General features: G+C 27.3%; 7 protein-coding genes across 24 annotated transcripts in view; 4 read left to right on the forward strand and 3 right to left on the reverse strand.

Annotated features, from left to right (window-relative positions):
- Positions 1-34,920, forward strand: part of LOC126901790 (uncharacterized) — a 56,904-nt gene extending 21,984 nt beyond the window's left edge. Inside the window, exons 3-30 of one of the 10 annotated variants that reach the window (XR_007703119.1) lie at positions 4,008-4,158; positions 14,646-14,713; positions 14,780-15,273; positions 15,384-15,787; positions 15,858-15,958; positions 16,073-16,306; positions 16,724-16,910; positions 17,086-17,273; positions 17,345-17,460; positions 17,616-17,772; positions 18,308-18,472; positions 18,539-18,815; positions 18,888-19,102; positions 19,228-19,446; positions 21,856-22,032; positions 22,302-22,544; positions 23,315-23,476; positions 23,551-23,775; positions 23,866-24,063; positions 25,546-25,794; positions 26,842-27,084; positions 27,222-27,398; positions 27,958-28,253; positions 28,313-28,531; positions 28,593-29,749; positions 29,990-30,142; positions 33,921-34,670; positions 34,736-34,917. Coding sequence is in view for 9 of the 10 variants with exons in the window: in XM_050678540.1 (XP_050534497.1) it covers positions 4,008-4,158; positions 14,646-14,713; positions 14,780-15,273; positions 15,384-15,787; positions 15,858-15,958; positions 16,073-16,306; positions 16,724-16,910; positions 17,086-17,273; positions 17,345-17,460; positions 17,616-17,772; positions 18,308-18,472; positions 18,539-18,815; positions 18,888-19,102; positions 19,228-19,446; positions 21,856-22,032; positions 22,302-22,544; positions 23,315-23,476; positions 23,551-23,775; positions 23,866-24,063; positions 25,546-25,794; positions 26,842-27,084; positions 27,222-27,398; positions 27,958-28,253; positions 28,313-28,531; positions 28,593-29,749; positions 29,990-30,142; positions 33,921-34,116 (6,671 nt within the window). In the remaining variant the exon portion in view is untranslated. Of the gene's footprint in view, positions 1-4,007; positions 4,159-14,645; positions 14,714-14,779; positions 15,274-15,383; positions 15,788-15,857; positions 15,959-16,072; positions 16,307-16,723; positions 16,911-17,085; positions 17,274-17,344; positions 17,461-17,615; positions 17,773-18,307; positions 18,473-18,538; positions 18,816-18,887; positions 19,103-19,227; positions 19,447-21,855; positions 22,033-22,301; positions 22,545-23,314; positions 23,477-23,550; positions 23,776-23,865; positions 24,064-25,545; positions 25,795-26,841; positions 27,085-27,221; positions 27,399-27,957; positions 28,254-28,312; positions 28,532-28,592; positions 29,750-29,978; positions 30,143-33,920 lie in introns of those variants that run through there. The other 9 variants (XM_050678543.1, XM_050678544.1, XM_050678548.1 and 6 more) reach the window with 9 other exon arrangements.
- A 1,304-nt stretch (positions 34,921-36,224) lies between these two features.
- LOC126901794 (ubiquinone biosynthesis protein COQ9, mitochondrial) lies at positions 36,225-42,366 on the reverse strand. 2 transcript variants are annotated; one of them, XM_050678557.1, is made up of 6 exons: positions 41,598-41,968; positions 37,371-37,592; positions 36,972-37,116; positions 36,717-36,906; positions 36,458-36,658; positions 36,225-36,395 (listed from the first exon to the last, which is right to left on the reverse strand). In XM_050678557.1, the coding sequence occupies exons 1-6, from the start codon at positions 41,635-41,637 to the stop codon at positions 36,360-36,362; spliced, it is 834 nt and encodes a 277-aa protein (XP_050534514.1). In that variant the 5' UTR covers positions 41,638-41,968; the 3' UTR covers positions 36,225-36,359. The 2 variants fall into 2 exon arrangements, with proteins under 2 accessions (XP_050534514.1, XP_050534512.1); XM_050678555.1 differs by lacking the exons at positions 36,225-36,395; positions 36,458-36,658; positions 36,717-36,906; positions 36,972-37,116; positions 37,371-37,592 and adding an exon at positions 39,277-40,913 and having other exon boundaries at positions 41,598-42,366.
- A 4,994-nt stretch (positions 42,367-47,360) lies between these two features.
- On the forward strand, positions 47,361-53,198 carry LOC126901791 (U3 small nucleolar RNA-associated protein 4 homolog). Of its 3 annotated transcripts, XM_050678551.1 has the most exons (18): positions 47,361-47,537; positions 47,838-48,042; positions 48,130-48,389; positions 48,892-49,037; positions 49,101-49,269; positions 49,331-49,399; positions 49,468-49,552; positions 49,755-49,941; positions 50,010-50,128; positions 50,190-50,342; positions 50,401-50,471; positions 50,539-50,766; positions 50,851-51,046; positions 51,108-51,208; positions 51,299-51,394; positions 51,494-51,679; positions 51,753-51,839; positions 53,003-53,198. In XM_050678551.1, the coding sequence occupies exons 4-18, from the start codon at positions 48,934-48,936 to the stop codon at positions 53,120-53,122; spliced, it is 1,971 nt and encodes a 656-aa protein (XP_050534508.1). In that variant the 5' UTR covers positions 47,361-47,537; positions 47,838-48,042; positions 48,130-48,389; positions 48,892-48,933; the 3' UTR covers positions 53,123-53,198. The 3 variants fall into 3 exon arrangements, with proteins under 3 accessions (XP_050534508.1, XP_050534509.1, XP_050534507.1); XM_050678552.1 differs by lacking the exons at positions 47,361-47,537; positions 47,838-48,042 and having other exon boundaries at positions 48,127-48,389; XM_050678550.1 differs by lacking the exons at positions 47,361-47,537; positions 47,838-48,042; positions 48,130-48,389 and having other exon boundaries at positions 48,795-49,037.
- Positions 53,199-53,245: 47 nt separating this feature from the next.
- Positions 53,246-54,252, reverse strand: LOC126901798 (uncharacterized protein C20orf85-like). The gene is made up of 4 exons (XM_050678563.1): positions 54,120-54,252; positions 53,960-54,044; positions 53,443-53,584; positions 53,246-53,391 (listed from the first exon to the last, which is right to left on the reverse strand). Exons 1-4 carry the CDS (start codon positions 54,236-54,238, stop codon positions 53,246-53,248), a joined length of 492 nt encoding a protein of 163 aa, XP_050534520.1. The 5' UTR covers positions 54,239-54,252.
- On the reverse strand, positions 54,120-84,277 carry LOC126901793 (uncharacterized). Of its 3 annotated transcripts, XR_007703120.1 has the most exons (6): positions 82,859-84,277; positions 67,731-68,999; positions 65,267-66,744; positions 55,115-55,365; positions 54,921-54,995; positions 54,120-54,259 (listed from the first exon to the last, which is right to left on the reverse strand). XR_007703120.1 is itself a non-coding variant. In XM_050678554.1 (3 exons), the coding sequence occupies exons 1-3, from the start codon at positions 71,027-71,029 to the stop codon at positions 68,746-68,748; spliced, it is 789 nt and encodes a 262-aa protein (XP_050534511.1). In that variant the 5' UTR covers positions 71,030-71,055; the 3' UTR covers positions 68,438-68,745. The 3 variants fall into 3 exon arrangements, 2 of the variants coding, with proteins under 2 accessions (XP_050534511.1, XP_050534510.1); XM_050678554.1 differs by lacking the exons at positions 54,120-54,259; positions 54,921-54,995; positions 55,115-55,365; positions 65,267-66,744; positions 82,859-84,277 and adding exons at positions 69,591-69,785; positions 70,690-71,055 and having other exon boundaries at positions 68,438-68,999; XM_050678553.1 differs by lacking the exons at positions 54,120-54,259; positions 54,921-54,995; positions 55,115-55,365; positions 65,267-66,744; positions 67,731-68,999 and adding an exon at positions 82,125-82,681.
- On the forward strand, positions 58,949-61,869 carry LOC126901796 (uncharacterized). 2 transcript variants are annotated; one of them, XR_007703121.1, is made up of 2 exons: positions 58,949-60,364; positions 61,090-61,866. XR_007703121.1 is itself a non-coding variant. In XM_050678561.1 (2 exons), the coding sequence occupies exons 1-2, from the start codon at positions 59,974-59,976 to the stop codon at positions 61,338-61,340; spliced, it is 642 nt and encodes a 213-aa protein (XP_050534518.1). In that variant the 5' UTR covers positions 58,949-59,973; the 3' UTR covers positions 61,341-61,869. The 2 variants fall into 2 exon arrangements, 1 of the variants encoding a protein (XP_050534518.1); XM_050678561.1 differs by having other exon boundaries at positions 61,090-61,869.
- Positions 84,278-122,520: 38,243 nt separating the features above from the next.
- LOC126901795 (uncharacterized) overlaps positions 122,521-131,142 on the forward strand; it is a 46,968-nt gene continuing 38,346 nt past the window's right edge. The window contains exons 1-2 of one of the 3 annotated variants that reach the window (XM_050678558.1): positions 122,521-122,700; positions 122,764-122,960. The gene's annotated coding sequence lies outside the window, so the exon portion shown is untranslated. Of the gene's footprint in view, positions 122,701-122,763; positions 122,961-124,198; positions 124,332-131,142 lie in introns of those variants that run through there. The other 2 variants (XM_050678560.1, XM_050678559.1) reach the window with 2 other exon arrangements.

Raw genomic sequence — 131,142 nt, forward strand, 5'->3', positions numbered from 1 at the left:
AAAAAAAAAAAATAAATAAATAAAAATAAACACATCTTAGTAAAACCAATACCTTCTCAGCTTCGCTTCGAAGCTAAAATGAATAACCCACGAAAAGTTTTTCTCTAATCCTATGATTTCTAGTGCCTAATTTGTTGAAAAATGTCTAATGTTTAAGGTCAATTAAAAATAATTGTAATTTGACAAAACTTACAACAAAGTTTGAAAAACTTTTTCATACTCTTTATATGTAGATTATCTAATGATAAGCTATAAATACGATTTTAAAGAATACTTTCATCGTTTTGTTGTGTAATACATTTGATTAAAGTCATTTAACTCTTATATTGTAAATATTCAGCTTTACTATTAATAATAGCTGTATATAAAAAAAAAAATCTGTAAGTACCCAGTTTTACAGTATTTATGTAGACGTCAATGTGAAATATTATACACCAGTTTAACTGTAGATAAGCTTAATAATATTCAAATGTTAGCTATTGTTGAAATAAAAGTAAGAAGATTTGATTTATTCAATATATTAGCCAAAACTAATTTTTGTCTTAGTATTTTTTCAATTTATTTGATGTAAAGTAAAATTAATTAGAATGATTATAAATATACTTCATGATTGATATATTTAAAATAACATCTAACTAAAAAGAACAAAAATTAAATTCACATTGTTATTTTTCGTTTAATTAGGTGGTTCACAATAACTAAATTACTCTGTATACTTTTTCCTTAAATACTTAATTTTTATGATTTATCAGTAGGTAATAATTTCCTTATAGGGATACACTATCATAATGGAGTAGGTTAAAATAACTCTTAATAATAGAGTATACAAAAATGTATGCATAATTGTAAACAGAATTTGAACAAAAATGTAATATTTCGTTATTACTATATTGTGTATTTTTGTTACATAAACATACACCATCTTGATGCGATATAAAATCTAAATAAGGCCATTTAAAATCACATGGTAAAATGTGATTGAACCCACAAAAATTGTACAATGTCTAACCTCTTGTAGAAATAGACTCTTCAAAAGTAATCTAAATAAAATTCAATATGCAAATATTCAGAAAAAAAATAAAATTAATAAATATAAAGGTTATTTTGATAAAACTATTATGTTTTATTATAATATAGGTAAGTATGTTATTATACATTTTTAGCTTTGATGCGAAGCTGGGAAGGTATTAGTTTTATTATTAAATGTTTTTTGTTATGTATATCGCCACATTTTCTCAGCTCTCACTAGATAAATTTCTTTCAACGATACGTCAAAATATCAAATTTTGCTTTTTCAAATTTTGGAAATGTTCAGGAGAAATTACAAATATTAAACATGTGTAAAATTAAAGTTTATATGTTACATACTACAAGTTAGAGAAAATGAATTTGTTCCGACGGCTTGTCTTCTATATGTAATTGGTTCATGAAGTTAAACAAAAAATATTTTGGTGTAAAAATCAATTTTTTCAAGTTGTTATTTTTACCTAAAATTTGTCATAACTTTTTTGTATAAATTATTTTAATAAAAATCCTAGTGATATTTTCTAAAAAACTATTGGTGTTTGAATAGATACTAAAATTGAAATATTCAGAAATATATTCCTATAGTTATATTCTATTATATACTGATATTCAAAAATATTAAGTTATGATAGAGTACGCTGATGTGTTGCTGAATTTCATTTAAACTTAAATTTGTTACGTTATTGTTTTATATGTAAATAATTTTTGTAACTGTTTAGTAACAATCTAAAAAATTATAGGTGATTGAAAAAATCTAATTGTTGATTTAAAATCATTGCGAAAATGGATTAGAACAAGTATATTTTTATCTCTGATGAAAATTCTTAGTAGTTTGAATCAGGATCTTCAATTTTTATAGTTTGCAATAGATATAACAAAATATACTTTATAATTTTTTATAATTTCTCTGTAAAATTTACAATATTAAATTATTGAATATCAATTTCATGTTTAATTACTATAATTAAAATTATTAATACAAAGTATTTGTTCATATATTATACTTATAAATCAAAAAATTACTAAACAGGATATAATTAAAGAAATAGGAGTTGATGTTGCTTTTCGAATAATTCAATAATTTCTTAAAATTAAACACTATCAACAGATTTGCATCAAAGCGTTTCAATGATAGTGATTTTAATCACTGTGGTATTATCTATATTTGTTCCAACTATGCAATGTCCTCATTATATTGCAACCCGCTATATTAACATTTTTATCGAGTAGTTAATTTTTTTGTAAAAACATATCAAAGAGATTACTTTTTATTTTTTGTTGTTGTTGACATATTTTATTCCTTATTCTCATAGTCTACAAAACTCCACAATTATAAGTTTACTAGTATATAATTAATTATTCATGTGTTTTTTTTATTCGGTATACAATAAAATATTTTATAAATTATATAACCTAGATTTATGAAAAAATATACGTTGACATTTTATATTGATCTTCTGTATACTCACGAAAAGGTTAAATAAAACTTTTTGTATGTATAACTTCGACTTTTTTTCAATCAATTTAAACTTAAATTTAAATATATTTTATATAAAAACGAATGCAATATTGTAATAATACACGATATTAAAAATTGATTAGATAAATGAAAATGTTTACATCTATAAAGTTAAAAAATAAAAAGTCGTAATTGATAAATAAATAATATTGTGTTCTTATAAAATTATTCGCAAAATAAAAAAGAAGAGATTTCAAAAATTTGTTATAGGTTTAATTTAAAACACAAAAATTGAAACTTACACTTCACAATTTTAAAAACAACATTACTTTGTGTTATCGATCTTTACAAGAAATAAGAATGATTGACAATAGAAGTATATGCGCTATTCACTATTAAATTATCCTATTCCAGACTCACTCCCGAGGGACACAAGTAAAAATGTTCCCTATCTTGGCTATATACATTCAGATTAAGTTTAAGGTGTATATGTTTAGTAAAAAATTCTAAAAATAGTCAATTTTGATTAAGATACTTTCCTAAGTTTTGTAACTTCTTATTAAATTTTGTATTTACCTTTCAACATAACTTATTTAAAAGTAAAATTAGATAGGATTAAAGATTTAATGTTTTAATATTATATCAACAATGACTTAAAAAAATTTCTAATATAAACTATAAAAATAAATTTGAATTTGGAGCCGTTAATCAAGTTCTATACTCAACTTAATTCTTAATGTTTTTTTTTACATGGGCTGAGCCTGGTTAGGGTTAAACCAGGCCATCCCAGCCTATGCAGAAACCTTTTTTTCACATTACTGAAACATCTTTGATTGATGTGATAGTAATTTTTTGAATCTATGTTGAAATTAACTTTATGCTTCATGTTATACATTTTTGAAGTAGAAAATTGTAAATGTGAAAATCATATACGATTAATTTAAAAAAATGAAATATTTGATTTTAACTAATGATAAATTAAATTGAGCTGATTCGTTTTTCAAATTACTATATAAACTATAAGTTGTTAAAAAAGAATTGTCACTAAGTTAAAGGACATTGTAAAACGTTTTCCGTGTTTAAACCTCGAATTATGATACATAATATAAATTTAATTTTGTTAATGTTAAGAAATGTGTAAATAATTTATTAGAAACATGAATTCTTTTACCAGTGGTAGTGGGCAGGATTAACTGTATAAGGCGTGTTTATACTTTGACTCGACATTTTACCGAGTCGTGAATATTCCCTTCCACACCCCCAAATCTTTCTGGTAGTCACTGATGACAAATGGTAATGTTTTCCGGATGATGTTGACGCCAAAACACCGAGCGTCATTATGTGTGAAACAAAGTTAATTTTTTCCTCCATAAAATATTTTTGGCGCCGTCTGTTTTGTCTGAAAAACGAATCAACGATTTATTGCCTAACGAATACAATTTCTATCGTATTTCTGGAGTATTTTTACTTAAATAAAAACTTTTAATAATTCATATGCATTTTAATTTCATATTTTTTACAGTAAGAATTAACTATACGACGACTCTATATAACTATACACTGAGCGTAAACGGAAAATTGGTGGCACGAGGTCAACCGTCTAATGATGACCCCATAACATTTAACTGGACAGCTACGGCAGCAGATCAGTCGCACAAATACCTAGAGTTTCGGTAAGTATATACTGTAATGATTATTGAATGATATTCTTCACTTAATATAAATGACATATATTATTATATGAATGAGTATAAAGAATTAATAATGAAAATAATAATAGATATGAGTAATCATATAAACCAAGTTCTCAAGTAGCACAACTTAATTTTTTTTCTTTCAATAAACACCGTTAAATGTCTAAAAAATAAAATTTATAATATTATATACAAACTATAAAAAAATATTTTATATAAATATAAGAAGGCGTTTTTCAAGAAGTGTTGAAAGTATTTATACGAAAAACCATGACTGTTTTATTTTTAAATTATTATTAAACATAGACCACTCTTTAAATCCTTGTCATTTTCTGAAAAGCAATTATAAATTAATATAGAATCAGCAGGTGATTTTATATAACTTCAGTACATTTTTGAATAACTTATAGTATATTTATATATAAATGCTCATTTTCCAATAATTTATATCATATAAAATTGAGATTTTTAATTTTTGTTGGTTAAAAAGCAATCATAATAAAAATTCGCATTAAAACATATTCTTCAAAAAATACTTCTTCACTGCTACTTATTCGGATGTAATTTTATTATACTTCAAACTATGAAGAATTGTTTTACTGGAGCATAGGTGGATCGATTTTTCACATTTATTATTACTATTTTTTAAATATACATAAGATACAAAATTCTATGTAATAAAAGTTTCAAATGCTTGTTAAATGGAAAAACAGCACATGGGTATTTAAAATAAACAGGGTTACTATTGTTCTCATTGTTTGTAACAATTTATCTGTTTCCTTACTTACTGAATATCCTGTATAAAAAAGTGTCTCATACTTAACTTATAATGCTTTTAACTTTTTGACACAATTAACATATTGTTGAACTTTCTTTTTAAAATATTTATTATTTTCATAGACTACGTTTAAAGCTTATTTTTACTATTTATCCTAATAAGATTAAAAGACTAATCATTTAGTTGAGAAATTGACGGGTCTATAATATATTTTGAACCATTATTTTAGGAGTTATGAAAAATTTTTTATTTTGACTGGAGAAAGTGTGATAAATTTAATAGTGCGGTACCTCATCCAGTTATTACTTTAAATTGATAATAGTATCAAAAATACTTAATCGAGAATTATTATGGACTCGTCATTTTCTTAATTAGATTATTTTATATTATTTGAGTTAGTTAAATATACATGTTTTCTTCAAAAAAATTAATTTCATATATTTATAACGTGTAAGGTATGAATTTTTTTTACAACAAATAAATGGGTATAAATAACAAAAGTAAAAAATGAAAATTCTTAACAAAATCATTATTGTAAAAAAAACGAAACCTGGCAAATTGGCAGATTGACCGTACACTTTTACACTTCTATACACATATAAATTATATCATATTCAATTTTTTGACAAACATAAAAAGCTCATAAACAAAAAAATCGATAAATAATTTTTTTACTACTTAAATCATATTGCATACGCTTTAATTCAATATCTTTTAATATAAGTCAACATTTTTAGAATGTTGTCATAGAATAAAAAAAATTTGACATAATCTATACACAGTGTTTGGTTTATCACAATCCAATCGATTATTTGCAAAATAAATACAATATTGTTCAAAGTTATTTTTGACCAGTTATTTTTTTAATTAGATTATTTTCTATTTCATAAAATAGTTAAATGTGTATGTTGTTAATTAAAAAAAATTAAGTTGACATTCCTTTATGTTATAAGGGAATTTTTTTTTCAATGTTGTATTTATTTTGAGGTAATCGATTGGATTGTGATAAACTAATCACACTGTATCTAGGCTATTGCTACATTCAAAATTAATTTTAATAATGTATTCGGATTTTCAACAATATATATTAAAAAACGGTAGCACAGTGGTATCGAAACATTGTGTAGATGTGGCATAGTTGGTACAAGTATAGATGATATCTGACAGTGATTATAATAACAATCATAAGAAACACTTCAATGCAAATCAGTAGATAGTGTTTAATTTTAAGAAATTGGTGGATTATTCCAAAAGCAAAATTAATTCCTGTTTCCTTCATTATTTCTAATTAGTAATTCTATAATTTATAAGTATAATATATTATTAAATATTTATTAAAGCAATTAAATACAGTATAAAATTGATATTTAATAATTTAGTATTGTAAATTTTATGGAGAAATTATAAAAAATTATAAAGTAGTTGTTACTTTTATGGCAAACGTGTAGACATTTTTTTTTATTTTAATTTATAGTACATAACATAAACTTTAAATTGACATATGTATAAAGGGCGCAGTATTTTCGGAACATTTTCAAAAAGTTAAAAAGTTGAATTTTGTAAAAAAAAAGTTTCTATTTTGAATCTCCTCGTGGGCACGTTAAGAGTCAGATTTTTAAAAATATTATATCAAATAAAAGGGAATTACTTAAGGTCTCAATATAAAAAAATTTTATGTTTATTTGTTCATTTTTCAAAAAGTTATAGCAGTTATAAGAAAAAAAAAAAAGTGAAAAAAAAAATGTCAAAATTTACAGATTTTAAAAATTGTTATTTTTTGGCGGACTTGAGTCATTTACAGGGAACGAGGGAAATTTTTTCAATTTTTAAGGGCAATGTCTTCAATTAGATACGATTTGTGAACTTTTGACGTATCATTGAAGAAATCGGTCCAGTGAGAGCAGAGATAAAATTGTAACAGACAAATAAAAAAAAAAAACACATCACGGTAAAATTAATACCTTCTTAGCTTCGCATCGAAGCTAAAAAATGTTAGTAACCTTATAAGTGACAAGAGATGTGCCAAAAAAATGTTTATTATAAATTATCCACTTATAAATTGAAAAATTAATAGTATTATATTAAGAAAAATAATTTTTTCAAAATAATTTTTTTTTAAAAGATATCTAGTAGTTAACGATAAATCAATCATTCTGTATATTTATTTTTATGAAGTTATTGAAATTTAATTTTAATTACTGAAAAATACAGTTCTATTTTAATATTTAATAACGCATTTTTCCTTAATACACTCGGTTTTTTATAAACTGGAATTGTTAATAAACTAATTATGAATAACTTCATAGGTAACTAAATAAATCATTTTTTTTTTGTTAAATTTCAAAGTTAAATATCCGATAAGTTTCAGATATTCACTAGATAATATCTAGTGAAAACATTAAGTTTTAAACTAGTTATTAAAGAAGTTCATATTATACATGTTTAATGATGAAAAACAATTAAACTATTGATTTTAGATACTTAATTGTCATAAAATGACTGGATTTTTACATTAAAAATGTGCCTACATAAAGTTTATTAAATAATTTTATTAAAATTATACAATGTTTATCATCCTAAATTTATTTATACACCGTTTAAAGATTAACATGATAGAATATTATTTTTTATCACATTATCAATCACACACGGACAAAATTAATCATTAATAAAGTGATAAATCTAATAAAAACAGTTGGAATAACTACAAAAATGGTCGGGATAACCGAAAATACAATATAGCTGTCTTATATGAATTGCAGTTATTACTATCTTAACTGATATATTATTATTCTAGCCATAATTTTCCCGTGTAATATTGTTAATAAAAAGTAAGTTTTTATTTTATATTAAATTGTCATATTTGTTTTCTACAATGTGAACTTTTATTAATCTTTTTTACTAGATACAATCCTTCTAATGACTACTGGATAAAAATTAAATAAACTTTTTATATAAATTTGTGCATTTTTTAATATAATTTATTATTTATAGTTATATTTTTATATCAAGAGACTATATTTTGATTTTTAATTTTCTGAATATTATTTATAATTATAACTATTATTTAAATTGTTTTTTAATTTTTCAAATAAATTATACTGTCGTTTCTAGTAGCCTGTTTCTATAACAAACAATAATCATTTTTTTAGCCCCGAGATAAAAAAAAAATGAACCTTTAAATTTACTTTAGTCTAATTTGTTAGAAGTTTGGGTTCTGTAGTATCTAAAAATGTAAAAATGCCTCCTGAGCATTCATTTAAAGTAAATATTATGGCATAATTTGTTAATTATTAAGTTTAAAAATTATGTTAATATAGAGTCACTCTTTAGAATAAATGTTATTTAACCATGTGTTGAACTTCATGCCAGTAGTAAACCATAAGGAAGTCTAGGGGGCATAGTCCTCTCAAATTTTGTCTTGTTCAATAATCACTTAGTTTTACATAGAAGTATTTTTTAGGAGTGGGAATGAAGTTATACCTACAAACATTTTGTTAAAGTTACGCCTATGTATAATCCAATAATTAGATAATCTATATAACTGTAATTTATATAAGTTTTTTTTAATGCCAGATTTAACCTAACAATTTTGTAGTCGTCTACTCATGAACTCATAAACTCATGTATACTACGCTTCTTGAATTTAATGTACCTATTTTATCGTCCATAAAAACAATGAATATTTTTTATGAATTATTAACATTAAGTAATTATAATTATCACTTCTTTATTAATATCTTTATTGCGAATAAAAAATACTACTGTTATTTCAGTAGAAACTTCTGAGTGTTTGAAATACAGAATTCCTTATAAAACGATAATAGCTTATAAAAAATAATAAATATGAACAATGTTAAACAATAAACTATTTTTATCTACGAGTATTTTCATTCAAGTTATTTTATTCTTTTCAAGTTCAATAAATTAAAATACTAGTAACTCATGAAATATTAAATCAATCAAATAATAATTAGATTTCAGTAAAATAAAGTAATAATAAATACATAATAATAAAATTTAAATAAACTATTCTGAAAATGAAAATTTTATCTATTTGATATAAATTAATTCAATGAAAATTAATATATATAATTTACCCTAAAAATTAAGTTTATTTTATAAAAAACATTATTTAAAACTATATTAGACTTGAAAAATTATGTTTTATGTTTTTTATACTCAATGTAAAAAAATTTCATATATCTTTTTAAACATTTTATTTTTTCTTAGTATTTTACATGCTAAAAAATATTTTTGGCGTGCTAAATTCTAATAACTGTTGAATTGTTATTCATATCACAATTGTAAAAGCCCCTTTTCAAAAACTATGCGTGCTGTTAAATATATGCCAAATATTTAAATATTATAATAACCATAATTATATACATTTTTATGTATACAATACTACCCAACCACAACCACCTAATAATTATTCAAAGTTCTAAAATTCAAAACTCAATTGAGCACAAATGTCGATAATTATAATTATACGAATATTTTGTCAATCTCTAGAGGACAAAAGCTTCCATGTAACGGTCATTTAAAAGATGAATTTGTTTGATGATACAAAATAACATTATACAAATGTGAAACACTATGCATTAAATCTAATAATAATTCTAACATTGACATTTTTTATAACCAAGATTAAGAAAGATGTTATTTATTTCAATATTATATTTAGTCTTGTTTAGTTTGTTTCTCTTGGTCGAAATCCCTAAAGAATAAACCTATTTCATGTAAAATATACTTTATTTAATATGAACCTTATTTTATATTTAGGTCATACTTTATTTACGGTACTTTCCGGTAATATTTTTTGAATTTTTTTATGAATACACTTGCACATTTGTTAGTTTTAATTCAAAAATACCTCCATAAACCCCAATTATAATTTTAACCTATTAGCTTGTGCTAATTAACCGGAGAATAGATTGTAGTAAATTGTATCACATTATGACTAAATGTTATGCTAATTTTAATTAAGTCTGGGCTTATAGTTTTTTTTTTAATTTTAAATTTATAGGTTAAAAACTTAAGCAAATGTTGTGTTGCTACTTTAGAAATATTTAATTACGTACATATACACTTAATAGACTAAATTTTGTGCTTAGGCCCAAATATTTCAATTAAAATTGAAAAAATACCAACTAAAAATACGTTAAAAATACAAAAGTAATTAATTTTGTAAAAGATATATTGTAAATGTCATGAATATACAAAAGTAACATGTAAATTTGTATACTTCCAAAAGTTTCTTAAGAACAAAATCAATTGCACAAATGAAAAGTCTTATAATTATTACTGAATTCACCATAAATGATTCAAAGAACTTCTATTGATTTCAAATTATGAAAACATAAATTAATTTGCATTAATTAAATTTATGTCTAATCGGTTGATTTCTTTGAAATATTATACATTTGAAGAATAAATAACTTGTAATGTGCATATCAAAATTATGATTTATATAGTAGCTCTTAATCAATGTTCATTTTATTTTATCTAGAAAAAATTTTTTCCAACTATCATGAAAGTGCGTTAAACTTGTTTCTTTATACCTAGCTTAAATTATTATCTTTGTAATTAATTTGTTCTATTACATTATACTATTACTTAGATAACAAAGAAGTCATTTTGAGACTTATAAATACATATCACAAAGTAGTGATACGTAAAACATTTTAAGTTCAATCACATCAAATTAAGTTTACTATATTATATTCTAGTTTTCTTAAAAGATTCTTTATAAACGTTTGTTAATTTTTATTAAAAAGATTAATTTTCTATTATAGTTCTTTATTTTTGTATATTACGAAATTTTTTTTATATGTGAATGAATAATAGAATTTCAGATCAATTACATATATAATTACAAATATAATTTTCGGACGAGTTATTTTCGAGTTTATTTAGTCAAAATTTACTAAAAACTTAAATTAAAAGATAGGAAAATATTAATTTATAAAAATTGAATAATAATGATGTTTTGATTGAGTAATCAAATTTTCATTTAAAATTAATATTTTTCTAATTTTGAGTTAACTTAAAATGTTTATACATAAAGAACTTTATAGGTTCGTGATACTTCAATTTATGGATACAATATTAATAAACATTTTATGCATACAATAGGTATAGTACTTAATCATGACCTAAAACAAGTTATAAATCATTATATCACGCGAATAAGTTGAGGTCAACATAATAATATTTTGATATAAATGTACAACGGAGAGATTTTTTCAATTTAAGTATAATTGTTTATTTTGAAAGTAAATTATTAAGAGCACTGTGAATTTTTAGTTGTCAACAAATGTTTACTAAAACCTAACAAATAATAACTAAATTATTATGATATTAAGATTTTTATATAATTGACTAATTCCTAATGTAACTAATAGTATTGTTATTTTTATAAAAAATAATTTTGAATTTATAAAATAATATATATTATGTAGATCTCAAAAACACTTCGCCTTCATCTACGAGTGAAAAACGGTTAAGTAAAAAAATTTAATCACAAATCATTACGTATCTCATAAGTGTTTAACTTATGAAATAAAAAAATATGATGCTTCAAGAAATCTTAATAAGAACGAAACTATAAGTTGAGTGAAAAATCTGACAATGTGAAAATTGTTTTCTGACGAAAAACGTACTATTTTAATATCTCTTTTTTTGTAAATGTTCTTAACGTTAACGCTTAATGATTTTCGTTATATTGATCCGAATTGATTATAATTAGAAAAAGGCACTTCTCAATAACATTTTTAATGTTTTGACATAAACTAGAAATCAATTGATTCAGTAGTTTTTTAGCTATGCGTGACCAAAGAAAATGAGCCGATTTTATGGAAACGTTCTTATTTGAGATAACTTATACTGTCGTAACTGTGCTATTTTTTTACTTGATGCATGTAATGATAGTTGCAATGGATATAATATAATAATGTTATATCATAGTGTAATTATTTATAGAAATGCTTTATTCATGATAATGATGTGTTAGTAAACTAAACTTAATAGATCGATTGTTATACTAGTTTTGAAAATATAATTATCTAACAAACTTAGCTACTCGATCATAATCCTATAAAATGTGACTTTTTAAAGTACAATAAATAATAGTTTTGATATCATGATAAATTGTGTCAACATACAATATAAGTATATTAAGTTTTACTTCTCTAAGAAATAAAAAAAAATGTTATCTTTAATCGTATGATTTTTGCTTAAGATGAAAATTACTCATAGAAAAAAAGTCACTGGAACGTTTTTTTTTTTTAATCATAAATTACATTAAACAAGTTTAGTTTAGAATATTTTAGAATGTTGTAGGTTTCGCTACTATGCATAGAATTACAAATTGGTCATTTTTAGCGTCTACTATTATCTTATAGCATATTGTATGAGCTTTAATTTGATGTAGGTTTAAAGATGACAAGTTTTTTGAAACAATATTTAAAAAGGAAAAAGTTTTATATAATTTTTAAGCTCCTACATTACCTTGGTTAATAAATGTATTTAAAAAAAAAAGTGTCATCGGTAAAGTAAATTTTCAAAGTAAAGGTAATAATTATTTTGGAATGAACCGCTCATTTTTAAAGAAGTTATTTCAATATAAAAAAAGAAACTAAAAATATCAATATTCACAGTTTAACAACAAGTATAATTTCTTGAGATATTTCTCAATGTTGAGATTAATGGATATTTTTAAAAATATGGCACTGATAGCTTCAACTAAGTATATATATTATGTGATTATGTAACGTATTCTTAAGCTATATTAAACTTATACATAACGCAAATCTTATGCGAATTATTAAAAGCAAACTGTTGAAATTAATACTTTATTGTATATTCTCATACTAACTGTCATATAATTTTATGCATATGAAATACTACGATTGAAATTTAAAGTAGAAAATCTATAAACAAAAAAAAATTTCTTTACGTTTTACTTTTAATAATGATAATAATAATGAAAAATCATTTTAAACAAGAGAAAAATGTTAATTAAAAAGGAATCTATGACTTGTTTTAAGTTAACACCAAGACTGATTGCTGTAATCTTTATACTTATTTAATTACTAAATTTTGATTAAAATCTAGAAATCTTACTATGTTTAGATTTTTTCGTATTAATATTTTTATCAAAAAAGAAATTTGAATTTAATAATATAAGTTATATTTTACATTCTTAAAGAACCCTGATGAGTATTGTCTACTATTTTTAAGTATGAAATATTTAAGCATTGAATAAAAACTATCTAAAAATATAATGATGTTTAATTACTAAAACTTTATATCATTATTACTTAAAATTATTTTAATAATTAAAAAAGTAAGAATTTTTTTGACATAATACAGGCTTTTAATATTTATATTAGTATAATTTATTATTCATAATTTTTAAAAGGTTTTGTAGATATGTGCTCGAGTGAAATACATTAAAAGTTTTATTTATATTTGTTATTATGCCTATAGGGAATATACAGGGAACTTTATATATGAATTATAAAGAGGATACAATTGTATATTTTGTTAAAAAACGAAAAAAATTGTTTTTGAATTGCTTACGTGTAGTTTATTTCATGTTTTCACTTTATTTATGTGCACCCACAATTTATTTGAGAAATAAACTTCATTTTGGATTAAATACCTTCTTTAGTAATAATATTAGTTAGTGTGTCAAAAATAAGATACTATTTTTAGCATATACTTCAAAACTTTTGTAGTGTTATAATGTTGAATATCAATTTTATTTATGTGATTATAGTTAAGTCTACATAGTTTTGAAAAAACATATAAGAGTGATTTTTTATTGGTACAGTAAGACGATAAAACTTAATAAAGTATATTCATTTTGACATGTTTAATTTCTACTTATCAAAAATTATGTCACATGACATTTCCAGGTACGAAGTATTAAATTTAAACTATTCAATGTATATCAAATATCAAATTTTAATTATAAGCTAAATATATTTAGAAGATGGTATTATTACCTTTTAATCAATAGTAATATATATATATATATTTATTATTTATTATTTATTAAAGACAAACGCCTAAAAGAGCAAAATACAGTACTAATAACTATAATACAAAACGTATAACTAAAAAAAAAGAAATACACTAAATTAACAAATTTAAGCTTAAATTCTCAAGTTAATAATAACACAACACATAATACATTAACTATAAATACAAATATTGTTGAGTAACATAAGTAATTAATCAATTCTTTAATTTAGCATTTATAAGAGTTTGTAGCTTGGTTGGTTTATCATGAAAAAAATCAAAATTACCCAATGAATATTAATGAATAATATTAATGAAAAAAAAGAAAAATTTATCAATTTTTTTTAAATCAATAAATGATAAACTATATACCTAGTATATTATTTTAATTTATATTTTTTTTATTGATTTTGACCTTTTAACATAATTTATAAGAGTTATAAAGAACTTTATTAATATTTAATTGAAATTATAGCCAAAAAACCCAATTAATAAGTGAAAAACTATAAAAGAAACTTTGCATACTACTACTTGTAATGTGCTATGGTTCAATAAAATATTACAGTAAAAAATTTCATAATAATGGAATTTCAAGTGTAAAAAAAATTTGAATGTAATTCCTGGCATTTTAAAATATTCAATAGTTTTTACATTTTAGGTTAGTATATAGTACAGTTGTAACATCTGAGATTAATATATCAAACAAAAGATTCCTACTTTTAAAAGGTAACTGATTTTTATTTAAAAATTTCTACAAAAAAATTTAAAATGTTTATTTTATGTTTTTTCTAGACTGTGAACTACATTTGTTACCTGAAAAAGGCACTTTGTCTTCCAAAGATCTGCCATCTTCTCCGACTACACATGGTAAGTGTGTGCTCAAGTTTCCACAAAAATATCAAGCTCGACTTATAGTTGACCTTGTCAAGTTAAACATGCCATGTAAACATAGTCATCTACAGTTATCCGGTCACAAAGTTGTATGTGGAAAATTAGAAGATCTACATGAATCTGATCGACATTATGTTTTTAACGTGGATGAACTTTCATCGGTAACCATTACTGGTTGGAGGTTTACCTTTACGTTAATATATAAGTATGCTGCTAGTTGTTTTGATAACGAAGTATCGCAACAAAATGGTACAATAGTATTTGTCGCTGGTTTCGAATGCCGTTATAAAATCATTCAACCTTACGGTTATCGAATTCGATTGCTCATTAACTCTATACCTTATGGTCATGTCGATAGCTCAGTAGATGACGTAGATGAAGCGAAATCATTATCAGTAAGTTTATTTTGAACTGAAATATTAGTTTTAGAAATTTGGTCAAAAAATGTTTGCATCTTTGAAACTATATTACATCATAATGATATTTAATTAAAATTTTATCGTAGATTAATACGACTCCTCTTCAACAATATACTACATCTACATGCTCTGGAATTTTGTTTTGGTTGACTGATGGTCCAATTCGATGGTCCCATTGTGCTTCAACTGATAGTCCTAAAAAACATATGTCTATGTTATCTAATGCCAATATAGTTTTAATGGAGTCGTCATCAGTGTCATTACGGGTACCAACACTTAAAGTAACCTATAAAGCAGAACCTATAAACGAAATCGTAAAACAGTGTCCATATGGATCTGTTTCACTTAAATCTAGTCAATGCTTGACTATTATTAATGAAATGCAAAATTGGAATGATGCTGAAGATTTTTGTATAGAAAATGGCGGTCATTTGGTCAGTATCGATAGTCATCAGACTCAATTACTTATTGATACCATTCTAATAAACAGGTAATAGCCTTTAGTTTTTAACCAATAATTTACAGTTAATTTATGAAAATATATTAATATCTTTCTACAGTCCTGGCTATAATGATAATGCTGCATATTGGATAGGAGCAACAGATATTAACAATGAAGGATTTTTCCAATGGACAGATTCATCTCCATTTACCTTTTCCAGTGAGTTTAATAAAATTTATTTAATATCAGCACATTTGAACAAATCTAAAGGACACTTAGTATTTTTGAAAACAATATTTACGTAATTAAATTAAATTTATTTTATCTATTAAGATTGGTACCAAGGTCATGTCCACCCATCTCAAGTTGGGTCAAACTCTAAACAGCCTAATGATGATGGACTTAGTCAGCAAGATTGTATAGAACTACGACAAGTTTATGGTTCTCAAAACAGACTTTTTAAATATTTCATACGTAATTCATCGTATACGTGGAACGATAGAGACTGCACAGTGAGGAATCGATTTTTATGTCAAATACAACAACATACTCTTACTAATATTTATGGTAATTTAATGCATTTCCTTTTTTTAGCGAAATATTTAATATTACATTTATAATATAACAAAATAACGAACTGTAATAATAATAGTAACAGTGGTTTACGATACTTTGGATAATAATTTGTATTGTACAATACAGTTATTTGGTTTAACCAATAATGGTTGGTTATCAACAATCTAGAAATAAAAATGTGCGGAATTAACAACCTTTTGATTATTTAATTTTATTTATAACATAAACTATTTAAAATTTTATTAATGCAGTTTATACTGCACTAAACATTATGTGATACAAATATTAATTTAAGTGTTTCTATTTGAAAATTTCATAATAAACTTTTTATGATAATGACTATAATAGTATTTACTATTATATCAGTTAGGCCATTGATTCATTTAATAGCGATGTACAATTTATTAGATTCAGACGATAACAGCTGTAATTCGACAATAAAATTGACGAATGAAATGAGGTTTGTGACCATTTCGAGTCCAGGATTTCCACAACCATATCCGGATAACTTAGACTGTACCATTAAATTGGAAGTACCTCGAGACTATCAAATTGAAGTGGAATTCGATGAGCTTGTACTAGAAAACGAGTCAACGTGAGTGGTGTCTATATTTACTACTTTCTATTTCAAAACAATTATGTTAGTTTTTAATGTATAAATGTATTTTGTTATAATTAATTATTTAATATAACAATTTTGATTGATTATTTACAATCAATTATAAATGTTCTATATGTATAAACTTGTATGTTCTTTGTTAAATTGACAGTTGCAGTTACGATTACGTTGAATTAATTGCGGGTGATGAAGATCAGGGGCCAAAATATTGTGGTGACAAAAGTGACGTGCTAAAATTGACAAGATATGTGACTGAAAGGTCTAAGCTTAAAATACATTTTGTATCGGATTACTCACACTCATTCAGTGGATTTAGAGCTCGTGTGTCAGCTGAACACGGTGAGATATTATTTTTATTAGCGTCTTGTTAATAGTTACCTAAAGATTATATTTAAAATACTGTATTTCAGTAAATAATGGATGTGACGATGCACGGCAGCAAATGTATAACGGATCTTGTTATTTATTTGCCAGCTACCCAGAAGTATCATGGCACACAGCTAAAAGTATTTGCAACGGGATAAAAGTGAGCATAAAAAATATTTATAATCTTTTTAATTAACTTGTTCAACAAAGAATGTTGGACTTAAGAATATGTTCCAACGTATATACGTATGATTGGCATTTTCATTTATTATAGGCGAATAATAAGTATAATTTTGATATCAATTTATTTTTCAGGCTGAACTAACAAGTGTGCATAGTGCCGAAGAAGAGCAATTCATCGAATCTTTTATACGAGAATCATCAGATAGTCGATCAGCTATATATTGGTTAGGCGGTACGTGGGATGAAAAATACTGGTATTGGATTGACAATTCGACAGAAACATTTTCGGGTATATATGTAATTAAATTGACAATACTAATAATGAATACACTGACATATAGCTTCACACCTATATGTCAGTAAAATCTCTAAGAAATATATAATTTTGTATGTTTAAAACTGTTAAAATGTTTTTCATGTCTATTAAAAAGTTAACAAAATATATGGTTTAATAATAAATATGGGTTGACCATTGAAATAAATATTTATATTCGCAAACTTAATGTATTTAAATTTTATTTATTGATCGATTTTTTTTTACCTTCAATATTATACGACATCAAATTAAAAAAACACTCTTAAACAATTATCTAAAATAAATATTGCTATAATTGTATATTATAAACTATATTAACTAATTTTTTGTTCGATTTAATAATTTCTTTGTATAACTCTACGATAAATGATCTAAAACAATATTAAAAGGATTTCACATTATACGGCGCTCTTGATATATAATATTAATACATTAATGCTTTTTTAAACTATGCTTGCTATTAATTATTTACAATAATCATTATTCTTTATTATTGGGTTTTTTATAGCTTGGCTAGCAATAAACAATGCAAATACTCAAACATCTTATAAAGATTTATGTTTAGCCATTAGTTGGCTCACTTCACCACCTGTCAACCTTCCTAGGGGCCTATACTGGACTGCAAATATTTGTAACACTGTTGGAGGTTATATTTGCAAAAAAAAACAATTAAGTAAGTGTACTATTTATTTAATATCATAGCTTTTATAATATTTGTGTATAATATACGCTCTTTAAGAATCATCGGATTATTACAATTTAAACAAGACAGTATCTGGCATTAGCGGAGTTTTGACTTCCTTAAATTATCCGGCGAATTACTATCACAATTTGGATTATTGGACTCACGTAGTCGGACCAGATCGTGCAAGAATTGTGTTTCAGTTCGATTCGATAAACATTGAACCACAAGTAGATTGCCTTTATGATTACGTGTCTGTGATGGAAAAGACAAGTCAAAAAGAAAATGATAGAGCTATGACAGTGTGTGGTTACCGCGGCAACAACTTAGAAGAGTAAGTAAAATAAGACATTAAACAGACATAAAGATGAACTGTATTTTTTTACAAATGAAACTTATTATGTAGCTACATTTTTGTAACGGAATCAAACGAAGCTTATGTACACTTTCAGTCAGATTACTCTGTGTCTAGTTTTGGGTTTCATCTTAAATGGAATGTCATTGATATGTCTGGATGTCCGTCACAGACCCTCACTGCATTTCAAGGTCAAGTTGTCAGTCCAAACTACCCAAATTTCATTTTACCTAATCTCAACTGCATAACCATGATACTGGCACCAGGTGGGTTTAATTTAAATACAAATAAAATTTCTTAAAATTATATTTTAAAATCATTGGTTTAAATGAATCTCTACATTCATTTCATTTATATAAAACACATAAAGCAACAAAGTTTAAATTTTTAGTTGGCCGACGTATATGGATCGAATTTGTTGACTATAATTTAGACAACTCACAATCAGTTAAGATATATTTGTCAAGAACTGCAGATTACGTTACACCTTTCAAACATGCAAATTCCATTAACGACGGTGCATTCCTTTCAGATGGCGAAAGTGTCAAGATCGAATACAAGACAAATTCCACGCCAAGAGGAAGAGGATTCAAAATTGCCTATAAAATAAGTAAGATTAAATTTAAAAAAAAACCCAGCACAGGGTGGTCGTTGCACAGAGGTGACGTGGCATAGTTGGGTTATGTATAATGATACCTGACATTAAAATCACTATCATAAAAAACGCTTCGATGCAAATCTTTAGATAGTGTTTAATTTAAAAAAATTGGTGGATTATTCCAAAAGCTACATGATCTCCTATTTCCTTTTTTATATCTTGATTGCAAGTTTTATGATTTATAAGTGTAATATATGAATATATATATATATATATTTATAATCTCTCTATGGTTTCAATCCGTAGATTGGTTTGCAGCCATCTTCCAGTCTTCCCTCTTATCCGCCTTCCTTTTCATTTACACATATGAGTCAAATCCTTGGTCCTTTATTATCTGTTGAATGAATTCCAATCTTGGTCTACCCCTACGATTCTTTCCTTCTATTATCAATTTCAACAATCCTTCGTGTCTTATTATATGACCTATCCATTCGTTGCGTCTTCTGACTATGTTATTCCATAGTAACATTTCATCTGATATTCTTTCCAGTACTCTACATTGATTACTCTGTCCATCCAACTTATTCTTAGCATCCTTCCATAGCACCACATTTCAAACGCCTCAAGTCTTTTTTGTTTCTTCCATTGCTATTGTCCAGGTTTCACATTCGTACAGAGCAATGCTCCATACATACGTCTTTAATAGGTTTTTTCTTATTTTTAGACTCATGCTTCTTGATGTAAATATAGTTTTCTTTTTGTTAAAGGCTATTTTAGCTTGACAGATACGTTTTATAATCTCACTTCTATTTCTTCCATCCTTGCTGATTGCGCTTCCCAGGTATGTAAATTCATCTACTTGTTCTATTGCTTGGTTTCGTATTTTTATCTGTATTCTTGTATTATTTTCCCTTTCACATACCATTACTTTTGTTTTCTTGACATTTATTCTCATTTATTTTTGAATGATTATCCTTAACGCCAATATTGCTTCTCTCGTTCCCATATTCCCATATTTATAATATATAAAGGGAAATGGTCCGATAAAAAAAAAGTATGTCGCATAAAAGAAGAATATAAATAGTACTTATTTTAAAAAAATTATAATTATCCATAGATTTTACATAAAGTTAAAAATATAAAAAAGAATTTTTTTATAAAAATCGTATTTTAATTATTAACTTTGGTGTTAGTTTTCACCATGAAAAAAAATGAAGTCTGAAATATTTTTATTTCATAATAAAGTATATTACATAAGCTTTAACATAAAATTAAGTTGAAAAAGTTCTACTTTCTATATGCATTTTTAAGTTTTGAACTCTCCCTGTATAAAGGATAATAGTCCGATTTAAAAAAAAAGTATATCGAATGAAGAAGTATATAAATATTATTTTTATAAAAAATATATATTGATTCATACATTTTCAAAAAGTTGTAGCATTTTAAAGTTAAAAAAGTAAAAATATAAAATTGAGAATTTTAACACAAAAACAGCATACGGTAACCATTTTCACTGTGAAGACAAAATAAAGTCCAAACGTTTTTTTTTTTTCAATAATAAAGTATATTATATAAGTTTTAATTTAAGGTATATATAAAAGTGTCAGTATTTCCGGAACACTTTCAAAAGTTAATTTTTTGTGAAAAAATTATCATTTTGAATCCCTCCTGTGGGTAGGTAAAGGGTCAGATTTATAAAAAAAATATATCAAACAATAGGTAAAATTATCATGCAATTTATAAAAAAAAATTATATTAAATTTTCATTTTTGAAATATTTATAGCAGTTTTAAGTAAAAAAAATTGAAATAATTTCAAAAATTTGTAATTTTTTTGGAGATCTACCCCATTTACGGGAAACGATGGAAATTTTTTCAAATTTTGAGGGCAATTTATTCGACTAGATACGATTTGTGATTTTTTGACGTATTATTGAAAGAAATCGGTTCGGTGAGAGCTAATAGAAAGTGGTTATGAACACAAAAAAAAAATTAAAAATTAAAAAAAAACACATCATAGTAAAATTAATACCTTCTCAGCTTCGCATCGAAGCTTAATAATTGAATCTTAAAATGCCAATTATGAAACTCCTATACAATTCTTCGTTAGATTTTAAACGAAATTTATGCTAACATCAAGACTTTTTTATGATTTTTTCAATAAATAATAATATTTGCTTAAATATGTAACAAACATTTTTTTAAACAACCACATTTTCTATTTAAACACTATAAAAATGTGTCATTGACAATGTAAATCATATTTTCAACCAATTTTTAAAAAATTATATTTACTTTTAAACACTATCACTATTATTTAAAGAAATCCTATACATTTTAATCATTAAAACTATAAGTTTAATATTATAATGCGTAAATACTTTTAACTTTATGATATTTAATTTTTTATTTTCATATTTAGTAACCGATTTCAATGAAGAACGATCAATATTATTACCGAACAACTCTATTGGTTTTATGTATAGACTAAACTATCCATTACCGATGCATATTCCTAGTATTCGTTATAGACAAAGACTCAAGGCATCTATAGGAAACTTCATACAACTTCAGTTCAATCATGTGGTTCCGGCGCAAAGTAAGTTTTTAATTAGTTATAATACATACAAAAATATTCTATTTAAATTAAAAATTAAACAGTTTGAGTTATAAATAAAACAGAGAGTAGTGTAAATCTAAACTATATCAACAAGTTACATAGAATTATGTTATCTTTACATACATAATTCATTATAAATAAATTTTAATGAAAAATTTTTACTATTTCATCATAATATTATTTAGTAGTAGTATCTTATAGATTAATTTGTAAAATTATTTTGTTCGTAAATAACATGTTTTATATAGTGGATACCACATTAGGACGTACAATTTGTCCGGGCCACGATTCTGGTACTATAATAGAAATCCATGACCACTACGCTTCCCAAAACGGAACATGGTGGCTATTATGTGAAAATGTTGATCATCTCAAATCAGTGCCTATTTCAATATCATCTTATCTCAACACAATTTCCATTGTTACCATATACAATAAAAAACAGGCCAGCATTTTAACATCAATCAATATATCAATAAGTGTCAAAAATGGTAATCTTTTATTTTTATTGTATAAAATGTTTATTAACTGTTACAATATGTACAGTTTCAAATGATATAACACATTTTTGGTGCATTTTTTAAAAGACGCGCCAGCGTAATTTGTTTTAACAAACATAGTTTCTAAATATCAATATTGTGAACTGTTGTGAAAATATCGTTACGGATTTTATATTATTAATTTATTGAAGTTTATTCCTACCATTTATACAAGGTGACAAGGTCATTTAAGAATAAAATACTTATCTACTCAAACTATTGCAATTTTTCTATTTTTATATAAGAAAAAACTGTTTGATTCAAAAAATTATACTACATATAAATAAAATTTTACTAATCAGCATATGATCAATAGAAAATTGGTCAAAAATCACTAATTTTAACAAGCAATAAAAAATCAAATAAAAAAATTTAAAAAACAAAATTGATTGAAAACAATTTTTTTTTATCATATTAATCAAAAAATTAGAGTCCCTATTTAAGACAATTAAATCTTAGGTTTTATCCTAAAAAGATGAAATAAAATTATTTAACTTCATCTTATTGTACATTTTTTGAATCAAACATTTTTTTCCTTTACAAAAATTAAAAATATTTAATAGTTTCCGTGAAACTGAGTATCTTTTCTTGGAGTGATTTTAATTAATCACTTAGTACATGCGATTGAAACAATATTGATAAATAATCATTGTTGAATATTAGGTTTAAGATAAATTTACATCAAATACTTTATATATTGTTTACTGGTAATTTTTATACAGACCCTGAGTGGAAAAACAAACTAATAACACTGTCTAAACGACCGGAAACGGATCGCACGCAAATAGAAACTTGTACACCAAACCCTTGCGTTAATGGTGGCACGTGCGTGCTCAGTGATGCTTCACAAATGTACTTTTGTAAATGCCAAGGAAATCATACAGGTACCGTACTACTCCTCCATTTCTCGCTTAGTATATAATTTTATGTCATGGTAAAAACTTGTGAATGATTTCAGGTCTATTCTGTTCGTTGAACCACTGTGATTTGGGACATTGCGTTTTTGGCGAGTGCCAGTTGACTGGTAATAATGGGTACCATTGTAAATGCCAGTATGGATATACGGGAAAATTCTGCAATGAAAAGATCAAACCATGTGATCTAAATCCATGTAAGGACCATGGAGAATGCATAGCGTTAGGAGACTTGGAATACCAATGTCGATGTTACACATATTGGACGGGTAAGAATACAATGACAACGTGCAGTGACTTAAAAGACTGAACAGTACTCTTAAGTATAATATATTGACTTTTTGATTTATTCACCATAGGGAATCAGTGCGAAAAGAAAATGTTTTACATCACGTACAAACCGCTGACAGAGCGCATGCTACACGAACCATTCTGGCTTGGTCTGCTAACTGTATTCATGGTTTTGGGAATACTGGGCTTAATATGGTGTGCCAAGCGTCACGTACCCGAAAAAATAGAAAAAATTTTGTCTGAAGAAGCTGAACGCAGCAGACACTGTAAGCTGACTAGTTTATAATAACACCATAATAATAAATTATAAATGGAATAAATCAATTCGTCTATAATAAAATTTTTGTGATAGTTCCTCTTTATTATGGAGAAATTTTATATAATTTAATATTTAAACATCGAGAGAAGTCTAAACAGGGAAGTTTAGGGAAATTGTCATTATTGATAATTTATAACAAATAATAATTTGAAGTATAAAAGTTAAATATTCTATATTTATTTTATCGCCTAATGTAAATATTGATATATGTAGTGGAAATCTATTTTTAAATATTATAGTTATATTAAAAACTTATTTCCAATATCTCCTTTAAGCCTAAACATTTTATAAAAACTAGTATTATCAAACTGTTAACAATAAATTTTATTTTAAGATAAAATTAAAATTTATATAGAATAGAAATTTATTATAAAAAATAGTGTAAATAATTCTATAATTCTATAGAAGTCTCTAATTATTTTAGACGAATTTAAAAACAGTTAGACTATATGAAAAGCTTACCATGAATCAAATTCCAGTCATTTATTTAGATGGCAATTATCAACAATAAATTTCACAAATTTTGTTATGAAACTTAAATTAATTAAATTAAGTTATTTAATAATTTTATATGGTGTCAATAATGTTATTTTATAATTTATATAATACATGCATTTTTGACAGATTTGACAAAATATCAATGAGTATATTCTTACATATTATTATTTGAATAGTGGAAAAATGTTTGTGTAACATGATTTATGTTCTGTAAATTCTTTAAAAAACATAATAAAAAAAAAGATAAAATATTAACAATAGAACTTTTTACATATAGCTAAAATTTATGGTCAATACTTTAGCTACATTTGCCTTTTGAAATAAAATATTGTAAGTTGACTTTATTACAATATCGTTCTATATTGTTAATAATAAGTGTATTCCAAAAGCATATAAAGCAGAAAAAAATCGTGGAAAATAATATAAAATATTTCAGTTGATAGTTTTTACTACTCATCATGTTTTAAAAAGAAATATACAGAATTTTACTAGATGTATATATTTTTTAAGTTTTGTTCATAAGTTAAAATAAAACGAATATCTAAATATAAGTTCATTTTTAATATATAGCACCTGCTAATAAAAAAAAACTCTATAACTCTTGTCATAATTCGAAGAATTTTCTCTTATAGTAAAACACAATTATACATTTTCATGCATGTAATTAAACTAACCAAACAACCGAAAACTTAAATTATCAAAGAAAATTCATTCAAAATCAATGACAAGTAAAAATAATTTATTTTATCGGAACAATACTATTTTGACAGTTAAAATATTTTGACATCACGCATTAATGTTTTATTATAATTGTTATTCTTTCCGATAAAGATCAGACGCTTACAAAATTACTTCTAAGGAATTTTAAATATTATTAATTTCTATCCCTCTTCCGCAAAATAGTTATAAATATATCGATATTATTGTGCAGTTACAGTGAATGCATCGGGTCGGATGTCAAGCATGCGAAGCGAATTGTTAGTACCAACTGTGATGACCAATGGAGCAACACCTTCTGATGAAGGAAACTCACCAACTGCACAACAGCCTCAAGCTAAAACGTTCCTCAGACGATTGGGTATACGAAAACCTTCATTAATGAGTCTCACCAGTCCATTACAATCCGGTAGAACGGCTCGTACGTTCAGCCTGGACGACTTGCTCAGGCCACAAGTTCCGAGTAAGGTGTCGACTATGTCCCTTTCTTCAATCTATTCCCACTTCTGTATATTTTCACATTATATTTTGCACTAACACTATTTTATATACTTCTGTGTTTTTCAGTATAATACTTCACCTATGTTATAGTAATATTTTTTATTATTATCATTACATAAGTTATCAAATTCATTGATAAAATTTTAATATTTTTACTTTATTATAGAAATTACTAGATTATACAAAAGTAATAAGTATTTGATGCTATACTAGATCTAAATAATATTAGTACACATGTAATATCTACATGCATCTATGTAGTTGACACATCTACTTTAGATTGAACATACTCTTTTTCATATTTCATTAATGAATGATTTCAATACAATTATTTATTGATGTTTCACTTAGTACATAATTTTTATCTTATTTATTATACAAAAAAAGAATACAGTATTCGAATTTTTGACAACTTTTTTAAAACTCTGAGATTTGTACCTATTGGTTTGGGTAATCCGAAAAATTCATCTTCTACAACTCCTACGTTATTGCTAAAGTTTATAAATAAGTGATCATAATAACACATCGATATAATAACAAAATAGTCTGTTAATGCTATGCTAACTAGTTACTAGAGTAAACTTCCAGCTAAAATACACAAATATTTAAATATATTTTAATGCGGTAGATGTACTATTTATTAGTAGCGCCAATGTCAAATTTTACGACTATTGCATGATAAAATAAATTCATAAATACTATTACCTCCAAATTTTGTTTTTTTTTTTGCTCATTACTTATTATTAAAGTATTTTTTACGTGAAATGAAAAACACTTATCAGAGAAACATGTTCCTCAATATACCAACCCCTAAATATATGTATCGTGAGCGCAATATATGTGTATAGGGATCGTCGCCATTGCTTCATATTGTACTTTTTTTTTAATTTTAAAACTTATTCATATATAAAGAACTATCTGAACATTTTTAGAACTATTCGAATACTGTATAATAAAAGTAAACGTATACATAATTCACGTAATTTTTCTATTAAAAAAAAACGTATAGGGTTCAGTCAACACCGAACGAAGCAAAAAAGTGCAGTTTCGTCGAGACTTCGAACTTCCATTGCGGACAAATCAGAAATACTTCAACAGTTAATATCTCCTGGTTTAGTACGACAAGCTAGTTTTAATGATGAAATAAACCTTGTAGATAAATTATCTACAAATAATATAGACCCTAACGATATATTTTTGCCATCATCACATAGATCACAAGAAACAAGTTTCTCAAATGATTGTTCATTAGGTACGTATAATAAAGTTTGGCTTTTTTAGAATTTTTATTTTATTTTACAATTGTTAAAATGTACATACACACGTGTATAATATATGTATATATATATATATATAAACGCGATGTTTGTAATTTGGGATGAACTTCAGATGAGGCAATGCAAAAAATTGAGAAGAAAGTGACATTTGCTCGATTGATGAACAAATTTCAATCAGAAATGAGCTCTACCAGTTGTTCTGAAGCCGATGCTCAAGCCAAGCGGATGTTACGCCGACCAAATCTCAACCAAGGCAGTGACTCTATGTCCAGTCTGGAATTCGCTTTGGGTACACATTTTAACGACGATTTTGGTTCTAATTTAAAAATAACGTTCATAATTTTTATAACCCCAACAAACCCTTCGCGTTTATATTACCGAATAGTTGCACCATCATATTGTTACAGACTAACATTAAACATTATTTAGCACGAACTACTCTTGCTCGAATAAAACGTAATTGATAATTAAATGTTAATTATTAGTCAAATTATTAATCTGCACAAATAAAACTATTAGGCGTTTGGCACGTACTTAGATCTTAGGAATATTAGAATAAATGCTGTAAATGATTATAAAATAGCCACTAGATCAATTAAAATACATTCGTACTAGTGTATCTTAAATTATTCGTACTTAACATGGTTAAATATAATTTTTGAAATATAATTAGCTACAAATTTTAATAGTCTTAAATTGTTTAACAAAATACAAAATAGTGGCTACACATTTAATTATAGGCTACATTTTAGCTAGCTATTGAAAAAAATTACACGTTTTTAAAAAAAAAAATAAATTTAAGATACGTTCTTTGATTTTTAACTAATAATATATATTTTTCTTTGTAGAAAATTGTCGAAAATCAAATCAATTACTTTTAAATGAATATCAACAACAATCAGGTAATCAAAAGGCAATGAGTGCTGACTCAATATTAGCCATGTTTCGAAATTTAAACCATACTATTGCTGTTACTGAAATGGGTAATTATTTATCAGCATCCACCACACCTAGTTGTTCCAGTCTCCAGGATGAGATAGTTGGATGTAGTGAAGATGAATCTTCAATATCTAACACAGTACATTCACCAAGCGGAGGGGGTAAAGAATCGCCAACTCGGTACCGTTATTCTAACATAATTCAAGTAAATTAAATCCTATAATTATCGAAATTTATAAATTTAACGCTAAAAATGTTTTTTAGATACCAGTGATCGATGTATTGAGTTCTCAAAGAAACTGCTCAAATAACTCGTTAAATAGTTTACAACATCCTCCATCCATTCTTTTAGAAGTGCCAAATTATCGAATGGATTGCCTATCACCCATCCACGAGATGCCAACGCCGATACCATCACCTTCTCCTACTCCTATTACATCCAGAAAATCATCCTTCGGATATTTTAAAGATCACGATAATCAAGTATATCGAACTTGAATTTAATATTTATATCATAATTGTGTTAATAATTAATTTTCTTTAGTTTCCATTCAATAATAATAAATTAGAGTCAACTATGAAACAACAGTTACAACCGATACCTACATTAGTTGTACAACAGCCTACTCCTATAAATTCACCAAGCATGGAATTTCCGGGGTCTCCTCCACCTCACAAGGAGAAAAATTTAGGTCGAAAAATGTTAAAAGACTTGGATAAACCAATTTCATTAGATTTACCTGCACCCCCGCCTGTCATAACAGTAACGTGTATGAGTGATTCGGATACTGAATCAGTAACAACAACCAAGAATGGTATAGACTCATCACAACACAGTGGGATTGGTGTTGGTGGGAATGGCAATGGAATGTGTTATTTAAGTCCATTTTCTATGTGCTCACGTGCTGATCGGATAGCATCAGAATCAAATCTGAGTTCATCGGGTTATAGTTCCGGACCATCTCGGTGTAATTCTAATACTAGACTGTGTCCATTAGAATCAGAAGAGCAACAGCCAACCAGACGATCATCACCCCTAATCCACGCTCCTCCAGGTATAAGGGAAGTTGATTCAGAAGAGACTACTTTCTCGGAAAACGATGACGAAGGATTTCATACAGAGCCACCAAATTCTAAGAAGTTACTACATCGTGATTCTCGAACAAGTAAAAAAACTTGTAATATTATAGATGACAGTATAACTAATCAATTGACAACAAATGATCCACATATAGAATCCTGCTCTTCAACAGTTATTTCCGATCCGTCTTCCTCATCTTCTTACCGATTTTCATTGCCATCCATAACCATTCAACAGTACCCGTCATCTCTTCATCTATCAACAGATATCCTCGAGAAAAGCCCAGTGAGTTCTCGGAGCGAGAGTCCTTTAAGTGATAAAACTGTATTTAGATTCTCATCAATGTTTTATGGTCGTAATACTGATTCCGATAGCATTTACGACTTTACTAGTTCGGATTGTACAACAAAAAAGCGTTTGGGTGGTGGAAAAAAACGAGAAAAAAAAAGAAGGATACCGGTAACAACGTGCTGCACCCCTGAAGCTAGTCTTTTAGATGTACCTGGTAGAATCGAAAAAAAAATGTACAGAACCAAACCCAACACCAGACGACGATCAAGATCTCAGCAGACAGTCATACCTAGTTCTTCTTCATCCACTGACAGCCTCAATGATACTAAGTATGTTAACTATAGCGTATTTTTAACTTTAGAAGCATTGCCTTCCAAATAAAAAGAAAATCATTACTTACATTAATTTAACTCTATAAATAGCAAAATACAAAAGAACCTTTTTCTCTGAAATAAATAACTCGTTTATCTGTGCTTATTTAAATTATTTAAATACTATAGTAAGGGAACAAGTTATAGTAATAAGTACATTTATAATTTATTTACATTTAAAAAATAGCATTTTTATAGCAGAATGAATTATTATACCAGACAGAAACAATCTTACGAGTTAATAAAGAAAAATGAATCACAAGATAGTTGGACTGTAATTACAAAAACAAATCAAGATTCAGTGACGAAAAGAAAATCAAAACCCAACGAATCACAAAATAAAAAGTTTCAGTAATTATCTATTAAGTTTATTAATATTAATTATTTATTTATTTATTATTTAACCTTTTAATTTTTTTTTTAAACTACCAAGTGTCTTCATTATTTAAACAATAAAACTATCTTATATATAAACATATTTTACAATAATTGTATATGAAACACAGTGTTAAAACAATTAATAAAAAATTCACATGTAATGTATTACGCCTCCAGTAAAGTAGTGCCTTAACCACTTTATGGTTTATAACATTTTAAACGTTTGATGTCTTCAGAGTTGTCCAAAAATTAAATGGCTATTAGGTTAATGTGGTTCGGTTATCTCATTTCATGTTTTCATGTTTGACACAAATAGACATTTGTGTCGAATTTTATCAAATACCTTTGCAAAATCTGAGAATACTACATAACAATACTTTAATTCCTTTGAAGACCTGGTTAATCACGTTGGTACCTCGATTAACTTAGTCGTTTGTAGAGTGTTTAGTACGGAATCCAAGTTGTGATCAAGTAAAGGCTATTTCTCTTAAACGGTAGTTTTATAATTTTAAGAACTTTTTTGAAAAGTATAGACAGTAAAGATAGTATTGATATTAGTTATTTAAATGTTACCTATTCATATGGTTTACCTGGTTTTGACAACATAATGACTTGAGCTTTTTTCAAAGTTCTGGGACATATTCAGTTCGCAAAATAACATTGACATTGAAGATATATGTAAAATGAACAATAATCTTCTTAGGTAATAATTTTATGATTCTCGGGCTGATTTCATCGTAACCCAATGCTTTTTTTACATTGATATTGTTATCAATTTTTATGCTCCTTCTAATAACGGAAAGTATCTTACTTTCTCACGATTTTTATATAATTATAAACCGTGAAACCCGTCAAGTTCTGAGCTATATCGTTAGGTTAAAATACATTTCCAAGTAGCGAACGTATATTTCAGCTTTTTCGTGTTCAAGTGTTGTCTTTACGAATAGGTGGTACATGTATTAAATTGTTTAATGGATTTCCAAAAAGTTCACTCTTTTATCTTTTTGTAGAGTATCGGACTGATATGGTTCCATTTTTTTTGTTAGTAAGATGTCTCGTCCTATGCCAGATTCTCCAAAGTGTTCAATATAGCCGTACCAATTTTCTTATTACAATAATTGTTATTTACTTAATTATTAAGTAAACGATTTCTCGTGTTCTTTTTACTGCAGTTTTCGGTGAGTTGATATATTATTGGTGATATTACAAACTACCGAGTTGATATCATTAGATATTTTAAGTTTATTAGAGAACGAGAATATTTTTACAAGTGACATTTTGTTTTCTTAGTATATTGTTTTTTCTTATTTGTTTTATTTTGATGCGTTATTGCATTAACATTAAGTGTCCTCATACCCAAATTGATATAAATAATATTTATGGTTAATTTTTTTTATGCAGTTAATATTTATGTATTCTTTAAATACGTTTCACTCATTTCATACAGTCCACTCTCTACTTCTTTCTCCTGCATCATTAGAGATAACATGAACTAACGTTAACTTACCCGTGGATTATCACCGAGTGTCGAGTTCAAACAAGGACACCTGTTGTTAGTAAATTATTTTTTGAGGATTTGTCTAGCTCATAGTAATTGATAGTCTCCTTCATAAATATAGCTGTAATTCCATTTGCTATGTTAGTTAGATGGTGATATAAGTAACATATTCTTTTATTTTCATTAAGTTCACGATAAGAAGTGAATCTATATCATCTGATGTAGAGAATTTTCGAATTATAATTTTTTTGCTATACTAACGAAAATTAGAATGCGAACACTATGTTCGCAATATAAAGTTCATTACTTTTTTTTGTTACTATTTTTTTTCTTAAATTAGTTATTTTCTAATTTAACCGCAAATACTTTTTTGGATGAGTTCTTTCTTTTGCTTTCTTATAGTCTGAACAGCCTTTATCATTTGCATTGTAAACATTACCACATTTAGCAAGTTTCGATTTTCACTTTTTTGGTTTTCAGTAATATTTTAGCTTCAATGTGAAACTGAGAAGATATTAGTTTTACTATGATGTGTTTTTTTTTTTTGTCTGTTACTACTTTTTCTCAGCTCTCACTGAACCTATCTCTTTCAACGATACGTCAAAAGATAACAAATCGTATCTAGTCGAAGACACTACCCTCAAAAATTTAAAAATTTCCCTCGTTCCCCGTAAATGGAGGAAACCTAAAAAAAAATTACAAATTTAAAAATCGCTAATTTTCGAAATTTTTTTTACTTAAAACTGCCATTATTTTTGTAAAACTGAACAAATCAATATAATTTTTTTTTATTTATAGATGCATAATATCTTTACCTATCGTTTGATATATTTTTTTTATAAATTTGACCCTTTACCAGCCCACAGTGGTGGGTTCAAAATGACAACTTTTTTACAAAAAATTAACATTTTCAACTTAACTTTTGAAAGTGTTCCGAAAACTCTGAAACTTTTATATATATATTATATTAAAGGTAATGTAATATATTTTTTTTTATGGAAACAAAAAATTCAGGCTTTATTTTGTCTTCTCGGTGAAAATATTTAACAAATGCTATTTTTGTATGAAAATTCTTGATTTTATATTTTACATTTTTTACTTTATAATGCTATAACTTATTGAAATGTGTATGGATCAATACAATTTTTTTATGAGAAATAATATTTATATTCCTCTTTCAATCGACATACTTTTTTTTTAAATAATAGCATTTCCCTTTATATATATATATATTCATATATTACACTTATAAATCATAAAATTTGTTATCAGGATATAAATAAGAAAATAGGAGTTCATGTAGCTTTTGGAATAATCCACCAATTTTTTAAAATTAAACACTACCTAAAGATTTGCATCGAAGCGTTTATTATGATAGTGATTTTAATCACTGTCAGATATCATTATACTTAACCCAACTATGTCACGTCACCACTGTGTTGCGATGCCCCTGTGCTTAGTTTTTTTTTTTATGTTCTTCAGAACATTTTACGTAAATAGATTTTTTAAATATTTCCAAATACTGGCAGTTGTTTCACTATAGCAAATCTATGTTTTGTTCAGACGATCTATTTTTAATCTAAAAAAATACAGCTTTAAAATATGATATCTATGCATATTAAATCAGAAATGAAATTGTTGTTTTTACACCACTGGCAGTTGATGGAGGATTTATACACATTTAGCGCTAGTTTGATAGATTTTTATTATTTCGTTTACTTGTTTTTTTATTGTACTAAATGAAACATATGAGTTACAACCCGGTTTATTAAAGGAAAAATTGTTATTTTTATTAATTGTTTTATATACATATCTGTGTATATATATATTACTATTTACTTGCTGATTAACTTATTGAGTTTCAACTGTTCATTGCTCGCTTAATGCTCTACTATCATTTTTCTTAGTGATTCATTTTGACTTTATAATTGAGCTGAAATACTTTGATCGATAACAATTTGATCTGTATGAGTAATTATATTTTAATACATATCCATTTTTTGAAGAAAAGCGACGCACGTGCTGTCGCATGCAACTTGATCAGATAACTATGTTGAACCTCTTTTTCGTAGAAAGCTAAAACATTTTTTGATGCACGATATTTATTAAATAATACGCTCAAATTAGGCTCTCTACGGCGGAACATAAGTTTTAATCGTTTAACATTGCAATATTTCCTAAAGAATGTTTTCTTAATAACCTAATTTTTTATTTTATTAAGTATTAATATATTAATAATCAAATTCAAAATAGGTTTCAAAATAAAACTGTTAGTGATTGTGGTTGTTATGGCGAATCAGACTTTGAAAATGAGAAAAGTATACATGACTTTACGTCCTTGCCATCATTAGTCTTGCTTAATGTCAACTCTGTTATATGCACAAAAAATTCTCAGAAAATAAATGAAGTCAAAAATCAAGAAATTAAAAAAGTAACAGCTTCTGACTGACACTCAACTTATAAAGGCGAAAATTGTCTCAGGACTGTGAATTATTAATTTTTATCTATAAAAAAAATAAAAATTAACTAAATACCAAAGGCGCAAATATTGTTTTAAACTTGGGGGTGCTTATGTTCCAAAGGAAAAAAACATTTTTTCCTTGCTCAGCCTAAAATAATATCTTCAACCTTTTTTTTATCCATTCATAAATATATAATTATGTATATCATTGTGTACATACATTTTTTACTACTACTGTTAAATTTTAACTATAATTTTTGAAACCAAAACATATTACTATGTTTAAAATGAAATATACTACACAGACAACATTATATACTCATAATATAAAATTATTAAACTATGGATAAAATTACTGCAGTAATTAATTATTTTATTTTCATTACATAATTTTAAAAGAATGGCGAAATCTGTTTGGGGGTCCTAATTAGCCAAAACAAGCAATTATTTACGCCTATATGTAACCTAAATTGATCAAAATTTCATATTATAGACTTATATCAAAAATCATTAAAAGTAAAAAAGATATTTCAAATAAAAAGGTATTTTCGAAAATTTAATACATTTAATTATGTTTAAATTGTATTTTTCAAAAATATCTATGGAGGTATTTAAGGGGTCGTATTTTAAAAATAAAATGGACACAAATGTTTTTTTTAATGAAAGATGAACATTTTTTTGTAAATATTACTAATGAAAAAAGTATTATAAACTGTAAATTCCAATCATAGCTTTTTGACTTTAAAATAAAATTGAAATTTGAATAAATTTTGTTATTTTATTTCAGTATATAATCTAAATTAATTTAGACATTCTATTCCTATTAATCTTGTAATATGTAATGTTTAAAACTGGAAAAAAACTTCATTTTTGTAAAAATTAAAAGGCTTTAGTTGAAAAATAATATTTTTTTAACAGTATTATTTATAAAAAAAAATTTAAAAAAATACATTTTTCGTTTGATTTTTCATAGTTAATCCTTATACAACCCTCAGACATTTTTAAAAAATTCAAATTTAACATAACTAATGGTATTAATAATTATAAAAACGTTTTTGTTTAAAATACTATTTTATATTTTCATTAATACTTAAGAAAATATTCTATAAAATAAAATTTTGATCACTACATGTTTATGTAAATGATCATTTTAAATGATTATAATAATTTGGTTGTTCTAATTTGCATTTAAATTATATTGAACAAAATGTATGAATTAAGGACACGAACATTAAAAATGTGTTCTTTCATTTAAACTAATTTGATTATTTAGTGAACTTTTAGACAATCAAAAGAATTTCTACTAAAAAAGCAAACGGTTGTGTTAATGAGATCATTCAATAACGTGTGTATCTTAGCAATAATTTTAACAAATAATCAGATTATTACTCTAAATTAAAATTATATAATATGGTAAGATGTAATATTTTCCTATCGCTTCAACTTAATCTGTGATACTATTGTTAAAGAATTGTATAAATATATTTATATTTAAATTAATTTTTAATACATTAATTCTTTTGATTTAGTGAAAATATCTGTAAATAGTGTTAGTAATAGTTATTTTTAGTATTTTATTTAAATATTATGATATATTATATAATTAAATGTTGTTTACTAAAAATATAAATGAAATTAAGCAATTTTTAGGTTAGAATATTCTTGCTCATTCACTAGACTATAATTACTTAGATTTTCACGCTTTAATTTTTATTAATAAATAATTTTAAAAATGAACTTCAGTTAATACTTAATATTTGAAATTTGCTCTGTATTTTTAATTTAAGAGTTTAATTACTTGTATAAGATAGGGTCTTAAAAATTTCACAATTATTCAGTAATTATTTGACTACTATATAATTATTTAAAAAATTGTTTAGTTAATTTTGTTAATGATTGTTTAATTTATATATTAATTTTGATATAATGTTAAATATTATAAACTTGTCATCTAAACATTCTATTTTGTCTATTATGAATATTTAATAAAATAATTTCTATTTTTAATAACTATAGTTTATTAGCTATGAAATGGTAATAAAACCATTTTGAAAAAGGAAATAAAACATTTTTGAAAAAAAAATAAACATATCAAATATTTAAAAACAAACATATATTATTTAAATATTTGATTGGATGAATAATTTGAACAACCATGAATTTCAATATAATGATGTATTTCAAATATTCTTAATATGATTGACTAGTATAGCATCAACTTTATGATATTGTTATCTGTTCCATGTAAATCCCAAAATATTTTTAGCCTGAAAAATGTTTAATAAATAAATTATACTGCTGTTTTTTGTATAATAATATGTCTACTTACTGTTAAAACAGATGCGTTAACAACATCTTTAGCTAACTGTGCATTACTTTGTAACATAGTGTCATACTTAACACATTCCTCAACTATTTTTTTCAAAAAATTCCAAGTATCTCTATAACCTGGTGAACTGTCTTGTAATAAATGCAACTCACTGGTTTTGTAAATAGTTCCCAATCCTATTCGACGTGTATACCACGTGGTCTGTTAACAAAAAAACAATTTTGTGGATGTTAAAATTTTATTGTACAACACAACTTACGTCTATCGAACGTTCACCAGCATAAAAACAAATATCATCTACTAGAGTCATCAAATTATAGAGTGTGCGTGGAGCATTTGATGGTTTAGACAATAAAGCCATAGCTTGAGGCCATTGTTTCAAATAAGGATGTATCATTAACAACCTAGTCTGTATGGTACTTGTAAGGAAATTGACTAGTTCTTTTTTACTGAAATGCAAGTATACTCTTATTAAAATTTTAACTATAAATAAATTATTACTGAAAAAAATTACTCTTGTCCGGAGCATTTGAGTTCACCATTCTGTAATAGTTGAGCCAATTTTTTGTTACTCATAGTGTAAAAGTATAATGCTAAGTCAGCACCAGGGTCTGTAAATAAACCATGAATAGTATCGGGATAACCAAGTTCTCCAGCACCTATTAAAATAAATTCTTATTAAAAAAATTATTATCGTCAAGTGGACCAAGTTAGGACAGTTAAATATCTATTATCATTTTAGTCGTATCAATATACAGAACAAGTAAAATTTTTTTATGTATTGTTAAGAAATACAAATTATTTATTCACAAAAATTAAGTGAAGAAATCTGTAAAATATTTAGCTGCCTCAAGTTTAACTAACACCTCAATTTGGCCCATTTGATAGTATAATAAAAATTGTAAATGAGTACCAGCACAAACAGTTTCTTTAGTCCATCCATGAGTAGGAACAAAAGGTAGTGATGATAACATAATTTTATGTTTGATATTATTTTCATATTCATCATCATTTGAAATATCTTGATGAATATCTTTATCTATAGGTTTTTCATTATTATTATAAGATCTTGAACCAACTACATCTTTCAAATATAAACAAACTGAAAACAAACTATTCACTTTTGTATGTAAATCTGTAAAAGAAATGACTATTAAATAAAAGTGTGTTTAAAACTTAAATATTATACTAAATAAAACATGATTTATAGTACATTTTACTTTACAAGATGATACTTTTAAAGCTAGTCATTCAATTTCTCTTAAAATAATAATTATTATAAGAGAAATATTTTTAATATATTTAGTTTCATGTATTTCTCAATTTATCTGTTATTAATAACATTTTTAATTCATCCCCATTACCTTATAAGAGTGTCAACTTAATTTTTTTTAATTACAACATATATATTTAAATAACTTATAAAATAAAAAACCCAGCACAGGGTGACGTGGCACAGTTGGATCAAGTATAATGATATCTGACAGTGATTAAAATCACTATAAAAAAAAAGCTTCGATGCAAATCTTTAGATAGTGATTAATTTAAAAAAATTGGTGGATTATTCCAAAAGCTACATGATCTGCTATTTCCTTATTTATATACTGATTAAGATAAAGTATGTCGAATGAAAAAGGGATATATATATATTATTTCTCATAAAAAAATTGTATTGATCCATAAACTTTTCAATAAGTTATAGCATTATAAAGTTAAAAATGTAAAAAATAAAATCGATAATTTTTACACAAAAATAGCATTTGGTAGCCATTTTCACCATGAAGACAAAATAAAGTCCGAATTTTTTTTTTCCATAATAAAGTACACTATATTAGCTTTAATTTAAGATATATATAAAAGTGTCAGACTTTCCGGAACACTTTCAAAAGTTAAGTGTAAAAGTAAATTTTTTGTGAAAAAGTTGTCATTTTGAATCCCCTCGGTAGTCAGGTAAAGGGTCAAATTTATAAAAAAAATATACCAAATAAGTAAAAACATCAAGCATCTATAAAAAAAAAAATTATACTGATTTGTTCATTTTTAAAAAAATTATGCCAGTTTTAAGTAAAAAAATTTCAAAAATTTACGATTTTTAAATTTGTAATTTTTTTGGAGGTTTCCTCCAATTTACGGGGAACGAGGAAAATTTGTTCAATTTTTGAGGGTTATGTCGTTGACTAGATACGATATGTGATTTTTTGACATATTGTTTGAAGAGATTGGTTCAGTAAGAACTGAGAAAAAGTATTAACAGACACAAAAAAAAACACATAATGGTAAAACCAATATCTTCTCAGCTTTGCATCGAACCTAAAAATTATTTATAATACTATTTATAACCAACCAGTTATTTTCTTAGTTAGATAGTTTTTTTTTTTTATATACTTAAAAAAGTTAAGTTGACACTCTTATAATATGTGGGGAATAATTGTTATTAATAACTAATAAATTGAAAAATACATGAATCTAAATATGCCAAAACTGTTTTTCTTGGCATAATTATTATTTTAAGAGAATCGAGTGGCTAGCATTAAAAGAACCACCTTGTATAAAGAAAAAATAAGTTATTTAAAATTTCTTTTTACAATAGTTCAACTATACAGAATTATAACTGTAAGTAGCTTGTAAATACTACCTAAAAAATAAATTTTATAGAATCAGAAATATTAAAATATTAATTTTTTTACATAAGACATATTTTAAAATCATTAAATAAAATTCAAAATGTCATTATAACAAAAAAAATAAATAAATTTTGTAAAAGGAAAATTAACTAAAAAAAACAATTAATAATTGAACACAATTTATTCTTTATATAATTTCATTAAAATAATTACATATAATAACCTATTTTAAAAATTATAAGTAATAGTTTTATGTAAGAATTGATTGAATGAATAATGCAAGTATGTTTAATTATCCTCTATTTTGAATAATGCTTTTGAATAAATCCAAATTAGACTGAATCAATTTTAGAGTAGTATTATATTGAGAGAGCATATCTTGTTTTTCACTCAAAGTTAGTTTTGGAAGATCTATATTTTGAATTTGAACTAAAGAATTATTATCATTGATGATTTTTGAGCTATTTAATTTCATACTTTCTAATTTGTATTGTTCTGTAGTATAATTTATAGCACTCTGGACGAGTGAGGCAAAATTTTTTGCAAAATTAGTAAATAATTCATCAAATTTAAATCCATCACCATTATATCCATATAATACATAAACAAGTGTTATGGCAGCTAAAACATGTTCTTTATTTTCAACAACATTACATTCATTACCATCAGTTATTTCGCAACATTGTTGTACTATTTTCAAAAGGAGAATTCCACTAAAATAGACAAGATTTTTTTGATTTTTTATTCTTGAAAAAATGATTTGTTTAATTTTAATTATTAATTCTGCTTTAAGACCAGAATCAGTTAATTTTGAAAAAGTCTTTCTAAATACATTATACTGAGCTTCTTCATTTAATTTATCAAAAAAAATCATCAATATTTCAAAAGAATCTCTTCTCGTACTTAATGATTCATTGTATAAAGAATTATGTGCAGCCTCCATAAAAAACTTTTCATGCCATTTATTTAGCATGTATAAGGGGATTTCATTATCTTTATACTTCATTAAAATTAATTTAGTAAATGATTTTCCAAAATCGTCATCATCAAAAACAGATAGAGCTAAATAAGATATTTTTTGAAGAATATAAAAACGATTATAAATTTTTGGATTCCATAATTTACCAGTTTTAAAATAAAGATAGAAAAATGAAGCGATAAATTTGATTTCCTGATCTTCATCTTCAGATTGTTCAAATTCATATTCTAGCAAATAAAATGGATCAAAGATAATATCACTAATAATATTTAGATATTCAAGAGGATTAATATCTATCTGTAACACTAAATAAGATAATTTAGTAAAATAAAATAATGTTGACAATTCTTTTTGTATTTGTTCATCTAATTTTGTTAAGATTTGTATAGTGGGTAGAAAATTAGTTTGTAAACAATTTACATCCAATTCATTTAAATGATTAAAAGTCCCAATAAGTAAATACTCTATATAAATATGTTCTGGATTTTCCATAGTATTTATAATAGCTACAGCAGCTGAAACCGAAGACAGTAATCTACAATTATTTGATTCAACTAATTCCAGAAAATCAAAAATATTATCTTGAAATTTTATATTTTTTGCTAAGTTAAGCAACTGTAATTCACAAAAATCAAAATAATTTCGTTTTTTTAAGAAATTAAATTTAGTGAGCTCCATTCCTAGAAGGTTAATTATGTTTCCAGCTTCATTAGTAATAAAACTTGTTTGACATTCTAAAAGTTCTGATATTTTTCCAATGTCATTATTTTTCAAGCTGGTTTTCAAAGCTTCAAGTTCTGAACTGTTTTCCATTGTTGAATTATGATAAATAAGATTCACTATAACAACACGTCTAAAATAATAAATTTAATTGTTGATAATTATTGAAACTGATTAAAATTTAGATAATAAATAGTTAGTTATTAAAATTAAGAATTAAATAAGAAAAAAATAAAATAGAAAATTTAAAAAATGAATACATAGATAATTGCAATTTAAAATTGACTAAGAAAAATGATAAATATAAACATACAATTATACAAATAATTAATAACAACAGTTAAATGTTCATAACCATTGAAGACGTTAGAATATATATATACATAGAGTAATATTGAAGAAATTGTTACAGTTCAACCACGATCAATAGTTACATTTTTTTCAACTACATAAATATATATATAAATAAATAAAAATGTATGAATAACAGATGTATTTTACTTTTATATCCTTCATTAAATTTATAATTTTCATAAAGCCAGATTAAGAAACACAAGTCATAAACTATCATTTGAGTTCTCAATAAAACATGTTAATCCAAAATAAATATATAATTTACTAAACTATATAAATTACATACAGTAACTAGTTCAATATTATTAAATTAAATTAAATTCTATCGATAATTTAGTATAACTATGATACGTTTCAATAGTACAATGTAGTTTTTAGTCAGGTTGTTAATATAGAAATATTTGGTAGGTTAATGTGAGGTTCTCACAATCTTTATAGTAAATAATAGTAAAATTTTACTTACTAGCTTTTGGTAAAGTTCTGCAAAACATAGTGAGTAACATTAACAATTATTTGTAAAGTACCTTCTTCCAATTGTTTAAATATATTTATATTGAATAATAATATGAGTTTGTTAGTTTTTTACAGTAACCGTCAGATACATAATTTCACAATTGTATGAAATGTTGAATAAAAAACTGTAAAGAAGTTGAAACATAATATTCGAATAAATATTATAAGGATATCTATATTATAGATATCTATGTTCTGTTAATTATCTGAGGTCTTCGATGACACTAAGCGTTTTTTTATGGTTCGTCTAATACCATAACCATATTTTATTCTAATTCATTGATATTTAAATATAATGTGTGTAAAGTCATAAATTAAATACACACAGATAAGCCACGGCAATCAAATAATTGGCGACATTTTTTTTGTTAATTTATACCTGTAGAGATAGCGCTATATGTCCTCTCGAGAAAAATTAAATATTTAATAATAACTGTCCAGTTTGTTCATATTCAAGTAATAGCCGCGATTATCGATGTACGGCCAACATCTCTAGCCCAAATTATGATAAGTACCAGTTATTATTAAAAGGCAATTGCTTGTATGATTTAAATTAAAATTTTTGTTATAAATAAGAATTCAATAAAACATAATGTGTTTTTTATTTCATTAATATTGATTTATTTTTTACTATTTGTTTTTTTAATTTTCTCTTAGTGTTGAGGATCTTAAAGTCTCGCCGACCATGTACTATTGATAATGCGTTATTTTCGTTTCGACGTTCGCTATAACAGGTGTTCTTCGTCTTTTTTAGTTTTGTTATTGAAAAAGACATTTTCACCGATATAAATATATATATACGATTATTAAAGTGTATTTTTCATGTAGACATCTTTATAAATGTATATTGACCTATTTGTATTACTGTTACTATTTCTGTGATACTAAATTATATATTGCGTGTGTGGTGCTCACCCGTATATTGGATACGTTATAATTACACAAAATATAAATGAAAACACAATTGAAATTAATGGATCAATACTTAGCAGAGCTGTGAACTATATTTTAACTTATACATGAGTATTTCAAGTGCACTCAAGTCTGAGGTTTTTTTTTTTTTTTTTTGGTAGGAGTAGAATGCCAGGAAATAAGGAAACCTGATGGTGGATGAGGACGTTCAAAAAATCATAGAAAGTAAGAAATAGCAATTCATAGTATGGCAAAAGAGCAAAAGGAGAGAAGATTAGATGGAGTATAAACGCTTGTGCAGTAAGTAAGGCAAAGTTTAAGAGGTATCATGAGTTGTATGATAGGCTAGAAACAAAGGAAAGCGAGAAAGAAATCTGTAAACTTGTATAAGTAAGACAGAAAAGGTCTAAAGATTATCATTATATAAGGTATATAAAAATTGTTGATAATAAGGTACTTTCGAGTGATGATGTGAAAAAAGGTGGAAAAAGTATTTTGAAAAATTATTGAATGAGGAGTACCCAAAAGAGACATTAGAGTATTTCTCGTGGAATGAAGGACTGGTAGATTTAATTAGTGAGAAAGAGGTATGGGAGTCTGTGGCATCAATGAAAAAGAATTAAGCAGTAGGACCAGATGTAGTGCCAGTAGAAGTATGGAAAATATTAGGCGGTGTTGGCATAAGGTGGTTGAAGGAACTTTTAAATAAAATCTTATTAGAAGGAAAAATTCTAAATGAATGAAGGAATTGTATTGAGGTACATTAATATAATAGAAAATATGTATGATGGCACTTATACCAGGATAAAACGCGTAGGAGTAGTAACTGAAGGTTTTTGAGTAAGAGTAGAAGTGCACCAAGGTTCTGCTTTAAGTCCTTACTTATTCTCTATAGCGATGGATGAAATTACTAGAGAAATACAAGGAGAGGTGCCTTGGTGCATGTTGTTTGCCGACAATATAGTGTTAATTGGAGAAAATAGTGAGGAAATTAATCAAAGGCTAGAGTTGTGGAGATCAGCTCTTGAAGAAAAGGGTTTAAAAATATGTAAAAGTAAAACAGAGTATATAGAGTACGAGTTTGACAAAAGAGAACATGAGATAGGTGAAATGAAGAAATTAGTGACAATAGAAGAGGACGTGATTGGAGAGGTGGAAAGTATTTAGGGTCAGTTGTGCAAAAGAGCGGTGGTATTGACAAGGATGTAAGACACAAGATTAAGTGCGGGTGGTTGAAGTGGAGAGAAGCGTCTGGCATCTTATGCGATAAAAGAATTCCAATGAGGCTGAAAGGTAAATTCTACAAGACTGTAGTGAGGCCAGCTATGATATATGATTCAGAGTGTTGGGCGATTGATAAGATAGTAGAGCAGAGATGAGAATGCTTAGATGGTTGAGTGGAGTGTCTAGAGAAGATAGGATAAAGAACAAGCATATAAGAGGAAGTATAGGTGTAGCGTCAATCATGGATAAGATGAGAGATAATAGACTTGCATGGTTTGGTCATGTTATGAGGAGAGAAGAATCGGAAGTTGTAAAAAAATATATTGATATGAATGTTGTAGGATGAAGAGGTAGAGGAAGACCAAAAATGAGATGGAGGGATGCTATTGAATACAATATGAGGATAGCTGATGTGGGAGATTGTGTAAAGTGGAAGTTTAGGATAAGGGTGGCCGACCCCAAGTAGTTGGGATTAAGCTGAGTAAGAAGAAAACTCAAGTCTGAGGGTTATTCATAATAAGTTAATAAAATGACACAAAAATTTTTTTATAAAGGCTAGTTTAATACCAGGACTCCTGTAATTATGTCTCTGGTTAAATTACATTTACTTTTAAAATAATGGTGCATACAATTCACAGCCTAGATAATTAATAATTATACAATATTAACCTATATTCAATAGTATAAGTTGTTTTAATAAGTCATTAGCATAATTATCTTTCAATAAATTTCTATGTAAGCTCAATAAGTTATTTGTAAACAAAGTCCGCTTTTTAATAAAGTTTCGCCAATCATGTAAATAGTTTTTTGTTTCTGGATATTTCATACAAAAATATTCAAAAAACCTAAAACAAAAATTAAAATAATAAGTAAACACAACATATTGCTTTTTTAGAGTTTTAACCGATATCATAATTGAAAATAAAAAGTAAAAAAAGTTGTTGACGAGTTCATAGAAATATTACCTAATTTTAATTTTAATATTAAAACATGCATTGATTACTATACTACAAAAAAAATGCATATAGACTAATATTAATTACTAATATTTATCAATTTTTTTGTTTCTTACCATATTATATCCTTTAAGGCTAGGCTACATAAAATAGGCCATGATTTAAAATTTTCAGGCAAATGACGACCAGTAATGCTATTTAAACCTCGAATGTCAGCTTTTCATAAGCTCAAAGGCTGGCGATAATCTGTGTAGGAAATCTACTTTAAGTAACGTCTTGTCATTAAACATTTTTACTAAATTTACATATTTTTGTTGGATTCCAAAATGTATCATTGCTTTCCATAGTTCTTGTCTATTCACACTATTATAAACTTGTTTGTAGTCAACAAATATCATATATAGGTCCTTATCGAACTCAGTATTTCTCCATCGTTTGTCTTGAGGTAAGTATGTGGTCGACGGTGGATTTCATTGATATTTTCCTATAATGCCTTCTGCGTACGGCGTTATTCTTTCCAAAAAAAGCGTCGACATTATTTTATAACAGGTATCCAATAAGGAAATTCCTCTATAATTTTTTGGGTCTAGTGTGTCTTCCTTTTTAAATATTGGGTATAGTATTGCAGTGTTCCACTCTCCTGGTATTACTTCGATTTTCCCAAATTACCTTAATCATTTTCCAAATTTCATTTTTAATCACATCATCATTAAACCATTCCTTTCTTTTTTTTTTTATTCCTAAACAATTATTAGTACTATTGACTACTGCTGTTCTGATTCTGTCCCATATCCGTTCAACATCTTCATCTGCATTTTTGTTGGTCTTTTGTAGTTCTTGCTGTGTTTTACAGATGTATTCCTCCAATACCTCCTTTTCTGAAAGTTTTTCTATACAGTATTTTACGGTTTCCATATTTTTTACCTTTTCCATCTTTCAGATAATCCAACTTTAAGTTTTGTAATTACAAGGTAATGGTCATGTAAACTATTCGGTCCAATCGTGGGCCTGTACATATCCTCCTTTCTTATTTTTGTATTAAAGTCGCCTAATAATATTTTGATACAGCTGTTCGTTGTTGTGTCAAGTATGTGCTCTAGTTCATTGTAGAACTCATTCTTAAGATTTTCTTTTTTCTCTTCAGTTGGTGCATATGCGTTTACAATAATTGTATAAAAAATGCGACCTGTGAGTCGAATATAGCATGTCCTGTCATTTACTGCTGTCAATTCTTTTACTTGTGGTAATGTGTCGTCACTCACTACAAATCCTAAACCATTTTCATGTTTTCCATCCTTTCTTCCACTATAGAATATTGTTTTATCTTCTTTTTTCATACTTCTGTCTAATTTCTTGTAGATCTAATATGTTTGTATTATATTTTTTTATAGCATCCAGTAAGTACTGTAACGCTCCCGGTTTGTTTAAGGTCCTAACATTCCATGTACCCATTTTTATTCCATTTTCCAGTTCCGGTCGAAATAAAAGGACTATCGTTAGTTGAATGCAGCAAATTCATAATATACTAAAAGTAATACATATTATTTTACAATTACCTGGGAAGTTCATTCTATTGGTTTATATGTTCCATACATAGAATTTGATTCAGTTAGTGATGAATATAAAAAGTCTATTAGAATTAGTTCGCACATTTACACTAACATCACTGTCATTACTATTTAAAACACTTCTTAGATTGATAATTCCATCCAAATTTTTATATTCTATCATATGACAGCTATAATTATTTAAAAAATTAGCTATTTGTATTTATAATAAAAGTGTAACAGCCAAAACAACTAAAAGCAATAATTGAATACTATAATTTAAAAAATGTATGTTGTAGATATAAAGAACCTTAATAAAGTTAGTATTGATTTTCATGACTGAAGTGAAACTGCTGTATTACCATATTTTAAAATTTATAATACTTAAACTTATATTACACCCCAAATTAACAAAGCAAACAAAATAGGAAATCAATGATTTCTTCAATTTTAAGTTTAAATTAATTTACAAATTCTAGGTTAGAGAATATGTAATATTATGTTTACAGTGATGTTTTGTCTGGTGAATATTTATTATCAGTGATTACTGGTTATTCGCCCTTCTAAAAATAACCTTTCTTTATATTTTTAATTAAATATCAACAAGCGTTTTAAATTAACAATGATTGTAATTGAACTAAATATTTCTAATGCTTAACTAATACTCATTAAATGTTCAACATAACTTATAACAATGACAAAGTTAACATGGTTAAATTATTTTAACACGATTACTAAAAGTTATTTTATAACAGTCTGATAACATCAAAACATTTTAATGTTGATTTAACACTCGTCCAGTTAGTATCTCAATTAATAATAGCGTTCAAATCAAAACAGTTCTAATATTATAGATTGGCATATAGTATTTATATTACAATAACATATCTAATATTCACATTTACATTTAATTTTTTTTGGCCTCATATTTACTTGTGTTCATATCAGATAGTCTGTAGAAACACTATCTACAGCCCGCTAAGTGTGATTATATATGCGAGTTTAGCACAAAATTTACAACTGTTCATTGAGTGTTATCAGTGGCAGTTTTACAGTTAGTTTTTCAGTATATAATAGAGTGAATAGGAACAATTTTTAAATTAAAAACCTGCAGTGCCCTTAAAATAAACCATAGAATACCCCAAAATATAATTTTTATCGAGTACATTAAATTGTTGATGGAATAAATATTTTTACATACTCCAAAAACTTTAATTTTATTTAAGTACCTTTTTTCTATTCACCATGAAGGTGTGGTAAATATAAACATATATAATATTTCAATGTTTTGTATTTAAAATCACTGGTGTATGAATAGAAACAAAAACCTAAATTTAATGAATATTATTTTTTATTACATTACAAAAAAATTTAAATATCAAATTTAGTTCAATAAAAATATTTATTTCAAGTTAATACAAGATGCTTCAACCTTTTAAAAAATCAGATTAAGATAAATAAATAAACAAATAACTTGTTTTGTTTTATTTTGAATTAAAAAGTATATTTGCATATTTGGTTATAACATAATTAATAGAATTTTTTTCGCAGAATGTAAAATTTAGTAGTATTGTGCTGCAGTAAATTAGTCAATATTTTCTTTAAAGGGACACTTAGATTGGGTTTATAGAAAAATGGGTATATGAGTCCTTAAATAAAAATCATAAAATAAAAATTTATACATGTTTAATATGATCAAATGCGAATGTGCCATTTTACACATGTGATGGACCCATTAACAATATAAATTTAACAGGTACTCTTTTAACTAATAGCATTTCATATTAATATTTACAGTTAATGTCTGTTAATTCCTATAAGAAACTTATCTATAAATTTGTAGATTGTTTTCAATTGCTAGATCCAGAAACTTCTCTCATACTAGTTATTTGGACATTCAAGGAATATTTGTGATTTATACTACTCGATAAGTAATTTTATAAGCCTTTATTTGGTACACAGTTATTGCCAAGATTCGTCTCGGAACTTTGTTAAAAATACAAAAAAGAATATACACATTTTAGATCTACTTATGCATTAGATTGGTCAACCGATTATTTATTGTTTACGGCTACTGAAATCATCCACCAATTTCGCTACCAGGTATTATTTGAAGTTCTATATATGTTTAACGAATTTTATTTTGTTATTATGTTGCGCTTTTTATAATTAGTAAAAGTAACATCTTATATGATAATATTTGGAATAATAGTGTTAGTAGGCAATATATGGTGTTAACTATATGGTAACCGCTGCATGTATCTGATTAGAAATTGCTAACTTCATTATCGTTAAATATTTAGTTTCATTTATTCCGTGGTTTTCGATATTTAAATATATATGTTGCGTTAATTGGAAAAACGAAAATTTTAATGCCTACGCACATCTAAATTTTTGTGTTAAAAAAGCATAGAAATAAATTAATACCACAAAATATAACTGCAATATAATGTACGTTTATCATTAATTATCATGTAATACTACCTTACTTGTAATCACATTCTTTTTGAGGTTATGTTTTTTAAATAATTATATATACTCGTTGTTTTGTAAACATTTAAGTATCCTAATATTAAAGAATTTACTTATAAATTGATTCATGAAGTTAGTACCTGAAAATGTTATAACTGTAATTAAAAACCAGAAGATGGGTTCATTTGACGTACACAAAGTGAATTTTTTTTCACCGGAACTTCTGTCTGTAAAGTGCATGTCCATTGAAAGTGACACTAACAAATTGGCTATTGGAAGGTGATTTTTTTTTTTTATACTGGCTTAGTTTTCAGAATTAAAGTAGTTGATATTTTTTTTTAGATCAAACGCATCAATTGAAGTATGGGATGTATCTTATAAACCTCATATTGATAGAATACTTATGTGTGATAGCAGCATAGATGGGCTAGAATGGCATAAGGGAAGATTGTTCAGTTGTAGCGCTAATGGTACAGTTACTGAGCATGATCTTCAAAGTCTTTCTCCTATGGTATAAACATGTAATATTTTATAAGTTTAAATTTAAAATTATTATATATATTTTTATTTAGTATTACAAGACTGTGACTTCTGGGTCATGTTGGTGTATAGCAATTCATAAAAATAGTGAACGTCTAGCTGTAAATATTCTAAAAAACCTTAGTTGGTATTCAATATTTATTAATATTCTAATAGTTATCTATTTTAGGCAGGGACGCAAGATGGATATATAAACATATTTGAAATAACCCCTGATGGATTAACTTATGATAGACTAATGGACAAACAAGAAGGTATATAATAATTTTATTTTTATGTTGCTTAAAATTTTTATTATGTTAGAATTTTTGGCTATTAATCCAATAAATGTTACTGGCTTATTTATTATTGAAAGATTAATATTTTTAACCCCAAATAATAAAAATAATTTTAATAATATTCATTTAAAATTTTGGTATAGTGAACAATACATTTTTTAGTTTTACTTACTTTTAGGTCGTATTAGTTGTATTTCATGGGATATTACTGGTGAATGGCTTGTTACTGGATCAGTAAATGCATTACGAATCTATAGTCGTCGAAATGGTCATGCAGTCCATAAATTACCAACGGGACAATCAGAAACTGTTGTCTCCTCATTAGTTGTTGCTAATGATTTTACAATAATAAGTGCAGATTCACGGTGAAAACATATATTATGATTAATTTATTTTACCATCAGATTTAAATAATAAATATTTAAAATTTTAGTGGGAAGTTATGTTTCTGGGATGGATATAAAGGAATAAATATTGCAAATCATCAAGCTTTAAAAACAAATGCTTTAACATTGTGCTTAGACGAATCACAAGCAAAAGTTTATTGTAGTGGTTAGTAGAAACAAAACATTTTGTATAAAAAATAAAATATTAACATTAATTTGGTTTTTAGGTGTTGATCCCACTATTGTATGTTATGAAAAAATTACTATGAAGTCAGATAGTAATATAGATTGTGGCAAATGGGTTAGAAGTGTGAATCTTTCCGCACACAGAGTTGAAGTGAAATCGTTGATTCATTTTAAAGGCAAACTATATTCTGGGGGTATTTTTTTTTAATATTAATAATATTTTCCTATTATAAATATTTTTTATCTGTGTAGGTATTGATGGATACTTAGCTGTTAGTAGTTACCCACCAAAATTGTTAGTGAAATATCCTCCATTAATGCCTGTAAGTATTAAAAAAATAAAGCATAAAAAGGTCTTTAAAAAAAGAAATAACAAAATTTTCTTTATAGTCTTCTGTATCGTTAGCAACTGATGCTCGTTATGTAATGCTGAAGTATCTAAGTCACTTAGATATATGGCACTTAGGTGATAAACATAAATATGAAAATAAATTATCAAAATTAGTAACTATTAAGTATTCAAAAAATGATTTCATAAGATGTGCAACTATTTCACCAGATGGTACTTGGATTGTATATTCAACAGAAGAAAAATTAAAAATATTCAGTTTAATAATGGTATATATTTATATATGTGTGTGTGTGTGTGTGTGTGTTTATATTTCATTGAAAATTTAATTACATTTCTTGTTTTATTTTAAGGATATTGTAACTAGTGAACCAATGATTAAAAAAACAGATATTCAACCAGTTGAGTGTGATGTTTCTACACAACTAGCTTTTTCGTCAGATAGCAAATACTTATGGTTTGCTACTAAACATGAAAATACTTTAGTATGTTTAGAAATGTCTCATAAATTTGACTTATTAACTAAATATTGCATTGATACTAGTCCATGTTAGTATTAAAACTTATTTTTCCATATTTAATTTCATACTAATATTACTTATTATTATAGATATTAAAGATCTAGTTCATTTACTTGAAGTCTCTAAATCAAATAAATATATTGTAATTGGAGATAGACTAAATAATATTATAGTATTTAGCGAAGGATTAGTAAGTAAACTTATCTATTGATTCTAGAAGTTAATAATAAGTTTTTTTATTCAATATAAACTGAACATTTATTTTATGATTGTATTTTAGCATTATTGTACACTTCCTAAGTATCATTGTCCTCCAACCAGTCTAAAAATACATCCTACCACTGAAAATCTTGTAATAGCCTATGCAGATCGTAATGTAAGTTTTATGATATAATTTATATATAAATACTTTTTTAACATTTTATACAAATATCATTTGATGTTATAATTAGTAAATTATTACCTTATTTCCTAGGTTTTTGAATACAATATAAACAAAAAGGAATATACTCAATTTTCAGAAAATTTATTATTAACTCCTCCAAGTGACTTATTAAACAGGCCATTTCCCATTAATTTTATAGCATTTGATGAGTCTAGAAGTGATGCTGTTATACTTTCTGATGACAATACTATTTGTGTTGTCACAAATGATAATAAGGTAATAAGTTATTATTATTGCATAACTATTTATTTAGAACTAATAATAGCTATTTCAAACTATGCAATGACAGTCAACTCCAGATAAGTCAACAAGTAAAATAAAGAAAAGAGAATCAGAAAATAAAAAAATCTCTGTAAAAATACTACAGAATTATGAGGTAATAATTTATTTTATTTTTTAATAGTATCAATAATAATTTATTTTTTCTATACAATGCTCTAGAATGAATAGATTTTATCCCCTAAATAACTATGTCATAAAATTTGTTTAATTTAAACTTATAACACATTTAATATTTTAAAATAAATTATTTTATTAAAACAATATTAATATTTGAAAGTAAATAATAAATTGAAACATAAAAAAGGCTGCAACTGATATGAAAATTTCAAATTTTATGAACAGTTAACAAAGTTATATTATGAGTTCTTTATAATAGTGATAACATTTAAGTAAGTTATGCTATTTTAATTTAATTTAAAATAAATAACAACCCACTCGGGTAAGAACTCCAATTGTTATAAATACATAAATATGTTATTCAAATACAAGAAATATTTATTCATTAATTTAATTTTTTATAGTAGTTATAAAATGTTTAGCATTTTATAACTGCTCCTTGTAATTTTTAATATTTTTATGATAACTATAATATATATTATATATTATATATATATAATATATATATTATTATGATAGCTAGTTCATAAGTTTATGAACTAGCTTAAATTGTAAATAATAATATTACCATAAAGTGTTTTATTTTATAAAGTTATATGCATTTTTACAGTATGTGTTATATTTTAAAATTGAATAGTAAATTATCAAATATCATAAGAGCTAAAAAATTGGGTTTATGTTTAGATTGAAAATTCTTTCCTGCATCTTAAATAAAATTTCGCTATGTATTTTATACTTTGAATTTGTTTATTTTTAATTACATAACTTCTGTTTAAGTATTAAATGAGTATGAATTTGTGTGCATAATCTTTGCTCATTTACTATGATTAGTTAAAATAAATAATTATTTTAATATCAATTTTAGATTTTTAGAACTGAAAGATAAAAAAAATTTTTAGCGTTACATTAATTTAATCATTATTATTTATGATTTTCTAATATACCTAATGTATTTTTATTTTTATTTTGAAACTTTCAAATATTTTTCTTTAATTTTACTATTGCAATAAATTTTAAATTAATTTAGCATTTTTTTATAAAAAAATAATTAAAGTAGTAAATAATGTATATAAGTTTGATATATTACTATTAATATTATCATAAAAATAATCATCAATAATTATGTATTTATTTTCATAGCATTTGGTGTTTTTTGACTTTTTAAACAATGAAGAACTTGTAGCAATTGAAGTTAATCCATGTACTCTTGTAGAAAAGTTACCATTTGTTTACAAAAAAAAAATATTTGGAATGTCATGAAAAGAAATAGTTTTTGACAAATCACAAAAAAACTATTGTGTTTTTTTTTATTAAATATATTGTGTATCCTGTATAAGTTTTTATATGTTATATAATAATATATCACTAAGATATAAACTTATATCATCCTAAAATAATAAAATGATAATATCTTGGGTCTGGTTCATTGTCTGGAATGAACATTCGAGGATCAGGTTTACTATTTGTAAACATTCGTCCAAATATCTCTAAGTTACAATCATAATGTGATGATCTCCAACCAATAAAACCTATTAAACTCAAATTTTAATTTAATATTTTAATTTTTACTAATAACTCACCAGATGATGTCTGAGGTATGGTAATGGGTGATGGAACTACACTTATCAATGGTTGAATTGTATTCTGTTTGCGCTGTTTTTCTCTGCGGTAATCAATAAAATCTTTCGGCAAACCCAACTTGATAGATTCCTCACTCCACATCTATAAAGTCATCTATACAATTTTTCATTCAAAAAATTATGATCCTATTACTGCACTAACATATACTCAAAAAAGATAACTATAACTCTTACGTTATCCCCAAACACAAAACGTATATTTTTGGATTGAAGTACTAAGTAATGGATAATTTATAGTTTAAATAGTTATTATTTTAGTTAATTCGAGTAGAGAATGTTGTATTGTGCCAGTAGAAATTACTTGTATGTCAATTGAAAAATTAAGTAGTATTACATTACATTTTTTATACCTACATAATTTTCATTTATATATATATACTTATTTTTTTTTATATGAAAACTGTCTATTACTGTAAAAGTTAAAAAAAGGGGTGAGGACATTAATAGTTTATCGTACTTTTTCTATATTTTTCTTCGAATAAAATCCCCATCTTTCTGGCCACTGAGCTTGAAGCTCGTTTTCACGATTTATGTAAATTTTTCTAAAAATACATAATTTGATTCTTAAACTATTTTATATTAAATGATAATTTTAAAGATATTGTGGTTAAACTTACAATCTTCCGTCACTTTGTACCTGATCAACTATTTTTTTCTTTGTCCTCTCTTTGTGAATGTTATTGTTTTTCTTATTATTTGTATTTAGTCGTTTAGTCGATAACTCTTTTGATGACATGTTGAAAAGATTATTTCATTTCTAATAAAAAAATCAGAGTTTTTGGCAACAATAATACAATTTAATAGATGTCTGATGTGTACTACTATGAGTTCTGGACGAAATCGATTAAATATTTTGCTATTTTTCAGCGTTATTTATTGAACTAACACAGTATTGTTAAGTAACTATATATAACAGTGTGGTATCATTATAAGGTTAGACCTAATCATGTTATATAGTTTATTTATTTACTATTTTACTTATTAATTATTTGATACGTAATCTATATTAATAGTATAAAAATGATCTTATTATGCACAGTAAAGTTTAAATTTTGTCCTAATTAAATCTTAGTAAAGTTAAAATTTTTTAAAAACAACAGTAAGTAATTTTCTTTTTCGTCATAAAATGTAACTTTAATGCATCTTCAAGTTTGACTAAATTGTAGAGAGCAAATTATACTTTTATCAAAAGATCATTTTTATTATTAATTCAATGAACCACTAAGTAGGTGACCAGATGCTTTTTAGTATTATCAAGTATCGTTTGTAAATGTTTTTACGGCACACTACATAATTATAAGGTTTAAAGTTTTATGTACACGCTGCTAGTCAGTTTAACCTTCATAAATATTAAATTGGATTTAATAAAAAATTAAAATAATATACTAAAAAATTATAATCTGTCTTATAAGAATTACCACACATTTAAAAACTTCTATTATTTTTTCTTGTAATTTTGTAACGGCAACAATGTTATTCTTCAAATGTATGCACTAAACAGTTAAATTTATACGACCCTTATAATATTACATCATTCATATTATGAGAACTTTTCTAAAGAAAATGTATACTCTCAGTTAATAAAAAATTGAATTTGTCTTCAAATAAATACCTTTGCAATTTAACGTTATCCACCCGAGTGGATTGCTTTTACTAGTAATCATTGCAATCCACTTGCATTGACGTCATGCTAGTCGTTAATGATACTTTATGTTCTTGAATAAGGTATTAAATTGCTAATATAAAAAATGTTATCTAATAAAAAATTATGAGTTTCATTTAATTTTGCAACATTGCAGTCGATGTTTATAATATGTAAATATTATAATATGCACAGACCTCTTGTATACGCAATATATTTATCTGTAAAAAAAGACCACCAGATATTTTTATTTTAATCTATACTAAGAAGATATTTGTTTTATAAGTTTAATTTTAAATAACAATTTGGAATCACAAAGGTTATTTAACATTTGCTTGAAAAATTGTTTAGAGCCAAACAATTATTTGATAGTAATTCATAGTTTTAAAATATTTATTTTTTATACTATTAATTAGTATTTAATATTAATTATACAATTAAAATATCTAAGGTTTTAGTATAAAAAAAAATTATGTTGATTTGTTTACTTTTTAAAAAGTTATGGAAGTTTTAAGAAAAAAAAGTGAAAAAATTGACTAAATTTACCGATTTTTAAATTTGTAATTTTTTTGGATATTTCCCCTATTTGCGGGGAACGAGGGAAAATTTTTCAATTTTTAAGGGTAATGTCTTCAACTAGATATGATTTGTGATCTTTTGACGTATTGTTGAAAGAAATCAGTCCAGTGAGAGCTGAGAAAAAGTAGTGACAGACACAAAAAAAAAATAAACACATCATGGTAAAATTAATACCTTCTCAGCTTCGCATCGAAGCTAAAAAATATAGTAAATAAGGATATACATAATTAATATAAGTATAAGTTTAACATAAACAATATTTTTTAACCGACAGATCGTTCATCTGTTACGGTATATTAGTATATAAAGTGTATATTAACGTAAGTAATTAAACTAGTACGAACTGTACTCACAAAAAAGTCTATGATATATTTTTGTTCACCGCTTTATGAAATGAAAAATGACAAGTATATTAATTAAAATTATACACATGAGAATAATACCATAAGATATTTATAGCACCCATATGGTTTATCATGATATGTTTTGTTTAAAAGCGCACGAAATATGATAAAAAATATCATAAAATACTAAGTACTGCTGAACATCATACTCATTGATTAATGAAATATCTAGATGAAAAAAACCTTATTTTGATGATTTTAGATAACTATTTATAAAGTCAACAAGCTAAAAAAAAATAATTTGTTATTATTTAAATAGAAAATCTATATAATTATTTGGACTTTCCCAACACTGGATTAATCATAATTTCGTTAAAACAATAACTTTCAGTCTATCAATATTAGATTTTTCATTTTGTAATTGAATAATTACTTAGAAGAACTAGAACAGTAATTTATATACTTTTTAATGTTAATAAATGTAATGTATATAATTTAATGAAATAAAAAGTTTAAACTTTTTCTAGTAAATGCTATAAATAAATACTAAATAAACGCTAGAAGAATATATACTTTTCTTTGATATAAATTTACTAATCAAAAAACCACTGTCAACTATATAACCCCTGTGTGCTTATCCCTTCCTCTCTAGCACAAGCAATAACTTTTAGAGAGAAGGTTAAGTATAAATAAACATAAATGGATTTGGGCAATCTTCTGTTTTATGTTCTTTACTAAATTATACATAGATAATTTTTTTATAATAATAGTTTAAGCATTTTCAAAAGACTAACAGTTTTTACACTATAGCACACCTTTATTTTTCTTCAGAGGTTCTATTTTTATTTTATGATATTATATATAAATCAATTTACAAGTAAAACGAACTTTGTTAGTATAACTAAGTTTATTTCTTGCTTATATATACTGAAGAACTGACACTATACAATATGTTAATATATACAGAAATACTGACACTTTTATATATACCTTAAATTAAAACTTATGTTACTTACTATAAATTAAAAAAAAAAAAAATTTCTATACGTTTGCCATAAAGTAACAACTACTTTATAATTTTAGCTTCGATACGAAGCTGAGAAGGTATTAGTTTTACTATGATGTGTTTTTTTTTTTTATTTATTTTTTCTTTTTTGTGCCTGTGACCGCTCAATCTCAGCTCTCGCTGGACCTATCTCTTTCAACGATACTTCAAAAGATAACAAATCGTATCTAGTCGAAGACACTACCCTCAAAAATTTAAAAATTTCCCTCGTTCCCCGTAAACGGAGGAAACCTCCAAAAAAATTACAAATTTATAAATCGCTAATTTTCGAAATTTTCGAAATTTTTTTTACTTAAAACTGCCATAACTTTTTTAAAAATGAACTAATCTATATATTTTTTTTTATAGATACCTTAGATATTTACCTATCATTTGATATTTTTTTGTGAACATTTGACCCTTTATCAGCCCACAGAAAGGGTTACAAAATAGCAACTTTTTCACAAAAAATTAACTTTTGAAAATGTTCCGGAAAGACTAACACTTTTATATATACCTTAAATTAAAGCTTATGAAGTATACTTTAATTTAAAAAAAAAATTTGACCTCTAGACTTGACTTTATGAGGAAAACGGACATCAAAGTTAAAGAAAAACGTACGATGTCCGTGAAAAAATTCTCGATTTTATATTTTATATTTTTAGATTTATATTGCTATAACTTTTGGAAAAATGTTTGGATCAATATTATTATTATTTTATAAATAACTATTATACCCCTTACATCAGACACACTTTTTTTTTAAATCGGATCATATCCCTTTATACAAGGGGGTCACAACTTAACACATGCGTATTGAAACTAGGACATTTACAATTTAATTTTTGAAAGTGTTCCAAAAATACTGATATTCTTACGGAAGCGAGGTACGGTTGCCGGTCGGTAAAACTTGTGTAAAGAAATTTCTTATTCATATTACAATTATTTTAGGTTTTAGCTTCGATGCAAAGCTGAGAAGGTATTTTTTTGTGACTATTATTTGTTTTCTCTGATCGTTTTTCTCTGATTACGTTTTTCAACGATACTTCAAATGATTACAATTCGTATCGAAGCTAAAATATGTGTTATTAAGACTAAAATTTATAAATTACCGGGTTTTTTTTTATGTGATCACTAAAATCACCAAAAAATAGCTTATCCCGCTTTTTAGCTTAGTAACAATCAAGAGGACCGTATTTTGGTCATTAAATTTATGTGCCCCATGTAAAAACAGGTTCCGACGCCACTGAATGCTAAAAAGTTAAAATTAAACTATGTTAATTTATGGAGGTGTTTTGTATTGGACCAAGGCATAAATGAGTCAATCAGTTAAAGCTAAGTTAAGTTTTCAAAGTGATGAAAAACAAAACAAGATTGTCTTGTTTGTACTTTGAATATTACAAATAATTCCATTACAGAACTCCATATAACAACAATTTTACAAAATTAACTAAATTTTTTTAAGGTTGTCTATGAATTATAAAATTTATAGGTCCTTAAAAATTTAAAGTCAATATTATTGTTTTATTTCAAATTGTAATATTAAATTTAATTATTATAAAAATTAATGATAAATAAAATATTGACATTTATACAAAGCTAAATTGAAAAAAATTACCGTTTAACTAAAATTATAAAAAAATGTCTGAATTTCTGAATAGTTATTATATAAAAAATATATGGAAACATCAAAATAACTTTGCCAGTCACAAATATTTAATCAAATTATTTCAACACAAATAAAAAAAATACTAAAAATCTAATAATAAAATCTTTACCATATAAAATGAACTGATTTTTAAAAAGTATTTTATATTAAATTTAATATTATTTTATTTATAAAACTTCCTTATAATTGAAAAAAAATGTTTTTAATTGCTATTTTATCAATTTTATTATTTAATTTCAAAACTGTGAAATCTGTCGATAATGAACGGCATTGTAATTTTTCTAGATATATGTTGAACTATTTTAAACTTAATGAGCATTATTTGTTACAAATGTTTACAAATTTTGAAATGTATACCGAAGAAGATTTAAAAAAATATGGGCGAGCTTTTCAAACTCATGGCGATGTCGTATTGTTGATGATTGAAGATCTACACAAAATTAATAAAAATTATGTTGCATTTGACTTAATGATGGTCAATTTATACTTAAACAATAATTCTGGTTCGATAAATGTAATGTATAAATATCAGGCAAGTAATAATATTGATAAAAATAAAGTGTTTCTTGGTATACAAGGTTTAAGATTACAAAATTATTCTATGATGAAAACATTGACACATTTTATAGATAGTTTTTGTGTTAAAATACCAATACCGTATTTTGTTGAGTATCCTAATGAGTACATAACTCAACAATTAAATATTGACATATTAGTCAATATTACTGAATATTTTAAAAAAAAAATAATTAAAGAAATAGATCCTTACATAATTGAAAAAAGCAATATGACAATATTTCATCCAAAAAATCAGTTATTTTATAATATTATGATTAACCAATCAGATAAGAATTTAGCAAAAGGTACTGAATTAAGACAACACCAACAATTTGTTGATGGTAAACCAAAATACATTTTAGACCTTCTTCGATTTGCTCCTCTTAATATACAGTGTGCCGACAAATCTGACTTGACTATAACTGATGTATTTCGTTTTGTGAAATATCATTATTTATACGTTGATGTAAGAACATTCCAAAAAATTTCATATATAGCTACTTTTTATCCTGTTGGAATGCTTGTAGCTAACTACCTATATTTTATATGTAAAATGATTGAAACTGGTCTAAACCCCAAAAATTACATAAAGAATGACAAATTATACACAGAAGTTTTGGGTGAAAAAATTTAAATGATTTTACTACAGTTTATTGATTTAAATATTTTTATTGGATACGAAAATGGTTTTCTTGTATCTATAAAAAATAGTTTCCATATGTGTTTATCTTTGATTCGTAGCATGCGACTTAAAGTAGTAGATTTACCACATAAAATGTTGAACAAATTAGAACTATTCATGAATAATAATTTATTAAAGTTTAATATAGAATTAGAAACAAACTTTACGAAAGAAAATGTAATGCATATACATGACATAATATTTGAAAAAGGAAATCAAGTTGAACTTTATCTCCAAGAACTCCATAAATATGGAAATTCATTACATTCGATTTTTGTTACGCAATGTTTAGAAAATATTAAAGTTAAAGTCAATAAAAAGTTTTTACCACAAAATTTAATTGGTAAGCATTTATTTAATTTTTTTCTATAAAGAATGATTAATTGTAAGTTACATATGAGGTAAATTGTGAAAATATGACAAATCAAACAACTTTTATTAAATTTAACATATTGTGTTATTTTAATTTTTAAACTACTATTAGAAACTTATTCTACTGTTTTTATATATAAAATAACATATTTTTGATATACGGAAAAATATGTACTATTTTAAATGTTTATGTAAAATATTTAAAAAAAATTTCTTAAAAGCTATTTTGTAGATAATTTAAAAAAATAATTAATTTATTATCACTTTAATGAACACTCGTAATTTTATCCAATACTATTAATAGCGTCGGACTGAGTTCAGTCAACAAATGTTTGCAAAAGCATAATAATTGATATTTATATATGATTTCTCTCTTTGATAAAAAACCAAATGAAAATTGTCTAGATATTTAACTACAATAAAACAATAAGAAATTTTGATATTAAATTTTTTTTATAAAATTTATTCTACTAAAAAAATTAAAGTATTAAACCAATAACTTTTCAACAACACATCAAAGTTATAAAAATTTATAAATTTAAACTATTATCCTAACTATTTAATGGCGTTTTAAATAAGGTATTTTTTTATGTTGGTTATTTTACTCCTAATAAAAACTATTAAGATTAGTATTCCTATTTTCCCTATGATTTAACCTAAGTTTTACTATTTTTGGTAAATTGTTTTTATTTACAGATCATTTATGTTCAGATAATCCAATAGATTATTCTAACAGTACTAAAGATAAATGCGTTATTAACGATGACAATAGTGAATTAAGTGTTCATGATCTTGGAAATAATGATGGTTTGGATGAATTTAAAACTACAAATATAGAAAAGTTCAGAAACCCTGTCTGCAAAGGCAAAAAAAATGAAAGTTTGAATGAATTAATTGACATGAAGGATTTGCCGAAACACATGGTGGATTATTTCATTTGTCCTTAATAAAAAATTATATATTTAAATAATAAAACACTAATATAATACGTTATTACGTTACTTTATATATTTTAATAAAATAATTTGTATAAATTCGGTGATAAATTCTAAGGAACTATGTACGTAATACTAATTAGAGTAAAATGGGAAATTTTCAGTAACTCCTATTTCCTTCATTATCTCTAATTAGTAGTTCTATGATTTATAAGTGTAATATTTGATTAAATATCTATTAAAGAAATTAAATACAGTATGAAATTAATATTTAATAATTTAGTTTTGTAAATTTTACGGATAATTTATAAAATAAAAAAATAAAAAAAACCGTAGCACAGAGGGGTCGCAGCACAGTATAGACGTGGCATAGTTGATACAAGTATAGATGATATCTAACAGTGATTAAAATCACTATCATAAGAAACGCTTCAATCCAAATCTGTAGATAGTGTTTAATTTTAAGAAATTGGTAGATTATAATAAAAGCAACAATAAATCTTGTTTTCATAATTTCATCCCAATTAGTTATTTGATTTATAATTGTAATATATATATATATATATAAATAATAATAATAATATTTATGTTTAAATATTTTTTTCTTAAAACTTCCATAATTTTTTCAAAAATTAATAAATCAACATAATTTTTTTTATATTGAAACCTTAGATATTTTCAACTTTGAAATAATTTAACTTTTTGAAAAATAAATAGATCAACACAAAATTTAGTTTCTAAATACTTTATATATAACCTCTATCATCCGACATACTTTTTTTTAAATAGGTTTATTTACCCTTATAATGGGGGCATTCAAAACTTGAAAAATACATATAAAAAGTAGAACTTTTTCAAATTACCTGTTTAAAATACTACGTCTTTAAAATATATGTTAAATTAAAGCTTATGTTACGTTCTATAAGTTAAAATTTTTTTTAAAAAATCGGTAGCAAAGTGGGGTTGCGGCACAATATGGACAAGGCATAGTTGGTTCAAGTATAGATGATATCTGACAGTGATTAAAATCACTATTATAAGAAACGCTTCGATCCAAATCTGTAGATTGTGTTTAATTTTAAGAAATTGGTAGATTATTTTAAAAGCAACAATAACTCTTATTCCCTTAATTTTATTCCAATTAGTTATTTGATTTATAATTGTAATATATATATAAATAATAATAATAATATTTAAGTTTAGTATGAAATTGATATTCAATAATAAAATATTGTAATTTTTACGGAGATATAAAAATAATAAAGTAGTTCGTATTTCTTTACTTTTAACGCATATTAAAATTAGAAGGGCTTGATGCAATACTTTTCAATAAAAAATGTTTGTTGCTTATAACAAAGTTATAAGTTTTATACACTGGACTACAAGGAACTTTCATCAGAAACAAAAATATACTTTTCTAAATCAACTTTACGCAAAGTGTTTCAAATGTACAATTAGACTTTTTCTATCACTTCTAAGTTTTAACATTATTACTTATTATTAAAAAATAAGTATTTATATGTATAAAAAAAAATGAAGAACAAAAAAAAATTGTTTTAAATTAATATTGATTTTGATTATTAATATGTTAAAAATAACGAAAATGACATATTCCAAATTTGTTGGTAACATCATGTTGCTATATAAATCATTTCTAAACTTGGGACAATTATAGATGATATCTGACAGTGATTATAAATTTAAATAAGATTAACTGTCTATGTTATATCAATTTGATTCTTATAATATTTATGAAAATCGGTGTACTCCCCTTTTCAGGTATTTTAAAAGAAAATACAAAACCTAGAATTTTAACACAAAAATAGCATATTTTTAAATACGGTAGTCATTTTCATCATGAAGACAAATTTAAAGAACCTGAAGGTTTTCTGTAACGTGAAATAACATCGGTTTCCAGCTTTTACTCTCAGGTTTATTTCCTCATGGTAATTATTGCGACTATTTATATACAGTCCTAGATATTTAAAGCTTTCTACTTTTTCGAAACGATAATTTTCAATGTTCAAATTTCTGTTTTGGTGTAATTGATTACCTTCACCAACTGCCATTATTTAAATATTTAGTTTTCCCTTCATTTATCATAAGCGCTCTACTCAATCATAATCTACTCAATTAAGCGTATTATAAAATTTGATTATAATTGTAAAAATCCATCGTTAAATTCAGGCGAAACTAAAAATAATTTTTTTTTTAGATTTGTATTTTATATAGCAAAATATTACAAAAAAATTTGGAATATTATAGACAGGTAGTAGCACACACAAATAGAGCTAAAAAATTAATAAATTACAAAGTAAAATTATTTACTTTTGTAGTTGAATACTTTTATCATATCAAATCGACAATAAATACTTTAAAAATATTAGAAATGAATGATTTTAATTGTTTGTATGGAAAAAGCTGGCTAAGCTACTTTTTATATAAATAAGTAATTTTTTTTCAATTTTTAAGGGTAATATCTTCAACTAAATACCAATTGTAATCATTTGATGTATCGTTAAAAAAAGTAGGTCAAGTGAGGGTTGGCAAAATAAATCGTAGCCACAAAAAAAACCACATAGTAAAATGACATTATCATGAATAAGAAATTTCTTCTCACAAGGGGAGACTATAGTGATGGGATCCTTGATATTTATTGTAGTTATTGAATCTAAATGAGATAAAAATCAAATAATTTGAAATTTTTTTTTAACTCGAAAAAAAATGCAAAATGTTAATAGCCACAGGTGGATTCAAACCTCGTACCTTAAGCATGAAAAACACAAGTGTTACCGATTCGGCAACTGTTCGTTGCTTTCGTCGCATGATAAAATAAGCAATTTAAGCTAATTCAAATTTAAATATTAATTTTTCGACATTAAAAAAGTAAAAATATTTAAATAAGTTTAATTTCTTATGTCTTATACATTTTTTTTCTATGTCTATTAAATTATATAATATTCATAAAAGTCAGTGTATTCCCCTTGTAGGATATTTTAAAATAAAATAAAATACAAAACACAGAATTTTAACACAAAAATAGCATATTCTTGATTACGGTAGCCATTTTCACCAACAAGAATATGTATATTTCGAATTTTTTTTCTTTCATAGTAAAGTATATAATATAAGCTTTAATTTAAGATTAAATAAAACTGTGAATATTTCAGGAATATTTTCAAAAGTTAAGTTGAAAAAGTTAGTGTTTGTAAAAAAGTTGCTATTTTAAATCCTCCCCTGCGAGTTGAATAGTGTTAGATTTTCAAAAAAAATGATATCAAATGAATGGAAATTACCCAAGGTTTCAATATAAAAAAATATTATTTTGTTGTTATTAATATTTCAATAAGTTATGGTAGTTTTAAATACAAAAAGCATCACGATAGAAGCTGATTTGTTTTGCAAGTTTTACATTTTTTGCTAAAAAAAATGATATCAAATGAAAAGGAAATATCTAAGGTTTTAATATAAAAAAAATGATGTTAATTCGTTGATTTTTGAAAAAAATATGGAAGTTTTAAAAAATAAAAGTGAAAAAAATGACAAAATTTACCGATTTAAAAAATTGTAATTTTTTTGGAGATTTCCCCATTTGCGGGGAACGAGGAAAAATTTTTCAATTTTTAAGGGTAATGTCTTCAACTAGATACGATTTGTGATCTTTTGACGTATTGTTAAAAGAAATCGGTCTAATGAGAGCTGAGAAATAGTGGCAACAGACACAAAAAAAAAATAAACACATCATGGTAAAATTAATACCTTCTCAGCTTCGCATCGAAGCTAAAAAATATAGTAAATAAGGATATACATAATTAATATAAGTATAAGTTTAACATAAACAATATTTTTTAACCGACAGATCGTTCATCTGTTACGGTATATTAGTATATAAAGTGTATATTAACGTAAGTAATTAAACTAGTACGAACTGTACTCACAAAAAAGTCTATGATATATTTTTGTTCACCGCTTTATGAAATGAAAAATGACAAGTATATTAATTAAAATTATACACATGAGAATAATACCATAAGATATTTATAGCACCCATATGGTTTATCATGATATGTTTTGTTTAAAAGCGCACGAAATATGATAAAAAATTACCAACACGGATGTTTTTCATTTGTCAGATTGAGATTGAGGTGAAATCCAAGCGAGTGTTGTGCTTGAACCAGTTCAATAAAGTTGCCGATCAATTTTGCATTTCAACTTCGGCACTAGTCGGCTTCCAGTACCTGTTAATATTAGCGCTGCACACAATTCAAGTCGAAGCAGTGATGTAGTTTTTATTGACGCGGCCTTGGACTTCGCTTGTAATAAACTCGCCGTGTGACAATCGTTTTCATCAAATCTACTGTAACGACAATCTAATGTGAATACATGCACCATACGCTTTAATAGATAAATCGGCAAAGCCGTTTAGCTGTAATTCACACAACACATGTCTCGGAATACTGAACTCGTATTAATTGTGTACTGTACTTACGCCATTTACCAGCAACTTCTACCGTAACGGGTTCGTCCCATCCAAGTCGAATACGCCATAAACGTTACACGATCATTTTTGCAACCAATAACGTCGATCCGAGCAAACCAAGGGTTCGAAAATTGTCCTTATATTCGATAAGATTGTACGCTTATTGTTTTCACTTACTGTACATTTAAATGAATCCGATGGCGGGTCCCAACACAAGTGCAAATATTGTTGTCGTGTCGTGAGCGATAACGAGCGGGACGTCGCTGTCTGTGTCGTATACAGTAGTAAATAAATTACTTATTAAACTGTTGTCGTTCGACGACCATTTACTATGTAAATCTAGACACATTTCACGAATGCAATAATATTGTCTCTTAATGTTAATGCCTCTGTCCGTTTCATTGCACCGCCAAAAAGTCAATAACCAATGATTGATACGCGTCAAGGGATATCGAATGAATTCACATTCTGCCAACTTTTCTAGGCAAGTTGTTGACGAATAACTTGCACTTATTGTACTGTACGTCACAGTTCGCAGGCGGTAGATTCTCAGTGGCACCTTTGGATTATCACGTTCAAGAATCCTCACGATGGCACTCGCCGATTTTTATCTGTCAGTACATATTTTTTTTCGATATCCGCTGTCAGTACACTTACGATACCGAATCAGAATATAAAGTAGATCGTCCTGGATGACGGGCTCCTTTAATAATACGTCATTAAGACTAAGACCCGAGCATGATGCGTCAAAAACGAGGAGTCGAAGATTTGTTTATTAATTATTCATGACATCATGATGAGGTAAATAACAACAGCGTAACTCCTTTTTATTTCGCTCCTGATCAGTCACAAGTTCTATGTGCCCTATCTGTTCGTATTCGTTCATGAATTTTGAATATTCTGCCCGCATATCGGAATTTGACTGTAGACGCCGTTCTATCGATAAAAATCGTTTTTTTAACACGCTTAAATTAGTTTCACCTGTATGTATGTAACTCTCCAAACGCCACGCGTTATCGCATATTCCGTTGTCTAGACTAGACTGTCATAACGCATTCACCCCACCCCGCGCCTCGCTCGTCACACGCCGGCAATACTATTCCTGTATAAATTTATTTTTGGTTATCGTACCCGTACACACGTGCGTGTCATCAATATTATATATATATAAACAAATTTTTATTTTGACTGACCAATATCATCCACGTGCATACAGCTTACGTATATATTCCTACCGCCGTTTAAACCTCAGGTATAACGTTAGTCCGACCCGCCCGCCCACAAAACACGGCTATACCTCGTGCATGATACGTTTACGTACTTAAGTCGCTCTACATGTATACAGGGTGTTCAGTAAGTCAGGAAACGGGTTTCTATTGTTCTCATTGTTACAAACAATGAGAACAATAGAAACCCGTTTCCTGACTTACTGAACACCCTGTATATATACTCTAATTACTATTAAAAATATATATTAACACACTTTATTCTTATTTAGAGATATAGAACTCATTCATTCCGATTACAAAGGATGATTTCCGTATCGTCATTTTTCGTCACTACCTCCATGTTCCGGGAGTGGGTAATTTACGCGCCCGCTGTTTTCCTTGGATGTGGGAGCCGTTTTTCAGACTCCCTCCCCGGAATCGAACCCTGATTTCCCGTTACCCGTTATCACCATGATATTGATAGTAACTACTATCATAACATGGAACTAAAAAGTAAAAAATAAATATAGTTTAAAAAAACTAAAAAAACACGCTTTTAAAGTACATCAAACTAAAAAGTTAAAAATAATTATGAAAAAAAATACTAGTATTATTGTGATGAAAGCGTTTAAAATAATTTTTAGTTCGATGTGCTTTAAAAGCGTGTTTTTTTAGTTTTTTTAAACTATATTTATTATCTATTGTATGAGTTACCTAATTGAATAACATTACTTTGAATGGCAACTGAACTTTGAACAGCCCGATCAAAATATTTTTCGTACACATTTTCTTCTGAAGTCCATGAATTTTTGCTGTGTACTCTTTTAAATATCAAAACTTACTATATATATATATGTTCTAGTGACGGTTAAGCATCGTCAATGACCGTAAGGAATACTGCCGTTTGTAGACTCATACTATTGAGTCGCTTATTCTTATGAACTAGCAATAACCCATCTGAACTTTGTTTCTTGGAATACAGAACCGTCTGATCGTGAACTTATTTTCCCGGTATGCATCAAATTGTAGAAGTGATCTGAACCGTTATCAAGTCGATTTAAATGGCACGGTGCATCGCGGATTTGCTAAGACTATTGACTTAGGACTCACATAGCTACCATTTATTCGAGTGACCGGTAGGTTACTCGTAATGCGTTCAACAACCGATTATGATAAAAGACTAGGTCATCGATACATCGAGTAATTTTCTGGACAAAAATAAGTCTCTATTAATTTTGTATAATTCAAAATGAGGATGTAATCCTATAATTATAACTCAAACACTTTTCCTATAATTAAATAATATCTATGCTATCAAATTTTTTTTTTCAAGTACTTTTAAAGTTCATATAAACAAAAAATTAAATTACACAAATATGATTTTTAAATTAAAAATTCAGAATTTTATAGTTTTCATAAAATTAAGATCACGAAATAGGGTTTTATTTTCCTGTTGAACAATGTTCATGAAAATGAAAATTTTCCATTTTTCTCTAGTTAATATTATATACAAATGTCCTAAGAATATATAACCATGTTTCATTTTACTAATTATGTCCATTGTTTCTAAGATGATTCCATAAAATTATTAAAAATTGTTATCTAAAAGTATAATGAAAAGTACATATTAAAATTAAATGAACTATTATGTGATGAAATTATAAATTTGATATAAATGTTTAAAATAACGCAAGGTATTATAATAGCTCTATTACAAAAATATAATTTTTTATGCAGAACTAATGAAATAATCCACCATGTGTTTTGGCGAATCCTTCATGTCAATTGATGGATTTAAACTTTTCTCTTTTTTGCTATTAAAAATTGCGTTTTTGATATTTTCAATATTTGTAATTTTAAATTCGTCCAAACCATCATTATTCCCGATGTCGTAAATATTTAATTCACTACTTTCATCGTTAATAACGCATTCATCGTTAGTACTCTTACAATAATCTATCGGATTATCTGTGCATAAATGATCTGTAAATAAAAATAAATCTTAAGTTAGTATTTATAAAAGTTTTATATCAAAATTTCTTCCTATTGAATCATAGTTAAATAACATTTTAGATTAGCGTTTTATCAAAGAAAGATATAGTCTATAAACATTTAATTCAATATCAACAATCATCATACATTTTTTTTTAATGAATAACTTATTCAGAACATTAGTTTAGTTGAGTACCATTAAATATACAACCAACAATTTCTACAAATTTAAAATACTCTAGATATTTTATTACAGTTTATATTTTTTATAAGTAAAACTTTACTTATCAAGTGTTCCTTAAAATGTATCCTCAAAATAGCTTTCTAAAATTTTTTAAAAATACCTACTTATAAACTATTAAAATTGTACATTTTTTCCCGTGTATTACAAATACGTTATTTTTTATATAAAAACTGTAGAATAACTTTCTAGCAATAATTTAAAAATAATTTTTAATTATTAAAGTAATGCAATATGTTAAATATAATAATAATTATATTTTCGAAATTTACCTATAAAGAATATTTAATTTCTTATAAAATCATGCCTTAGAGTAAAAATAAATGAAAATAAATGCTTACCAATTAAATTTTGTGGTAAAAATCTTCTGTGGACTTTGCTCGTAATATTTCCTAAACATTGCGTAACAAAAATCGAATGTAATGAATTTCTATATTTATGGAGTTTTTGGAGATATAATTCAACTTGATTTCCTTTTTCAAATATTATGTCATGTATGTGCATTACATTTTCTTCCGTAACGTTTGGTACTAATTCTATATTAAACTTTAAAAAGTTATTATTCATGAATAATTCTAATTTGTTCAACAATATATTTGGTAAATCTGGTATTTTAAGTGACATGCCACGAACCCAAGATAATATTACATATAAATTATTAATAATAGATACAAGATAATCATAAGCGNGATAATATTATATATAAATTATTAATAATAGATACAAGATAATCATAAGCGGTTCCCATAAAAATATTGAAATCAATAAAATGTTGTAAAATCATTTTTATTTTTTTACCCAACTCATATATACATAATTTATTATTCTTTATATAATTTTTAGGGTTTAGACCAATTTGTATCATTTTACTAACAAATTGTATATAGTAGGCAATAAGTATTCCAACAGGATAAAAAGTGGCAGCGAATAAAATTTTTTGGTATACTTTTACATCAACGTATAAATAATGATATTTCACAAAACGAAATACATCAGTTATAGTCAAGTCAGATTTGTCGGCACACTGTATATTAAGAGGAGCAAATCGAAGAAGGTCTAAAATGTATTTTGGTTTACCATTAACAAATTCTTGATGTTGTCTTAATTCAGTACCTTTTGCTAAATTTTTATCAGACTTGTTTAACATAATATTATAAAATAACTGATTTTTTGGATGAAATATTGTCATATTACTTTTTTTAATTATGTCAGGATCTATTTCTTTAATTATTTTTTTTCTTAAATATTCAGTAATATCGACTAATTTGTCAATCTTTAATTGTTGAGTTATGTATTCATTAGGATACTGGACAAAATACGGTATTGGTATTTTAACACAAAAACTATCTATAAAATGTGTCAATGTTTTCATCATAGAATAATTTTGTAATTTTAATCCTTGTATACCAAGAAACACTTTATTTTTATCAATATTATTACCTGCCTGATATTTATACATTACATTTATCGAACCAGAATTATTATTTAAATATAAATTTACTGTCATCAAATCATATGCAACAATATTTTTATTAATTTTGTGTAGATCTTCAATCATCAACAATACGACATCGCCATGAGTTTGAAAAGCTCGTCCATATTTTTTTAAATCTTCTTTGGTATACATATCAAAATTTTTATACATTTGTAACAAATAGTGCTCATTTAGTTTAAAATAGTTCAACATGTATCTAGAAAAATTACAATGCCGTTCATTGTGGACAGATTTCATCGTATTGAAATTAAATAATAAAATTGATAAAATAGCAATTAAAAACATTTTTTTTAATTATAAAAAATTTTATAAATAAAATAATATTATAATTTAATACAAAATACTTTTAAAAAATCAGTTCATTTTATATGGTAAATATTTTATTATTAGATTTTTAGTATTTTTTTTGTTTGTATTGAAATTATTTGATTAATTATTTGTTACTGGTTGAATATTTTAATGTTTACTATCTATTTTTTATCATAGTTGCTTTTTAAAATTTAAATTAATATTTTATACTTTTTGTTAAATGGTAATTTTTTTCAATTTAGCTTTGTACAAACGTAAATATTTTATTTATCATTAATTTTTATTATAATTTAATTTAATATTACAATTTGAAATAAAACAATAATATTGACATTAAATTTTGAGAGACCTATAAATTTTATAAGTCATAAATAACTATTATGGAGTTCTGTAATGGAGTTATCTGTAATATTCATTATACAAACAACACAATCAAGTCTTAATTTTCATCACTTTGAAGACATAATTTAGCTTTAACTTATTGACTCATTTATGTATTGATACAATTACAATATAACTCCATTAATGAATATAGACAAAATAATGTAATTTAATAATAACTTCTTAGTATTCCTCATTACTGTTAAAATTTTAAATTCTAATATCAACATTTATAAAGTGCATTTCAAATATAATTTAATTACATTGTATTTTAATTTTTATAAATTATAATTTACTCCATATGGTGTGATTTTCGTTTTATATAATGTATATTGTAAAAGTAAGATTTATCCTATAATTATATGAATATTTATAATACTATATAAATATAATATACAGAGTGGAACGGATCTAACTGATAATTCATATAACATGATCTACATACATATTTTATACTTTTTTTTTTATCAATTTTTACAATATAGAACTATATTTAAAATATGTTTTATGTTATTTTTCGCAATTACAAAAAATATTTTAAAAATTAAATTTTTTTAAGATTTTAAGATAGCCATTTTATAGATAATTTTTAAAGAAAAATTGTGATACCAAAAACTCTTTTTTTAATTCAGTAGTTACGTTTATACAGCATTTTGAAATTTGTTAGATTAAAATTTTTTATACAATTTTCCTATGGTATCAAATGTCAGTCAATATTATGTAAAGTACAAAAGTAAACACTTATTACAATATTTACTGGTAATAGTACGCAATTTCTTTTCCGTGGATAATAATAACGTTTAACGCGCTTTATACAGAAATGATTATCTCTAATCTTTATTACTAAAGTTAGACATCATCGTATGTAAACTACGAGTGTTCCATGGTTGGTCAAGTTAAAAGTGATAAAAATTATTAATTTGCTTGATTCTATCATTGTAATCATATTATTATAGAATACTCCTTGTTAGGAGATTTGATAATAAATGCACTTATTCACGTTTCAATTTATAATATATGAACTTATTTAAATAATAATTCAACATGTTTTAGACAATGTTTCTATAATTTTTTTTAATAATCTGAATTATACTACTAAATGTTTTTTTATGTCAATTACAAATGCTTATTCAAGTGTTAATAATTTTCATGGAAAAGAAATCGCGTACTGTTACCAGTAAATAATGTAATAAGTATTTACTTCTGTACTTCACATAATATGGACTAACATTTGATACCGTAGGAAAATTGTAAAAAAAATTAAAATTTAACAAATTTCAAAATGCTGTACAAACGTAACTACTGGATTAAAGTAAGAGTTTTTGGTATCACAATTTTTCTTTAAAACTTATCTATAAAGTGGTTATCTTAAAATCTTAAAAATAAATTTAATAAAAAAATTAATTTTTAAAATATTTCTTGTAATTGCAAAAAATAACATAAAGCATATTTTCAATATAGTTCTATATTGTAAAAATTGATTAAAAAAAAAAGTATAAAATGTTATGTACGTCATAAGTTAAATGAGTTGTCAGTTAGATCCGTTCCACCCTGTATACACATATATATTATATATAATACTTAAACATAACGTTTTTGTTATATTTTACGTTTTAATTTTTACGTTTTTTTTAATGACAGCTGTTGTACTATAAAAACTTCTTTAAAATAAGAATAATAAGTGTATAAAGTAAAAAACATGTAATCGTATTAAATTAATACAATGTCAAAATATAAACCCAATATCTATTATTTAAAAATATTTCGTTGTACTAATTATTCATATAAGGTTCTATTATGAATAATTAATATAAAAATGCTAAATAAATTATTCTACAATTTTTCTCAGAGTTATACACTTTTATCAATTATAATTCAATAGTTGGTTAAGGAAAATTATCTCATTTTTCACTACAGTCGGGTGGTAATGATGTATTATTGTCATACTAATTTGTTTGTAGAGTATTCTTCAGGGTAGAGAATTTAATTTTACTCGTTTTCTTAATTATACATTATACATTTTTTTCCTTATATTTTTGAAATTATGTTAACCCACAACATTTATCCAGATTCTGATTGCCTTTTTTATTTGTCTACATAGTCATAGTCTACATCACTGTAATCAAGTAACTTTAGTTTGACCTTACAATCAAAAATTAAACCGTAGTTAAACGTTCTTATTATATAATCTAAAATATGTTTTACCGCATACCAATGTATTATCAGGGACTTTTTCGAATAGCGACCTATAAGATCTACAGCAAATGTTATATTTGGTCTTGTTATCTAAATTTAATATAATAATTTTCTTACTCATTTTTTTATAGAACTTCCCTTGTTTATGTGTATCCTGATAAATTTAGATCCAGTTAGTGAAACTTGAACATAGCCTTTTATTTCTAGTCTGGCTATAAATCTATCAACTTTTCTATTTTTCATAAGTTTGGTTCGATATACCCAGCCATTGTTGTGTGCCTTGTTGTTTTTCTGCTTCTTTTACCTCACCTTTATCCCAACTACTTGGGGTCGTGCACCCTTATGCTAAACTGCCACTCGACACGATCTACCACATCATCTACGCACACATTAGCCATCCTCATGTCGCATTCAATAACATTTCTCCATTTTTTTTTTGGTCTTCCACTATCTCTTCTTCCTCAAAATTTATTTTCCTAAATGTTCTTACAGCTTTAGATTCCACTTTCCTTATAACATGACCAAATCATCTAAGTTTATTTACTTTCATCTTATACACGAATGACGCTACACCTATAATCCATCTTATATGTTCGTTACTTATTCTATCTTCACTAGTAACTCCACTCATCCATCTAAGCGCTCTCATCTCTGCTACACTTAATCTCTGATTTATTCTTTTGTCAACTACCCAATACTCTGAATCATATATCATAGCTAGTCTTACTACAGTATTATAGAACTAACCTTTCAAACTCATTGAAATTCTCTTATCATATATTAAGCCAGATGCTTCTCTCCAATTCACCCACCCGCACATAATCCTGTATGTTAACTCTCCTATCATGTCCTCGCCTATTGTCACTGATCTCCTCATTTCACCTACCTATTGTTCTCTTATATCAAACTTGTACTCTATATACTCTGTCTTACTCCTGTTTATTCTTAATCCCTTTTCCTCAGGAACTGAATAATTTATTTCCTAATTTTTCCTATTAACACTATATTGTCAGCGAACAACATGTATCATAGCACCTCCCCTTATATGTCTCTAGTAATTTCATCTATCACTATAGAAAATTATAAAATCAGAATTTTATTAACTATAAAAGCAGAAAGTTGGTGCACTCTTACTCTTACCTTAAAACCCTGGTACTTGTGCCATAATACATATTTTCTATTATATTAATGTAACTCTTCGGGACTCCTTTTCTCATTAATGACCACTTTTTCAAAAAGACTACCCAACGGCCCGCATACCTCATAGTTATGCGGGTCGCCTTGGATGAGGTGGCTTCTACCCCGTGGAAAGCCGTAGGAAGAGGGAGGTAGGCTGAGGCTACTCATCATTAAATAGCCTAGACACTTTAAAACCTTTCTCGGTACTCTATTAAACGCTTTCTCCAAATTTATAAATATCATACACAGATTATTCTTCTTTTCCCTACACTTTTTTATTTGTTGACTGACACAATAATAATGGTTCCATTGTTGACATTCCAAGCATAATCCAAACTGGTTTTTAGATAAGGATGTCTCATTTCTCATTCTCCTATCTATTACTTTATCCCATATCTTCATACTATGACTATAATTTCCACATTCCTGTATAACTCCTTTAACTTTAAATATCGGTACCACAACACTATTCCTACATTCTTTTGACATTTTCCCTTCTAATAGGATTTTATTAAAAAGATCCTTCAACCACCTTATGCCAACACTACCATTTTCCATACTTTTACTGGCACTTCATTTGGTTCTACTGATATATATTTTTTCATGGATGCCACAGTCTCCCATACCTTTTTCTCATTAATTAAATCTTCCAACCTCTGGTTCCAGAAGATATCCTTTAATGTCTCTCTTTGATACTCGTCATTCAATAATTTTTCAAAATACTCTTTCCACCTTTTTTTCACAACATCATTGCTCGTTGGGACACTATTATCATTACTTTGTATTCACCTTCAATTGAATCTCAAACGACCCATAGCTTCTGAATCAATTTCTCCTACTAATCATATGATCACTCGCACCGGAATCCTACATAATATATATCTGAATTACTAATTTTGTTTACTTCTCTATAAAAAGGAGATAAAAATATTTCCACGGCACCTCTTTTAGTCGAAAGAAACAACTAATGAGCTAGCGTCGACAGCCTGTGTAAAATTTTGTCAAAATGTATGAGAAGTCTTGAACAGAACTTAGATGGTTTGTCTTATCTCGGATGTATGCGGGTACAAAAGTTGAGAGGAAATAAAGTAGTTAGAGACAGAGAAGTCCTATAAAATAAAGTGTTTGATACCAACCGGATAACTTGTGTGGTAGCTGTTTTACCATTCATGTTTGCAAACCTACCCAGGTCATATACACATGACTGTGATTTTTGAGATAAAGGCGAGTTAAAAGAAAAAGAAGACTAATTTTGTTTACTACTGAATTATATCTTAGTAAGACATTTACATAATTCATTTTTATTATTTTCGTTTTGTTCTTTCTTCAAAATCGCGAAATTATGCTTCTAATGGATTTTTTTATGATTATTATGTTGTCTTCAAAATATTTCTCCACTTGTCGACCTGACAATCTGATTTTTGCCGTAAAACAAAAGGAAATAGTGCGGGCGATCGGATTGTTGAATACTAAAATAATTTACTGTGCATAAATCTTTAGAACATTCGCATCTAACCTAGGTCGTCATTAAGATGATTGAAAGACATAGGCTGCATAATATAAAAGTGTTTACTTAACGATAACAATATTGTTTTAGATTTCACGTTGCCATAAACCAAAATTGACTGACTAGCACCGCATGCGATAGGCCACGGTACAAAGTCCAGCAAGTGCCGCAAGTTCGTTGACGATCTGCCACAAATGTGGTCGTAAGATACATTGATGAGTTAATATTTATAAATACACCAACTAGCAATACAGAAAATATTTCTGTCGATAGTCATATTCGACAATAAAGAATCGGGATCTGTGATAGCTATGTGATAGTATCGATAATATCACAACCTTACAAGGTGTTTTCAGTTAAAGCGGCAGTCAAAGTGTATTCCCAGATATTTTAATGAATTATCTTGGGGGATTATCTATTGAAATGTTGTTGATGGTTATTTATATTTGATCAGAAACTATCCTTTAATCTTTATGTGTCGCAAATATTGTAGTATAATATGCAAACATAAAGGTCTCTGAATTACTGTTAATCTGAATATGGGCTGTGTAGTGTTGGTATAAGACATAGACCAAAATACAAAACACTTGTCGAACTTCAGTTCATATATTTTTTTTATTGGTTAAAGCTTATTCGTGCAAAACGCGGAAATGTCTTCTAGTGAGTAAGACTCCATAAATATACACTATGAGTTTGGTAGTTGTTTTTGTAATTTTATGAGTAAACCTAATGTTATGTGCCAGATACACGGTAATAACCTTTTTTTTCTTCCATTGCTTTATTTATTTTATATGACGAATTTGATTTATAGTCAGTTGTGTTAGATGATTGATAACTTTTTTGACAATTCTATAAGAATACAAAAGTAGATTTCATCATAATCCGGTGCTTTTTAGAGTTAATTTTTGTATCGATTTCATGTGGAACATTCAGTGGTGAAAAAGCCTGTATTTTGTAATTTGTTTAGTTTAGCGATTGGTATTGTGCATAATCGACTTTGAATCAATTTTGTTAGGTTTATAAACATGTTCTATTTTGTTATATATGTAAGACCTGATAAAGTTACAATTAGAATGAAGTTGTCATTTTTAGCCGATTGTATTTGTTGTTTTTTAGACATATTGTTATTTTCATTGAAACTAACCACTGTTTTTATATTTTAATTTTGCATAATTCAAAATGGGGATGTAATCCTATAATTATAACACAAACATTTTTCCTATATTTAAATAATATCTATGATATCAAATGTTATTTTTTCAAGTACTTTTAAAGTTCATATAAACAAAAAATGTAATTACACAAATATGATTTTTATTTATTTATTATACAATGTCCAATGGAAATGAAAATTTTCCATTTTTCTCTAATTAGTATTATGTACGTATTTCTCAAGAATATATTGCCGTTTTTTTTTACTAATTATGTCCATTGTTTCTAAGATGATTCCTGGGGGAGCTACTTGTTACCTTATACGCAAAAGGTCAATTTGATGTTTTATGTTTGTAAGAAACGCACCAGGTCGAAACTAATATCCGTTCAAGAATCCGGGAATGAACTTAATTATTGAAGGACTTAACGCACTCTATGGAAGTGCAATATTTTCTAAGCCGGACCTAGTCATAGACAGCGCTTCATTTAGCCACACAAATAACATTGATATCCTTAACATTGAAACTAAAAAATGAACAATTACATCGATATACAAGACACCGAACGCTGATTTTACCTTTGAAAAATCATCTAATTTTGAAACTAGCCTCACAAATAGTAGTTGGAAATTTCAATAAGCACAGTCCTACCTGAGGATACTCAGAAACTGATTAAATCGTTGAAAAGGTTCAATAATAGACTGAAACTGAGCTACTCGATTTAACTCACGACCCCAAGCTTCCAAATTCAGTTAATAGTGGGCGTTGGGAAAAGAGGATACAAAACGAACATAATCTATGTACGTAGTAACGTAAGCCAGCAATGTCTTAAGGATGTATGTATTCCTATACCAAAAACACAACACAGAGCATTAAAACTACAAATAAACGAATTTATTAGATCTGAAAGGATACCATTCAAGAGTAGATTTAATTATAAGAAAGCTAATTGGGAAAAATTCAGAGAGGCTATTGATAAATAAATTCAGAACCTAGAACCAACACCAGAAAACTTCGAAATATTTGCAAATGAAGTAAGGAAAATATCTAAACAACACATACCACGTGGCTGCAAAGAAAACATTCCAGACCTAGGTAAAAAAACTGGAAAGCTGATAGAAATATATCAAGACTTGTTTAAAAACGATCTATTTAGTGACGACACTATTGCAGCAGGAGAAATTCTTATTAAACAGCTTGGAGATGACAAAAACAGAAAGTGGCACGATCTTATTAAAAATACTGATATGATTAAAAAAAGCAAGAAAGCCTGGCACCTAATGAAAAAGCTCAGTGGAGATCCAACGGTACATAGAACTTGTATAAATATCAATGCTAATCAGATAGCCTCAAAATTACTTAAAAATGGAAAATCAAGAAAGAAAAAATCATAAAAGACAAAAACAATGAATATCATATCTTCCACCTTGACTTTCAAATAAATGAACTCATCGCCAGTCTGAAAGAAATGAAGAATGAGAAAGCGGCTAGGTACGACGAAATTGCAGTAGAACAAATTAAATACTTTGGGTAAGGAGCGAGACAATGGTTATATCTACTATTAAATATATGTCTTCATAGGAAATGTGTACTCAAAAGCTGGAGAAAGTATAAGTAATAGCCCTTCCCAAACCAGGAAAAGACCTAAGTGATCTAAAAAGTTATCGACCCATATCACTGTTATGCCACACCTACAAACTATAAGAGAGAATGGTTATGAACCGTATAAAAACTCATTAAGATATACAGTTGATACCGGAGCAAGCTGGCTTTAGACCAGGCAAGGATGTATGGGCCAGGTACTCAACATAGTCAAGATAAAGAGGACGGCTTCGAAAACAATAAGATAACGGGAGCAGTATTTGTCGACCTTACAGCTGCGTATGATACGGTTAACCATAATAAACTGCTATAAAAAGTCTATTACTACACCAGGGATTGGAAATTCGTTCAAACAGTTGCTTCATTACTACAAAATCGTCCATTTACGGCAAATCTGAACGATAAATGGAGTAAATAAAGAACCCTAAAAATGGCTTACCACAAGGTAGCGTGTTAGCACTAATGTTATTTAACTTATACACAAATGACCAGCCAACTCCGAGAGACGTTAAACATTTTTTATATGCAGACGATCTAGCAATCACGGCCCTAGATAGAACTTTCGATAATGTAGAAAAAAATTAACAAATGCACTTAAGGTCATGAACAATTATTATGACAGTAATCAGCTAAAACCAAACTGCAAAAAAATACTGGTATGTTGCTTCCACCTACGAAACCATGACGCCAAAAAAAGCCTTAATATAGAATGGTTAGGAAATATATTGCAAAACACTGATTACCCCGTGTACCTAGGCGTCACCCTAGATAGGATCTTGACATTTAAGCTACATTGTATCAAAACTAAAATGAAAGTGCAAGCAAGGAACAACCTACTTAAAAAACTCGCTGGAATCTAATGGAGAGTTCGACCTCACACTATGCGTACAACCGGTATAGCCCTATGTTTCTCACCTGAAGCATATGCGTGTCCAATGTGGAGCCAAACCAGACACGCCAAACATGTATCCGTAGCTTAGAACTATAACGGGATGCCTTACACCAACGCCTACATAAAAGTTATACCTTCTATCAGGCATAGGTCCACCTAAAATTAAAAGACAAGTAACCACCGATATAGAGAAAACCAAAGAGATAAATGATAAAATACATCCTATGTTCGGACATGAAATCACGAGCACAAGACCTTAATCTCGAAAAAGTTTCATACAAACAACAAAAGAACTGCACGAACCCTCACAAAAAGTTAGACTGCAAAGATGGCAAGATGAGCTACAACCGAAAGAACTGATTCAGACCACACAACAACTTCTGTTGGGTGGACATCTTCCAGCACTATCTAGCACTATGTACCAAAGGAAATCTGATTTTGACAAATACAAATGCTCTAGAGGTAGCTACTTACTGGTCGCAGTATAAGTATAGAATACTCCAAAAATGTGATATTATTAGACGTACCAAATTGATTTATTTATTATTATTATTTTTATTTGTAATATTATATTATTACATATAATACGATGTTATCATCTGTACATGTATGTTATATATTATGATTATACATAATCACCAAAACAGGGTTCTCTTATTTAAAATACAAAATAACCCTTTAATAATGCAAAAATCTCCCTCTTGTAGGAATTATTAAGTAACGCCTACACGCAGGACCCTCTTTTAATTAACCAATTAAATACAAAGTCTCAGCTTCCAGGATCACGGTAGAGATCGCTGGGCTACCCCCTTCAAACTATAAAAAACCATTTTCCCCCGTCTAAACCAGTTCTTTCGGCGATATTTAAATATACAAATACTACGACACTCTACTCAAGATTTCACTCTCCGGGACTTAGTCAATTTTTAAATTAATTTGGACTTAGAATATTTTTCTTTAAAACTAAAAGACACTTAGAAATTTTAAGATGAATTTTGTTTTGGTGAATCTTTTAATTTAATTTAATTTGTTCATTAAATAATAATGTTTTATTTTTATTATTGTGGAAATAAATGTCAAATAATATTTTAAACATTAAACCTTTTTTTAAAATTATTTTATTTTAATAATAAATCCAACCCAACTTTAAATTTTATTTAATAATAAAAATACATTGTGATCTTTTCTTATTGGGTAGCTAGTCTTTGAGCTTAATGTCTTTGTTCTAACGAACATCGCGCCGGCGGACAGAGCTATAGGTCACAATTTTTTCAGTCAATGCTGAGAATTAAATTAATTTATTAATAAATATATTGGACTAAGTGTATTGCAACTCTATACTTATTGGGTAGCTAGTCTTTGAGCTTAATGTCTTTGCTTTAACGAGCATCGCGCCGGCGGACAGCGCAAAGAAACTTACAAATATATTTTTAGTGTTTAATTTTTGTCTTTGTGATTATTGTGCCGCATCCTTTCAAGGCGCTTTCTAGTGCCGGGACACATTGGGCCACCACAATTTCGTCTTGATAAATTTTTTACACAGATATAAATATTTCTGAATTTTTTTTTGGCCAGGCCAGAGGAAAATTTAAGAAATATTGGTGTCAATATCTCAATAAAATATACTCTAAAAACTACTTATTCAACAGACGTAAAAAATAAAATAAAAATTATATTTATAATAAAATATAGAGTGCTTAGAATCTTTTACAAGTAAGATCAGTCGTTGAATTTGTGTAATTAAATCTTATTATTTAAAATTTTGAATAGTTTTTGTAAGTAATTATATAGACTATATGATGTATAGTGTAAATCGTATATGTAGTACGTTTAAAACCAAAATCAACATTGGATTATTTGAATATTATTGCATTACACAAGACGTAAGGTAAGTACAATTTAATCTATGCTTTCGAATCCCCAACAATCTATTGCGTAATAAATCATTAATAAAAATGAAATGGAAAAATTAATAATTAATAAGAGAAACAATTAATGTGTAAATCATATAATAAATATTATAGACCAGACATTTAATTTTAATTTTTATTATAATTTAATAATAAAAACCACATAATTAATATAACTAAGAACCATCTATTTATTTATATTTACCCATACCATCGATAACACTTAAATTATTTTTAATTCTTTCTTTTTATTTTTGGTTTATTACATATTTGATATATATTTATTTATTTTGTTATCTAAGTATTTACCTGCATTTGATTTTATTTTACTTTGAATTATTAATGTAATTGTTATTAAAATTATTTATAATCGGACACGACAAGAAGAAGATGATTTTTTAACATTTTTAAAAATTGTAACTAAAAGTAAAATGAAAAAAAAAATGTATACATATTAAAATAAAATAAAATATTATGTGATGAAATTATAAATTTGATATAAATGTTTAAAAAAAAGCAAGGTATTATAGTAGCCCTATTACAAAAATATAATTTTTTATTCAGAACTAATGAAATAATCCACCATGTGTTTTGGCGAATCCTTCATGTCAATTAATGGATTCAGACTTTTCTCTTTTTTGCTATTAAAAAAAGCGTTATTGAAATTTTCAATATTTGTAATTTTAAATTCATCCAAACCATCATTATTTCCGACGTCGTAAACATTTAATTCATTATTTTCATCCTTAATATCGCATTTAGTGTTAGTACTCTTACAATAATCTATCGGATTATCTATGCATAAATGATCTGTAAATAATAACAATTTATTAAAAATAGTAAAACTTAAGTTGAATCTTAAGAAAAATACAAATTTCAAATTTCGATAAGTTATTTTTAGAAAAATTGTTGGATTTCTCATATTTTCGTGATTTACCTTATAGGTAATTGATCGTACTTTATAGAGAAGAATTAAATTATGCTTACCAATTAAATTTGGTTGCAAGAAAAATTTGTCGTCACTAACCACAATTCTCTCTAAAAATTGTATTACATTAATCATTTCAAATGAATTTGTATATTTTCTGAGTTCTTGGAGATATGTATCAACTTGCTTTACTTTTTTAACTATTTTGTTATGTATGTGCATTACATTTTCTTCCATAACGTTTGGTACTAATTCTATATTAAACTTTAATAAATTATTATTCATGAATAATTCTAATTTGTTCAACAATATATTTGGTAAATCTGGTATTTTAAGTGACATGCCACGAACCCAAGATAATATTACATATAAATTATTAATAATAGATAAGAGATAATAATTTGCACTACCAAAAAAAATCTTTAAGTTAATAAACTGTTGTAAAATCATTTTTATTTTTTCACCCAAATCATATATACATAATTTATTATTCTTTATATAATTCTTAGGGCTTAGACCAATTTGTATCATTTTACAAACAAATTGTAGATAGTAGGCAATAAGCATTCCAACTGGATGAAAAGTGGCAGCGAGAAAAAGTTTTTGGAATGTTCTTACATCATCATATAAATAATGATACTTCACAAAACGAAATACATCAATTACAGTCAAGTCTGTTTTGTCTGCACACTGTAATGTAAGAGGAGCAAATCGAAGAAGGTCTAAAATGTATTTTGGTTTACCATTAACAAATTCTTGATGTTGTCTTAATTCAGTACCTATTGCTAAAATTTTATCAGACTGGTTTAACATAATATTATAGAATAATTGATTTTTTGGATGAAATATTGTCATATTGCTTTTTTCAATTATGTCAGGATCTATTTCTTTAATTATTTTTTCTCTTAAATATTTTGTATTATCGACTAATACGTCAATATTTAATTGTTGAGTTATGTATTCATTAGGATATTCGATAAAATCTGATATTGGTATTTTATCACAAAAAGTATCTATGAAACGTTTTAATATTGACATCATAGAATAATTTAGTAATTTTAATCCTTGTATACCAAGAAATACTTTGTTATAATCAATATTATTACCTGCCTGATATTTATACATTACATTTATCGAACCAGAATTATTATTTAAATATAAATTTACTGTCATCAAATCATATGCAACATACTTTTCATTAATTTTGTGTAGATCTTCAATCATGAATAATACGACATCGCCATGTGTTTGAAATGCTCGTCCATATTTCTTTAAATCTTCTTCAGTATACATATCAAAATTTTTATACATTTGTAGCAAATAATGCTCATTTAGTTTAAAATAGTTCAACATGTATCTAGAAAAATTACAATGACGTACATTGCTGATAGAATTCACCGATTTGAAATTAAATAATAAAATTAATAAAAAAGTTATAAAAATCATTTTCTTTAATTATAAGGAAGTTTTATAAGTAAAATAATATTATAATTTAATATAAAATACTTTTTAAAAGTCAGTTCATTTTATGTAGTAAAGTTTCTATTATTAGATTTTTAGTATTTCTTTTATTTGTGTTGAAATAATTTGATTAAATATTTGTGACTAGCAAAGTTATTTTGATGTTTCCAAATATTTTTCATATAATAACTATTCAGAAATTCAGAAATTTCTTTTATTCATATTGAAATAATTATATCAAATAATTGTGACTGGCAAAATTATTTTAATGTACACTATCTATTTCTTATTATAATAGCTATTCAAATTTGAATTATTATTTTATAACTTTAGTTATATAGTATTATATTTTACATTTTTTTTTTTTAATTTAGCTTTGAATATATATAAATATTTTATATGTTATTAATTTTTACATTGATTTAATTTTATAATGCAATTTGCAATTAAAAAAAAGCTGATTTTATATATGTTAATTCCATACATTTTTTAAATTTTTAGTGTCCTTTTAAGGTTTTAAAAAAATGTAATATAAATATTATAATTTATTCTTTTAAGAAATTAATTTTTTCATTAATATTTATATATATATATATATATAATAATAAAATGGTTGTTTGCTCCTTCTCTACTCTTTAAAATATTATCAACTAAGGTTTTTAAATGGAATGTTTAATTAACTTATAAAATAACAAAATTAAGTAATTTTGACAAATTCTAATAAAGAAATTCATTGGTCGATAACAACATTTGTATCAGTATAATAAAACATATTATTACTTGTGTATTATAGTAGAAGCAGCAAAACGGGTCTTTTTATTTTTATCTTTGTACGTATATAAACCACACTACTCCTCTCTTTATAATATAAAAGTCCTAAATTCTTTTAAAATACTGATTTAAAAATTGTTATCGACATGTTATTTAATACGCTAAATGAATAATTCTATATTTTTTCTTAAAATTAAATTCTTTTATCAATTATTATTTCAGGTTTATGCTAAAATTATCTTACTTTTCGCTCTACAGTAGGGTAATAATATATAATTATCATAATAATCTTTTTGCAGAATATTCTCCATGATAGATAATTTTATTTTATCTCGTTATCTGCTGAATTATGCATTAACATTTTTGATAAGATCATAAATGTGAGAGATATATACGTTTAAATAGTTATTAACTTATTTTAAACTGCGATTTTCCTAATTTGACATGCACAAAATTTAAATAAAATTCAGGTAAAAACAAAAGAATATATTAATTCATTATTAACTTTTAGCTTCGATGCGAAATTTTTTCAATTTTTTTTATTTAAAACTTCCATAAGTTTTTCAAAAATGAACAAATCAATGTATTATTTTTATAGATGCTTGATGTCTGTACCTATCATTTGGTATATATTTTTTTATAAATTTAACCCTTTACCAGTCCACAGGAGGTGATTCAAAATGTCAACTTTTTCACAAAAAATTAACTTTTTCAACTTAACTTTTGACAGTGTTCCGGAAATACTGACACTTTTATGTATATCTTAAATTAAAGCTAATGTAATATACTTTATTATGAAAAAAAAAAATTTCTGACTTTCTTTGGTCTTCACGGTGAAAATGGCTACCGTATGCTATTTTTGTGTTAAAATTCTCGATTTTATATTTTATATTTTTAACTTTAAAATGTTATAACTTTTTGAAAAATGTATGGATCAATACAATTTCTTTATAAGAAATAATATTTATATACTTCTTTCATTCGACATTCGACTTCAATAAATATCAAGGATTCCATTACTGTAGTCTCCTCTCGTGAGAATAAATTCATTATAAATATTATTTTACTATGTGGTTTTTTTTTGTAGCTATCATTTATTTTCTCAACTCTCACTTGACCTACTTTTTTGACAAATTTTTTTTTTTAATTAAATACTATCTACAGATTTGCATCGAAGCGTTTTTTATGATAGTGATTTTAATCACTGTTAGATATCATCTATACTGAACCCCAACTATGCCACGACCCCACTGTGCTGGGTTTTTTTTTCATATATGTAGCAAATAAATGTTAATAAAATAATTGCAAGAAACTTATTAATACTTCAGTCTTTTAATAGAAATTCTTTTATTTTTTATTCTCTTTTATAAACATTAAATATAAATTAGATAAATCAAAAACATAAAATCTTTTTTATAATTTTTGATTACAATCACTAATTAAACATTCTATAAATTAATAACAAAACCATGACTTCTTCTTTATTGAATAAAGGAATAGATAATATAATTAAAGACTTATCAATTATTTTTAATGTAATAGTATATAATATAATGAAATGTACAACGGCTATAGGTCGCGTAACACGATAGACAATAAACGACTAAAAATATACTGATAACTGTATTATGTAAACTGTCACATACATAAAAGGAATATAACTTCAACCTTTATACTATGCTAACAAATATGAACGTATATTCTAAATCATGTTTTATCTTTAATGTACTTAAGTCAAATTTCTGTACCTAGTATATTGTTTTATAAAATCAATACTTCCCCTTATAAAAAATACACCCATACATAATTAATTTTAATTTTTTTTTATATATCTCATATTTAATTATACATAATTCCTAATATTTTACTCAGTTCTTAAAATCTTATTGTGACGTTGGCTAAGTCAAAATATCACCTACCTGCTCCTTGATGGTCATGTACTCTAATGAAATTATCCCTTCTTCTATTATCTTCTCATAAGTATAATTGTAAGGAACATCTTTATGTTTAGTCCGTCTATGGAATTCTATATTAAATTAATTAATTAATTAAATATAATATATTGAATGCACTTTAATTGTTCGCACTTAAAACAGGTGTATCCCTGTGTTCTAATACCACTAGACCAGCCTATATTAAGCCTCAGTAGTTAAAGTACTACCTAAATTTATCTTTGTGAACACCATGCTACTATTCTGTTTTAAATATATTAAAATATGTTTCACCACATTCCAAGGTATTATCGGAGACTTTTCCAAAATGTGACTAACAAGATTTATAGCAAATGTTATATCAGACCTTGTGATCCGACTTAGATATGACAAAAGTCCTACTGTTATTTGTATAGATCTGCTTTTGCTTATAATGATTCTGACAAATTTGGATACAATGAATGTTATGGGTCTACAGGAATACATAGAATGTTGACTTCTCTCATATTGAATCTTTCCAAAACATGCTGGCAAAATGACCACTGAAGTGTAAAAATTGATTCATCTGAGCTATGATGAATTTTAATTCCTACAAAATTGACTCATGTAAATTTCTTTTTTAAAATCACCTTATAAAAAGGGTGTTTAAATATCAAATTGTTTAAGTTTCAATTTTCTGACTGCTATTGCTGTAAAAATAGTATAGAATCATATTTTACAACTGGACTAGAAGTTTCTTGAAAGTCATTTCCACACACTTGTGCATAGCCTTTTATTAATTGTCTGTCTATAAATCTATCAAATTCTCTATTTTCTTATGTTTGGTTTAATATGTCCAGTCGTTGTTAAGTGCCTTTTTATTTGTTGGTAAATCCATTATTTCTACTTTTTATTCACCTCTAATGATGATATATCTTCATTTAATTTTTCTTTCTAATTTTCTGAATTTTCTCATATTATAGCTTTTTTATACGTAACTGGATCATCACATTTTGAATAAAATGTATCTGTTCTTTGACTTATTAAATTTTTCTGTATTATGTCTATTTTTAAGCCTTATTTTTGGTTGTTCTTCAGCCTCATCTGTTAATTCATTTAGTTCATCTATATGTTGTTCTCTTTCAACCTTATTTTTACTATCAATTTTATTTTTATCACTTTCGTCTACTGTTTTTTGAATTTATTTCATCCTTTTCTTTTCCATCGTTAATTTCTATAACTTCTTTGAATATAATACCTCTGCTTAATGAATACTTCCTATACATCAAAGCTTATGCGTATTCTTTAGTTTCTTCTGAATACCCATTTTTTTTTTTTTTAACTTTTTGATCCAATTTTCTACGTTTATTTTGTTATTATTCTTTCAGCGTATGTATAAGTAAAATATCTAAAAAATTATTTTCAACTCATTTTTCGGCAATTTTTGTGAAACATATTATTTACCTTTATTGATAGTCATACTATGTTTACATATCTTATACATAGTGTCAATTGAATTTCAAATGACTCTACTGATCATGCGATTACTTGCACCGGAATTGACATACCATTTATCTAAATTACTAATTTTGTTAATACTACATTAACGCTTATTAATGCATTTTCAGAATTCAATACATTTTTCTAGCCACTTTCTTATAATATTATTTTTCTTTTTTTTATTACATTTTGAATTACTACATAACATTTGGTGGCTTATATATATATTAAATAGGGTTACGTCCGCTATGAATATACCTATAATGAATATTAAGTCAGCAACTGTAGAATATAAATGGTTTGAGCTGTATGTGTCATTTCTGAAATAAGTTGCAGAATCATAATGTCTATAATATAAGGCTGAGACAATCGTAAAGCCAGTTATTCTCACTCTTCGTGTCATTTTTTAATCCTCTGGCACATGTCTTTCCTGGAGTATAACTACATTTATTTTTTGTTCTTGTGCTAATCGTTCTAAATAATTATTACACATGTAGTAATAAGATTTGGATCTGGGGGCTAAGTCTTAAATTAAGTATTCCTTTAAAAGGGTTGCTGTGAGGTTACGAGTAACAGTTCAGCAACCAGTGGTGATAGATTTTTAGGCGTCATAGACTTTGCCTAGGGTACATTACGGGAAGCGATTTACTAACGTACACAACCGAAAATTGAACACATATCTATAACAAAGGTGACATGTTGACTTCAATATTATTGTATGTTCTTTCTGTGGTAAATGTCAATCGCGCGATTAATATACAACCGGGCTAATGTATATACAGTGCACACAATCCATAAAGGACAGTGTCACTCGCAGCACGCCTATCGAAACATTGTTAGAACATATAAAACAAATGTTTACTTCGTGTATCGGATTATTGTTTGTATAGCGCCTTTAAAACCTTTTTTAAATGGTGCAATAAAAACACGCTATTATAAAAGCACTATTTTTGATTTTACTACACTTCACACAAATGGTTAATAGCAATTATCAGATAAACAATAGTGACTGTTCGCACCAAGTGTGAGAGCTGCACTGGTTGGGTGTAGTCAGCTGGTATTGCTTGTGCGCTATCACCTGTTAAGACGCCTTATCAGCTTATTACCGTGTTCGGTCGTTTTTTATTCAAAATGTAGTTTATGTACCTGTTGTAATATTATACAGAGTTAGGTTAAATTGGCTTGTTAGTTAAGTGTTATTTTTTTTGTATTATTGAAAGAGAAAAACGTTGTTCAAGTTTTATGTCAAAATACATATTCCATATTATTTTCTAAAGGTATACAGTTGTTTTCATTTTCATTTTATTTTATTTTATATTGGCTGGTATATTATTACAATAAAACTGCGGGTATTGTATTACTACTATAAATTCATTTTATTCATATGGAGCATAACTAAATGTAAGTAGTATGGATTATCATATTTATTAATGATTTAATTCAGCAATAATAAAAAATTGGTTGTTATTTGAATTATTTCGTTATATTTATTGAGTTAAACAATCCTATTCTGGAAAAACAAAAAATATTTTTCATTTAACAAATTTTAAATCGATTAAGAAATTTTTGTTGATTAAAAGTTGCCCCTATTTTAAGCCGTACGGCGAAGTTCTGCTCCCCATATTTATTTGGGATTTTTTAGAACAGCCTAGGCGGCAACAGTGACAGTGATAGTAACAGCAGATAAGATAATGAGCATGAGCTTCAACAACTTGAAAAAAAGAAACTTGTTAGTAATAACTGATAATAATACTTAGTTGGACTTAAAGCGTCCAACTAATCATTTGGACGCTTTAAATAGAGAATCCATAACAACCGGCGGTTGTGTTTTTATATTGGAATAACGTATTGAAACAGTGGAACGACCGTGCATTTGAATTTTGAAAAGAGTATAAATTAACCAAAATACCAGACAAACGAAATAAGACTACAATAATTGTTAATAATAACTAAATATTAGTTGTTTAATGATTTTCATGTTAGTATTATTAATATAACAAATCTTAAATATGAATGTTATTTGATAAAAAATAAATTATTATTTTTATGAAATATAAAACTAAAAAAACCCAGCACAGGGGGGTCGCGGCACAGTGGTGACGTGGCATAGTTGGATCAAGTATAATAATATCTGACAGTGATTAAAATCACTATAAAAAAAAAACGCTTCGATGCAAATCTTTAGATAGTGTTTAATTTTAAAAAATTGGTGGATTATTCCAAAAGCTTCATAAACTGCTAGTTCCTTATTAATATCCTGATTAAGATAAAGTATGTCGAATGAAAAAGGGATTATTAAAAAATAGTATTTCCCATAAAAAAATTATATTGATCAATACACTTTTCAATAAGTTATAGCATTATAAAGTTAAAAATGTAAAAAATAAAATTGAGAATTTTCACACAATAATAGCATTTGGTAGCCATTTTCACCGTGAAGACAAAATAAAGTCCGAAATTTTTTTTTACCATTATAAAGTATATTACATTAGCTTTAATTTAAGATATATATAAAAGTGTCAGACCTTCCGGAACACTTTCAAAAGTTACGTTGAAAAAGTTCTACTTTCTATATGCATTTTTATGTTTTGAATCCCCCCTGTATTAAGGGAAAATATCCGATTTAAAAAAAAAGTATGTCAAATAAAAGATCTATATAAATACTACTTCTCATAAAAAAATTGTAATGATCCATACATTTTTCAAAAAGTTATAGCATAATAAAGTTAAAAATGGAAAATACAAAATCGAAAATTTTCACACAAAAATAGCATTCGGTAGCCATTTTCACCATGAAGATAAGATAAAGTCCGAAATTTTTTTTTTTCATGATAAAGCATATTACATTAGCTTTAATTTAAGATATAAATAAAAGTGTCAGACCTTCCGGAACATTTTCAAAATTTAAGTTAAAAAAATTAATTTTTTGTGAAAAAGTTGTCATTTTAAATCCCCCCTTGTGGGCAGGTTAAGGGTTAAATTTATGAAAAAAATATACCAAATGAAAGGTAATGATATTGTGCATCTATATAAAAAAGAATTATATTGATATGTTCATTTTTGAAAATGTTATGGCACTTTTAAGTAAAAATAATTGAAAAAATTTCGAAAATTAGCGATTTTTAAATTCGTAATTTTTTTGGAGGTTTCCCCCATTTACGGGGAACGAGGGAATTTTTTTCAATTTTTAAGGGTAATGTCTTCGACTAGATACGATTTGTGATCTTTTGNTAGAGTAATGTCTTCGACTAGATACAATTTGTGATCTTTTGACGTATCATTGAAAGAAATCGGTTCGGTGAGAGCTGAGAAAAAGTGGTAACAGACACAAAAAAAAAAAAAAAAAATAAACACATCTTAGTAAAACCAATACCTTCTCAGCTTCGCATCGAAGCTAAAAGTACTTATTTTCAAAGTAGAAAATGTATTTTATAAAGTGTAAAATAAAATGTATTTTATAATCAGTCAAATCATCTAATCTGCCATCAGGCTATTGTGTTAGTAAATACATTTTCACTCTACCCTGTTAAGTACTTGAATATGCCTTTAGTCGAATGCCTTTCGATTTAAATGTGAGAACATTGATCATCATTTTCACCTACTGTAAGTAGATCATCAACATATAAATCCCGTTGAATAATATTCGAGAGTTCAGGTTCAACACATGTTGACCAAGTTCTACTAAACATCTAGTTGATAGGTATGGAGCTCTTTTTGTGCCATATGTACGGTCCTTAGGATATATTCTTGGAGGTGATCACGCGGTTTCGATTGGTATATGATCCGTTGCAATTGATAGTCTTCATAATGAACTATTTATCGATACATTTTTCTATATCAACAGTCAATGCAATTTTGTGAAGATAAAAATAAAATAATATTGAAGTCCCTTCTTTATAGGCCATTAAGACTTACTGACCTAATTAGCGCTAATAATGATCCCGAAGTTGTGGTGGCTAAACTATTAAAAACAACGCGCAATTTTGTGGTAGAATTCTCTTCTTTAAACTTTGAGTGATGTGGAAGATAATTAAGAGTTTTGTCAAAGAAATTTGACTCTTTCCTAACAAAAATTTTACAAATAATTTTAAAAATATATTACACAATGTAATCTATATGGGAAGTCATAACTTTGAGGTAAAATCCTTCAAAATGACATTTTTAAGTTGTGCCTATTGTTATTTTAACAATTTGTACATAATATAATATTTATTTAAATATAAAATTACTTTGATACGTTGCTCCTTAGATGGATATGCCTTAGTGTTCTTTAGTACCTTAGGTACTAAAGTTTCTTGTTTAATTTATGTATCCTTAGAGGAACTATCAAGGGTCGCACTATAATAATATATATAACACTTTCGATTAAACAACGATACAGTTTATTGTATAAACTTACTAGTAATAGAATAATACAACCAGCTGGACACCTAGAGATATTGTTAATCCAACAGGGAGCTGACTGTGACACACACTTGTAAGATTACGTCAAGTTATATTAAGTTAAGTTGTATATATAATTATATGGAAATGATAATATATATCCGAAGTTCTTGCGAGGATCATAAATAGTCAGCTGCCGTCTAGCCCGTATGTATTAAGCTGACCGCGAATATCTAAAGTGTTTATGCATGCAGTTTTTTTACCCATCAGTATTGTTATGTGTTAGTGTGTCAAAACTGTAATGTCAGGTTGACGGTTTATATTAACTATAAGAATAGAGATATGTATACTATATGTGATCCTATCAGCTTAAATTATAATTCCAATAATTTTAAATTTATACCTAGTACACTCAGTAAAATTATACAACTTCAAAGATAATAGACTCCCTTCGAGATGTTTTTGTATCCATCTTTCTATATAAAAGCTTCTCTTGCCTAAATTATAAGAGTTCCCTAATCTAACGCGCACAATTTATCAAAACCTACACGGCGTTGTTTTAAAGCTTTTGTTCATTTTCCGGTATTCAATGTATGAAACTAGTAAATATTTTAACTATTACTTCCTTAAAAATGTCCTAATATAACGTTTTTTTTTAAATTATGTTTAATTAAAATGTCCCATTATTTAATCAATAAACGTGAAAGTACGTTTTAAATTTTGATAAATTTTCTTAACTAAAGTATTAAATAACATTTTTCATAAAATTTATAATACCATTTGAAATGCGATACTATATCCTATAAATATAAAAATGTTGTTTATATTTTGATAAACTACTCTACGCTTTTCCCTTCTCAATTATTTTTAACGTACAGAGCATATTTAATAAGATTAGAGTAGACTGTTGATTTTAATGCTGTTTATAGACAAAACTACTGTCGTGTGCTAAGCGATGGAATGATAAATAGTAATATTTGAATTATTATATGTAAACCTCGTTTGTAGTATTTATGGAACATTTATATTTTTATATTTCAATCGATTTTTTTACATTTAAGACAGACTATTATCGAATATTGTCTTTCTTATTCATTACACAATTGAAGAACTCTAATAGAGTAACAAGTTAAGATTTGTACGAGGCAGCTAGACCGTAGGACGGCTTGTTGTGCACCGCACTAGAATGCCGTCTTACTTTAATCCTATTTAAAATAGGCTTAAAAATGGAAATATGGAATTTTGCGCATGAAAAATATATTCTTTTTATTAACTGATGACAGAATTGTCACCAAAAATACTGTTAACTATACAATTACAAGAAGTATATGTTTTTTTTATTCTTACACGTTTAAAAGAATTGTAATAAATTTCTATTGTTTTTAGTGTTGTTATTATAATTAGACCTTACTATATTACTATAGTGTATATATTTTTTTCTTTAGCTTTAAAGACCGTTAAGGCCCATTGCTGCAACACATATTTCCTTCCATCTCTCTCTATCCATTGCTACCTGTAGTCTTCAACTTCTAGCGTTATTAGATCCTTCAAGACTTTATCAAATCATCGTTATTTAAATCTGCCTAAGGGCCACTTTCCTCGTGGCTTCCAACTTAGGGCCTCCTTTGCAATCATGTTAGATCTTAGTATGTGACACAGCTAGCTTAGTCTTTTTGCTCTAATTACCCCAAATATATTTGGTTCTCCAAAGACATTATGTACTTCTTCGTTTGACCTAATTTTATATCTTTGTGTTATGTTATTTATTTTAGGTCCACATATCTTCCTTAGAAACTTTCTTTCTACTATAGCCAATTATCTCTCATCTTCTAACGTTGTTGCCCATGTCTCACATTCATACGTTATGATAGATCTTGCTATTACTTTGTATAGTCACATTTTCGATTTCTTTGATAGTAGCTTTGAGAGCAGGTATTTAGATAGTGCATGTATACATCTGTTTCCTACTAGAACAAGTTTCTTAGTCTCTTCGTGATTGTTGTTTTGGCTGTTTAGTTCTGTACCAAGATATTTTAAACTATGTACTTTTTATAATTTATACTCTACGATCTGTATATTTTTATAGTATATAACTTATAGTTATTATTAACATTAAATCACAATGAATTTCGTCAAATCGATATGCTGCGACAGTGGAACGACGAATGGAACTTGCACTTAAATGAAGTAAATCCTTATTTAATCTAATGATTAAATTAATGGCTAAAACGTGTATATAGAAATTTATAAATAGAAACCACGTGTAAATCCATATGATTTATGGATTCATATGTTTTAAATGTCTTAAGTCTTTGGAATTGACCAATTATTGAATTAACACTAGGTTTCATAGTTTTCCAACCTTGTTGTATGCCTACGTGCGGACCAAATGACTTAATCTTCTAAAACTGTGACTTGATCTGGCAGTATTTTATGACGGTGAATACATCCTTTCTATTGAATTGGTATGCTGCGACAATGGTAAGAAGAACGATTTTTTAACAGAGTTGTACAAGTTCTATGTTAGACTTACAATTACAAGCTCACTGTTGAGTTAAAATAAGTTTTATGATCGCTACGTATAATAGACGTTTGTTCTTTAATAATAGTTCAGAGTGATTTCCTATTTATCAACAAAGATTGCACAGCTTTTTTTTCATTTGCATTCTTTTCTGCCATACAAGGTGTTTTCAGTTTGTTTTCAGAGTTACATCCGTAGTTTATATATGCTATTTTTGTGTTCAAATTTATTTTTTAAATACCCTGGTATTTAAGGTATGTCATATCTTAAATATTTAATTTTAAGGTATGTCATTGTAATGGTACCACCGATTTTTATAAATTAACATGAATCTAATTTTATTGAATATAAATGTTAACTTATTTTGAATAAATTTTATCCCTTAAGTTTAGAAAAACAACTTTGAGTTTTTAAATTAACTTAAATTGCTCTTAGCTACTTTTTTGGTATACGTGATGTAAAGCTTTTGCGTCGGTAACAATAGAGTCTTTCACGCGTGGGGTACGAGGTTCGAACTGTACTCATAGAAATGATATTTTTTGCATTTTTTAGGTTCGATGCGAAGCTGAGAAGGTATTAATTTTACTATGAAGTTTTTTTTTTGTGTGTCTGTTACCACTTATTTTCAGGTTTCAATGAACCGATTTCTTTTAACCTTCTTTTAAACTTCTTTTCCCGTAAATGGATGAAATCTTCAAAACAATTACAAATTTAAAAATCACTCTTTTTAATCACTTTTTTAAGTTTTTTGAAACTTTTTGAAAAATGTATGGATCAATACAATTTTTTTTAATAGATACATGTGGTATTTACCTATCATTTTGTGTTTTTTTTTTATAAATTTGATCCTTTACTTGCTACAGAGGGGTTACAAATGACAACTTTTTCACAAAAAATTAACTTTTTCAACTTAACCTTTGACAGTGTTCCGGAAATACTGATACTTTTATTTATATATTAAATTAAAGCTAATATAATATACTTTATTATGGAAAAATAAATTTCCTAACAAAACTATATAAAACACAATCTTAATTTATTTAAAAAATCGAAATTTTGTAATAAGTAATATTGTGAGTAATTTCGCAATATTTTTTTCTATATTTTACAAAATTAAAGCACCAAATTATAAAAACTCCAAAAATGGGAAATTTGTTTTATTTTTTCAATCGCGAATAACATGTTCATTTTTCAATATTACATATATACATAATATATCATTTTCTGTGCAATATTTTAGAGTATAACGTCTATTGAATATATTGTTGATAAATTTATTTTTTATTGGTGTATTTTAGGTAAAACTCTGAATTCTTTCTGATATTTTGAAAAAAAATTATAAAAATTAAGTAATAAATTTGGAAATAGCAAACGAGAAAAAATCAGATCATAAATTGTCAAAACAAAAGTAATAGGTAATTTAATATTGTTTAATTTTATGTAAAAAATTGAAAATTGATTAAATGCAATTAAAGATATTTAGAAAATAATGAAAACACTTTTGCGGCACTCGAAAATCGCTAATTTCGCAATAACTCAAAAACTGTTCAAAAAAGTAAACACGTCATGGATAAATTAATACCTTCTCAGCATCGCATCGAAGCTAAAATAAATTTGATATCCTTATAATTAGCGGTTGAAATTTTATTCTTATGTATATTTTTAGAGGTACACGAACAAATACGGGGTTCGAAATCTTAATGAATATTGATGTGTTAAATGAAATTTTTTTATAATTCAGAAAATTACATCATAAAAGAATATTTTTTATTGAGTATATATTGATTGATTTGATAGAATTTCGATGTTTTTAAAAATACCATTATAAAAATTATTTTAAAAGTTAAATATTTATTTTATTTTATTGAAATACATACCTAGATAAAACGAGTTTACTTTGGAAAATTTAAGTAAAAATAAATCTAGTATGATAATAAATTTTTTTATTGCTTATAAAATTGTATTTTGAAATTATTAGGATTTTAATAAAATAACATTTTTTGCATATTACACTGATTTTTAAAAAAGTATAAATCGAATATTTGTATTTTTATGAGAAAATATTAGCATCATATTTTGACTATTTTAAAAATATGTTATAAGAACTCTTTTTTATAGGTATAAAGGATGAATTAAAAAATAACTAATAATTATTAATCAAGAAATATTTGAAACTAAAAAATAATACTTTTAACATATAATTATTATTTTAAGTAAAATAGAGTGACTAACATTAAAAGTATCATTCTGAATGTTGTCACCGCTATGTTTACGATTAGTCTAGACGGTTTTCCACGAACCATTTGTGTTACTTTATTTATATTTACTATATTTTTGAAAAATTTTGATCTTAAATTAAATAATTGTAAACAATGCAATTTTTTATTTACTTATTATTTACGAATTAAAAAATGTAAAATAAATAGTTAAATCGATATACTTTGGTGGGACTTTTAAATTTCGTGATGTTGGAGTTGTAACAAAAAATATTTTTTTTTTTTTTAAATAGTTCTAACATTTTTTGTTTTCAAAATTTTCAAAATAGTCGTCAGAGTTAGATGATGTAAAAGTAGTAAAAAATAAATTATTATCTCTAAAATTACACTTAAATAGTTATTCGACTTATATATTTATTATAATGATAACCTTAAAAAATACTAGTAAACTATTCATATTTCCTGATTAACAACATTAATTAGTGGAAGGCACCTTTTAATTTATTTCATTGATAAAATTCAAGCATTAAATTTTAAGTATCGATAATTCCAGTTTTAATTATTTCATTAAAAGGATTGAATTAATTAGCGATTTTGATAACTAATCTAATATTTGTTTTATTATTATGTAATTTGTCTAGACAAACCGTCTGACCTCATTATAATAAGGTTGTGTCACGAGCGTAAAGCGTTTAAAGCAAATTTTACTTTATTATTCGTGTTAAAGCTTAACGTGTTTCGATAAAATATATTTTAATCATGTTTTGTACGTTTGACGAGGTTATCAAAACAATGACAACCGAACTAGAACCATATTGTAATTCGTATATATTTCAATATAGGGCTGGCTGCTTATTACCTTTATAATTGAACCTAATATTCTAATTCCAACAGTTATAATTATATCTGTATTCAAATTTAATCGGTTGTTCAACTGAGACCTATAATTCAACCGCCCCCGTTTCATATAATTATTAAACAGAATGAAATACTATTGAAATAACAAAAATTGATGGTGTGCTATCATATATATATCACTCGCATGTAAACTCCAATCTATTCATGATTTGAGTCGATAGACTTATAAATAAATAAATCATTTATATAATCATGAGTGTATTTAGCCATAACTACTTGGCTGGTAGCGTACCTATACCAATTATTTCACAATTAATTATGCATTAATAATAATAACCGTCTGAGTACTTGAGATACACAACTAGTGTTACAATTGATTTAAAAAGTTTCATGTGTGTCAAAATATTTTATAATTTAGCTCTTGTATCCATCAATGGTTTTGCACAGTAATTGAGTACTTGTAATCTCTGAATATAAGTTAACGTTTTAGACATTTTTCATTTATAAAAGTTAAATTGATTAATAAAAAAAAAATTAGACAAATGTCAATGACTAATGGAGATAATTGATTAATTTAACATGAATTTTCTGTAAACAAAAATAATATTTTTGATGTTTGGAACATTATTAATTGCAATATTTAATTATTTTTTCTGCGTAAATTACTCAAACATGTCATGTTTGAGTTATGAAAAGCATAAACTGTATGCTTTTAATTTAAAATACAGTTTTTATCTGTATTATTATTTTTATAATTCTATAATCTATTTATACTTATTTAGTTCATAATTACTCTTGTGATTAAATTTTTAACCTACGATAACCTTATAATAAGTAATTATTATATTTATATATCATTAATTAGTGCTACATTTTAATACTAATTAAATCGTAATACCATAAATTGAAAACTAATCAAATAACTTTTATGGATTGTCTTTATACCTACTCACAATATATCCTTTAAATACAAAAAAGTTTTTAATTTAACTGTCTTGTTACTTTAATAGTTTAACATATTTTGTATCTTTTATGATTGTTTTACTACTGTAGAGATTACAACAGTTTAGTTTGCGCAAATCGTAAATCTCTCAAAGCATATTTTGCCTCGACTAAAACTTAAATACTATAACTACGTGGTTACAAAATTACGCAACCAAATCATTTAGATTTTAGTGGATATTGTCTTGAATTTCTTGCGTTACAAATTTTCACTGAAATACAATTAGACGCCCTGAGAGTCTATGTGTTAATCTAAAGAAAATTGTATTTATTTCAAACAGTTTTTTTTAGTATAAGTTCATTATTATAATTTTGTGTGAGTATTATAATTTTTCAATACGCTACTTCTTAGCGGCAATCAACTCAAAAGGCTTGTACATCTCAGCCGAAAAGATCGAAAGTTAGTCCGTTTTGCTGGTAGTTAAATTAGTATCTAATCTTAACCTTTACGGTTTAATAATTGGACTTTGTATTAAACTCTTTCAAAAAAAATTCTATTTATAGAAATAGATTTGAGTTCGATCATATATTGTCTTCAATTAAAAGTCGATGGAATATTAATTTGTACGCTATATGATTAATTAATTTCTGTCGCTATGAAAAATTGAATCATATTGGACTAATATTACTCAATAATATTATAATGTCCACACATTTTATTTAATCAAAGGTATTACCTTTAAAATTTTATAAACCTTTCTTTTCCGTATTAAGAGAAAATAAGGACGTGGGTAAACAGCAGTGGTCAGGAAACCTCAATAAAATTCAAAATATTAAGGCTAGAGCTATTACCCGCGAATACTTTTTGTTATGTGCGGATAATTTTTTTATATCTTATGATAACTTTGGAAAAAAATTGTTTTTTTATGATTTTATATAATACGAATACGCAAAGTTAAAAATCGTAAAATTTTTAAGTAAAAAAAAAGTACAACTAAAGTAACAAAATATTTTTTAATTAATAATTAACCTTAATTTGTGCAGCAAATGTATTCATCAATAATAACATAATCATTCTGTATATTCAAAAGAGAATTTAGTATTTATCATAAACAAATTATTGAAATGGACCTAATTATTACCAACGAATCTAAGAAGTGAAAACAAAGTTGTCGTGAGATTTGGTTTTGCATTGTTACAGAGGAAAAGTAAAATTTAAGTATCAGCAATTTGTAGGAGCTATCGATAGTTAGGTAATGTTATTTAGGTGATTTTATTAATTGTGTTAGTGGTCACAGTGGTCTTTTGATAATTGCTAGCGAAACGACGCTGGACACCTTACCGTGACATTAATTGTACGATGTTTAAATGGTGTGGTGATATACGCTGTCCAAGCTGTGGTTTTACTCCGCCCAAAATCACCATAACCTAAATGTTTCCAACAAACGACAATTCAGTGCAACTTTTTGCACTTGACAAGTGATTTCTATAATTTCAAAATTTTTACATCGATGAGTTTATGTTCTAGAACTAGGTGTCGGTCGTCAAAGTCATAGTGCATCGCTATCGATTAGATGTAATTGTTCGTCGTCCCTGCTCTTTTTAAACCGCCTAACCGCAATCACGAATAAGACACCAAACTGCATAAATAACATATTGAAAATACGACCACGAGGAGTCAATGGACATAGTGTTATATGCCCAGACGCATAATTCCATTAATTAGACCTTATGAGTTCCTGGTACTAAATTTTAGTTTTTCTTATGAAATACGGTCTAAAATATTCATCACATAAACTCTTCGTGTATTATCTCATGAATCCCTGGTACACAATTTTAATAAATTTATAAGTAACGTAATTTAGAATTTTATCAAAAGATGATATTCACAAGGGTTTGCCCAGCGGATAGTGACCGAGTCCTTCTAAAACAAAAATATTATCACGAGTTAAAAAAAATTTTTTGTTGCTAAATTAATAATATTTTTGTGACTGAAATAATATATTTGTTTTTTTTGATAAATATTTTATTCCAATATTTTAATTTTAACGAACATTTTTGTCAAATTAACAAAAAAATATCGTTGCCAGTATATTAACAATAAACTTGTAAATTTCACTCATTTTTATTATAGTGTGTGTAGTATACAATTTTAACAGGTTACTATACATTTTTCTTATGTTTAACCTCCTCCTTCAATCGAAAAAACTTCGACAACGTTATTCAGTGGTCTGGATTTTTTTGAAGGCAAAGCTTATTTTATTTAAAAGTAGATCCGGCCCTGTGTATAATAAAAAAGCATTTAACGTAATTTTTAAACGTTATGCCGCTTAACCGCATATTTAAGAATAAAAAAGATAAACATTGACGATATCGTTTAACGAGAATACCGAGTAAGTGCTATTAACTCAAGAGTCTCGAATCGAAGAGAAAGCTAAGAAACATAGTTATAATCAAGAGATGTAATGGCGTCTTTTAAGTTATCAGTTGGGCAGTGAAAACGATTTTGGGATTTGAAACACTCTCGTAATACTCTCAGGAACTAAGTATATCAATCAGAGAGGTCCCCAAGGAATCGCACATTAAATTTCACACTGATAAACTCTGTTTATTATCATATAATACACGTTATGTAATGTACTTACTGTGGGTGAATGGATACACCGTACGTGATACACCATTATTCTATAATGAAGGTTTTATCCCCAAAGTCTTAGAGTTCAGTATCTTAAAATCTCTTTCAACCTCACAGACCATTGTTAAAACGAGTGGGTCGACAGCAGCCTCGTCAAAGTACCAATGAACAACTGTGCACTTCTGTGTAGCATAACAGCAATTTCAAAATAATACTTTATATAAACTAAATTTTATAGACAATGTGAATTATTATGAACTTAATAGTAATTTCATTTTTGCCAAATAAATAGTCACAAATATCGATATTTTCTTAAACAATAAATTAATGACTCCAAATGAAATTTTTTTAATAATAGTTTCTATGCTCACTTTAGTTATATTATAAATTAAAAAAATGAAATATGTAATTTACACATGGCGTTTCTAGGAAAACTTGTGAAAAAGAAGTATCATAGAACAAATTTATACGCCTATTGATAAAATCAATAATAAATTCAAATTACACTTGAAAAAGGCGAATGATAATCATAACATTCATAATTAAATAAACGAAAAAGTAAAAGTTTTTCTAAATAAACTTAATTGAAGATGGATAAAATTGAAATTTTAATTAAATAGTCAAAATAATAATATTCCTTAAATGATTTCATTTTTGATTCGATCACGTTAATATATAACTGTACTCGATCAGATCCAGTTATAATTTATTTACATAATTTAAGTATAGACAGACTATTTGAAAAAAGGTCTAATGGGAAAAATAAAATCATCACATATTCAGAGATTTAAAAAAACCCAGCACATTGGGAACGTATAATAATAGTGTAATATATAAAGGAAAATGATCCGATTTCATTTGGTATATTTTTTTTATAAATGCGACCCTTTATCGTTTATCAAATAAAGATTTAGATGATTCTAATTTTCCTATTATAGTAAAATTATAATCTGTAAACATGAAATGATATTTACACTAATATTTTGACGACATGTGAATATCACATAGGACGATAATTTAATCAAATTAACAATTTATTCTTCGCAAAAGACTTTTCAAAAAAAAATAAAACTCTGCGCACGTATTTATTTCGTCCAAAACGTACAGGGTATATATATTTTCTGTATTATCTAATGGAGATCCGAAGTAGATTTTTTCGAGCATAAGTTCAATCGGACGTCCGTTGTGCATTTTTTGTCTACAGTAGACTAAATAATAAAATTGCATAACAACATTCGTATGTACAGAATGCTGCGCGAGTATTGTGTGTGGTATTAAGTCTACTCCACCGCAGACGACCCACGTGTGTCTATCGCGAAGAGCTCAATTTCGATACAGAAGCTGAACACGAATTCTTCATAACAATATCATTCGTGCACGCATGGTCTGTCAATTTGTTTATTTATTTTTTTTATAAAATCACATCCATACTGGAATATTATGAATACACTACCATGCACAAACATACAATACTTAGAATTATTTTGATGCGGTCATTGTTCTCTAAGGCCAAAATTGTCACTACGTGGCAAAGTGCAGTGGTCCGCGAGAGAAAGCACTGCTCAAGTCACGGCGAGTCTTCGCCATCGTTTAGTTTTTTAAGCTGACCAGACAATTTTCTCGGGCAACAGTTTGATTATGTGCGTGCGCGTATCGCATGTGAAACGATCTGCTTGATAACTTAAATGACTACAACGACCGCACTGCTTTCGAGGCTAAACGAAAATTTTTATAACCTTGGTTACCTAAGATGCAATTTTATATTTTTTATTCGGATAACATGTGCTCGTGAAAATATTGGCAGAGTATCCACAGCTCATATCTATCGAAACCATATAAATTGACAGTGTAATGCTCCAAAGACGTTCAATATATTGTACAAAAGGCAGACGAAGGAGATAACTTTGAATCATTCGACAATAGATATACGAACGCAAATTGATTCGATTAATAGTCGTTGGCATCTCAAGGAAGATATCCAATGATCAATCAGTTTATTTATTTTCCTATATAAATTGAATTTTTCTCACTAGATTTTATAAATAAAAAATGTTATTGCAATCCGTTTAAGTCCAATATTCTGTACTTTTTTATTCAAAACATTTTACAAATATTTTCAAAAATTACAATTCTCGGCACCTCAATTTTTCATTAAGTAATAATATTCATTCAGATTAGACTGTTATTGTCCCTCTTTTTATTGGCAATATAAGTACTTCCAGTACCTTGTACAGTCGAGGAAAATTTAAAGTTTCCATAAAAATATAAAACTGAGTACCTGCCTAGTTTTTTATTTAAAAAAATATTATCTTTTAAATATAACGCAACATCTTTTAACTAGGGATAAAATATAATTATACTTTTATGTATTTTACTTTTAATAACTATGACACGGTTTTTTATGTGTGCTATTACAAATGCTCAGCTTATATGATAAATACTCGAAAGGAGTAATTAAGTCTGATTTAAAACATAATTATGATGCGCAATTTAACCTGATCTATTTTATGAATTATTGTCTGTACAATTTAGGTAGTCTTATACAATTGTATTTATATATTTTCCAAAGTGTTGTTCTAGACTTCATAATAGATCCAATCACATCTGCGTATGACAAATAATACCGTTTAACTCATTATGATCTGCGCAAAGCTCTCTTTAACGTAAACACGTACACGTGTATGCAAACGAACAACAATAAATTGAACTCCATTGTTCAATCGACTACTTGGCCGTTGCGAGAACAGGTGTATACTCTAATGCTAACGCACTGTTCTAATCGGACGTTGCGTTGTTCAACAATTGTTCAGTTTCCTCAGAAACCGATCAGTTGGCCCATCATAACAATATGTCTATGTGCTTATGCACAGCAAGTGCTCACCAGACGGCAGTATCGCACTTTAAGGTCGTCCGTTTTTAATTAAGTTTCCAGCTTGGGTAAATCATCGCCATTCTTCCCGGGAATTTCTTAATTTGATTTTTTCATTTATCACACCGAGTGTACAGAACCGCTCTATTTGCGCCATTATATTTTCATCGGACATTTTCTGTCATTGTTAACATTCTAAATTATAACTCATTTTATGTTTAAAAAAATATCTATTAAATTGTTTGACGTAGAAATTACAACTAGACATTAACGAACTGTCCAAGAGGTATTTTTATCATAACAAATATAATTGCTTGGGTTGGATTTTATTGTAGTCCATGACCTTTTTACAAATCGTTATAGAACGCGTAGATTAAATAATTAAAATATTACCATAATATAATTTATGCTTCAATATTTCATATTGATTATTTTGCCGAAATACCTGTAGTTATTTGTATGTATACATCTTTAAAAAGTTGTTTGAATACACTACCCTAATTACGTACTTGTAATTTTTTCATTAAGAAAAAATGTAATCATTCTTATTTGATAAGAAATTATTTTACAAAATTTTATTTTACAAATAAACAGTCTATATATAACTATACCGAGGAAAAAACTTTTTATTTAAAACTATAGAGACCACCAAGTATTGTGTCGACAACCTTTTATATTTATTAGTTGAATTCCCCAAACTTTTGATCTAAATTAAATTGAAACTTTTACATTTGTCTGTATATCAAAATAAAATCCGGAAAACGTCAGCGTTAAAAGTAATAGAGTTGAAATCAGACTGGAACATGGAGGAAAAGAAAATGTTGAAATTGAACAATTGTTTTCCATCGACTTTCATTGTGATATACGAGTTCTACACTTGATATTTTATTTTTTTGTTGCAAATACATTTTAGTCATTCTGAAGTTTATGAATAACATTACCTTTAAAATATTTGTCGACCTTTAGATAAATTCAATTATTTATTTTTGTATTAAATGTTTATACATCCCAAGGTGACATATTTCAATATTGATATACGTGTCTTACTTCTTTCAAAAACGTCATACCTCGAAAAAAATGATTATTTTTGACGAATGATTTAAAAAATTTTAAATAAATTAAAATTATTGAAAATGAATAAGTCTATTTTCGAACGTCTAAATATCGAGTTTTTAATAAATAAATAAATTTATTACTCTTTTAGGACAAACAAGCCTAACTAATATAAGTTAAAATTTGAGATATTACGTAATTGAATGGACTAAATTATGTATGTGTCATTTAAACAATTTAAAACATTTTTAAATTATCAAAGTTATCATTAAAAATGTTATAGATTTTATAATAATAGACCTCTTAAAATTTGTATAAACTTATTGTTTTTTTGTAATATATATTTTTTATCGAGGCCAGGCAAGAACGTATGAAAACGTGATGTTTTGTGCGTTCAACCGTCCAATATAAAAGTTTTATTTGGTGAATAAATTATAATTAATATAAAAAGGTAGTTAATAAAATCAATTCAACATATAAGCCATCTATACCTACACTACTGAAGCTTAAAAATAGAATTTAATTATAAATCGCCTAGAAAAACATCAGGAAACCAAAAAAAATGTTTAACAATGACACCCCCAAAGAAAAATGTCGAATTAAATTTATAATTTTTCCTAATCTTTAAAATTATCTAAATAATTATTTTGATTAAATTTCATTACATTTTAGATATTTTGTAAAATTTTGCTTCTAATGTGAAAATAAATAAATATTGTTATTATTGGCCATTTTTTCTAGATTATTCTTGTACCAAAATTCATAACAACAAAATATTAAAAGTATATAATATAACAAATTAAAAAATTTAATTAACATAAAAAATCTCAGTAAATATAAATTTACTGTAATTATAAATCATTTATGTTATCACAATACTCGTTGGTAAATATTGTTAATTTTTATGTAAGGTGATTTTTTTTTTTTTGCATTTATATAAATAATTTATTGTAAAAACTTAACAATCTTTTTTTAAACACCTCATTTAAAAACTCATATGAGTGAAGTTGAAATAACACACACACACACTTATTGTATTTCGTTGCAATGCCAGTTTTTCGCGCAACTTAGTGTATTGTACGGAAAGCTTTTTACGTTATTGGTAAAGGCATCAAGTCTGTATATAAGCGACCGAATCAAATGGATTTTGGCTCGTTCAATGTGTTTTTTACAAATAAGGAATTATTATATTTGTCTGCAAAGTTTGTGTTACAGGAACTATTAGTTTTTTTTTATCATTGAAATATGGAAACAATTTTGTTAAAACGATTAGTGGCTCTTTACAAACTAGTCAAATGATAAAACAGATTTGTGAACAAAGAAGTTAAACTGATATCTGTTCATTACCATTAGCGATCGTCCAAAGTTTTTCACGCTAATGGAAAATATTCATTCGCCAAGAAAAAAATATTTATTTTAAATTAATAAGATAGTGCATTGAATTTTGTATATATTAATTATTTCATCATTAGTTTTTATGAAAGTTGAAATTTACAATTTAAAAATCCTTCTAAGGGAACTTATAAGCTATTTAATCTTGATAATAATACGAAGGATATTATTTGAATATAATATTTAATAAACAACTTTTAAATGTAATTTCATTTCCAAAACTTCACTTATAGTTTCGAACATAACCTTTGTCGAAAAAATATTGAGAATTATATTTATTTACATAAAAATAATTAACTTATGTAAATATAAAAAATAGCTATTAACTACATCGAAAACTCTAAAAGATAATTAATGTGTCATTTTCAATGACAAATTTAGAAAATAATATTTTTTTTTATATTAATTGGTATCCGCTAAAGTATAATTATACATAAATTAACCACAAGGTCAAATATCGAAGGGACTTACACGAGCGAAAATATATCAGAAAAGTTCAAAGCATCAGAACTAAAACAAAATTTTTTAATAATAATAAATTGATAATTAATTAAACTATTAATAATTAAATTGAGTTCGACAGATAGTTTAATTTCAATAATATCATTAAAAAAAATAATTTAATTATGTAGTCCAGTGAAATAATTTTCATATACAATCAATACACTAATCAATTAACAATTATCTTCCGCGTTCCAACTCAGTCGCTATTTATTTATCACATTTTTATAAAAAATTATTGTTATTATAAAATGAAAAAGGTAGTTGACGTTTAAACTTTAGCACTTAATTGGTCGTTGGACTTAATCTATAAAAGGAAAAATTTTAATTGCCTACAAAAAACTGCTTAAGTAGTCTGATCTTATCCGGTAGACGAGGTGTAGCTATTACTTATTTTATTTTTACATTTTAATGTGTATATTAATTATTTTTACAGCACAGCATTTTATGAAAATACTTGTTGAGGCGTCTGGTCTGTGTAAAATCGTGTAATATTTAATTAATGACGATTTGCTGTAAAAATTTGAATAGAGCAACTAATATCCGGAGTTTTTTTTGTCTTATGTGTAAAAAATAAATAAATTGTTATGAATAAATAATATTTGTATATACCAAGTCAAATAATCATATTATGAATTTAAAAAAAAACATTTATTATGTCATGTAAAAAAAAAAGGTTGTCTCACATCGATGCATAAGACATTTTAATTACACTGGAAAATAAAAATAATTAAACTGGACGTATCGTTTTACTTGCAATTTGAAAATTTTCGTTAAAACAATCTTGATACATGTCAGACCAGTACTTTGAGTTAGCCAAGGTAAGTAGCCTTGGATATTATTTTTGATGAAAACACTCTATGGCCTCTTTAATGAATAACCATCGACCCGTGTCGGTTTTTGATACGAGTTTTTTTTTTTTTTAATGACATGAAAACACAGAAAAGGTCACACACAAAACATTGAAATATTTCTATATTCAAGACAAAAAACCAATAGAACAGTGAGGACGGGGTACAATATGGTTGGGGCATAGTTGGGACAAGTAGAGATGATATCGGACAGTGATTAAAAACGCTTCAATACAAAACTAAAGATTGTGTTTAATTTTAAAAAATTGGTGGTTTATTCCTAAAGCAATATAAACTCCTATTTCCTTAATTAAATCGTGATTAGTAGTTATTTGATTTATAAGTATATTATATGAATAAATACTTATTACAGTAATTTTATTCAGTATGACATTGTTATTCACTGTTTAATATTATAATTTTTACGGAATGATTATAAAAAAATTAGTAATTAGGTGTATATTTCGTTACTTCTATGGTAAACATGTAAAAAAGTTAAAGGGTTTGTGCAAAACCTTTCAAAAAATAATTTTTTGTTTTATAGGAATAGATTGGGCTTAAAGGAATTTTCATTAGAATAAAAAATTGACTTTATAGATTCATTTTTTACGCGGATTTTAAATCTGCAATTAGGTTTATTCTATCGCCTTTAATTTTTGAGGTAATTACTAATAAGTAAAACGAGTAAAATTCAGTTTATAATTTTTCAACGTGTTGTTGAAAAAAATCAGTCTGATTTTTGAGCTGAGAAAAAGTAACGACAGAGACAAAAAATAAAAATTTAAAAAAAAAACACATCATAATAAAATTAATAACTTTTTAGCATAGGATCGAAACAAAAAATTATCGGAACTAGAATATTTTTAATACGGAGAACTTTGTATTCTATAGATATTTAAGTAAAATATTCGTATGTAATGAAAGTTATTAATATTTATTTTAATAAATCAACCAAATTATAAACGTATTGTAAAGCCTTTTAAAGGATTAATTTTTAAGCTATGTACGCTACTTTATTTATTTTTAATATTATGAATTTGTTTCCAGGAAATATTTAACTCAAAATTTTTTTTAGAAATCCTCCCAACTGCACAATATTAAACAACAAGAATTCTACGAAAAAAAAATATGCTATCTGTGAGAAATGTATTATTATGTTGACAATAGCAAAACTTTCTCGGAAAACAATACTTATAATCACTTTGTTTAGCAACTGATTAATTTTAATGGCATACAAAACTATTAACTTAGTACTTAGTTGTTAGAGTTGAGAATAGATTTGAAGATATTACAACTTACCAAAAGTTTAGATGCATTTTTAATGGATATACTAGACTATAATTTTGTATTATATGTTGTGCTAATGGCTACCCTAGAAAATTGTAAAACAAATCTTAATTAAAAATTCATTAGTCTTACATTTTTTGATGTTTATATTTCTTTTTAGAAATTAATCTTAACTCGTTTGGAAATGTTAACCATATAATACCACACCATAACCGATAACATAAATACTCCTAAAATCTTGACCGTGTTAATAATTCAACATTACATTACCTTCGAAGAGGTCGTTGTAAAAAGAACTTGATGTGTTTCAGCGATCACGAACATTTTAGGGTCATTGCACTACAATTCATTGCATAGTGTTACTTGCATTTCTTTTCGACTAACTTGGGAGGAACTTTTTAATAACCTTTATATTTGTTTGATAAATTAATGAAGTAAACGCATAATATAAAAAAAATGCCCAATATTACTACTTGATAAGTAGTCGAAAATAGTAACTCTCACCGGCAGTCCCACGCCTAATATTTTAAAAAAGTAAAGAATTATTGTCAAATCCACTTTATAGAAAATTCTTTAATTAACATTAAAAGTATAAAAAATGAATTACGTGTTAAATATAAATTATGTTCATTGACAACCGCATAAAAAAATATAGGTTATGCATAACTAATTATTTGTATTTAATTAGTTCAGTGCATAGTCGTCTTGTTAAAATTGTACTATTATAAAAATGTTTAAATTTGTAAAATACAATTATCAACTAAACAATACATTTCTATCAGTCAGTAATTTTGTCGGAATTAATTTGATTACTTTTAGATATTTTCAATATCTAAAGAGGTTGTTAGGGATTCTGATATTTAAACAGGTGGTATCTTTCATTTTTTATTTTTTTAAGTTACTTAATACACGATGAAAAAATGGCATCAATTTTTTTAATTTACCAAATAAATCTTAAAAATGTGTAATATACGTATAATAATATATTACTTTGTCAATAACAAGAATAATATTATTAAATCAACCAGACTAGATTTAACTAGGAGAAATACGTTGTCTGGTGAAGAGGACGAAAATGACATCAAATCATATTTGTTGTACCATTCCAATTGTAAATTTTATCTATGCCACCGATGAAATACACTAACGAGGCAATTTATTTTATATGATTGCACAAAATTAATGTAAACGAGTCGGAAATAATTTCTAAGTGTTAATTAATAGTACATATCCAAAAACATGCTCATATACGGTAGCAGGGAGTATTTTAAAACACCAATTATGTACTGTTATTAAACAAAACCAATTAAACTATTACGGGAGAGTTACAAAAATAGAGTTGGGTTTTTGCTATTATCGCAATAGATTTTGTTAGAAATACTTGACTTCCTTCAAAAATCGAAATTTTGCTAAATTATTTGTTTAGGTTTATCTTGATTATATCTGTTAGCTAATCGTTCAAATCGGTTCAGTTCGTTTCTCCAGTGGTCGCTGTCACTTATTTTAAATCTGAAGAAAATCAATGATTAAGCGACTCCTCCTAGAGACTTTTATGATCTAAATTAGTAATGGCAGTTATGGAAGCTGAGACATACCGTCTGGTTTTTGCTGTCATTGACCGGTCTGTCGAAGAAACGGGAAAGTGACAACGACACTGACACAACCCTTGAAAACAGAAATGTTAATTATCGAAATCGATGTGCGTGGGTGGTGCATTTCTGGGATTTCCATGTTTTCATAACGAAAGAAAAAGCCAGAAGAGGAGTGTCACAATAAAAGTCGCCCGTGAAACAGTGTTTATTATCGTCGACGTCATGAAAAACTGCCCCAGACGGACCGAGAAAGGGTTATCGAGGGACAGAGGGTAAATAAAAAAAACCCTGGCTCGTCACAAATAATTAAACGCGTTTGATCGGCTAACTAGACATACTACAGACACATACACACCATAGACCCAGACAATGACGGTTCATGTACATGTATACTTACACATACACAGCCGTCTGTGCGTTTTCCGCCGCCGTCATTACCTCCTCTTCCTCTTACACTATACCTCACCTACCCTCTACCGTGTCTCACACACCGTCGCCGCCGATCCTGTCTCGCCCACTTGGTCTGGCCGCCGCTGCCGTCGACTCGCTCTCGTTGCATGTGCCGTATAATACTCACCATCGTGTTTATCGGCGGCCTGTCTAGACTGTGCGTGTGTGTGCGTGTGCTCGACACACACATTCATATTACGCTGCACTCTCGGTGTCCTCTCATACTCACTACCTTTACTACTATAACGTTTGTCGCCTCCGCGCCCGCATCATCCACCCCCGTCTCCTCCGCCGGTGTCTTCCTGTTCTTTTTGGAACCTTTTAATTTTTTCCATACTACCGGCCGAGACAGTCCAGTGGCTCACTTTGTATCGCGTACTTGAAATGCACACGTCACCGGCTGCGAATACTAATAACGCGCACGTAAAAGCTTACATGTGTCGCCGAACCGGTTGAGGACATTGGCCAGCGTCGACCCTTCGCCCTCGGAGTCTCACGCACATGTGTGTGATATACGAGCGTATAAGCTAATGATATGACAGCGAGAAGGCGCGTGTCTAACGCACTGACCGGAAAGCGTCGGCCTGCCCTTAAACGTTTAATTATGCAATGGCAGATATTATATTGTATTACCTAGTCCGCTCGTAAGTTATTATTACTGGATGGCGACGAAGGGACCTTTGCGGCAGACTGTAGCCCATAAAAGGGCGCGGCCGCCGCGTTTCTTATAATAAACTAAGATTTACGATTGTTTTTTTTTTTGTTTTTACGATTCCGACGCGGTGCAATGTACCGAGAGACTAGGAAATGAGTGCATTTGTTGTAGCAGTGCAAACGATCGGTCAAACGCCGTGCAGGTAATCGTCGACACAACATTAAACGTGCTCGCTGTTAATTGGGTCAAATTGTCACGTTTCCACCCCGCGGAAGAATCGCCCCCCGCATGTCCTTTGCGCACGTCCTACTCGATCCAAAACAGACCCGACGGTTTGGGTATTAGGAATTATTACATCGTTGTAACACGCGCGTTCAGAATAATAACAACAACACAAATGCCAGACTCAAAGGTCATTTGTTTCGAACAGACACATCTATATGTGTGCTCGCTTGTTATTTGTGTATGTTTGTTTGCCAATGGCTAAAACTCGGAATAGATAACTGTTGCCGACGGGTTCAATATTTACACTGGGATACGAATTGTTAGCATAATTTCATGAGTAACCGTCCCGCATACGAATAAACATAATGTCACGGTGAAAATTTAATAAAGGCCACACGCATCAAAACGAAGTAATCGCAACGACTAACACGCAAATATCCTCTTGCGCCGAAACATGACATTTGATATTAATTTGGCCATCTAACGTCGAGATTGTTGTGCAGTTTTATTATTTTCTGTGTTTTTTTTTGCTAATGCTCAACTGCTTCAGCAATAGTTTACCAATTTTCAATTGAATTCTGCTTGTTAGCTCGTCTATTGTGTAGACAGTGTAGACATTTCAATAGCTTAGTAGCAAAGCTCTCTCTCGACGATTTGCATGCGTTGAAATTACATTCGTCTGCGTTTGTAAAGTTTCACGGTGTCTATGCTTACAGAACGTTTCTGTGCTGCACCGTATAATTTATACATGTATTTCGTTTCGACGACGGCAGTCGGTTGCGGAGGTCACACGGGACAATCCACGAGGTATGCAAATACTATACACTTTACATAAACTCTCCGAGAGGAACCAAAGACTGCACTAGTATTTCAGAATGTATTTCAGCAACTTTAAGTTACCGTATTGAATTATTGGTGACTGTGCAGCACAAATTACAGAAGATCCGGGCGGCAACGGTAGGGAGGTGTTTTTGGGTCTCGGCCGAGATCAAATATTCTATAGGAATCCATTAGCTTAATATTCAAATGCGTCTTGCCGACAAAAAACATCCGTCTGTTCGAGTCTCGAAATCTAATAATTCGTTCTTGACGATTATTTTTGGAAATAACTCGGTAATTATCGAAGAAAAAGTCATTCGTTTTATTGTCATTTATCCACGACACTTTTCGTCTGCCCATTGTTGCAAATATTTCGAGTCTAAAAACGCAATAATAAATCATCTCTGGCAATAATATTATTAAATTTAAACGCAATAAAGAACGCTGTCTTGAACATATTTCATATTTTATTTTTACCATCAGATATGTTGATGCCGATTTACAAAAATCGCGTGCAAAGGTCTTTGCCCGTCCGTCCGCTGGGAACTCGCTGTTATTGTGATTTTCCTCGATAAATCTCGAATGTTGGAAACACGTGTACCCAATGGGTTTTTATTTCGACAGAACGAGATATTGCAGAGTAACCAAAGGTCGTTGGTCTGTACTTTTGGTTCGTGTGTACTGTCATGTATTAATAACAGTCAACAAATGACGGTCGTTGAAAACGGTACCAAAGGTTTACCGTTGTTTAATTTTTTTAATTAAACGCAGGGTAATTTAAATCGTTTCATATATTAAAATATTGATATTGCGCTTTTTTACGCTTCCCGCTTGAATGTTTAACGATGAACAGACAATTGTTGCGTTTCCATTAAAACGTGTATTTACTAAAAACTGTGACACGTTTTTTCTTATGATCGAGTGTTTGTCAATAATAAATAAATTTCGATAAATGTTTATTTTTTACAACTTAATAAATATTGAGTTTCCCGATAAACATTTTGTCGATTATAACACTGGTATTGATAAGCGATGTAATAAATTGTATAATAAGTATTGAGACAGAGAAAGACGTTGGAAATAAATATAATAAATTACACAACTATATGGTTAATTAATAGTCTAATGAATGTATGAAGAACCTGCTCCTTGTACATTCTATTTTAAATAAATTCAATCATTTTAATTAAATATCACGCATAACTACATTGTCGTTATAATTTGTATGGAATATGTTTGACACAGTTGTAGTTAATTTTGTATAAAAAAAAATTGTGTTTTATTTTTACGCTAGCCGTGACCATTAAATGAAGCTGTTTTACTTTAATGTTTCATTGATTTATCAATTAGCTGCTGCTAACAAAAAATAAAGATTAAGCAAATTCAGAGAATTTTAGCAAAACAATGAGCATTGGAAACGTCTTGTTTTTTTGATTTTATTTGGATTTCAAACAACCGAGTTAAAAAATGACCCGGACGACCTAAAAGTCAATTTTAAATGTCTGTACATATATCGGTCGGGATAAAATGGAATTGTTTGGTAAGCCGAATCAACACGTGCGGACGTTTTTCGTCTTCGAATGTGATAGAGTAAGTTTTTTGATTGTAATATTGTATCGGGAAAATGGAACGCATTAAAAAGCGTGAATAAAAAAGCGTCGCGTTCTTAAAACGGGTTTAGACCGATTTCAGATTTCTCAATCAAGTAAAGAGATTTTTACCGAGTAAAGAAAAAAAATGATCTACAGCCGGTCCTCTTTTCTGCATGCGACCCGATCATAATAACACATTACATAATATACATGTAGGCATTGGATACCAGACGGCGGCAGCTGAGTACAACATACAACGGTGTCTACATCTAAAGTACAATAATAAAAATAATAATATTATGTCTGTACTGTTGTCTGAGCACCCCCTCCCCATCCCCACCCGAGATCATACTTTAACCACCCTGCCCCTGTATTGTCCCCGTCCGAGTTGTTGTGTCTGCATTCAAGAGTTATCGAAAAAAGCCGGTCTGTCGGTGATTAATACGCACGGCGGTGTAAGATACTTAACATAAAATAAAGATATTTAACAAATACTTAAAGTACGTTAACTTTTCCTGCAAAATTCACCATTTATATTCATGTATACGAAATTTAAGAGTTTCAAATATCCTTAGCCAAGACCGTAACTCAGAAAATGCTTCCGATTTGATGCCGCAATGACACTCTTGTACTGTCTGACTAGTACAGAGGTTCCAATCAAAAGACTTTCTCACTTACTTAGTATGCGTTTCTTGAAACGAATGACTTAAAAATCCTCTACTTAACACTGTTATAAACACGCGCTCAGAGGTTGAAATTCTTCACAGCCTCTCCGTGTCACAACAGCACTTTGACTGTATAATATCGTAAATATGAGTCAAGTCGACAAGGCAATCTTATAATTCCCACGCCGAGAATGAATGTATTTAACCGATTAATAAAAAAATTTGGTTGTTGTCAATCGAATTACTTTGTAAAAAGAGATACTGAAGTATAATTTTCAAAATTATCGCTTTAACGAATGCAAACTCGGTACTGTTAACGAAGTAGTTTGTTTTTTGATTATCAACCAACGCTCCACGCCGTTTCAACTTATCACAAACGTGAAGTTTGATTATCTATTTATGTATGAAATTTAACAAGTATCCGTACACATACTAACACGCGAAGCAGATAGCTGTGAATTACTCAGGTGGAATTCGTTTTGTATTTGGTACACACGGCCGGTCAGTATTTGCTCTCTATACTTTTTTACCGTGCTGATAATAATAATTAGCGGAACGCATAGTATTCCCGAGTGTCTGGACGCATACAATACACAAGAAACAATAAAGTATTGCAATTACATTACTGAGTACTCCAGACGTTACGGTTGAATAATTCATGTGTGCAAGTACAGTTATGGATAGTGTTGGGTTGGGTTGCGGATGAACTCTAGGCGATTGCTGCTCTGAGGTGCAAAACACAAAGGATTATTGGCCACGATACAAAATTATTTTTTCAAAACTAGTAAAACAGTCACGAGACTCTCGGAGTTATCAGTGCATTTATTTAGCAATGTTAATTTATAGTTCGGCAATCAACAACACCTGATCAACCAGACAATCAACTCGAATCTTTCATGCTAAAGTTAATTTTACATTTTATCATTGCACACTAACCAGATTTCATTTAGGGAAAAAAACACTGTACAAACAGTACAGTAAAAGTAAATAGTCTGTAAAATGATTGCGTTAGCAGAGTACGATATTATAGATATAAACATTTTACTAAATTCTAGTTTTTGTACAAATAAAAAATTTAATTGCAATTTTCGACTAATTTTGTTTTTTACTCATATACGTTAAATTTTCAATTGATATCGATTATCGTTTAAAATAAAATTCAGACGGTCATAATGTATGTTTTTTTACTGATCACAATCAACGTTCGACATTGAACTGCAATTATTTACTTTATCAATTCAAGAAGTTGACGATAAATGTACATTAAAAAAAAAATCTATTAAATATTTATTGCGTATAAAGCTGATAGGTATTCATTCTTTACAATTTTTTATGTAACTAATTTACTATGTATAACTTACTAATATAGGTCACACAATAAATTACACGATGCTAAATGTACTTCAAAATTATGTGATCAATGTCGCGTACTAATGAATTTTCATATGATGCTAATACCCTAAATGATTTTTTAGCTTACCAAACATATTTTTGAATTTACTTATAATCCATAATTTAAATACAATACGACCATTGAGGAGGTTTTGCCATATCAGCTTTTTGAAACGCTACTGAGTATGTTTTTATATAAATATGAAATTAAGTTTTTCACCACAAATTTTTAGGTTTCTTAGCACTCAGAATATATTTAGCACAAAATTTAACTCGTATAAGAAATGATCGTCGATGCTATTTGTTAATAATAATATTAATCATATTTATCTGATGATAAGGTAAGTTATCTAATATTACTCCATGGCCGATTAGATGCTCTACCAACGATGTCATCGTCGTTAAATTATAGAAATTACTGTTGTTATTTATTATGATTTTATGATAATTTGAACACATTACATTTTTTTGACACGTCAAATAAAATCAAAATTATAAAAATTTACAGTAAGTACAATTTTTTTCAAAATTCCATCTCAACTGTATTTTTCAGATTGTATTATTTAGTTCTGTGCATAAAAATTGGTTCGACGTAAATGATTATAATAGTATTTATAGTTACTACTCAATTATTATTTTATAGCAATAATGCATCTTGTAAAAGGTTTTTGTTTAAATAGAAAATTACTACTTACATTTTTAGTAGTTTAAAAATATAACTACATACCGTTTAAATTACTTCATGATTTGTTTTTTAATTTTCAATAGTTCTAAATTTTTTTTCATTCAATGTGTCTCAATGTTTGACTATTGAACTGAATAAATAGGCTGAAGATTTTATCAAAAAACTGTTTAATACCGTTTGATTTTCCAAAATATAATCGTTAATTTTTAACATAACGAATTCAAGAAATATTGTTTTAATAGTGAAATGTTAATGAATCGACACGGGTCAAGATAATAAGCTGAAATCAAAGTAAAAATAATTACGAACACATTTCTATCTGGGAATTTTTGATTTTATTATAGACTTTGCCCAAGCAACAATAGACGAATGAACAATGTTTTTTTTAGTTTTCAATCTTTCAATTGTTTAATATCACATAAGTTGTGTCACTTGCTTAGATTATTACTTTACGTAAGTAGAAAAGAGCAATAAGAAATAAAAGTAATAATCTTTTGATTGGATTAATATACGAACTTCATCACGACTGAATGATTACACTGATTAAAGAGCAGTGGTCTGTTTGACAGATATCCAATCTTAGGTTCTGTCAGTTCGCATTTAAATTTTGTCTAAAAAGAGTCATTTTTTTCTTTATTTTTGGTCAAAGTTGCAAGAGAAAAAATTTCCGGTCCGACTGGTTTGATTCGTTTGCCTGTCTTGGTATACTTACTTTTATGGGACTCCAATTTATGAATTCTGTTTTTCTTTTCTAATTACACACTCACACACACACACATATATATATATATATATATAATGAGACTACCCGAGTGGAGGATGCATAAATTAATCTATTTTATATGCAAACAAATGTATTTCAACTGTTTTTATTACACTACTAAAGTACTTAATACGAATATTAATTTCAGATTAGAGTAATTTGAGTAAATTACATTGAATTAATATTAAGATATTTTAGTAGCACAACGACCAAATATTATTTTCAAATGAATCAACCGGTTCTGTCAGTTAAAGATTTTTCACAGACATTTAATCATTATGCGAAAATCATTGTACAAGAAACAAATGACATAATTATTGTTTCTGTAGTCTGGCTTATTATAATTACATAGTTATGGAGTATCTGTTTGTTTTAAATAAGTGATTATAATGTTATTATATTATTTAAACATTTTATACACAAACAATAATGTATATTCGACATACAAAGATAACTTTATTATTGTATAACATTTAATTATATTGATTATATGGATGTTGACGCGATGTGATTTCTGCCCAGTGCTCTGAATGTCAATATATAATAATATTAATATTATTATAGAGAATAATTAAAATTATTTCGCTATACAAAGTACTATGTGGTCAAAATTCTTCATTCTGTAAATTTCGCAACGGTGGTGCTACATTTCTTCAAATTATTATTCCCAATATTTTTTATACTCATATATATCGACATTTAATTAATTTTTGTTTTCATTAACCTAACCAGTCTTGATTAATTATCAGTGCTGAAATGATGTACTACACTAAGTTCAGCCAAACATCAAACACAAGATATTTATCAAACTTAGTATGTTTGTATTTCCCTAAAGTTATGACAGCATTGCGGTTTGTTTCGTGTGACTTTATCAGAAAAGACACTAAAACTTGACGCACGTAGTGCCCGTGAAATTCTTTTTGGCACCTTAACAATAATTGTAAAAGTTTGTCTGAAAGTATAAACACGAGCAAGACCCGTTAAGAACGTTCGGTATAAGAACTTATCTAGACGTCACAGGTACTTATTAAACTAAAACAAAACTTTTCTGAAAGCAAATGAAACGCGACGACATTTTACCTCCGTCCGATGAAAAGGCGACGGTACACTTAATACAGTTTATTTTGCCCTGGTTTTATATTATTTTTGTTTTATAAACTATAAAAGGATGATTAAGACTTGACCAATGCTTTGTATCAAACTATCGTCATTGTTGAAATCATCCGAGAAGATCTAATTTGTTTCTAGTACAGGTCGTGCGGCTCCTTTGTCATTAAAATCAGGGAGTATTGTCCTTCTAGTCTAAAAGGAATTTTCGATAAAAAAAAAATAAGTTAACTAATAAAATTAATAACTCTGGTCGGTGATTGCTTTTGTACAGTTATACTTAATGAAGAATGTTGATTTTAATGAGTTGGTCGGTAGAAGAATGCAGACAAATCAAAAGATCTATCTAATCTAATGTCCATTATGATTCTCAGTTGATAAACACGAATGCGTTAGACGAGAAGCTGGTCGAGGAAATGAGCGATCAATTAAGTTTTTTGTTGCTAAATTTGTCAAAAAAATGTGAGAGTGTTTTTGCAAGGTGTTTATTGCGTGCATAAAAGAATAAAATAGATAATGTATTTTTTTATTGTACTGAAAAGCACTTATGTTGTGAAAGAGAATAATTGAATTTTTGTCGTATAGTCGTTAAACTTAAATCCCATCTTGCAAATAACAGTCATTTCATGTTCATTTTTTTAACTGTTGTGCTTTTACTTTAAACAGTTCAATTCGTGGTTATTGCTATTGCCTAGAGGAGGGAAAAAAAATATAATGTACCCAACAGTTTTAGTGACTTCCGGATCATTGAACTTTTTATTATTTTTCTCGACTCTGTTGGTTTTTTCTATAATGCGAACTTTTCTTTTTTTTTTTTCAGTAAATAACTTTAACATTGTTTTAAAAGGAGAAACGTGTAAAACAATTTCACACAGCTCGTTTATTTTCTTTAAAGTTCATTGTGTATTTTTGTATCTATCGATAAATTTGGTAAAATTTTTTGTTTACAAAAAAAACCATGACGATTTTTTTTATTTGCGTGACTCATACTGTCTGCATACCATTTGGCCAGCAGGTTAATTTTTTTTATTTGTTTGTCTGGGATACCACTAATTTCTTGGTCGCATTAGGTAAACTAAGCGACCGTCACCGCCACGGTCTGGAGGTCAAATCCACAAGACCGGCCGCGATCGAGGCCGAGGACTACTTACCGTTATAGTATTGTAATGATGTTATGCTCAGTGTAATATCATTAACTGCTGGAGAGCATAGTGTGTTGTGACTTGTGATGATCGGCGTTGGTATCTCATATTTTTGGTTACATAATATGCGACTCGCATAATATATCACGTGAACGCACACGCCCACGTTAAAATGTCGATTAGTGTGTTACGATAAACATTTGGTACATCAGCGCTCGGACAAACACAGCGTTATGGTTACACTCTATTTGTTTTTAATTCCTTTTTATTCTGTCCTTTGTCGTTGTTTATAAAAAAATTACCACAGCACCAGTCGCCTTTCACTTCTTCCTTCTCCTCCCTGTCCCTCTAATGGTTACACTCATTATTTATTATGGTCTGTTTCGGAATCGACTGTCTAGTTTACACCAGTGCAGCTTTTAGGTTCCGTGCTGTGTGTGCGTGTCCAATAGACCATGAAGTCGTTGACTGCTGCCGCCGACGACAACGTGGTACACACAATATCGATCGGGGTCGTCATTGGCGTCCCCGTTGGACACATTCGCCACGTGGCGGCGACGACAGTGATAGGCAAGAGAATGTGACGCAACCGCTGCTACTACCGAATACCCGGTGACGTATCGTCTAGACAGTTTTGTTGACGGTGCGGCGGCGGTGGTGGCGGACGAGTGGGGCACACGCATTCGTACGCACGCACACGGACGCTGTCTCGTTTCACACCGCAAAGACGAATACGACGCCGGTGGTGATGTTGACGGCGAGGGTTCGGAAACGAGACGGGGATTAACGCCTAGAATGTAATTTGAGGTAAATAAACATACGCACAAAAAGGAGCACCGGGGGACGTGATTGTAAACCGTTGCGTGCGCTCTAAGCGTTATGTCCACATGACCGGCTAATATATCGTGCGTGTAACTCTTCGGTGTATCGCTGGCATCAATTATCGGTGGCGGCGACGCGGCTGATCAACGTTTACATACCACGCGAACGACGTCTAGACAGCTTTATCCCGCCAATAGGCGATAACAACAATAAAATAATTATCACAACCGTTTAATATCCGTTCCGAGGAAAATCCTCCTCTCGGCCGGTTGTTATCATATCAATTCATTGAATGATAACACGAATTGATTTATGACATTAACAAACACCGTAAATCCAAATTCAATACGCGATAATTACGGTGTGCTTGGAAATTGTATAAGCAGGGCTTAGTGGTCATGGGATATTTTCTTTTCTGTGCACTATAATAATTTACTCGGATTTGAACGTCGGCGATAACGCTATCGTACAGTTGGCAGTCGTGGAACGGGCTAAGCGAATGCGCGACCGAACTATTCAGAGAGGGTCCGATGGGACAGCGGCAGGGTGTGAGCGTTGAAAACGCCGCTTGCGCCGCCGTAAACTATACTAGTAAAATATCCCGCCGTTACCACACACACACACGACTACACTTGGGTTTTCGCCGCCGGTCTCTTTACATTGAGTAGTGGTGCAGTAGTAGTGCCACTTCTGCAGCAAAGCACGCGCCGCCTCCGATTAACAACCAAACACACGAGATTTTACACATACACAGACAATTTGCACACGTATAACACTCTGATAAATACGCCGCTTACGTTTGTAATTAAACTTATAAGTTGAGTACCGACAACTCGTGGCACGTATGTATTAAGTTTTCAACTGTAATTGTATCGTTTTCTATTGTTTTTTTTTTCGACCAATAGATTTACCGGGACACTATGAGACGATCCGCTGCCGTTTTCGTTGTCTCCACGTCTAGTATCGGATTTGTCGGTTTCCCTTTGTAAAGTCTCTCGCGCCGTGAAAACCAAACAGACCTATCTAGCCGTTTCTATCATTGTAATATATATATAATACCGTTATCGATTGGCCGCGTTGCAAGCGACAGCTTTATAGAGAGGTACGTACACAAAAAAATTTAGCTGTAACGTTGTGCAAACACACAATGCTGTTTTGTCTGACCATCGCGTTGCTTTGTTGTTGTCGCTACTCGTTTTGCTTAAATTTGCCACCTAAAAAGTACGTTTCGTCCATCGCTTGCCGTGAAAGGCACTCGCAGAGTTCTATACAAACTCGGTAACAGACCCCTTCGTTTACAATTATTGTTTTATGTTTTTGAAACTGCTGCCGGCCCGATTAAATTGTCACGACGGTTTGTGGCAAACGCTATGCGAAGAGGACGAGGCCGCCGAGCTGTTCCGAAAATAATCGACCATCAAGAACCGGCGGCAACAGTACTCCCGGTGACTGCGACACGCTACCCCTCCCCTCTCCCGCCCCGCTGTACTCAAACCCACCGTCGCAGTCGCCCGCTGTAAAAATATCTTTGCGCTCGCCGCGCGTGACCATCGCGTCGCTGATATAAACGAAAATAATACATACTCATAATAATGTTAAACTCATAACGCGTGATGGTAATCTTATTTCCCTTGGCTTTGAATGAAATTATATTTTCGAAAAATCATTCGGACGAAAACTGTATTGGTGCACTCGGCACGGAAATAAAAAACAAGAAAATGCTCGAGTGGTTTTTGTCAAGAGCGTCCACCTGTAGAAATGAACTTTTTTCCCTTCCTCAATAGTGTCATGTAACGTTAGTCGACCGGACTACGAAAAGGAACGACTAGCAGAATCACAAAGGGATGATCGATATTCCATCAAACACGTTGTCTGTTTCGAACTGGCGTTCGACCCGATAACGCATAGAAATAAACGTGTTAATGAATGCATCCTGAACGGACGTTGTTTATAAACGTGTCTACACATGATAAATTATTGTAACATTATACGTTAGGGAGGCGCACACGGTATTGTCGTTGTGCAATAATTTACTTTTTACTGGTGCTGCCGAATGAGCCGGTTATAATTGATGTCGCTTTTATTGTTATAATGCCGTTCCCCTTGGTCAGAACCATTTAACAATCTGTTAATGTTTTTTTTTTTTTTAATTACTGCCGGAAAGCCGGCGCGGTATTAACCATTTGGTCAGCATTACTTTTGCCGTCACGTATTGATACTCCTGTGTTGCAATACGATCGCCTTCGAAGATAAAAAATTGCAATCCCCACTAACGGATAATTCCATTGTTTTTTTTTTTTTGAACAGCTCCACTCTTTTGAAACGACTGTATGTTTTATTTGTTTCGATCGGGTACAAGTAGCGGTTTGTCCACGTTCGTATTGATATTAACTCGTTTATATACAAAGTCGTGTGCTTAAATTTTACCACATTTCTCTGTCGAGTGTTCAATTGTAACGCTCGTCGATGAGCCGTAAGTATTCATGTCATTACAATGATAACGATAGGGAAATCTCGACCAAGCACAACCACAGAGGAATTTTTCCAACTGCCATATCTATTTTATTTGATAGTAATACCTATTCAAGTGCACACGTGTGTTACTCGATAGTCAATTAAACATCAGTCGTTATTATGTTTTTATCTTTATTGTTCATAGTTGTAAAACAAATGGGCCTAACACGGCATTAAACACTCGAACAATATTCTTATTGCTTCGATAAATATCATTTATTGCCGTTTTCGCTAATGTACCTGCCATTGTAATGAGGATAATAGTTTGTGCGCAGTTTTACTCTTACGGCTTAAACAAACGCTTAGACGAGTAATCGTCGACAATGTGCTTTTTATTGTTCTGGGCGCACAAATATCACAACATTGCTGAGTCGTTTGGCTTGGAGTTAACTAGTTTATTTTCCCTTCAAAAGATGCTGACCGTTTCTTTCTAAATTGCATTAATAATGTTTTACTGGCAATATCATGCGATACGTTAACGCTTTGAATTCTTAGGTTGCCAGCAGTTTTACAGCACGACGACACAAATGCAAGTTCGTTACTTTTAACTGCCGTGCAAGGTGCAGTTATGCCAAAACCCAATTCGAGAATAGATTTTTTCACTTGAAAATGACAGCTAGGCCGCGAGAGAATAAGAGTGTGTCATTTATACAAAAAATAAACCTGTTTTTATATTGCATGTTATCACAGCGTCCAGGTAACTTGTGCACGTCTATCTGGCTGCGTGGTAATTGTTAGTGTTAAGTTGTGCCTTGGAGGTTGTTGATCCAATTTTTACACAATGATTTCTCCTAAAGTCGACGAGTAGTGGTGAAAGAGCAGCGTATTCATATAGGAACTAAAGAATAAAAAATTTGCAATAGCGTATATAAAACTTTCTAGTAAATTAGCGGTAATTTGTGTCGGTTAAATTGTTATGAAATTTTTAATTTAATAACTGTATGTAAGCGATAATTGCCATTTATGTTCCTAAATATTGAATAACAACGGGAGAATAATTTGACCTAAAGAAAATATAGTGAAAGCTTTTGTGTGTTAAAACTTGTTGTGTTGTTTATTATTCAATCAGATGTTAATTTCTTTCGTGAAAATACAGCGCGAAGTTTTTGAGGTTAAACACATATGTAGTCTAATGAAATATTTTGGATTGCTAAATATTTAGCTTAAAAAAAATTTCTGTAGGGCCTATAGTCTCATACCCTGTTAATTATTTTAGACAATAAACCTGTCAGGAAACTTCTTTACTACATGCTTTTTCTTTATGCTCTCTCTTCGAGAAATTCGACTAATTTGTGGGATCTATAAATGTTTCTATGGTGGCTCAAGTTCACATTAATGGTCATGATGACCTCCCCCCAAGAGGAGATTTCTTGACCATAGGTACTCCTCCGGGATGAGTGGTTAATCCTTAGACGGGCAGAAAGATGGTGACTTTAAGAACCGATCTCTCAAACAAAACCGCCTTTGATAGTCTCGAACTCGAGACAGTGGTGCACAACATCAGGCACTGTTTCGTTCTAGATTCGGCTGCACTGTCTAGTGGAGAAATCGTTTTTTATATACAATGCATTTTGCGTATACGTTTTTATTATTAATACAAAATGTTGGTTTTATTCGGCGAATCAAGCAAAGTGAAATACGTTTCTCTTGATCTTTTTGATTCCTAGACAGTGAAACTGGTAATTTATAATATATACAAAAAGCACAGACCGAGTAAATGGCGGTATTATATTTAGGTAAAAAACTACGACAATGTATATGTTAAGTTGTCGTTGGAAACAAATAGCTGCCATTGAAATACCTCCTCGTTGTTTTGTGCGTGTACATTATAATACTGCTTTATTAACAAATACCTACGCATCACTTTGAAATATGAAATATTACAACTAAGGCGTGCATTTTTATTAAAATAATGATTAGTAAATAGCGCGAAGTGAGTATGTCGTTATTAAATTACATTACATTTGTGCGAAACAAGCGATGCAAAACGGATTATTGTGTGCAAAGAGAACTGTCAAGAATTATTTCTCATTATACATGATATGTTTCATTTGGGTGACTGCTGTTTCGAAACGCCCGATAATTCTCATTACTAAAACTTTTTTTAATATCACAAAATTATTATACTCGAGTTCTCGAGTAATATTCATTTATTTCGTTATATTAAATTTCTTTAACGCAATTTTTTCTTCGTTACTCGAACATACTTTATACTTAATAATGTTCGGGCAAAAGCTCGTTTTCGTGTTGTACTCGACCGACGCCTTCTTGTGTTAAAGTAGTAATACAACGTTGACCTTAAGTAATATCTCGGGTATAATTATTATTTTCATAATTAAAGAGTATAATTAATACCGTTAAAAATATGTTTTAATTCTACACGTTCAGTTATTAAGTGCCTTTTTTTATTAAAATAAGGTTACTTACTTTCCATAATTAACCAACAAACTATTAATTATTTTAGAAAAAAATTTTAAAAATATTATTTAGAAACAGTGTTCCCTCGAGTTGGTAATTGAAACAAAATTCATTACTCGTAAATTGGTTTGTTAAAAACAAATAGTTAACTGTATTTATATATATTAAATGATGATTTTTTTGGTTATCCTTTAATATATAAAAATATTCCATATTTTAACCATATTTCACCATTATTTCAAAAAATTGATATGATAGGTTTGTCATTTTTCTGATAATAATATTTATTACTAAAATGTTAATAGTTTTCCCATTCAACCCCTCACGTATTAACATATGGTATTGACATAGTTTTTAATAAATAACATTGAATAAAATATTGCCTAATATAAAACCACAAGAGCTTACATGCATTTAATTTTATCAAACAATTTATAACTCGCGGAACTAAATTAATTTTCTCTTTTTGCATAACTATTTTTGGTAAAAATAAACGAAAATTTATAATCTTAATACCAAAGTTTATTACAATAATTTAAATTACAAAATCTATTGAACAATAGTCATTAAATTCATCTCATGACAAATTAGGCACATTTATAAATGTTTGAGATTAGAGAGTACAAACACGAAGATAAAAATAAGATCAAATCAAATAAAACTCTAATATATTTGAGGGCTATATTTTTCAAAATATTATTAATACTGTCAAACAAAAAGTTATAAATCCATGTTTATGTCATCGTGGGTATTTAAAGAATATCATATTATAGTATTATATCATATTGGTGTGTATAAATTTATTTTATACACTTTAAAATTTGTGTGTTTAAAAATAAATGTAATATTCAAATGTTTTCGAGGACTTAATCTTGAACTGAGAGAATGCTTTTTAATAAATTTTAACGACGATATTTATTGCGAAGTATTTAGATAATTAAAAGTCAATAATTGTACTACAATTATTGTAATACTTGTTATTATTTTTAAGAAAAAAAATCCTTAAAATAATGCTATTATTACACCCCTCAACAATAATTAATTGAATAAATCCTACGTCATTATTACCTTTTAATTGCCATCTTAATTAAGAGAATTTCCAAAAACAATAAAAAATGTACAAATTATAAGATTGAACTGTTTATTAAAATCATACAAGTAATTATATTTCTTATTTTTATCGTCAAAACTAACCATATGAAACTTTTTATTTGGGATGAGTATAAAAAAGAATTTTAAATACTGGGTACAGTTTTTCTTTTCTTTAAAACTCATATAATATTTATTAATACAGACTTTTAATTAAAATTAACCGCAAGTTATCAAACTGTTAATTGAAAATCTACTCACTTTGTGAGTTTTAATTAGATTCAATAAAAAATCGAGAAGTTTCAATTTTTACAGTATAATATTTTTTTTTTGCATTATAATATGAAAAAAGCCGAATATTATGTATAGTATTCAGCTTCCAGTAGATTTTTATTTTATTTTTCGGAACCATGTTGAGGATACTCTGTGCCTTTTAAATAAAATCTCAAAGCAGACAAATTGTAATAATGAAAGTTAAAACGATTTGATAACTGTTATGAATAAAAATTGCACGTCAATTATATAAACATAATGTTAGAGTCAATTCATTTCAATTCTAGGCACAAAGGAATTTTTTTTTATAATCCTTATTATGCAATATTTCATGACACGTTAGCTATTTATAATATTGCTTGTGTCATTTTAGTAATAATTATACAACAAACGATTCGTGAAGATACGACTTTTCGGTATACATAACTTGTGTTGCAGTCATAAACTCGCGAGATTATAAAATTCAGGAGCCAAAACTGTCAGAAATAAAATTGTTTACTTAAAACTCGAATTTCGGGTTCTTTAGATACAGGAAGCGCAGGTTTACCAAAAACCTGGAGACTAAAAATAGATTCATCTGATAAAATCGTGATACGTAAAAAATAAATTAAAAATTCAGTGGTGTCATTTGAAATTTATTTTTCATTATTCCATTTGGTTGTTGAACAAATATATAAATATTTTTTCATCTATCTCAAAATATTATCCAAAGCGGGCATTTATTATCATAATAAGTTTTATTAAACAAATTTCTTTTTGCCATGCTGTAATTTTTTAATTGTCCGGGCGAATGACGAAAACAGTTGTTTTTTATGTAAGTATATCTGTACCAATTTTATCGCTCGATTAAATCATGTTTTATAAAGTTTTACTCGACAGCCTTTCTTATGTGCTTTTTTTCGTATTAAACTATGAAAAAAGATTTCTCTTGTAAAATATTCTTTTAAAAAGTACAAACAGTTTTAGCGTACGCTCCCAATAGGATTTATACAGCCACTAGACTATCTCTATATTGTTATGGTGACATCCGAAAATTCACGGGTAGTGAATGGACATTGGCATAGATAATAAATAGGATCTGCCCTATAATGCATTATAAATTATCTCCGAGCCAAAACCGTCGCATTGTCTCCGTCACAGTATGTGATCTTTGTATTGGAAAACCAAAATATGAACTTATTGTTCTTATATTTTTCACTAAAATTATTATTGACAGATTTTTAGTTGGAGAAAACAATTTTTCTTGAGAATCGAACATAGCTTTCTAAAAAAAAACTTCAGAAAACAAAATGACTAATGATGGAACTCAAATGACTGTACAATTCTTTTTAAATGATAAATGAAAAAGTTTGTTTTTAGCAACTCTTTATTTAACGATTCTGTTTAATATTAATATATTTTTTCAAAGTTAGTAAAATTAATGTTTTTTAAAAATATGGTATTATATTTACCATAAGCCAAAATTTTAATTTTCATCGCTGCAATTTTTTCAAATGAATAAATTCATCATTTTTAATGATAAATATCTTTAAGTGCATTAATTTTTAAATCTGTACATGACCTGTATATTTAAATATATTTTCTTCCTTGAAATGTTTGACTACACATTATTATTAATTTTGTAATACGATTGTAGAAACAAACATTTTTTTTTAATTCGTTAAAAAGTGAATGCATAAAGCTTTTCAAAAATGTCGAAAACAATAATGAAATAATTCGTTTTATTTTATTATAAATAATCATTGACTACTCGTGTTAATCGTAAAATGTTTAACATACTTGTAATAATAACTTAACATTCGAGTAAAAATGTTCAAATAATTACAACTAAATGGCAACCGAAAGAAATGAATACTTCACATGTAAAAACCCAGCACAGGGGGGTCGCGGCACAGTGGTGACGTGGCATAGTTGGATCAAGTATAATGATATCTGACAGTGATTAAAATCACTATCAAAATAAAACGCTTCGATGCAAATCTTTAGATAGTGTTTAATTTTAAAAAATTGGTGGATTATTCCAAAAGCTTCATAAACTGCTAGTTCCTTATTAATATCCTGATTAAGACAAAGTATGTCGAATAAAAAAGAGATTATTAGAAAATAGTATTTCCCATAAAAAAATTATATTGATCAATACACTTTTCAATAAGTTATAGCATTATAATGTTAAAAATGTAAAAAATAAAATTGAGAATTTTCACACAATAATAGCATTTGGTAGCCATTTTCACCTTGAAGATAAAATAAAGTCCGAAATTTTTTTTTTCCATGATAAAGTATATTACATTAGCTTTAATTTAAGATATATATAAAAGTGTCAGACTTTCCGGAACACTTTCAAAATTTAAGTTGAAAAAGTCAATTTTTTGTGAAAAAGTTGTCATTTTGAATCCCCCCCTGTAGGCAGGTAAAAAGTCAGATTTATAAAAAAAATATACCAAATGATAGGTAAAGACATCATGCATCTACAAAAAAAAGAATTATATTGATCCATACATCTTTCGAGAAGTTATAGCATTATAAAGTTAAAAATATAAAAAAGAATTTTTTTACAAAAATCGTATTTTTTTTATTAAGTTTAATGTCTGTTTTCACCATGAAGATAAAATAAAGTCCGAAATTTTTTTTTACCATTATAAAGTATATTACATTAGCTTTAATTTAAGATATATATAAAAGTGTCAGACCTTCCGGAACACTTTCAAAAGTTACGTTGAAAAAGTTCTACTTTCTATATGCATTTTTATGTTTTGAATCCCCCCTGTATTTAGGGAAATGGTCCGATTTAAAAAAACAGTATGTCGAATGAAAGATCTATATAAATACTACTTCTCATAAAAAAATTGTAATGATTCATACATTTTTCAAAAAGTTATAGCATAATAAAGTTAAAAATGGAAAATACAAAATCGAAAATTTTCACACAAAAATAGCATTCGGTAGCCATTTTCACCATGAAGATAAGATAAAGTCCGAAATTTTTTTTT

Source organism: Daktulosphaira vitifoliae, unplaced genomic scaffold (genome assembly GCF_025091365.1).
Source record: "Daktulosphaira vitifoliae isolate Bord-2020 unplaced genomic scaffold, ASM2509136v1 Scaffold_3, whole genome shotgun sequence".
Taxonomy (NCBI): Eukaryota; Metazoa; Arthropoda; class Insecta; order Hemiptera; family Phylloxeridae; genus Daktulosphaira; species Daktulosphaira vitifoliae.

Excerpts from the sequence above, each read along its gene's own strand:
- LOC126901794 (XM_050678555.1), bottom strand. The coding sequence starts at position 40,873 with ATGGAAAACAGTTCAGAACTTGAAGCTTTGAAAACCAGCTTGAAAAAT.
- LOC126901796 (XM_050678561.1), top strand. The coding sequence starts at position 59,974 with ATGATTTTACTACAGTTTATTGATTTAAATATTTTTATTGGATACGAA. Across the intron at positions 60,365-61,089 it reads TTTACCACAAAATTTAATTG|ATCATTTATGTTCAGATAAT; the intron begins GTAAGCATTTAT and ends TTTTATTTACAG.
- LOC126901791 (XM_050678550.1), top strand. The coding sequence starts at position 48,886 with ATGAAGTTAGTACCTGAAAATGTTATAACTGTAATTAAAAACCAGAAG. Across the intron at positions 49,553-49,754 it reads ACTAATGGACAAACAAGAAG|GTCGTATTAGTTGTATTTCA; the intron begins GTATATAATAAT and ends ACTTACTTTTAG. Across the intron at positions 50,472-50,538 it reads AATATCCTCCATTAATGCCT|TCTTCTGTATCGTTAGCAAC; the intron begins GTAAGTATTAAA and ends TTTTCTTTATAG.
- LOC126901798 (XM_050678563.1), bottom strand. The coding sequence starts at position 54,238 with ATGTCATCAAAAGAGTTATCGACTAAACGACTAAATACAAATAATAAG. Across the intron at positions 54,045-54,119 it reads GTACAAAGTGACGGAAGATT|AAAAATTTACATAAATCGTG; the intron begins GTAAGTTTAACC and ends ATGTATTTTTAG. Across the intron at positions 53,585-53,959 it reads CGAAGAAAAATATAGAAAAA|ATGTGGAGTGAGGAATCTAT; the intron begins GTACGATAAACT and ends ATGACTTTATAG.
- LOC126901793 (XM_050678553.1), bottom strand. The coding sequence starts at position 84,245 with ATGATTTTTATAACTTTTTTATTAATTTTATTATTTAATTTCAAATCG. Across the intron at positions 82,682-82,858 it reads CTTGCAACCAAATTTAATTG|ATCATTTATGCATAGATAAT; the intron begins GTAAGCATAATT and ends TATTATTTACAG.